At 40.1% G+C, this 144,179-nt stretch overlaps 5 protein-coding genes across 7 annotated transcripts in view; 2 read left to right on the plus strand and 3 right to left on the minus strand.

Moving 5' to 3' along the window:
- The first annotated feature begins 6,179 nt into the window (after positions 1 to 6,179).
- Positions 6,180 to 104,769, plus strand: LOC308102268 (uncharacterized protein). Of its 3 annotated transcripts, none has more exons than XM_080451902.1 (10): positions 6,180 to 6,333; positions 8,537 to 8,788; positions 9,310 to 9,489; positions 9,644 to 9,659; positions 9,764 to 9,864; positions 10,120 to 10,170; positions 10,703 to 10,718; positions 10,846 to 10,943; positions 103,294 to 103,344; positions 104,344 to 104,769. In XM_080451902.1, exons 1-8 carry the CDS (start codon positions 6,228 to 6,230, stop codon positions 10,925 to 10,927), a joined length of 804 nt encoding a protein of 267 aa, XP_080308028.1. In that variant the 5' UTR covers positions 6,180 to 6,227; the 3' UTR covers positions 10,928 to 10,943; positions 103,294 to 103,344; positions 104,344 to 104,769. The 3 variants fall into 3 exon arrangements, with proteins under 3 accessions (XP_080308028.1, XP_080308027.1, XP_080308029.1); XM_080451901.1 differs by lacking the exons at positions 103,294 to 103,344; positions 104,344 to 104,769 and adding exons at positions 11,202 to 11,252; positions 13,377 to 14,409; XM_080451903.1 differs by lacking the exons at positions 10,120 to 10,170; positions 10,703 to 10,718; positions 10,846 to 10,943; positions 103,294 to 103,344; positions 104,344 to 104,769 and adding exons at positions 11,202 to 11,252; positions 13,377 to 14,409.
- On the minus strand, positions 31,323 to 46,471 carry LOC308102119 (caspase recruitment domain-containing protein 8-like; the record flags this gene model as incomplete). Its single annotated transcript, XM_080451722.1, has 8 exons — positions 46,416 to 46,471; positions 45,867 to 46,081; positions 42,218 to 42,474; positions 41,365 to 41,481; positions 38,656 to 38,800; positions 36,311 to 36,385; positions 32,305 to 32,625; positions 31,323 to 31,423 (listed from the first exon to the last, which is right to left on the minus strand). Exons 2-8 carry the CDS (start codon positions 46,030 to 46,032, stop codon positions 31,323 to 31,325), a joined length of 1,182 nt encoding a protein of 393 aa, XP_080307848.1. The 5' UTR covers positions 46,033 to 46,081; positions 46,416 to 46,471.
- Positions 47,144 to 48,564, minus strand: LOC308102121 (GTPase IMAP family member 6-like; the record flags this gene model as incomplete). Its single annotated transcript, XM_080451725.1, has 3 exons — positions 48,475 to 48,564; positions 47,314 to 47,811; positions 47,144 to 47,152 (listed from the first exon to the last, which is right to left on the minus strand). The coding sequence occupies exons 1-3, from the start codon at positions 48,559 to 48,561 to the stop codon at positions 47,144 to 47,146; spliced, it is 594 nt and encodes a 197-aa protein (XP_080307851.1). The 5' UTR covers positions 48,562 to 48,564.
- LOC308102122 (GTPase IMAP family member 8-like) lies at positions 49,213 to 58,168 on the minus strand (the record flags this gene model as incomplete). Its single annotated transcript, XM_080451726.1, has 5 exons — positions 49,213 to 49,218; positions 50,853 to 51,392; positions 51,426 to 51,547; positions 52,619 to 53,326; positions 58,093 to 58,168. 5 exons carry the CDS (start codon positions 58,166 to 58,168, stop codon positions 49,213 to 49,215), a joined length of 1,452 nt encoding a protein of 483 aa, XP_080307852.1.
- Positions 104,770 to 129,777: 25,008 nt separating the features above from the next.
- LOC308101393 (uncharacterized protein) overlaps positions 129,778 to 144,179 on the plus strand; it is a gene marked incomplete at its 3' end in the record, with an annotated part of 39,698 nt that continues 25,296 nt past the window's right edge. Inside the window, exon 1 of the mRNA XM_080450816.1 lies at positions 129,778 to 129,812. Coding sequence (XP_080306942.1) covers positions 129,782 to 129,812 — 31 coding nt within the window. The 5' untranslated portion in view covers positions 129,778 to 129,781. The remainder of the gene's footprint in view (positions 129,813 to 144,179) is intronic.

The following is a 144,179-nucleotide window of genomic DNA, read 5'->3' on the forward strand; positions in this document are numbered from 1 at the left end:
AGGGTTCATGTGTTTTTTTGGTGCTTAGAAAGAACTCAACCTGATCGAGTCAGAACCAGTGGTGGAAAGTAATTACTGTAAGTACATTAAACGTATAATTTTGAGGTATTTTTACCTGAGTATTACCAATATTCAATATTTAAAAATATTTTAAACTTAGATGCGACACGTTGTGAGCTTGTAGATCTTGTATTCTCAAAAGATTTGTATCCATTTTGTACATTTGAAACCTGTGAAATGGGACATTCTGTATAAGGAGTACTTTTACTTTTGGTACTTTAAGTATATTTTGATGCCATTACTTTTGTACTTTTACTCATGTAAATTTTGAATTCCGGACGTTTACTTTTAAAGCAGTATTGATACTTTTACTTAAGTAAAAAAAATTGGGTACTTTTTCCAACACTGGTCAGAGCAGCCTTGAGGTGGCAAAGTTGTCCTGCTTGATGGAGACCCTAGAAATATAAATAGCAATATGCAATGTATAGTGGCTGGCTTGGCAGTGTAGCTTGATACTGTAAATAGACCAAACTCACTGTAAAGGAGTGTCTTCTGTCTTATGTGGGTATTCTATTTGTAGTACTCAGGGTAAAATATTCTAAGTAGTAAGATTTCTGGTTATTATTTCTTTATGTCAGTATAGTAAGACTTTATTTGTTTTATGATTTTATGGTTATTTGTTGGTTATAATGTTCTCGGTTTCTTATGACTTATATTTACATAATAGTGTTGTATGACAATTATTATAATTTTTGGACATTGAATAGTTTGTTGCTGGATACTATGGTATTTGTTAGTAGCTTACTTTTTTACGACAGTATAATATGATTTATTTTATGACCGTAATATATTATTACTTTTTTCCATCAGTACATGACTTTATTGGATTTATTTAGATACAATTAAGTTTTAAGTACAATTTAGTGGGATATCCAACACTGGTAGTAACGTCTCGAACCCATTCTTTGAGACACACATACAGGTTGTCTTGGAGGTACAAACAAAGCATTTGTGAGACAGATCATCACAACACAGTGGTATCCTTTTTCTGTCATAGCGCAAACCTATGGTTAAGTATTGTAGTGCAGAGACCTGCAACAAACCTCCATCTTGTGAAACATTAAGACAGGATATCCAAATAATAATTTTTCAAGCTCCCGAGCCACAGAAACGAGCCAAATCCAATCAAGAAGCACATTTTGTTTGTACCTCCAAACTCTCATGACATCGATTCTCTTCCCCTGTTTGCACATCTATGTGTCACGTCACTGCAGTCAAAACAATGTGTTTCATCAGACTAAAAAGAACATACAAGAGGCGTTATTATGTATCTTAAATATCTGTGTCTGTTTTGCCTGATGATCCTGATGAAATAATAAATAAACAAAACATTATGGGAACACTGATATGCCCATTGCCCTGAGACAGACAAGAGATAATCCTCTATGCATAATACCAGGAAAGCATTTGTGTCATTTTAGGTTAGCTAAAAAGCATATTTTATACTTTGGCATATAGCATATAGCATATTTTCAGTTCATAGCGCGTCACTTCGTGCCGTGCTACGAGCTTGTAGATCTGCAATTTTTTTTAAATCTTGAACATTTGTGCAAATCTTTGAATAGATATTCTTTTAAAGCAAACATTTTTAATTCAAATCTTTCCTTCTGGGGGTCCCTGGAACATTTTTTTTTAATATGGGGGTCGGTGTGCCAAATTCAAATAATTCTGGGGGTCCTTGACATTAAAAAGTTTGAGCACCACTGATATTATAGTAACATACGTTTTTCAGAAAACTGATTTAAAAGGCCTTTGTAGAATCGCCCTCAGGTCTTAATGGGTTAACATACGTATAGGTAGGTGGATTAATGTTAGACACATCAGGTAAGGGATGTTTGCCACTTGATAGAATAGCTAGACAGGCCTTTGGTTTTGAACAATTAGTTAGTCAGGTGGACTGTCTTGTATTCTAACTGGGGGTTTTGTCTCGCCTTTTTTTCTTTGCAACACCCATGTCATTTGTTGTGTGTCTGCTTACCTTGTAAATATTGTAAATATTCTTGCACAATACAGCACATGTTTGCTCCTCAGTCCTTGGTTTGGTCCCCTTGATTTACATCTCATTATGCTCATCACCATTGTCATTTTCCTTAACTAATTTAATTTATGCACCATTTTCTCTATGTAAGTATTTACCTTATCATTGCACGTGCGTGCGCACATTCACACTCTTTTGGGGATTCACTGGCACAACTATGCTGTACAGTATGTACTTTTTTCTTACGTAACATTTCCATACATTTCCAAATGTTCCTCTGAGATGGAGGCTGTATGTGTGACTGTGGTTTGAATTGACACACAGGCTGTTTCCTTTGAGGTCAGTGAGGACTCTGATGTCAGCCTAGTCTTCAGTGTTTCATGTTGGTTATTATTCTGTCTGTTTTCACCATAATGCTGTTTAATGTGAACAAAATAACTCAAGAATATGTGTATTTTCATGCAACTTGTCAAGAAGACAATATGTTTGATGCATTGGATTCCTTGTGGAAAATTACAGTAAGTGATGGAATACTTCACTGTCCAGGATATCACAACTGTGCTGTTAAATTAATGAATAAAGTTCACATTATGTCAGTCTGTGAACATAATAACTGATGAATAATCAGTAGGCTGCCCCAAAGAGACGATCAACTTTTGGGGATCAAGGGTTAAAGTGACCGTCAAGGTCAAGGTCAAAATATAGATCAGACAGTTGGATTTTCATGACACTTTGGAATGATCAGTAAGCTGGCTTAATTGTGTGTTTGAAAGGTCAATGCTCAAGGTCAGAAGCAAGGTAAAAAATAACATAATCTGTCATATCTTGAGTCTCCTTTCTATTGTTCTTCATTTGTGAATGACCATGGAGTTGGCCTGTGTCTTGAAGATTTGTATGCAGTATAAGACATTTAATTCTACTTCTAAGCCATGCATAATAAGACTAAATCTACTTAGAACGCCTATGAATGAGTTTACATCTGTATTTCGGCCTCTCTTCCAAAAAACAGGAAGGAAGAGCAGATCTGAATGTTGAAATATGCTGAGCTCATGGCATGAAGTGTACCATCTTTCTCACACCGTCCAACCACCACACCCACACACACACACACACACACACACACACACACACACACACACACACACACACACACACACACACACACACACACACACACACACACACACACACACACACACACACACACACACACACAGCAGTACTTCACAGTGATCAGGACGTAGAAGGTTCTTCAGAGCCGTTCATCACAGGAGGGAATGGGTCTCACCTTGTTGCCCTTTGTGCTCCTCTGTGAGTATTATCACTATTATTACTAGTAGGTCTATTGAAGTAGTGTTTGAACCATTTCAATGAAGGAATATGTGGCTGTACTGTATACTAAACTATATACAGTAGGCCTAGAGAGGCTGTATCTTGTGCTCATATAGTATAGGCTACTCATATTATAGTATAAAACTAAACTTTTATTTATTTTACACATTGATGATTATAGCTATCTGCGAGCAACATAAAAACATTTTTTGGATATCAGAATATAGCAAATAGTTTTCACATGCAACTAATGTTAAGGTGCATCCTCAGATATTAAGATTGTTATTGTCACCATAATTTATGAAAGGTTTTCAACGTTCACAAATAAAAGCAGAAAGCATTGGGTGCATTTTGATTGAAGGGGCGGCAAGTCATATTTTTACGACGTGGCTCTATCAGAGGCTATAGCCGTCTATGACATGGTGTGTCTGTCTGTCTGTCTGTCTGTCTGTCTGTCTGTCTGTGGCTTTGTGTGAGAATCGTGGGAGTTAAAGTTCCAGTTTTATTAATACCATAATATCGTTGCTGTCGGGCAGAAACCTCTTATCTCCATATTTTACATGTCTTTGTTTTTTCATAAATTAATGCCCTTCTTAATCATACTACAGCGTCACACAAAAGCATCAAAAGTAGCAGATCTACAAGCTCGAGCTTGCAGATCTGCTACTTTTGCTATTTGTTTTATTTGAATCCTGAAAAGTAACAGTTTTGGACATAATGAGGTTTCCACCCGACAGAGACGATATACAGTATGACTTTGACTGACAGTGACAACTATTCAACAAATATCCAGGTCCAGTAGAACTAAGACAAGTCATGTTATGCCTGGTTGCGTACAGGTGTCACCGACAAGAGTCGTGCTGCGACTCTAGCAGATCTTTCAGATCTGCTATTTTCAGCATGATTTTATAAATCAGGCATTATGACTCCATCACGGCCCGCCAAAATAAATTTGTATTTAGTCAATATTTAGTCAACTAAAACTAGACTAAAATTAAGATAGTTCAGATTACTGAATTATGACTTGAATTTTATTCAAAAGGCTATGACTAAAACTAAATCACAATTTGGTGTAAAAATTAACACTGATGAGCAGATATACAACTAGAAAAAGTGCTCCTCGGAGCACAGGTCTCCGCCAGGTCAGGTAGGTTATTGTGGCCTCCTGGTGGCGCTATAATAGGCCAATGAGAAAAGGTAGCCATTTCATCTTAGGCCTTGCACGGCAATCGGACACTGCATTCATGATTTGAGGCATTTTGTTCAAAACAATTGTTTTCCTAAATTAGACCTGCTGGTGGCGCTATAACAGGCCAATGTTAAAAGGGTGGCATTTGCTCCTCAACATAGTGTGAATGTGCGTGCAAAGTTTGACCGCAATCGGATGCTGCGTTCATGATTTGTGGCATTTTGTTCAAAACAAGCCACTACTGCAAACTTTAGATGTAAATCTTAGCCAATCAGGATGGAATATGAAAAATCAAACACATCCGTCTTGATCACATGACTATAGAGATCATGTGTACCGATTTGCGTTAAATGTGGATAAAATTGGAAGGAGTAATATAAAAAAAAAATGTTTTACATAAGTGTGCCTCCTGGTGGCGCTATAAAAGGCAGATGGGAAAAATGCAGGCCAAGGGTTTTTCCTTGACCTCTAGGGAGTGCGCTTACAAAGTTTTACACAGATCGGTGCAGTTATAGGTAAAAACACGAATCGGCCTGTTATAGCGCCACCATGAGGCTGATTTGAATTTTTTCAATTGGCATTTCTTCCTCGGCATAGTGGAAATGTACGTGCAAAATTTCAAGGTAATTGCATGCTGTGTTCATGATTTGAGGCATTTTGTTCAAAACGGACATCTCCTGCAAACTTTGGAAGCCATTTTTAGCCAATCAGGATGGAATATGAAAAATCTGAATGACTTATTTCATTTAATGACTATAGAGATACTGTGTACCGATTTGCGGGATTTTGGGACAAAATCTGTAGGAGTACTGTCAAAAAATATGTTTTGCACAAATCGGCCTCCTGGTGGCGCTATAAAAGACCCATGTGAAAACATTTGGGCAGAGGTTCATCTGTGGCATCCAGGGAGTGTGTGTGCACAGTTTCACTGCGAGCAAGCCAACGGTGCCGGAGATTAGCTGTACACAGACAGAATGACACACGGACACACGGACGGACGGACACACGGAGGGACGGACAGGGGGCAAAACATACTCTCTCGCCATGCCTTTCGGCCTGGCGGAGACAATTAGTGCCATAACACTTATAGCCAACTGATTAATAGTTTAATTCTTTGCTTAGTTACTGCACTTTGACTTTGTAGGGCAGTGTAGTTGTCTGCTGGTGTTGTGTTAATGAGGAATAATTAAATGCAGATATTTATGCTTATCTTGATATTTTCTCTCATCAAATATCTTTCAGTGAGTAGCTTCCTCTCCTATGGACACAGTCAAGGTAAAGATTGATATCTATTCTCTTTATTCACTCAGTCAAGATCATATTTAAACCTACTCACATTATCACATACTTCATCCTCTCAATTATTACATATTACATATAGTCAGTCTACTAATATGCATCTACTCAACTTGCTTATTACTCTGGTTTAGTGACAGATGAGGCTGTTTGTAGCATTTGATTTTATTCTACTTGTGTGTTTGTGTTTTATGTGTTTGTGTAGAAAGACCAGAAGCTGTTCTGAGCCTGGAGCCCAAGTCCCCGATATTTACTGAAGAGTCTGTTACATTCATATGTGACATGAGAGAAGGACAGAAGACTGACTGGGGTTACAGACTTGTCAAAGATGGTCGTCAAATTGGCGGATACCAAGATCAGAATAGATTTGAAATGAGAAAACCAGCACGCTACAGTGGTGAATACCAGTGTACTGGTGTTTTCATACAGGATCGGCGGGTTGAAAAACAAAGTAATAAAGTCACTTTGATTGTATCAGGTAAGCCATATCATCATATATTCTCATCACTGCCCTTATGTTTTAAGATCATTCATAGCACTCAGACAGTATACTGTATATCAGTGGTTCTCAAAGTGGGGTTCGGGAACCCCCAGGGGTCCTTGGGTTGCATTCCAGGGGGTCCCCAGCTAAAGTAGTTAACATAGCATCACAAGGATTTTAATCACTTTTTCCATTTATATGTTGGCTATTAAAAAATAAATCTACAAGCTCACAACGCGTCACTCCGTGCCATGCTGCGAGCTTGTACTCTGCTATTTTTGAAGAATTTTGAATGTTTTAAAACATAAATCCTCTCTTCTGGGGGTCGCTGGCACAAAACCTTGCTATGATCATCCTGTAAGGACGTGACTAGGAAATGGAACTTTATAATACGTTTATAAGCATTTCCTATACATCTTTCATTTCTTCCACTCATCAATAACCAGGCTATATTGTAATTAAGGGTGGTGACTGGTGAGAGATATTGCATTGACATTTACATAAAAACGTCCTAAATGCAGTTGAAAACAATTTGTGATGAACAATATTGATGAAATTGAGCATGCCATCATTATGAATATTTTGTATTTTCTATTAATTTGACCTATGTACCTTTCAGAACATTTCCTTAACACATTGAGTGCCAAAAACGGCCCGGGCCGTTTTTCATAATCCAAACGAGGTGTGCCAAAAACGGTTATAGCCGTTTTTGGGGAAAAAATAAAATAAAAAATCTTCACAGCACCAGGAGATATCATTTTCCGAAGATTTAGACTTTAATCCACTTCCTGGTTAACTAGTATGACTTCAAAAGCCTGTATCTCGGCTCCTGTGTACTTTTTTTTTTTACTATGTATTTTTGACTATTTTTGACTATTTTCAACTGGCTGCAACTATGGAACGGATTACCGAATGTTTTTAATTTTTTCCCCCCGATTGTACGAGACCTCTATGTGTGTAATGAGGGGATCACCGTGAGGACGGTGATCACTGAAAATATTTTGTGACTACTTGAAAAAGGTTCAAAAATGGTTAAAAATCCAGGCACTGACTGTACCCTGTTTTAAAAAAAACCCTGGCACTCAATGTGTTTTAATAGTAGTTTCTGTTTCAACATATTTTTTATATCCATTGCATATTTAACATAGTAATCACAGTTAACTTCCGCCATTGAAACATTATAACGTGTAATTGGTCTTTTTTTCTTTCTTTTTCATGACTGCTGTGTACAGTTGGTAGTCATAGACACGATCCCATAGCTGCAGGGATGGCCAAGATTGGTCATTTAGTTGTTATGAGGCAGTGCTTATTTATCTAGAATTATTTTCAGTACTAGTTATTATTAATCTTTAACTATATTTCTCAGTGTGAATTTGACATAGCCAAACTATTGTCCAAATTTGCATGGTAGAATACTCAGTGTAGCTTTTAGCTAGTCCACACTAGCTAAAAGCTAGATGGTGATGGTAAAGATGGTAAAGAGGTGATGTAACATCATGAATAGCACTCATATTAACTTTTTTATTATGTTTTTATACCCATAAAGAGATAAATATCCTGGGAAATGGGACTTGACAATATAGTGGGTATTTCCAATGATAGATCATTCATTTCTTCCATACATAAACTACCAGGATATATTAAAGGTAGCTAGAGATATTGCATTGACATTTACATTCACAAGCTACCTAAACGCATTTGAAAATAATTTCTGATGAACAAAACATTCTTGAACAAATTAACATTCCGTCACATAATGAATCATTGTATTTTCTATTTGCGTGATCTATGTTCCTTTCAGGACATTCCCTCGGTAGTTGCTTGGTCTGGATCAATTATGTTCTATACATTTAATATTTAACATTAATAACAGTTAACTTACCATATTAAATATTTTGTAATTGATCTTGATCCATGACTGCTACACTGTAGATGGACAAAAGATCCAGATGGATGGTCAAGCTGTGATTGACCATTTGGTTGTTATCACTTATCAGGCAGTTCTTAATTATCAACAATTATTTTCAGTACTATTAGTTACCATATTTGTAATCCTATTTTCATTAACTGAGTATTTGACATAGCCAGGTTATTGTCCAAATGTGCACTCAGTGTAGATTTCAGCTACACACAGTCCACACATTTTCTCCAGGAAGTAGATGTTCTAGTTTAAAGTTCTTCTTCATAATCTGATCAACAGATAATCAACCAAAGGCCACGCTGAAAGCTGACCAAACAGACCTACCTGTAGGGGGCAGTGTTACACTGAGCTGCTCTGTGGAGGGCTCATATGGATGGAAGTGGGAATACTACAGCTATCATGGTGTGCAACACTCTGATGGATCAGTCAGTGTGTCAGAAAGAGGAGTTTACTGGTGCAGAGGAGGGAGAGGAAAACCACTTTACTACACTGAAGGCAGTGCTACAGTCACAGTCACAATAGACACTATTCGTGAGTATTTTCGTTTTTTGCATTTGGGAGGGGAAGGGAGGGGGGGTGTACACTAAGGGCTGAAAACATGTATTGTACATTTTGACAGATTTGACTGTGGGCAGGCCTGTTGTGATCCTGCAGTCCAGTGTGTCTCCCATATTCATATGAGAGATTATCACTCTCAATTGTGAGATATTGGGGAGAGGTGATACACTGAAATAAAAAAATAATAATTGTGGCACATAACTAGGTGGAATAAAATCATTCAAAATGTACAAATAATAATAATGATTCCAGCTTAGTTTGTAAACTATTACACAATAACAGACATGGCCATGGTTTCCCAAGTTTACAACAATTTTGAAGGCATACTCTAGTCTATCCCAAACTTTGGAGCCTAATTTTGACTTTATTATTAAATCAGAAACATCTATAGGCTTTTGGGGTATAGCCTAAATGTTATAGCCTAATATGAATCTCTGTTTTTCAAAAGCTATTTTCATTGCTGTCATACTCTGTCATAATGCCTCAACCCTCAGTTACAAAATCTACTCAACCTTCAGTGTCTGGCTCTACTCAACCTTCGGTCACTGGATCTGCTAAACCTTCAGTGTCTGGACCTGTGAAACAGATTTCTCCACTTGTAGTGGGGCTGATTGTGGGTTTTCTGGTTGTGATTCTACTGACCATCCTTCTGCTCCTGCTGTGTCGATCCAAAGGTGAGAACTCATACATTAGACGGATTACATCTATTGCAATCACTGAGCAACTCTACCTAAATGATACTGTTGATTTCCATGGTATAACAATTTAAATGTTCAAAGATTTATTCTTTCTTTCTTTCTTTCTTTCTTTCTTTCTTTCTTTCTTTAGACCCATGTTGTGTAAGGTAAGTACAGTATTCCTCTGTCTATTAATAAGCATGACAGCAATAAATTCCTACTTAATACATTTCTATAGATTTCAAAAGATCTCTATATCCTTTAATTACAGACCAGCAGTTCAGTCTCAGGTAAACCACCAGGGCTCTGTTGGAAACCAGGGGACCAATCAAAGTGGGGCTCCTGATGATGTGTACTGCCCACTGCAGCACGGTCAGTTTTTGAACCAATCATGGTGGTCAAGGACACTTCTGACAAGTCCTTCTGACAATGACAAATGTTAATTTACAACTTCAAATAAAAAATAAATACCAATTCATTAAACAATGAATGTCCTTTTTGGAAGTATTATCACCTGTCAGTTTGTTTTCCCCCTTTTTTATAAATAGCAGAATAATTAACTGAATTGAAACCATGTGTGAAATATCAATATGCATCACATTAATGCTTACTTTTATTTACCTTTAGGTGACACACATGTCTATGGAGTAATCAATCACTCTGAGGACTATGAAAATGGTAACTGCGGAATATGAAGAAAGTATTCACATCTCATTCAGTTGTGAATGGTCGGGCAGAAAGCTCACAATGCAGTTGTAAGCTTGTAGATCTGCTATTTTAGAAAAAAATAAGAAAAAAACGCCCCCAAGGGTTGTCGTAAAAGAAAATAATGTTAAAAAATGAGATTTTCAGCACTGGATCTTTAAAGCACAATTAAACTTTAGTAGACGTTTTGGTTGGGTATAGTTATACCTTACCATGATGTGACTTCCAAATATTGGCACGATTCTTCTCGTGACATTTTTTGAATATTTTGAACAAAACAAATCTTGTATGGGCGTCCCTGGCTTCAGATGGGGATCCATGGCCAAATGCATATTTATTTAGGGGAACTTGACATGAAGGACTTTGCGAACCTCTGATCTAGATTACAATCACTGTGCAACTCTCCTTAAATGATACTAATGATTTCCATGGCAGAGCAATTTAAATGTTCAAAGATTTATTGCACAATTCTATTTTTCTTTCTTTCTTTTCTTTCTTTCTACAGATCCATGTTATGTCACGTAAGTACAGCATTACTTTGTCTTTTAATAAGAATGTCGGCAATACATTCCTACTTAATACATAGTATGTCTATAGATTTCAAAATATTTCTAATGCATTTCTGCTAAATATATATTTGAATTACAGACCAGTTCAGTCTCAGGGAATCAGTCAGGGCTCTGCTGGAGACCAGGGGACCAATCAAAGTGGGGCTCCTGATGATTTGTAATGCCCACTGCAGCATGGTCAGTTTTTTAAATCAATCATGTTGGTAAAGGACACTTCTGACAAGAACAACTCGTTCTAATTTAAATATGAATTAATTTACAACTTCAAATTAAAAATTAAGCTTCATTCATTAAACAATGAATGTGCTTTTTGGAGGTATATTAATAACTGTCAATTCCTTTTTTATAAATAGCAGAATAATTTACTAAATTGAAGGCATGTGTGAAATAACAACAATAAGCAGGACATTAATGTGTACTTTTGTTTACCTTTAGGTGACACAAGCGTCTATGGAGTAATCGATCACTCTGACGACTATGAAAATGGTAGGGAGGACTGCCAAGGTTGTAGTGTTTTTCACTTTTCACTCTTTTACTCTGCGATCTTTTTACCTACATAAATATGTAATATTTTCAAGCAAAGGACCTACACATGTCCGCTATCATAAACCACTTAAAGTTTTTCAATTGATAAAACAGGTCATGAGTTATTAAACCGAAAGTGGACGCTGTTCTGATGTTACATTTTAAGAGCATATGAGACTAATTGTAACAGCATGAGTTACTAATGCAACACTGCTAAAAACAGCATTAAACAAATCGTTTTCCGCTTAAATCAATTATATTTATTTCAAACAACTGTTTTACATTGTTTTCATACCAAGGATGTGATAAGATAATGTATCAAACATAAGGAATTTATTTAATATTACCGGATGGCAGTTTGGGTAAATACATTGATTACACTTAAAAAGATGTGTGTTACAATTGGACCGCTCTGCGCTCCACTGCTTTGGCTTTGTTTACAGAACAGAACTAATGTGCATATATGCACGTTAGTTCACATTAGTTTACATTTTTTTATGCTATATAGCGTGTTAAAACTATGTAAACTAGTGAAGAACAGATGTGGATTTTAGCTCAGCAACATTAAAGGTAAGATTTGTAGACCAAAGATACTCAAGGTGAAAAATCGTACTTACTTTGTGATAAATCAGTTTTTCTGCGATAACTCTCTCTAGCCTGGATTAAAATACTATTTACTTCCTGGGCACGTTCATTACGGCACTGGTCACATACTGACGTGATGACATTATGGTGGCATTGACCAATCAAGAGAAAACATGCATGTTGCAACCATGACACGTTACAATTACAAACCATGACGCGGCTCTCCCCCTACAATACTTTCAAGGTTCAGATACATTTTTTTATTTGGTTTTATTGTAGAATATTAACATTGGGAAAACATACGCACGTACCAACTGTGTCCGGTGGAAACCTTATATGTCCAAAACTGTTCCTTTTCAGGATTAGCATTAAAAAAATCAAAAGTAGCAGATCTATAAGGTCAAAACGCGACTGCTACTTTTGATTATTTTGTGTGATGCTGTGGAATGATCAAGTAGGGCGTTAATTGACAAAAAAAGTTAAAATATGGAGATAAGAGATTTCTGCCCGACAGCAACGATATACTATACGAGTCTGGACAGACATGGATGTCTGATAAGGACGATGCATACAACCACACTGCAGTATTTATGGAATGAAGAAAGAAAAATCTGCTCAATTTTATTCTATCATTTTCATAGGAGGAATAACTGTGACAAAGTCACTGTTTGTTGTTGTGCATGCTACATAATATCTTTATCAATCATTGTAAATGGATGGGAGGGAAAAAAAGGGACACAACCTAAATCTCTACCAAAGTTTAATTGAGCTATAAGTGTTCTCATACCATATTGTTAGCATCAGACACTCATTAGTAGGACCAGAGTCCAGAATGTAATGGATGTTGAGGGAAATTCCAGTGAGCAAAGATATCTGTGAGCAGTTGAAAATGGAACTTTAATGAATGACACCACTCACAACTGAATGAGATGTGAATACACTTCTTCATATCGTCACCTTGCTAAACTAATGGCCTACGTAATTTTTTGAGGAAAATTATATTTTTGCCTAAGTCAGCTCCTCATGACACTGGCCACCTCTGGTAAAATCGCCCATCTCCTAATTGAAAAGGATCATGCTGTTCACTCCCTTTTAGTATAATGGCCTAACTCCCTAGTGTGACTTAGGCCAAAATGGGCCTTTTTTGGGGCCTAAGTCACATGGTTTTGTGAAATTATTTACTGATTTAGGCCATTAAAAAAAAAAAATGTGGCTTAAGTCAGATTTAATCCTATTTAAATCTATTTAAATCTCTTATGATACATAACTGATAATTTGTTATAAACATTTTGGATGAAATGATTAAGAAATATCATATAGTTTTGTTTTGGATCAGTTTTTCCTGAAAAACTTTAAAAAATGACTTAGGCCATTAGTTTAGCAAGGCGACGATATTCCAAAGTTTAAGGGAAAGCAGTAGATACAATATTATACAGCACAATGTTCACTGACAGAGTTCCTGTTTTAAATGTACACTGTAACTTTGTTTAAACTCCTTAGATACAGTGGTGTAGGACAACCCAACATGACACGTGGATGAAGTCAATGGATCTTCAGCATTAAAGCAGGGATACATAACGATACAAATGGATTCACACCAATAAATGCAGGGATAACATATACGGAGCCATCTACATGCAAGAGCCATGTTCTCTTCTCTCACATACACGCATCGCATGCACACAAAGTCAAAGTTTGGATTGATGTGAGAAGTAGTTTAAAACTATAATGTATTGTTGAAGTGTCAATCGATTTATCTATGAGGTTCAAATGCATATTCACAGATGTACTGCCGTATACATGCGTGAGCAAACATGCACATGCACTCAACCACATGTATGTGCATTCACACAATGCTGACACCTATTTTACTCCTCATTCTAGCACATGAACTTGTGTAGTATACAAAATATACTTTTTGACAATTGTGATTTTTTATTATATTACATATTATATTAATTCAATTTTTGTAGGTATTAAGATATTTACATGATACGTTTACTGTATATTTTATGGTTTGTGTTTTACAGACTTTAGTTTTATTACATTTTAATGAAAATATTTTAAAATTATATATATTTTATTTTATATATCTTTTGTTTTAGATATTCAACCCTTATAATATCGGTACAGATTTTGCCCTGCTGTTTGAAAATACTTTCATTTATCTCAAACAAATATAATGCCATGTTTAGCTCATATATTGTACATGTATATGTATGTGTTTCAGCAAAGAGACTTCCTCCGAGTATTTAGATCACACAGGTCCAACTGTTAAAAATTGTGATGTGTCTTAGGATATTAATGGAATTAATTGAAGAGATCACTAATTGTATAGATTTAAAAAAGTACGCTATAGGAATATTTATTGATTTAAAAAAAGCCTTTGATACAATTAATCATGATATATTATTAGATAAATTGGAAAGGTATGGTATTAGAGGGGTAGTGCTGAACTGGATGAGAAGCTATTTGATGGGCAGGCAGCAATTTGTAAAGTTAGGTGAGCACAAGTCAACACTCATGGACATCACGTGTGGGGTTCCTCAGGGTTCAATTTTGGGCCCAAAACTGTTCATACTTTACATAAATGACATCTGCAAAGTATCAAATATTAAAATATATATATATTTGCCGATGACACGAATATTTTCTGTTCTGGGGACAATCTGCAGCTGCTTTTGAAGGTGATCACATCAGAAATGAACAAATTGAAACGGTGGTTTGACAAAAACAAACTGTCATTAAATTTGAAGAAAACAAAGATCATGTTTTTTGGAAATAAGGAAATTGACACACAAGCAACTGTGATGATAGATAATATAAAGATAGAAAGAGTATACGAAATTACATTTCTTGGTGTAATGCTAGAACACAAAATCAGCTGGAAACCCCATATTTCATATATAAGAGCTAAGCTGGCAAGAAGCGTTTCTATACTGGGAAAAGCAAGATTCATTCTAAATCAAAGGGCATTGTACATTCTGTATTGTTCACTGGTTTTGCCGTATCTGAATTATTGTGTGGAGATTTGGGGTAATACCTACAAAAGTAACTTACAACCATTGGTCATACTGCAAAAGAGGGCAATAAGGATTGTGAACAATGTAGGATATCAGGAACACACCAACTCTCTTTTTTTTACAGTTAAATGCTTTGAAATTCATGGACATGGTAAAATTCAAAACAGCTCAAATTATGTATAAAGCAAGAAATAATGTACTACCGGGGAATATACAGAATATGTTTTCCGACAGAGAGGGGGGTTATAACAAGTTGCAAGTTGAGGAGGCGCTCAGCTCCGAACTCTCAAAAATCCGTACTTGGCTTACCCATAACAAACTGTCACTACACCTTGGGAAAACTGAATCCATTCTCTTTGGGACCAAACATTCCCTCAGACAGATGGATGTAAATGATTTCAAGGTCAAAGTCGATGACACAATTATCTCTAGCAATGAAGAGATTACCTATTTGGGTTGTGTTCTTGACAAATACCTGACAGGTGAAAGCATGGCTACAAAGGTGGTCAAAAGAGTAAACCAGAGAAGCAAATTTATGGGCAGAGTTTCCTCTTTTGTCAACCCTCAGGCCCTCAGGACCCTCTCTGGGGCCCTGATTCAACCACTTTTTGACTATGCTTGCACCTCCTGGTACTCCAACACCTCAGTGTCACTGAAGACTAAGCTTCAAACCTCCCAAAACAAACTGATTCGGCTACTCCTCGGATTGGGGCCCATGACCCACCTTTCTCCCACCCATTTTGCCAGCCTAGGCTGGCTCAGGGTGGAAGACAGGGTTAAACAACTAAAAATGGGACTGGCCTTCAAAATTGTAAATGCAAATTTGCCTGATATGCCCCCTATTCCCGCATATCTGAGTAAATACCTCCAAAAGGTTAGCGACACCCACAGTCACAATACCAGAGGGAGCGTTAACAACAATTTGGTACCACCCACCCATAAATCAAACATGGGCAAATTCTCCTTCTACAGCACTGCCACCCAGGATTGGAATAGTCTAACTCCATCCCTCAAAAAATGCAGTTCGCTGGGCTCATTTAAAAGAGCCTTAAAAAAAATCACCTTTCAGGAGGCCAAAGGAGGAGGCAGTACCATTTTCCCGTTAGACAGCAGACCCTCCCCCCCCCTGTTCTTGTACATATTTTTTTTCCCCCTCTTTTTAATTTTTTTGTTGTACATAGTGTTATATTTTTTTGCTGTTTATTTTGTAATGATATTTGAACTGTGGTGCCACTATATATGGCTATGAATTGAATACCAAGGCCCTCATTGGAAACAAGTCCGCAAGGACTTTTATGAACGGACCTGTTAGACAGTATTTTAAATGTAACTGTGCTGTTTTACATTTTTTGCCTAATAAAATATTCAATCAATCAATAATTTAAGAGGGGAGCTTAACCTAAAGCAACTTCTTGTACACACCACTAGAAAGAGTCAGTGTATCACAATCTGTGGGGTCAGATTATGGAATGGTTTGGATTTAGAACTCAAACAAAGCACTAATATAGCACAATTTAAGAGGATGTATAAAAAGGACATCATTAGCTGTTATAGAGTGGAGGAAGGGGTGGGTTGATTGTATTCATTAATTAACTTATTTAAAAAAATAAAATAAAAAAGCAAGTGGGTATGGGTATATATGGGTTATGTATAGAGCTATATGTATTAGATATATATATTATATAGAGATAAGATGTATATAGATAGGTATGGGTAGGTAGATAGATAGATAGATAGATAGATAGATAGAGATTTCATATGATTTATATGATATGATACATTTGTAATTGTTTATATGGATTATGAATGTTAAATAAGACGGGGTAGGAGTAAATACGTTTTGCTTCATCCTACTCCTTTTTGAACATGTCGGGGATGATCAATGATCGCATTTTAAATGTTTTTTGTTTATTTCATTTGTATTTTATTTCTATATTGTGGCTTTCATTGTCTCCGCCAGGCCGAAAGGCATGGCGAGAGAGTATGTTTTACCCCCTGTCCGTCCGTCCGTCCGTCCGTCCGTTTGTGTGTCCGTCCGTTTGTGTGTCCGTCCGTCCATCTGTCTGTGAACAGCTAATCTCTGGCACCGTTGGCCCGGTCGCTGCAAAACTGTGCACACACACTCCCTGGATGCCAATTCAGAACCTCTGCCCCAATTTTTTTACATGGACCTGTTATAGCGCCACCAGGAGGCCAATTTGTGCAAAACCCATTATTTCATATCACTCCTACAGATTTTATCCAAACATCACGCAAATCAGTACACAGTATCTCTATAGTCATGTGATCAACACGGATCTGTCAGATTAGCCATATCTTCATTGGCTACAGTTGCCTTCCAAAGTTTGCAGTTTTGGTCCATTTTGAACTAAATGCCTCAAATCATGAACGCAGCTTGCGATTTCCGTGAAATTTCACACGCACATTCCCACTGCACCGATCTGCGTGAAACTTTGCACGCATACTCCCTAGAGGCCAAGGAAAACACATTTGCCCTGCATTTTTCACATTAGCCTTTTATAGCGCCACCAGGAGGCCGACTTATGTAAAACACATATTCATTCGTACATATTCATGCACGCACATTCGCACTACGTTGAAGAACAAACGCCACCCTTTTCACATTGCCCTATTATAGCGCCACCAGGAGGCCGATTCTTATTTTTTATATTACTCCTACATATTTTGTCCAAACATCATGCAAATCAGTACACATTATCTCTATAGTCAAGTGATAAAGATCATTCCGTCCGATTTTTTATATTCCATCCTGATTGGCAAATTCTGAACATTGCTGGCCCACAATAACCTACCTGACCTGGCGGAGACCTGTGCTCCGAGGAGCACTTTTTCTAGTTGTTCTTGGTTCTTGTTGTTTTATTTTATCTGTAAGTTCAAAATAAAGTTTATCAAATCAAATCAAATCAAATCAAGATATCATTATCTTATCGAACAAAAACAAACAGTGAACATTATGTTCTGTTTGTACAGTATGACAGAGTGTACATTGCAGTTAAGTTTTAAATAAATTAATGAACAATATTTAGTTTTGTCATATGCTGGCCTTAAAGCGGCACTATGTAAAAAATAATGTTATTGAATAAAATGTAGTCTTTTCCAATCTGTATGTTAGAGTTTTTTAATACAACATAACTTATGTAAATTATGTATTTTGTCTCCCTGCTCTTCTAATGAGACATTTAGATCGTGTCAAAGGTCATGTCTCAGGATCTGACACGAAATTTGGCCTGATGGTCAAGATTCACTGTCTCCCCTGAGCAAGCAGGCAGGCTCTATTAGCTCAATGGTAAAAATGTCAGCACTTGCACAGGAAACCGGGTTCAAATCCAGCGTAATAGAGGGAAGTTACAAGTTACAGCTTATATTATTATTATTGTTATTTATACAGTGGGTAGAAAAGACACAATCTGATTGGTTAAGAGCCGTGGTAATAACCACATAGCAAGTCTAATGTCTTTGTACAGTTCTACATCATTCCATGACTCAGAAGAAAGACACTTTCCACTTGATTGCTCTGCTCTTGTTGTTAATAGAATAATAATATAGGTTTGTAGAGGGAAGCAAAAGAAGACAAACATGTTTCCTGTTTCAAAAAGTGATGAAATGCACAGCACTGTGGTTGTAGTGAGACGTCTGTCTGCCTCAATGTTGATACTTCACCCGTTTGTGGTCTTTGGTTATTATAGTTTCTTCACTGCATTGACCCACTCTGATGTGTCTATATATGGTAGTAGTGCACAGAGTATTCATAAACAGCCATGAAAATGCATGTAAGCACACACAAACAGACAGACATGTATGTATACCTGCATAAACACACACACACACAGACAGACAGACAGACAGACAGACAGACAGACAGACAGACAGACAGACAGACAGACAGACAGACAGACAGACAGACAGACATGTATGTACCTGCATAAACACACATACAAACATGCAAACTTAAAATAGTATAATTTTGGAAATAATCATTCCAGACATTGTGGTAGCAGTTTAATCCTAGATGACATCTGATGGTTGGATGGATGGATGGATGTCTTGGAAAAGTATTGACCAATCACAGTGAACTGCATAGCTCAGCTGGTGCTGATATACGAATCACAATCTCCTCTCTGAGCTGGGTGTGACGACACACATTGCATTGAATTGATGCACACAGGATAACTCAAACCATGATTGACATGCAGTTGGCCCATATTTTCATCATGAAAGATACAATTTGTATGCAAGATATTGAAGTATCGTTTCAAACATAAGTACGTTATTCCATATAAGATTTGATTTAATATTGTGTCACAGTACTAGGTAAATTTGAGCTTGCAGTTAGTGGGAAAAATACCCAGGATTGTCAAACCCCCGAGATTACCAAATGCATGTCTCTGCATTGACATGTAAAGATACAGCACCCAAGGATGGAACAGGCTGTCTGGTAGACCCTTTGTGTCTTGTTTTAGAGGAGTAAATCTTTAGAATTCCGGTGTTGACACTCGCAGGTGAAGGTACAGAGACAGCGCCTTGATTTGATTAACCAAAGAAACTTGTGTTAACACCTACAAGGGAGACCTATTGTCCTATTGTATACAGAATGTTTGAAGCTGGCTGGAGTCCAACAGAGCCATTCTTTTGTTTTGGTTTGAGCTGATTACAGTACTAGTTCAGTTCAGTTCAGTTCAGGTTTTATTTGTCATATGTATAAATACAAGTATAAATACAATGAAATTTGTTTTGCTCAGAGCATTCTCAGTCATTATATACACATAAACAACATCTATAGTGCAAAGAAAAGACAAACACAAAATACAAAATAAAGTGCAAGTGAATGACCATACAGTGCAAAACAAGGTCAGCTGTTCAACAGCCTGACTGCCTGAGGGAAGAAACTGTTACTGAGACGGGTGGTGCGAGAATAGATGCTCTGGTAGCGTTTTTTGGAAGGAAGTAGTCTAAACAGGGTATTTGCGGGGTGGCTGGTGTCTTTAATGATGTTGTGGGCTTTTTTCATACAGCGAGTGGTGTAGATGTTGTGGAGACTGGGTAGTTCTGTGCTGCCGATGATTTTAGCTGCTGTTTTAATGGTCCTCTGCAACCTATTGCAGTCCTGAGCGGTCGTGTTACCGTACCACACTGTGATACAGCCAGTTAAGACACTTTCAATTATGCAACGATAAAAGTTCACTAGTCCTTTTGTACTTAAGCCAAATTTTTTAAGGCGCCTCAGAAAGTACAGTCGCTGCTGCGCCTTCTTGAGGATGTACTCGGTGTTGAATGACCATGTGAATGTGTCTGTGATGTGTATGCCCAGGAATTTAAAGTTATCAACTATGTCGACAGATGACCCTTTGATGGAAATGGGGGTGTGGATACCTTTGGACTTCCTAAAGTCTACAATGATTTCTTTGGTCTTATTGGTGTTAAGTGAGAGGTTGTTGTTATCGCACCATAGAGTTAGATCTTCTATCTCCCTCCTATAGGCCCTCTCATCACCGTTGGTTATTAAACCGATCACTGTGGTATCATCCGCAAATTTAATTATGCTGTTATTCTCACATCTGGCGACACAATCGAACGTAAACAAACTGTATAACAGAGGACTGAGGCAGCAGCCTTGGGGCGCACCGGTTCTGGTGAGAATTGTGGATGAGCATCTCTCTCCTATGCGTACACACTGGGGCCTGCCTGTCAGAAAATCAAATAGCCAATTACAGATGGAGCTGCCCACACCAAGGCCACTGAGTTTCAACACTAATTTAGATGGTACAATAGTGTTGAATGCGGAACTATAGTCTATGAACAGTAGTCTGACATATGAGTTTTTCTTTTCAAGGTGTACCAGGGCAGTGTGTAAAGCAAGAGAGATTGCGTCATCCACAGATCTATTTGAACAATAAGCAAACTGAAATGGATCAATGCTAGCAGGAATGATGCTCTTGATATAACAAATGACCATTTTCTCCAGACATTTCATGAGAACAGAAGTCAAAGCAACAGGTCGATAATCGTTGAGACAGGTAACAGGTTTTTTCTTGGCAATGGGCACAATTACTGTTTTTTTAAAACACAATGGCACCACACACAATGACAGGGACAGGTTAAATATGTCAGTATAGACCCATGACAGCTGGTCATAGCATGTTTTAAGGACACGAGAGGCTACTCCATCTGGCCCTGCAGCTTTATGAGCATTAACTTTCTTGAACGCTTTACTCACAGTCCTCTGCGTCACCTGTAGGTCCACCACCTCAGGTGGGATCTGCGCCGTTGTAACTGGGTCCATGTTGTGAGCCTCGAAGCGGGCAAAAAAGTTATTCAGCTCGTCCGGTAGGGACGCGGAGGTGTCAGTAATTGAGCCTGACTTGGGTTTATAGCCCGTAACTGCCTGCAGTCCGCTCCACATTCGCCGCGAGTCACAGCCGCTGTAGTTGTGTTCCAATTTGTCCATGTACTGTCCCTTTGCAGCTTTGATAGCCCCTCTCAGTTCGTACCTGGATCGTTTGTAGCGTTCGTCGTCCCCGGACTTGAAGGCGATGGTGCGCTCCCTCAGTTTAATGCGTACATCATTGTTCATCCAAGGCTTCTGGTTGGGATAGGAGCGAACGGAACGTACTGGGATGCAGTTATCCACACAGAACTTGACGTAGCCGGTGACAGTATCAGCATATTCATCCAAACTCGTGGCAGAGTCCTTGAAAATGGTCCAATCTGTCGCATCAAGGCAGCCCTGGAGTTTGGTAACGTGACTATTGTCTTTATGCAAGGGAGATGGCTGAGGTGAAGGCATCTGTTCTACCATCTCTAACAAGATCTCTGTGTGGTTGAAGGAGTAACCAGCTAAAATGTTTACCCACTAAATATTCTTCTCTTTTAGGTCTGCAGTATGTAGTTAAAATGAGTAAAGTCTTGATAACTAAGATTGGTGCTGTTAACAAAGAGAAATATCATTTAGGGAAAATATTCAGTCTGAAGTAACTGTTGTCTTATGTTGACTCATTGGATTTCTAAACTGCTGTTTGCAATCATGAAAGTATAATGTGTGTGGTCTTATTATAAAGCTTAAGAGATGTTGAACAAGGATTACTAAACAAGGTTTTGTGCAAAAGTAAAGTTTGATAAATAGAGACAAGACAAAATTGGTACAGTGTGAAGACATGCAAATGAATTTCAATAGTGGGTTCGGCCACGACCCTCAATATTCATGTATTCGATGTGTGATAGGCCCACTGGGATTAGGGGCTGGGCTTAGCCACCTAGCCTCCTCCTCTTGTGGCAAAAAGTATACAGTATAAGTATTGTGTTTGTATGAAAATGCTGCGCTCTGCTAATCTGACCTTAACCTGGCAGCTTGCCTGTTGGGTGGAATAAAATGATACCTAACTGAAAACCTTGGCCTGGAACTTCCCTTCTTGAACCCTTCTCCAGGAGACTAATACAGCCACTCTTTCGACCAGGAATATACATCAATATGTATTTCTACTTATACATGCAGCATGAATCAGCTCGCGAACCGCAAACCGAAAAAACTTAATTTACAATGAAACATAATAAACATAATAACCTATAGTCTCTCTCTCTCCTCCCTCCCTCCCTCTCTCTAGAATGGCTGCTGACTGAACTAAATGGTGTTTCTGAGCTGTCTTGTGTTCTGAAAGGGAGAAAGTGCATAATACAGGTCAATGATAGAAACAATGACATGAAAAAGACAATCTACTATGAGACATAATGCTATAATAACCTAGTATTTCTCTCTCTCTCTGGAATGGCTGCTGGCCGTCAGGATACAGTCTGCATTCCTTTAACCCATTAAGGCCTGAAGCCGATTCTAAAAATGTCTTCTAAATCCTAACAGTTTTCTGAAAAAAAACCTATGTTTCTATGTCAGTGGTTCTCAATCCTTTTCATGTAAAGGACCCCCAAAATCATATGTATTTGGCCGCGGACCCCCATACAAAATATGTTTTTCCAGGGACCCCAATGAAGCAAGGATTTGAGTTAAAAATATTTGCTTAAAAAAAAATATATATATAATTCAAAGATTTGCACACATTTTCACGATAGAAAAAATTATAGCTGATCTACAAGCTCATAGCGCGTGTATATCTGCTATTTTTAAATAGCCAAAGTATACAATAATGGTTAAAGTGGTTACACAGATGCGTTCCTGATTGAATGCGTTTGAATGAGTTAAATGCTGTCCTGACCTTCATTATCTAATCTCTCATCAGCTACGCACCTGTTTGACAGTCAAGTTGATGTCTCTATTGTTCCATCTCCACACCTCACAACATACCTACGCATGGAATCACAACAATGTTCTAAGACTTTCTCATCAGCATAGAATACCTGTTTACCTGAATGGAAAACACAACTATTAAAGATACCGCTTGCCAAACATAAAACTAGTTTAGTTGGTACAACTTGATCTCCTCTTGTCCTCAAAGTAACCCTGTCCTCTGTAAAGGCAGCCATCTGTACAGTGTATAATATCATATAACATATAATAAGCACTCAAACACCTTTTTAACGTGTACGCTAGAGTGGGCTTTCTATCTGCTTTATGTACATAATTATGTAGTCATGAACTTCATAAAATAGTGTCTACAAAAGTCGTCATGACTCCATTGTATTCTCAGCAGTGAGTGGGTGGACAGGATTATATACTTACTCTGCTGGCAGACAGCCATGACCAGAGCCATTATGTTTTCAGGTTGTCTGCCTGCCTGTCTGCCTGCCTTTCTGCCTGCCTGCCTGTCTGACTGACTGCCTGTCTGACTGACTACCTGTCTGTCTGTCTGTCTGTCTGTCTGTCTGTCTGTCTGTCTGTCTGTCTGCCTGTCTGAAATGTAAATCTTAGTTTAATAGTGGGCCAACAGGGTTCAAATTAATCTAGGTTTAATGTGAAAACTAAAGCCAACATTAAAAGGATGGTTTAACTCATTTACACCTTCTAAATCCTAAGCTTTTTCATAAAATGTTTTCATTCAAAACATTATAATAATTCCTGTTGCTACATATCAACATCTAAAATGACACAGATGCTTTCCCGGTTTTAAAGGTTTATTTCAGGTATTTTTTGGGTTCTTTTTGTTACAGGCAGCAGGAAACCTGAGAATTAACTTATGGTGGTGGTGTACAGCATGCCAGCGTGGGACTGATAGGACACTGTTTTAGTTTTCTGGCCATGATATATAAATAATTATTATTCTATTATTATTCAAGTTGTCAGCCATTCAAAGTAAGTCTCAGTGGTGGAAAGTAACTAATTACAAGTACTTTATGTGGTAATTTTTTTGTTCATACTATGAACTCTACTATCTGTTATTGATTTATAAAAAGCCAGTAAAGTATGTTTACAAAAGATTCACAATTATGTATTGTTATATCCAATTATAGAAATATGAGAGTAAAATTATTGGGTTTCAGCTTCTCAACATAGGAATTAAAACATTTTATTTATATTAAAAACTATATTTGGGTAACTGTAATGAGGCCCCTGATTGTTGGGGCCCCAGACGGTCACCTATGTTTCCTAATGTGTAAATCCTCCTCTACACTGTTCTATTCATTATGTACTGTGCAGTGAGCGGAGACACATTGTTGGTGTTACAAGTAAAAGAGTGTCCCTATCAAAAGTCGTCATGACTCCATTCTGTACTCAGCAGTGAGTGGAGACACATTTCATGTTGGTGTTACATGTAAAAGAGTGTCCCTATCAAAAGTCGGCAGACAGCCATAACCGGAGGCTGGCTGGCTGAAATTTTAATTTCAAAAGGGCAACAGTGTTAAAAAAGAATCCAGGTTTACTGTGAAAACTAAAACCAACATTTGAAGGATGGTTTAAAACTAAACCTGATTAGTGAAAACTAGGTTTAAACTTTTGTGCAGCTGGAGTTAATAGATAAACCTTGATTTAAACGAGGTTAAAGCTTAATCCTTGTTGGTGCAACCTGGCCTTAATGTCAAAGTGCCTCTGAGCAAGACACTTGACCCCTAACTGACCCCTAACTGACCCCTAACTGCTCCCCAGCTCACATAAGCAGACATATACTGTCCCCCTGAACCCCCTAACCCCCCCCCCAGACATATACTGTCCCCCTGAACCCCCTAACCCCCCCAGAAATATACTGTCCCCCTGAACCCCCTAACCCCCCCAGACATATACTGTCCCCCTGAACCCCCTAACCCCCCCAGAAATATACTGTCCCCCTGAACCCCCTAACCCCCCCAGACATATACTGTCCCCCTGAACCCCCTAACCCCCCCAGAAATATACTGTCCCCCTGAACCCCCTAACCCCCCCAGACATATACTGTCCCCCTGAACCCCCTAACCCCCCCAGACATATACTGTCCCCCTGAACCCCCCCCCCAGACATATACTGTCCCCCTGAACCCCCTACCCCCCCCCCCCAGACATATGCTGTCCCCCTGAACCCCCTAACCCCCCCAGACATATACTGTCCCCCTGAACCCCTAACCCCCCAGACATATACTGTCCCCCTGAACCCCCTAACCCCCCCAGACATATACTGTCCCCCTGAACCCCCTAACCCCCCCAGACATATACTGTCCCCCTGAACCCCCTAACCCCCCCAGACATATACTGTCCCCCTGAACCCCCTAACCCCCCCAGACATATACTGTCCCCCTGAACCCCCTAACCCCCCCAGACATATACTGTCCCCCTGAACCCCCTAACCCCCCCAGACATATACTGTCCCCCTGAACCCCCTAACCCCCCCCCCCCCTCTGCTGTTTCTTGCAGTAGGCTACACACATTGTTAATGCCTCAATGTCAGATAATATGGATTTTAAAAACCACACTTTTTAACTCACTGTTTGATGATGTTGATTGATGATTGACCTGATAGAATCCAAAGCAGGTTGATTTAGGAGTTTGTATATGTGTGAAAAATCTAAGTTTCAAACAAAATGAGTAAATGAAAACACAAGTCACACGAAATAACTCAAAACAAAGACCTTTTTTAGTTTGCCAATCAATATGTGTTCTTCTGGGTTCTGCCACACACACACACACACGCGCACACGCACACGCACACGCACACACACACACACACACACACACACACACACACACACACACACACACACACACACACACACACACACACACACACACACACACACCTGTAGCTTGATGAATGTAAACTATGGTGCCATCCTCCCAAGGCCACCAGTAGGGGGCAACAATGAGTCATAAAATATGAGATGGCAGAAGGTGTCAGGAAGGGGTTAAAGGGAGAGTGAAGGGGGGGTCCAGTCTAGTCACAGTGTGCCTGACATCAGCCACAGACAGTGGATGACAAGGATTCACAAACTTTTCAGGCCGTGACCCCCCGAAATAATCCTATTTGAACTGGGGACCCCCCAAAATTATCCTATTTGAACTTGGGACCCCCCAAAATTACCATATTTGAACTGGGGACCCCCCAAAATTACCATATTTTAACTGGGGACCCCCCAAAATTATCATATTTTAACTGGGGACCCCCCACCCTGACGAGCACTTGGAAATGTAGGTTTGACTCGGTTCCGCAGATAAAGCTTGCAACGCCTCGCAGTGCGAGGCGTTGCGAGCTTGTAGATCATTTATTTTCATGATGTGTGCCTCTTTCTTACGAAATATTTTACTGTTGAGTGAGGAAACAATGTTGCACATTAAGCTCATCTGGGGACCCCCCCAAAATAATTTGGGGACCCCCCTGGGGGTCCAGACCCAGACAGTTTGGGAACCACTGGTGTATGACACCCAGTTGCCAGCTCACCCAGGGTGGGCTCTGGGCTGTCTACTGGCGACTGGGTGTCATCCACTGTCTCAAGTGTTGAGACAACATGCAAAGTTTAGAGCTGTGTTCTTTCAGTCGACCAATCACATCCTCATCACATGACACCATGTGACAAAAAGAGAAAAGAAACACATCAACATACACTCTCATTTACATTTTAACAGCAAAGTCACCACAAACTAACATGAGCTGCCAGGCTGACAAACAAACTGTTAGCTGTTAAGTTACTGCTCCTTTCAACCCATCTTCATGCTCTTACTGTATTACTCGTTGCCCCAGGTATGATTCCAGGCCACGCCAGCATATGTGTCGATGAAATGAATTATTTCATTGTATGTATTTATTTAAATTTAAAAACATATAACACAATCCTATTAGACCAAATAAACACATTATATTCAGGGATCCAGTCACCCATAATTTGAGAGAACCTGACATGGCATGCTATACTTATTGTGTGTTTTTCTATTAATTTGGTTTATGTCCACTGAATGAGTGTTCTACTCTGTTCTGCTGGAAACCTTGTGAAAAAACAATTGTGCCATTTCCGTATATTCTTTACTTATTCACAAGTTCCCCAAGGAGCTTACTGGGGAAAAGGGGGCGAGCCAATTATCCTGTTGTCAGTCATTCAATTCATTTGAGGGATCAAATCAGTCAACGATAATGTAGAAACAGAACCTGACAGAAATGGAAAAGGGTCACATTAGTCTGCCTATAGGGAATTAAGGCCCGGCCCGAACTGGGCCCAGTGATGTTTTGTTTTGTTCTGTTTTATATACATTGTATATTTCTATACTGCTGTCTCTTTTTATATTATGTGATGTCTTTTTTTATATGGACCCACGGGTCTGGAATAAAGATTATATGAAAAAAATAAAAACTGGGGTGAAACACAGAAGAGAATAGATGTTAAAATGACCCCAGAAGTGTTTTAAAGTGAAATATCCCTTTAACTCTGATGAAACCAAATGGAGGACCCATGATGCATTTGGTTCCATTTGTTACACTCTCAGAGTTACAGACCTGTAAGGGTCCATTTGTACACTCTCAGTTTAGACAATATCAATCATTTAGCTGTGGACCCCCTGGAACCCCCTCAAGGACCCCTGGAGGTCCCTGAACCCCACATCGAGAACCGCTGGTTCAAACAAACACAAACATGTATGGGCTTTCAATCTGTGGAACCACAAAATGGCCACCACTGCTATGCCCTGTATAGCCAAACTGACCTGAGTTGCACTGTACTTGGTTCTCTCTTTTGTTTTTGTACTTGGTACTCTTTTTGTCTTCCTTGGCCTGCTCTACACCAAATCTCTTTGCTGAAAATAGCCGATTTACAAGATCATCAGATAATAGTTATAAAGTCCTACAGAACAGTAAGAATAACAGCAGTTATAAACAACACTGATCTCAGACCAGTGTGTCTATGAGGTCAGTGAAGAGTATCTGGTCATGTGACCATTCTACTTTCTAGTTCTTTAAAACCATTTATTAATTATTCATTCAATAATTAAAACATTATTTTAAAGAACTTCAGTAAGATGGTCACATGACCAGATACTCTTTAGTCTTTACAGACCTCATCTTCCTGTAATTCCTCAGAAGTTATGAAATATTTTAGATGAAAATGTTTTTATTCTTTTATAAAACATATAAATCATTATCATCATCATCAACAACATTGTCGTCATCATCATCGTTGTCGTCATTGTCATCATCATCATTATCATCATCATCATCATCAACATTGTCATCATCATCATCATCAACATTGTCATCATCATCAACAACATTGTAGTCATCATCATCATCATCATCATCAACAACTTTGTAGTCATCATCATCATCATCAACATTGTCATCATCATCATCATCAACATTGTCATCATCATCATCAACAACATTGTCATCATCATCATCAACAACATTGTCGTCATCATCATTGTCGTCATCATCATCATCATCAACATTGTCATCATCATCATCAACATTGTCATCATCATCATCAACAACATTGTCATCATCATTATCAACAACAACATTGTTGTCATCATCATTGTCGTCATTATCATCATCATCAACATTGTCGTCATCATCATCAACATTGTCATCATCATCAACAACATTGTAGTCATCATCAACATTGTCATCATCATCATCATCATCATCAACAACTTTGTAGTCATCATCATCATCAACATTGTCATCATCATCATCAACATTGTCATCATCATCATCAACAACATTGTCGTCATCATCATCGTTGTCGTCATTATCATCATCATCATCAACATTGTCATCATCATCATCAACATTGTCATCATCATCATCAACATTGTCATCATCATAAACAACATTGTAGTCATCACATTGTCATCATCATCATCATCAACAACTTTGTAGTCATTATCATCATCAACATTGTCATCATCAACATCAATATTGTCATCATCAACATTGTCATCATCATCATCATCATCAACAACTTTGTAGTCATCATCATCATCAACATTGTCATCATCATCAGATTAATTAACAAAAACTCAAGCAGCTCTTTACAATGGACATTTAAAGAAACATTGTTTAATCTAAATATGGACACGATTCCTAGTGTTTCATTAGAGATTTAGTAAATACATATACACAGTAGGGCTGTCAGAACGAATTTCACTATTCGGAAATAATTCGAATGTGATTTTTTAAATAATATTCGAATGCTAAAATTGCCATTTGAATATAGTTTAAAACAAATATATATATATATATATATTTTTTTTTATTGTTTTAATTTAATTTTGTATTTTTTTTTCCTGACCTACCAATGCGAAAACATTGGTAGGTCACTTGTTTATAGTAACAGAGAAAGTTACGTTTTAAAAACTTTAATAGTTATCACAACAGCGAAAGCTGAAAATCAGCTTAACTTCTCCTCCCTGTCTGCGCACTCCACTCGCACAGCTGTGTGTCTTCCTTCATCAACGTGCAGGAGCTGTAGTGTAGCTCCGCCCAGCGGATCTGCAAGACCACAAGCTTGGCTGATGCAACGCTGTGTGGGCTTGTAGGTCAGCTGTGTTCTCAGCGCAACTCAAAACAGGCACTTGTAGGCAGGAACACATGCAGACATTATTTACGTGCGGTATGAAGTTGTTGCCTAATATTTCTCTCCTTATCAAAAAACCCGAAAATGAACTCCATCCATCCATCCATCCATCCATCCATCTTCAACCGCTTATCCGGAGTCGGGTCGCAGGGGCAACAGTTCCAGCAGAGAGCTCCAGACTTTCCTCTCCTGAGCAACATTAGCAACTTCCTCCTGGGGGATCCTGAGGCGTTCCCAGGCCAGTGTGGAGATGTAATCCGCCCATCTGGTCCTTGGTCTGCCCCGGGGTCTCCTCCCAGTGGGACGTGCAGCGAGGACCTCCCTAGGGAGACGCTCGGGAGGCATCCGTACTAGATGCCCGAACCACCTAAGCTGGCTCCTTTCCAAGCGAAAGAGCAGCGACTCTACTCCGAGTCTCTCCCGGGTGACCGAACTTCTCACCCTATCTCTAAGGGAGATGCCAGCCACCCGTCTGAGAAAACTAATTTCGGCCGCTTGTACCCGCGACCTTATTCTTTCGGTCATGACCCACACTTCATGACCATAGGTGAGAGTAGGAACCAAGATTGCTCGGAAGACCGAGTGCTTTGCCTTCTGGCTCAGCTCTCTTTTCGTCACCACAGTGCGGTACAGCGACTGCAATACCGCTCCTGCTGCTCCGATTCTCCGGCTGATCTCCTGCTCCGTTCTCCCCTCACTCGTGAACAAGACCCCGAGATACTTAAACTCCTTCACCTGGGGCAAAGCCTCATTCCCTACCCGGACTGCACAATCCACCGGTTTCCTGCTGAGAACCATGGCCTCAGATTTGGAGATGCTGATTTTCATCCCAGCCGACGCACACTCGACTGCGAACCGATCCAGTGAGAGCTGAAGGTCCCGGACCGATGGTGCCATCAGGACCACATCATCCGCAAAAAGCAGTGACCGAAAATGAACTAACTATATAAATTAACGCCATAACCATAACTATAAACTAATGTAGTTGGTTTCACTATTTTGTTTAGCCTGTTATTAGAGCATTTGTATGTGTGCACGTATTGTACTAAATTTACATAATTAAATTTACACAATTTACATTAAAAAATACATAATTTTATATAATTATATATTATATAACATATTCGAAAATATTCGAATATTAAAAATAATAAAGCATTGAAATTCGAATGGGATTATAGAGGAGAACTGACAGCCCTAATACACAGCAGTTGAGCTTTTCTATTGATAGTTACCCCATGTGATGATGATTAACACCACTATAAAAAGCGTGCCCATTGGTTACATAAAGTAGTAATACACACAGCTTATAAGAAATACTTCCCACATTACAGTATAATTCCCACATTTCTCTACAAGCTGCTGATGTTCCTGACTGCCTGCTTTGAAAAAACCCTGACCAATCTGCTCTCTCTCACTGTCCTCATGGATGATGATACTGTGGCGCCAGCAGTCATCTCCAAACACCTCCTGCATCTTCTCCATCATCCCTCTCACCTCTTCCGAAAAACACTTCCTTTCCCAGGATAATGTTTCTTGCTAGGTGGGTCCCAGTTCAGGTCCACCTCAGGAGCACCTTTGAAACTGCTCAGCTCTGAAACACAATACAAAGGAAAAGGTTGGGGTATTGCTTGGGTGAAATAGGCTCTGTCTCTCCCAGGGGGTGTAGTGGAGGGGGAGTGCAAGGCAGTGACACTCCCTCACTTTTAAAAATAGGATATTGGTTTTGGTTTTAATTCAGTTTGTTTTCACATTATATTAACACAGCAACTTGTCGTCACTGTAACAAAGTCTTCGTGCAGCGGACCTGGCCAGAGCGAGTCCATGGATTGGTTGTGATATCTCTCTGACAATCAACCAATAAAACCCACAGCATATACATCCATTGCATTGTAGGATCTAAACTACGCTTTCTAAGCAACTAAGCTTGGATCCAAAACTCACTGAAGGCACAAAGAAATCATGTGCTTGAATTTCAATAATCTAAATTCTAAAAAGTCTTGTTGAAACAAAACAAAAATAAAGCAAAAAAATGATGACCCAGTCTAAAGGATAATACTTTCTACAATTTATCAAGAGGAATCCCTTCCCCGATCTGACAAGCTTGTCAGCAGTGTGATAGTCTAGTGATAATAAATACAATTAGCTATACACATCACTGACCAAAAGCTTTTATAGCAGTTAATTCTACAGTTTTTGATTAAAAAACAAATTACCTCTTGATTAGGCTTTTGGTATCGAGGCAGCGGCTCTGAGCCACTTTGCTACACATGCAGTCTCAGTTTGCAATTTGTCCAATCTTGCAAAGTCTTTGTTATTAAGTGGACTCCATACTTCACTACTATGAGTGATAGGTTCTTGTGCCATATTTGAATTGTATGAATCCATGCGGATATGAATATCCATGGACTTATGTCTCAATTTGGAGTCATACAGTGTTAATATACCTGGGCAGAGAGAGAGAGAGATTATCACCTGGGGTTAACTTCAGCAGTTCATTGAGCAGGTAAGGGTCCAGTTGATTAATCGTGTAAATCATTCTTGAACACGCCTGGCCTCCCTTGGTCTTCACCGTGTCGATGAGTAGCCGTGCTTTGCCTGACTTGAGGTTTTCTCCTTTGACTGCCTCCATTTCTCCATCATTGATCACATCCTGCAGAAGAATGTCCAGTAGAGAATTCAAGGTGGCCTCTGAGACTCTTTGAATGAACTCTGTTCTCACAGACTTCAGCTTCTCTTCTGCTTTGTCATCTGGGATCTTTATCACTGTCAGACTTGGTTGATCTGTGGAAACACCTTGAAGACAAGATGGAGGATTTATTTAATTATTAATGGTATAATAATAATAACTAGAAAAGTGCAGTGCCTGGAGAAACTGCGTGGGCTCTAAGGCTGTCAACGAATATTTCATATTCGAATATTCCATTTTCAATATTAAAAATGGAACATTCGACTATAAACATTAAGATTTGAATTCAAACAAAATAAATAAAACGTACGAGTTCTCGTGAGATTCTGGGCGCATGTAACCTTAAATGGCAGCTGGTCTCGCGAGATCACAGAGCCGTCAGTTTGAGAGGCAGACGGGAGAAGTCTCCCCTAGGCTTTACTTCATCGTTCAACGGTGTCCTGCACGAACGCGAGCCAATCTACAAGTCCGCAATGCGTCACTGATGCAATGTGCTGTGGGCTTGTAGATTAGCTGTGTTTGCCACGGGACACCGTCACACGACCAAGGATAAATCAGCTTGTGACAAAGGCACATTATTTTATCCTGCTTGACCTATGCATGTTGTTGTATTTGATGTATATATGTAACATGTTGGAAACTATGAAGTGACTTTAAAAATGTGAACATTTCCAGTTCACGTAAGAGGTAATAGGTCTGATTACTGTGGGTGATTGATTCATTGATGCCACCTGACTTTTAAACTAAAGATTACACTGCAGCCGAAAGTTAAGAGCTGTCGAGCCCAGCGAAGTCCTGTTCCGGTAGATTATAAATGTAAGGGGTACCCCAAACTTTAGTTATTCTTTGGACCGTTATTGCGGAAGATCGTTTTCGTTTCATTTGGAACTAAGGAACTAATAGACTTTCTCGGGAGCACGGACAGAAGAGGCCGTTCGGACACTAATGCATGGACTGTTTATTGTTATTCAAAGCGTCTGTCTGCGGTAACAAAATTATGTACCTTGTTGTGCAATTGTTTACGTTTGAATCTGTGATTTAAGGGGTTACAAAGGACATTTGGAATTGTTTGGGTTGAAATATTGATTGTTGATTTGATTGTTTAATAATTGTATTTGTTAGGGATAGAGACAGGGACAGCATTTGAATCCTGAAGTGTATTATTTTATTAATTTGTGGCAACTGAATATAGAGTCATTCAGCTAAAAACCTGCCAATTCCGATTGTTTTTCCTTTTAGTTAATGGTTATCCTTTCAAAGTCAAAGGCCGATTGTTACAAGCTGCCTCGTTACCTCCGTGTCACATTTCTCTTGTAGCCTACCTTAATTTGATTTAAACAAAAAAAAATAGATTGTTTTGATTATAATTTCCCGCTTCATGTCGAGGTAAAGATTGTTCCAACTTCCATCACAACACAATGAGCACGTCCTTGTGCAGAGGGAACAGCAGTAGTGTTTGCACGTTGAATGAGCAGCATCACCTGGCGAATTAGGTCGTTGAATTTTGCCATGGGCTTTCGAAAATACTGATGTCCACGACAAAGTTCTAGTTCTTTCATTTGCAGACTGAGAGAAACTTCTCTCCGTCTTCCCGTCACATTGAATTTAATGGTCTGACATACAATGTGCTTCTGTCTGTGCCTCGCCCTCTCTCATTGTCTCCTTTGAATGCCAATTCAAAGGAGACAATCTCAAAGGAGACAATGATTGTCTCCTTTTACTTTTCCAAAGAATCACCAACTGCTTCTAGCGGATGTGTATAACCTCTAGGCAAAAATAAATCACACCCAGTGTGAAACGGTGCCTACTCTGTTTGATGAGTGTGTGTTGGCATTCAGGCAGTACTACTCTGTTTGATGAGTGTGTGTTGGCATTCAGGCACTACAACTCTGTTTGATGAGTGTGTGTTGGCATTCAGGCAGCACTACTCTGTTTGATGAGTATGTGTTGGCATTCAGGCAGTACTACTCTGTTTGATGAGTGTGTGTTGGCATTCAGGTGGCACTACTGATTGATTGATTGAATATTTTCAAAACTTGGTCTAAAAGGATAACACCAAAAGTCCTTGCGGACTACTCTATTTGATGTGTGGGTGCTGGTATTCAGGCGGTACTACTCTATTTCATGTGTGGGTGCTGGTATTCAGGCGGTACTACTCTATTTCATGTGTGGGTGCTGGTATTCAGGCGGTACTACTGTATTTGATGTGTGGGTGCTGGTATTCAGACGGTACAACTGTATTTGATATGTGGGCACTGGTATACAGGCATTACTACTCTGTTTGATGTGTGGGCGCTAGTATTCAGACGGTACTACTCTATTTGATGTGTGGGTGCTGGTATTCAGTCGGTACTACTCTATTTGATGTGTGGGTGCTGGTATTTAGGCGGTCACCGAGTTATGGCCATTTGAAATGTTAGAAACTGCTGTAACACTTAGTGCCCCATACATGTGTGTAATAGGTTTATTTAGTTACTTTGAAGTATGTTTAATGATTGTATGAACGTAGTCCTTTTACATACACTAGTTACTTATGACTTTTAGTACTTTTAAGTATTTTTACTCATTTGAATTACTTTTAGAACATTTTTACCCACTTTATTTACTTTTAAGTATTTTTACTCATTAGTATGAGTGTGTGTGTGCATGTCTTTAAGTGGCGCATCTGTCTCCTGTTTGTGTTTAATTAGTATAATTTGTTACATCTTTGTGTTGCAATCAGCTGCAGCTGTTGATGCCTTGCTCGGATTTGCCTTGCTTATTTTTTTTGTTTTTTGGGGGGGTTTATGACCTCAATTACACCCAAACAAACTGAACTTTGAACATTCAGTGGATTTTCTGTAGCCTGGTAAACCCCATTTCCATTTGATTTCAGGAGTTGGTCTGGCCTGAGCGCCTGCCTGGGTGTTTCTGCGGAGTTCACAACATGAACTCCAATCACGTCCTCACTCATTATTCTGTGATTGACAGCGGACGTTGGCCAATCAGGTGGAAGCCGAGTGAACCGAACTGTGGTGGTGGAACAAACTGCTGATTGGCTGAAGGGGTTGTCAGTCACCCCGCCGAGCTCCCGCCCACAGTCGAATAGCCAAATAGGAGTTCATGCCAGACTCACTCCTGATATCAAATGGAAATGAATTTTCCGGAGGGGGGGTTTACCAGGCTAGATTTTCTGTGGTCTGGGGTTTTCTGAATAATTAGGCTAAAAAATAAGGGGGGGGGGGGCAGAGGCGATGATTGACAGGCTAAATCCCTCAACAGTGTCACCCGCAAGCCAAGATTTATTTTTTCATTGCAGTTGAAAAGGTTTTAGAAATCAGAGAGAAAAAAAACTGCCATGGATCACTGGAGTGGATTTTTCAGTTAAAACATTTTAATACACTTTTGAAGGACCATGATTAAGACATTTAATGTGTTGTAAAACTGAATGTCATGAAACCTTTAACCTTATTCAGGCTGGGCCAGGCCGGGCTGGGCTTAAATTTTCAGGCCTGTTGAGAACTCTACCAGTAACTCCTTCATGACCCACTCCTTGTGAGTGAGAAGAGTGTTAAACAAGGCCTCTGCTGCTGCAGCGGTGGTCACACTGCCAAGGACCCTCCTCATGCATTGTTGGGCTGTGTTCTCAGCTTGGACGTTGTGGGCCATTTCAGGATGGAACCCTCTACTTGGCTTCCACATTCCTGACTTTACTGGCTAAAGCCACTCAATTACTCCTCAAGAAATCCTGTTTGTCTTTATGCAAGTCAAAGGATAACATACTGTAAAAGATGGTAATCAACAACAACATACCGTACTGTGAAGAGAATGGTATTGGATCTGGATGAGAAAGCCTGGTGTTCATTATTTTCGTTGGTTCAATTTGTCCTGTGGATGACATGAAGTGAAAGCCTTTACCGTAGTATTTACACACATGAATAATAATATATTTAAATCTTATTCTGAATACATATCCTATAATTATACACAATTATTTTACTCATCAAAGTAGTAGCTACAGTACAGTGAAAAGCAGCACTGGGCACCAACGTCAGGGGGGCACCAACGTCAGGGGGCACCAAACGACAGGGCGAAAGTGAAAGAAGACTCTACTATCGGGTTAAGAGCGCCAACATATTGAAACGACCGGGCGTTCTCCTAGGCTCTGGAATGCCTTGGCAGAGGCTCTAGGACTAGCTTCCCGCTAGCCCTGCGGAAGCGGAAGCGCGCCCGAGATACAGACTCTTCAGAGCCGGAGGAAGCGTTTAGCTTTATATGTCTATGGTCCACCGTTCTTTTTTATTCAAGCCGGATGTAAACAAGCAATGTCTCCGTGGAAAGACGAGGCTCTCTGCTTTCCACTGGAACAAAAACATTGTAACCACGAAGGTCCGTTCTGTTGTTATCGGCAGTTGAATATGGCTCGTTTTCATCAAAAACGCAGTCTGGGAGAAGAAATCCGAGTGTTTTTCGAAATCTCATAACATAGGACTGAACGGTTATTGTTTTTGGGATGACGTCACTTCCAGTTCTAGCCTTCTTCTGACAGTCAAGGGATCATTAATAGGTTGGCGAAGAGCGCCCTCTTGGGTAATCCCTGAAAACACCCAAAAAAAAACTAAATTCTAATTTTTAGGGCTTTGATGCAAATTAACACGATGTCTGCAGTTGTGGTGCATAAAGGAGAGCCTGGTTTGCTCTCTCCTCTCAACCGCACTACAAAAAAATAAAAATAAAAAAGATAGACAATAAAGGCCTCTGACACGTCGACACGCAAAATACTGAGTGGTTAACATCCCTAGTGAACCAAGTGCAAACAGTCAAAATGATGGTTGTAGCTAGGGTCCTCTGTGTACTCCCCTTGATGAACTAGGATATCCTGCCCAGAAATCTTGTTCTTTCATTTAACTTCGTTTTTTATCGAGCAGCCCAAACTAGTAACCTCGTCTTTGTTTGTGATTACATTGTCAATCAATCACAATTGTCTCAATATGGGTGATCATGTACTTGCAATACATGTTAGTGGATAGTGGCCATATTGTTAATAAGCCCTGTCAGGTGATAAGAAGGTCAGTTGGCTCTCATGCATTGAAGGAAGCATGAGCTCGGCCCTGGCCTCCCTAGGCTGTGGGGGACTGGTATAGCGCTGGTGTAGGGCTGGTATAGCGCCCAGGATCACTTAGGAAATTGGCACCGGGTGATTTTTTTTAATTAAAAATGTATAAAGAGTGCTCTAGATAGATTTAATTATAAATATGAACATTCCAATGTGTTTCTAATGGTCAAAAACATACAATAATACAAATATAACAATTACTCATGGCAGCAATGTGAACTAATTTTCACATTGCTGCCATCTTGGGAATATGCAAATTGCGATCCAGACACAACCAATCATAAATATAAGCATTCCACCATGTTTATAATGGTCAAACAACATGAAATAGACACCACATTTGCATTTGTAGCTCATATGGCTCAAAAGTTACAGCCAAAACCGTTTTCAGGTGGCCATCCGTTTTCAGGTGGCCCTATTGGGTTGGCCGCTATGGCTTGGGCGCCCTGGCTAAATCATTAAAGTATGCCCTGGGCTACATCTGGGCCAAATGTGGTGCTTTTAGACTTTTTAGACTTTTTAGACTGATTTGAATGTCTAAGAGCCTGGATTAGGAGGACTCACTGTCTGTCACATATATTAACCTCTCTATGACCTTTGAGATGGAACAGAGGATAGAAACAGGGCGGTAGTTGCTCGGGTCTAATTTGCTTCTTTTTTTGTGCAGAGAGGTTACTCTCACAAGCTTATTCTTGAGGGATGTGACACTGCCTGATGGACAAGTTGGTAATATGGGAAACAATGGGGGAAATGGTGACAGCTGTGTCTCTGAGGAACCTGGTGGGGATATTATCATAGCCGGTGGCCTTGGATGGTTGCAGAGCGCTGAGTTTTGTTTTCTTTCTGTGAACTTCTTTCCTTTGTACACCCAGGTTTTCGTAGAAGGATCAGACATGATGATCTCGTAAATTCAAATGCAATGAATTGTGGAATAAGGGGTTTGTCCCGGCAAACCTTTTGTCCTAACACGGACAAAAGGTATGTGCAAATGTAAACAGGAATGAAAAGTTCTCCAAAATCCAATTCAAATAAATAACTGTACCTTTATTACTCAGGTTAAGTGAGTGTGTCCACACTGGCTTCTTCTTAAGGTCCTGTAGCTCCAATGAGACGACTTCTGTATTGAGATCCATCATCACCTCAAATGTTGGATGGTAATTTGCTCCATAGTTCCGTAGCTCCGAAGCCTGAAGACACATGACACTGTTTTACTATTGCATTGATCATGTACTACTTTACTTAAGAGAAAATTTGGTGGAAAACCTAGTCTGGCACAAATGGCCGGGGGAGTTGTGTCATGATCGAATGTAGCCAGGGGCGTAAAAAGAAAAGAAAATGGGAATGTACGACCTGCAGTTCAAGAGTTATAGACCAAAACATGAAGTGAGCTGTTATAGCGCCACCATGAGGCCAATTCGAATAATGTGGGGTGGTGGTTCTTCCTTGGCTTACTGTGAGTGGGCGTGCAATCGGATGTTGCGTTCATTTGAGGCATTTTGTGCAAAACAGGCTCCTCCCACAAACTTTGAAAGCCAATTGTAGACGGAATGCAATGTGATAAATCTGACTGATACATCTTCATCAAGTGACCACAAATGCGTTCCGATTACAAAATTGCTAGGACTTGTACTAAAAAGTGTGTTTTGAATAAAATAAAAGCGGAAAAGCTAAACTCAAGTTGTAATTTTACCATCATTCTAAACTCAGGTTGTAATTTAAATAATATGTGGCCCAATCTGGCAAAGGCTAAAGGTCGGTACACATTGTGAGCATTTTTTTTGTGTGATTCATTTGCATTAATTTGAACAGCTGTTTGTGTTATGAGTACATTACACTGAACACTATTATAACTAGCATGTTATGAGTACATTACACTGAACACTATTATAATGAGGCTAAGAAGTGACATAATTCGTTTTCGAAACGAGCATCACCAAAATAAAAGTTTAATTAATGCATTTTCGTATTGTTTCCTGTCGCTCCTGGTGTGTAATGACCTTGTGACCAAGTGATGGCCAAGGTGCTAGACCAGTTAATTTGCATGTCATTGTCTGAAACCTTTACTTTATTTAGAAGTGCAGACGCTAAAAAACCCAAGCATATGGCTGGTTTAAATTGGAGTCCTTAGTTAGTTAGTACATTATAATCTCCTGTGTTCATTTAACTCTGTTTCACATTCCAAAACAATATAATTGTGCCGGAAAGTAGTTTATAATGCATTTTATTGAAATGTTACTTTTAGTTGACTAGTATAGTTACTAGTTACTGCTCTCAGAAAGTAGCAGCTTTGGGAGCTGCCATTTTTTTTTACCTCTGACTTTCCAAGGAGTAGTAGGACCCCCCATCTCAATATATCTTGTTCCAGGGAACCCCAGAAGCAAAGATTTGATTTTAAAATGTGTATATAGATTCAAAGATTTGCACACATTTTCACGATTCTTTTTCAAAAAGTCATAGTGTGGCACTAGCGCTATGAGCTTGTAGAGTTGCTATTTTTGAATAGCCAAAGAAATCTAAAATGACAGAGACATTAAATTGCACTAATGCTAAATTGCAAATGTTGCTTCATCCTGGAATCGAACTCAGATCCCAATAACATTGGCCTACAGCCTTAACCACCAGGCCACTGACTGACTACTAATTTGCCCCCAGTGTTGGAAAGTAACTATAAGTACATTTACTAAGTACTGTGCTTAAGTATAACTTTGAGGTACTTTTACTTTACTGGAGTATTTTCAATATTCAATACTTTTACTTCTACTCCACTACATCTCAGAGGAAAATATTGTACTTTTACTCCACTACAATGACATTTGGTTACTAGTTACTTTGTAGATCTTGATTACAATTACAGAACACACTATCCACTTCAGCCCTACAGTATATATATTTTGAGTCATTATTATTATTATTATTATTATTATTATTATTATTATTATTATTATTATTATTACCCTTATTAAAAGAAAATATATATATTGTGATACAAAATGCCTAAATAAAGCAATAGATATGAGAATACATACTGTAATGAAATTGAAATGAAAAAGGTTGAGAATCACTGGGTTAAACTGTAGAATATAGTTAAAGGGATATTTCACTTTAAATACAAATTGAAATGTGTGTGAAATGTGTGTGTAAACCCTTTACACACACGTGTTTTTTAAATTGTCTCTTTAACAAGAAAAAATGCAGTGCAAATAGGACTTGGTTTAGAATAGCCTAAATTGTCTGTATGGTGTTATGGACACCTCATAGAAATACACTATTTAAAGTATAATTACTGCTATAGTAGGCTTCTACAGTACAGTATATTGTTTCAATTCAATTCCCCAACAAGTAGACTAGTAGGTAAACAACGACCAATAGTTGCTCGGCCCTACCATCTACTGTCCACTTACTGTATTGCACGGTGGGGAAAAAAATAATGCTAAACTACTCCCTCCAAGGCAAAACCACACCCCCAGAGGGGTGTGGTTTTGATGGGTACCTGATGGGTACCTATCTGGCAGGCACCCAACGTGAGGATCTCAACTGGCTACCACTGTCTACCACACAAGTCTTTAAAAATATTCAGCATTTCGTTTTTTTTATTTCATAAGAAAGCAGAGAATCAGCAAATTGGTTAAGATTAAGAAAAGAACAAAAAGGAAGAAAGAAAGATGAGTAAATAGTTTTGTAACTGTTGTACAACCTGTTTTGATCATATTATGATAACACCAGGTTATACAGTAGGTTTAGTGTGTGATACCTCAGGTTGAACGGCATGTGTAGGACAGTGCAGACTGTAGACTGTCTCTGGGGCGAGACGACAGTTTGCCGGATAGTCGATGTATGTATCTTCTTTGTTGTTGGTCTTTGACATCACCTACGAGAACACCAAGACAACTTGACCAGCTGGTTCACTCATGTCTGGTACATGGACAGCTTTTACAGGCTACTGTACAGGCTTTGTTGCCATCAATAGGATAATTTTGTCCTCCTACTACATTATAAACTTTGGTCTTTCATTTTTGTCAAATACAGACTATCCTCTGGTTGTCTTTTCTAAATGTGTTTTTTTTTGTGCCACGGAGAGCCATGGAAGCCACGATGTGGACACGGATGTAAACAAAGACTGTCTGGGGGGAGGGGGAGGGTCTCGTCTATCGTCCATTCTGTTGTAATCACCAGTTGAATATGGCTTGTTTTCATAAAAAAATAAGAAATCCGAGCTAGATGTGTTTTTCTACATCTAATAACATGGGAGTGGATGGAGTGACTTTTCTTGGGATGACGTCATTTCTGCTTCTATGATTCTCACGCAGTCAAGGGATCATTCATATTTTGGGAAAGAGCGTAATTTCTTTTTTCAAATATGTATTTTTTAATGACGTAGATCTACGTCAATAGCAGGGAATGTGTTAAAGAGTCTCCTAAGAGTCTCCTCCACCGGTCATCAAATTATTGGCTTAGGAATGCGACAAAAACTAAAGAATCTCCATGAACTCAAGGTTTCATTGGGTGTGTAATTGATGAAGAAATAAGGATTTTTTTTGGGTGAACTACCTTTAAATAGATTCAAACCCTCTGAGATGCTAGTTACTTAACAGAACATACTTTACCTCTTCAATAGGCACGTTGCCTGGCAGCAGAAATACTTTCATCTGAAGTTTGTCGCTTGGTGGTCGAAGGAACAGCAGAACTTGACAATAGGTCTGTCTAGGTTTAAGTTTGGAAATGCTCTTCCACCAGAGCCCAAACTTGCCCCAAAACGACAGATGGGTCACATTTACAACCACGTGAGTCTTGGTCACTTCCAGTGGTTCTAAGAAGTCCACCACCCCGTCATCAGAGATGTGGGCCACAGAAAGGTCATCAACTGTGAAAATAATTATGTTTACATTTAGCAGATTATTTAATATGCGTGAAAATCAGACACAACACGATATGTTCTGTGTGCCTACAGAGTTTAACGTGACACAGAGGGCATTTGAAAGTCTTGTGTCTTATTTTCACATCCTATACTTAGTTTAAACCAGGGGTGTCAAACTCATTTTGGTGTCCGGGCAAGATTGGTCAAATGGTGACTTGAGGTGGGCAGACTGGGCACGCAGACACGGAGACACGCATGCACGCTCATGCACATTCAGTTATACATCATTGTTTTTCATTCTGTTGTCTCAGTCACTGCTATAACTACAGCATATCACTTTAAAAAATGTTATGAAGATTATATATAAATTAATTATGAATTAATTAATTGCACGTCCCACTGGAAGGAGACCCCAGGGCAGACCAAGGACCAGATGGGGGGATTACATCTCCACACTGGCCTGGGAACGCCTCGGGATCTGTTGCCCCCGCGACCCGGCTCCGGATAAGCGTTTGAAGAATCGATGGATGGATTATAAAAAAAATTGAAATATTTTCAGTAAATAGCTACAGTACACAACATAATTTTTTTTGAGGCCTACTATCAGCAATGCAACTCAGACAATGAACTCAGTTCAGTCGTTTTTATTGAACAATAACGAAAATTCTGAAAATGTCAATGAATCAAAATAATGACACTCATTGCTTTTTTTCGGTTTTAGAATTGAAAAAAATAACCCTAACAGTAAAAGCTCAGGTCAAAACAACATCATTTTTATTTTATTTTTTTACAAAAAAATGATGTACCTGACATCTCTTTGCTTTAACTGACCTGTCAACATCAGGGACCAGGTTCTGAGCAGTAGTAACTTTCATAATGTAATAATTACTATAAAATCTCCATGTCTCTTCAGCTCTTTATAAACAAAAAATGCATATTTATTTTTTCTATTCTTTTGTCTTTGTTTTAGCCAAAATTTATCACTTGCACTACATTTTAAGTGACCTTTTTACTTTTGGAAAATAATATTGAAGAAACTGTTAACTGGTTAATGTGTGTACTGTCACTTTAAAAGCGCAATGTATACTTCATCGTACAACAGTGTCACGCACCAAACATGGCCGATCTCGCACCACGTTGTGAGCTTGTAGATCAGCCATTTTCGGCAACGATAGACTGAGAAGACAGCGCACATTGAATATGTCACACTAGGCGACACTAGTCATTCATTCGCGTTTTTAAGAGTTTCCTAAACAGATTATTATCATTTGGATTATTAAAATTGTCAACGGAGACAGAGGACGAGTGAAACTTTTGAGCGTTTCACTCGTAACGGCCGTTATTCCACCGCACATGTAAACACAACGACACAACCACCCGTACAAATGGAACCAAATGGACCCTTACGGTCCCCTTAAAGAAGCGATGTTACGATGTATCCAATAGTAAATTTCCTCGTCCTTGTTTCCCTGGGCAGCGCTGGTTAGCAGGGATCTATACACTTTTAGACTGACATGTTTGTGCCAGCGTGGGTGATTAGATTTATTTCTTGATCTCCTCTTGTCTTGATTGTTTAGACATGACTTGGCCATTGTTCTCACAAAACAAGTTTGGCCACTATTAGACCTTCGCAGTCAGAGGCAAGGGGGGTTGGGGGGGATAACTGCCTGCCGGCTCCGCCGTTTTTTTTGGTCTTTTTTTTCTCTCTCGTTTTTTTTCCATTAGAGCTAGTATGAAAAGGTGTTTTTTCAAATCACTTCGCGGGCCGCCATGGACCTTTCAAGTAGTCTGGTTTAAACCATTAAGACCTGAGGCGATTCTACAAATACCTTCTAAAAAAGTAGTTATCAAACTTTTTCGTGCCAAGGACCCCCAAAATGATATGTTTTTGGCAGCGGACCCCCCATCTGAAAATGTTTTGTGCCAGGGACCCCCAGAAGAGAAGATTTATGTAAAAAACAATTCCAATTTTGTTTTAAATAGCATATATACTAATAATACTATAAAGGGGGCACGGTGGCGCAGTCGGTAGCGCTGTCGCCTCACAGCTAGAAGGTCCTGGGTTCGATTCCCGCCGGGGACGCTGTGGGCACTGGGGGCGTGTCTTCTCCTCCGCGTCATCAGCGCCCATACCCTAGGTGGGGTTGGCGAAAGGGCCTACTCTGTGTGCATGTTCTCCCCGTGTCTCCTAGGGTAGTTAATACCCTCACAAAAACATGTAGTAATCCTGGTCACTATACCGCCTCCCCCATGACAGCCGGGGCGCCTGATGGAGGGGAAGGGAACTGGTTGGAATAACGTGTTCCTTCCACGCGCTACGTCCAACCAGGGAAACTCCCCCCTGTCAGGTGACAAGAAGGTCAGTTGGCTCTCATGCCTGAAGGAAGCATGAGCTCGGCCCTGGCCTCCCTACTGTGGGGTGACAGGTGTAATACTGGTGTAGGGCTGGTGTAGTGCCCAGGATCACTTAGGAAATTGGCACCGGGTGAAAAAAATGGGTTACAAAAATCGCGGGATAAAAATTAAAAAAAAATAAAATAGCATATATACGAGCTCATGGCTTGTATTTTTGAAAACCACTGTTCTAATGTTCTAAATCCTAATAGTTATCTGTAAAAAATAAATACATTATATAGCTAAAATCTAAAATGACAAAGATGCTTCCCCGGTTTTAATGGGTTAAATATCAGCAACGATCCCCTTTAAACATCATAGATCCAATTTTACGGTAAACCTTGAAAAAAGAAAAGAAAGAAACAACACACAACTGTCTCTTTAACAGTCGCATGACGGCATAAAGTCCTCCTATCCAATCCACGTCATTAAATACCCGCAGCTCAGTCACTTTTACTTTGGAAATACTCTATTCGGTAACACTTTACTTAAAGGTTGCGTCTATAATAAATTATAATCACATTTATAAAGCATTATAATGCACTTATAAGGCATTATAACGCTCGTTATAGATGTTTATAACTATGCATAACAACTTATAACAAGGGTTATGAAGTATTATAACTTATATTAATATCATTAGGTTATTTAGGTTATATATATATTAGGTTAAGTATGTGACACATCACCGCCACCGAGTGAGTGAGTGAGTGAGTGAGTGAGTGAGTGAGTGAGTGAGTGAGTGAGTGAGTGAGTGAGTGAGTGAGAGAGAGAGAGAGAGAGAGAGAGAGAGAGCATTTATATTGAATATTAAGGAAAAGTCATGGAAGGGGAAACTTCTGAGAGCTTCATGAGCGAAGATAATCGACTTCAAAATCTGAAAATCGGTCGGGCTGACCACTTAGACACGCGTGTGTTAACAACATGCTTACTTATTATTACACTGTGTCCCTTTGAACCAGAACATTGAAAATGATTGGACAATGCTAAAAGCAACGCCTCACCGGATGTGACCTCACAGTGTGGCAGGTGTAGCTGGCTGACAGACCCCTGAGGACACTTGATGTCATACAGAGGCCCTGCAGGAGTCCCTGCTGTTGACTGGAGCTGTTCTTCATCCCACTCATCAGCCTTGTAGAGGACTTCTGCTTCCCCTGTCGTTTCAAACATCAACCCTGTCACATTGCAATGGGACAGCCCTGCCTCGGGTAACTTGGAGCTGTGACACAAAACAATAATTTTATTGATATCATCTATTGACATCATTAGGTGTCATGTTGCCACATGTTGCATCCAGTTCATTTACAATGCCAGTGGTTGGTTGAATAGAAACATCATGTTTGTGGAAACAGCTGTGGTGAGTGATCAGCTGATGGGTTTAAAGACACAACTTCTACATCTATCGACAAATCCACAGAACGGCATTCATAACTGCGGTGTCAAGCGGCTGCCGCTCTACACAGCGACACCGCGGCTATGGCAGCGCAGTGCCAGCGCTCTGGTGGATTCGTCTATAGAGGAAGCTACCAATGAAGCTGTTTAGGATGACTGACCTGTATTCATAGGTTTTATGTTCTGTGTTCACGCTGGGTGAAAAGGTCTGAAATGCAGAGAGGAGTCAGGAAACAAACAATCAGTAACTTTCCTCAATGAGACTCAAAGACACAATGGAGACTCAATTGAGTCACCTACCCGAGACTCACCCGGTCATCAAATTATTGTTATTTAAAAAAATATATATTATTAAAAAATATAAAGCCTTCTTGGGGTGTGTAATTGATAGAAAATAAGTCAAAGTTTGGCTGAATTACCCCTTTAACTGAGTGTAAGCTACTTTGAAGTGCTCTGTAGCAACTCATAATGTAATAACGGCCCATAATCTAATAACGGCTCATAATGTAATAACGGCTCATAATGTAATAACGGCTCATAATTTAATAAAATTATGAGTGCATAACATAACAGATTTTTTCATAATGTAATAATATAATAATGTGTTACATTAATAACCTTATTGAGATTTTATTTCATTTAGTTTAATACATTATGAACCGTTATTACATGAAGTGCAATTCTAAAGTTGTATTTCACTGCAGAAAGATGTATGTTTTGTTATTGAAAACTGAACATTCTCACAATAGGTATGCTAGTCCTATTCCATTTACTTATTTTTAATTTAATTTAATTTAAATACATTTATGTTTGAATGAGTGATTATAAACACATGTTACGTTACTTTATACATAAAAAGGAGTTCATAATATGTGTTTGACTGCTTGTATTAACTGAGCTATTAGTAGTTATATAGACAAATTTAGATGCATCAAGATGCATCGTAGAGTTGAATCAAATCGCTAACCGATGAATCGTAATCAAATAATCAAAACAAATAAATGTTTTCTTTCTTTTCAGTCTTTCAAACAGTGTCATGTGTCTTGTCTCATGTCCCACCTTGAAGTGTCCTGAAGGTTCAAAGTGTCCTCTGTTCCTCCTCACTATGTCTTCTGTTTTCTTCATCAGCTCTGTCACTTCTGAAATGTCCCACTTGAAACCATGGATAACATGGTACCTGAAGCCACATTTATCCAGGATCCACCTCAGAGGTTCTCCTTCAGACTCTATGTACTCCTCAACACGTCTCCCTCCCAGCCACCATCCCCTCATGAACAGAACCAGAGTGTTTCTCCAGACTCTGTCCCCCAGCAGCTCCATGTGTTCCTTCACTGATCTCCTGTCAGCTTCAGAGAAACTGGACCTGACATCAACAGTCACCAGGACAGCGTGGGGTCCAGGAGAACACAGAGTCACACCGTGTAGAAGGACGTCTTTGGTCTTCTGTGATGGAGGTGTAGTCGACCAGTCTGGACAGATCACCACACTCACATTTCTGTCAGCAACTCGTCTCTGTTGTCTGACACATTCTGTCAGTTTAGTCTGGGTTTTATACTCCTGGAATATGAGGTTTACTGTATGTTAGTCATAAAATGCAAAACCTTCATTCTACTTCCCTCTCATCTTTGTCAGAGATTAATTCACTGAATGTATTATTCTCCTTCACTTTGTCTAACAGTGCCACAGGAACACTAGAACAAAAAACAGTATTGAACTATGTGGAATAATTTAACCTAACTACATCTGAAGACGGTTTATGGTTAATAATCACTATCAGCATATAGCTACTGTAAAAATGTAGTAGAAACTGTAGAAATTTAGTAGTTTTTCAAAACCTTTTTATTTCTACTCCACTACATCTCAGGGCAAATGTTGCTCTTCTTACTCCATTACAATTATTTGACTGTATTAATCACTAGTTACTTTGCAAGTTTAGGCGATTAATAACAAACATACATTAACTGATCAATTATGATATAATTTTATAGGTTAATCTATCCAGCAGCACAAGTGGCATACTTGGGCTATAGCTTTAGCAGATCTACAAGATCAAAACATGTTGCTATGAGACAGGTTGTGAGCTTGTAGATCTGCTATTTTCAAACAATGCAAGAATAAATGGGGGGGGGGGTATGAAAAAGTTCACATTAACATCAGAAAACATTTATATTTGATCTCTTCACTGTTTAATTCTTTCATTATAACATTCATATCACTCACCTTTAATAGAGTTTGTGTAAACACACTCTCCTGCAGAATGACATTTCCAGCTGAGTTCCTCTCATCCTGCTCTCCACCAACCAGCATCAATCTCACATCTGACACACACACACACACACACACACACACACACACACACACACACACACACACACACACACACACACACACACACACACACACCATCAGTGGTGTAAAGCAGTGGTTCTCAAACGTGTTGATGCTAAGGATCCTCAAATGTATATATATATATTCTGAGAATGTTTTGTGCCAGGGACCCCCAGAAGAGGATATTTGTGTTAAAAAAATGCTAAATTATTCAAATCTTTTCAAAAATGTAAAAAAATAGCAGATGTACAAGCTCACAGCAGGAAGTAGCGCGCTGCTACTTGTATATCTGCTATCTTTGACTAACCAACGTATAAAATCTGGAACATTTCGCAATGGGACCCCCTGGAAACCCTCAAGGACCCCACTTTGAGAACCACTGGTGTAAAGTAACTAAGTACATTTACTCAAGTGCTGTACTTACAGTAAGTACAATTTTGAATTACTTTTACTTTAACTGAGTATTTCCATTTTTGATACTTCATACTTCTACTCCACTACATCTCAAGAGGCAAATATTGTACTTTTACACCACTACAATTATTTTACAGCTTTAGTTACTAGTTACTTTTTTCAAAAATAGCTGATCTACAAGCTCACAATGCGTCGTGTTGCGACACGTTGTGCTGCTTAACACTGATGTAAATATTTAGGATTGGATTTAGAGATTGAGTTATATGAATTATTAGTAACATTAATTAATTAACATTGAGAATACAAACTGAAAAACAATATAATTGACAAAAAGTTGACATAAATAATAATGAGCAGCTGCTTTACTTGTGTTCAGTTGTGATGCTTCTTCTCTCAGTTCCTCTAATTTACATTAAGTTAGAATTTTATTTATTGCCCCTTTTTGCACTTTACTGTACTTTTTAACACATCGGGTGCCAGAGGTTTATTAAAATATTATACGTTCAGTGCCTGCATTTCTTCCATCCACTTACGTTGATACGTTTCGTGCTATAGAGCATCGCAGTTCCCGCCCCTTCCGGGTTCCACCGCAAAATACTCAATGCATTTTTCCCATTGACATTTCCAAAAATATTTATATCAATTAATTTAAGCCTAGAATCAAGCCATCCAGGGTCCTGGTGAATCATGACCATAAAACGTTTGATTCTGTAATTATTATTTTTTTGAAAACGGCAAAACAAAGGGTATTTATTAAATATAGTATATCATATAATTAAATATAAAATAAAATAAATCACAGAAAAAAACGTTTTATGGTCATGATTCACCAGGACCCTGGATGGCTTGATTCTAGGCTTAAATTAATTGATATAAATATTTTTGGAAATGTCAATGGGAAAAATGCATTGAGTTTTTCCTTCCGGCACCAGGAAAAACCAGGAAGTGGGCGGGAACTGCGATGCTCTATAGAAGCGCATGTAAACAAGCGTGCGTGCGAGACGGCGGAGGGTCCCGACTAACGCCTGGAACAATAATATTTCCAACGCGATCCTCCATTGCAGAGTGATCGCCGATCGAAAACGGCTCACTTCCACCACGTTAAAAAGAAATGGAGATATTAAGCTTTTAGTCAAGGAGTTAACATTGGAAAGGCCGACCGGAAGGATTTTTTACATGGATCCACATCTGGCCTCTCCTTCTCAGAAACTCCTTGGATGATCCCAAAGTTTCGTTAGAGCGCCCCACGTGGGCCCCTCGTATAAAAATGAAATTGGGTCACTTTTTTAATTAACTTTTGAAAATTATTGTTAAAACATTTTAAAATAGTGAAAATAGCCGATCTACAAGCTCACAATGTGTTGCATTGTGACGCGTTGTGAGCTTGTAGATCTGATATTTGCACTACTTTTGTGCAAAACTGATGTATGATGTATAGGGCATTCATTTACAAAAGAAAAACATAAAAATGTGAAACATGGAGATACAAGGTTTCTACCCGACAACAACAATATTACAGGGCTATAGAAATCATGTCCTTCATCATCATCATCATCATGATCATCATCATCATCATCATAACCACCACAAGTGATGTATTATTCATATTATTGTTAATAATAATTTACCAGCCAGATTGGAAAGAGACAGACAGACAGACAGACAGACAGACAGACAGACAGAGAGACAGACAGACAGACAGACAGACAGACAGACAGACAGACAGACAGACAGACAGACAGACAGACAGACAGACAGACAGACAGACAGACAGACAGACAGACAGATCGATCACCTTTAGAGCTAGCTTTCAGAGTGGTCAGTTTCCTGGTCAGTGTCCAGACAGACAGACAGACAGATCGATCACCTTTAGAGCTAGCTTTCAGAGTGGTCAGTTTTCTGGTTAGTGTGTGGACATGTTCCTCTATGTTCCTCTTCCTCTCTGACATCTTCTCACAAACATCTCCATCAGCTTCACAGTGTCCACCTCTGTTTTCTGACATCATCTTATCTATCTTCTGCAGCAGCTGTGTGACCTGAGTGTCATCTCTCCTCTGGTTGTTGAAGACATGATATCTGTTCCCACATTTGTCAAGAAGCCAGCGGAGGTCTTCTCCTTCAGCCTCAATGTGCTGCTCAATGCTTCTGTCTCCCAGACGGTCTCCACAGGTGAACAGTACCATAGAGTGACTCCAGAGACTCTGTGACAGAAGTGTCATGTGTCCATCTACTGCTACTCTCTGTGCTTTGGTGAATGCTCTATTAAGAGGAACCGTCAGAAGAGCAGCATGTGGTCCAGGACGACAGAGACACACACTGTTCTGGATCTCCAGTTTGTCCATCTCTAAGGTGTCCTGTAGTGGACTGTTGTAGACCCAGCCTGGTGAGTCCACCACTGTCACCTGTCTCCCTGCTACTTTACCCTGTCTCACCTCACACTGCACTGACCTCAGTTCAGTTTGAAAACCACTTCCTGTCAGAATTGTGTTTCCTGCTGAACTCTTACCAGAGCCCTCCTCTCCCAACAACACAATCCTGAGGTCAGTCAGTCCTGTCAGAGAAAACAATGTTTACTTTCACTTTGTTTAACGACATTGTCAAGGTTTGTTTTAAATAGCGAAAATAGCCGATCCACAAGCTCACATTGGTTCCCAACTTGACACATTGTGAGCTTGTAGATCTGCTGTTTTCCCTATTTGTTATATAACACAATATATTGTTACTGTAAATTAACGCCCTACTTCACCATACAAGAGTGTCACACAACAGTGAAAATAGCAGATCTACAATTTTATTTGCAGGTGAAATGTTATTGTTTAAACATGCTAACCCGAGTGTCCCTACTCTTTAACTGCCAGAGTAATAGCGTAATAGTGTTACGCTACTGCCAGCGAAAACGAGCGATTTTATCAACCTTTGAAAAATCATGGAATATTTTCTGTGAATGCTATCCGCACGGTGATCCCCTCATTACACACACAGGGGTCTCGTAGAATGGGGGGGAAAAACATTATCCGATAGCGTTAATCCGTTCCATAGTTGTGGCAAGTTGAAAATAGCATGTTTTGCCAAAAATATATAGTGTAAAAAAAAAAGTACACAGGAGCCGAGATAGAGCATTTTAAAGCAATAAGTTAACCAGGGAGTGAATGGAGCAGCACATCTTTGTGCTCGTCCTTGGCAGGCTGGGCCATAGCAAAATTTGACAAATTATTCGTCCATGGCAGGCAATGAGTTAAAAAAAAAGTTGAAAAAGTTCCCCATTATAGTGAAAATAGCAGATCTACAAGCTCACAACACGTCTTAACACAACGCCGTTGTCATTGAGCTTGTAGATCTGCTATTTTTGAATAGCCAAAGCTAAGTGGTTAAAATGATTGTGACGCAATGTTAACTAATTTTGCTGGGGACCCCCCTGGTAACCCCCCCCCACTGGACCACTGGTGGTCCCCGGACCACTGGTTGAGAACCACTGGCTTAAACAATAACATTTCACCAGCAAATAAAATAAAACTGAACACAATTATTTTTTCTTTGTCAATACAATCGCCTCACATCAGAAAAAATATATTTAGGTTAAAAATTATCAAATTGTCACTTAAACAAAGTAAACAAAACATACCAATGTGTTTTGGAAGTCCAGTTGTTTGTTTCTGGGCGTCTGTCCTCCTTTGTTCTGCTCTTCTTCTGATAGTTCTCTCCTTCTCCTTCAGTTCCTCTGAGATGTGTTCTTCTGTCTCATAGTGACAACCATTACTAGTCATCATCTGATCTATCTTCTCCAGCAGCTCTGTGACCTGACTTCTATCTCCTCTGTCACTAATGTTAAGAACATGGAAGCGACCTTCACATTTCTCAATAAGAGGTCTTATCTCAGGGCTAGATCTAATGAGATCAGTGTTCATGTTGCTTTTATCAGCTACAGTGAACACCACCATAGTGTGTTTCCACAATCTGTCACTGAGGAGAAATCTCACATGCTCCTCTGCTGACATCCTTGTTCCTACATATGGGTTGTCCAATCTGATCACTAGGACAAAGGCATGGGGTCCTGGAGAACACAGATTCACACTCTGTTGGATTTCTAACTGAGTCAGTTTTGGGGTCAGATCTAGGGGACAATAAGACGTCCATCCTGGAGTGTCTACCACAGTGACCTGTCTGCCTGACACTTCCTCTTGTCTCATGACACTCTGAGATGTTATTCTGTTTGTGTCAAAAACATCTCTGCCCAGGATGATGTTTCCTACTGAACTCTTTCCACTGGCTCTATCTCCATCTCTTCCCCCGATCAGAACTATTCTCAGGTCTGACGGGTCGCCGTTCTTCCCTGGTTGGAAACAGTCAAATAATACTATTATTATTATTGACACACACACACACACACACACACACACACACACACACACACACACACACACACACACACACACACACACACACACACACACACACACACACACACACACACACACACACACACACACACACACACACACCCTTAGCTGAGAGAGAGATGAAGCAGGGACCCCCCACTACATATTATATAACATTGTGTTGCAGATTAAACTTTCTCATAGATTTCATATATCTTCATAGACTTAGTTGACAACACTATCAATGTGTAGCGTTGTGTTGGATTCATGTTAATACGTATGTTCCGGACCGGTAGGCAGCGGTACGAGACACAAAGGAGACTTTTTGTGTTATATTAACACTTGAATTCAAGTCTCCATGGGATGACTAATCGATAAAATAAAGTCATTTTGGGGGTGAACTATCCCTTTAACCACTTGAACTTTAGCATTCCTATTCTGAGGGGAACATAAGCTGAAAATAGCAGATCTACAAGCTCACACGGCGTTGTGAGCTTGTAGATCGGCTATATTTGGCTAATATGTTTGGTGGTGTAGGAAAACAGCAGAACAAGTATATGTCTTCTAAGTATTGAGGGTTCAACACATTGCCTGCCAAAATCGCATATATGCGTTCTTTCCAGAAAAAAAAGGCTATTTTGAGTGGCTGAAGTATTAAATAGGGCTTTTTAATCATTATTCTGCATTGTATTTCTACTCTCTATTTTTATTGTTTTATTTTGACATATTTTATTGTATTCAAAAGTGCTTTTATAATGTGTTTATTTAGCTGTGTCTTGATGTCGTAATGCTTGTCTTGTTGAAATGTGCTTCACAAATAAAATTGCATTACCTGTTAATGTATATTTTGTATTAATATTTTAAATTGTAATAATCAAAATCTGCAAAATAAATAGTAGCTAAGTTTTCAAATAATTGTAGTGGTGTAAAGATTGCAGTAACACTTGCTATATGCATCCCATGTCTATAATGCTTTAGAAACTATTAATATAATGCATTATAATCTGCTTATAACACTGTATAATTGTAGTTAGAAGCACTCATAAATACTCAAAATGATTTATAACAATAACCATAACACATTATGAAGCATCCTACATTAAAATTGCCTAGAGGGTCAGACGACGGCGGACGGACGGACGGACGGACGGACGGACGGACGGACGGACGGACGGTCGGACGGACGGACGGACGGACGGACGGTGTGTGTCTCGTCTCATTAAAAACATCAGCTGGCTGGTTCTCTCTGAAAACAAATATAAATGAACACTAAGCGTTATTTGACCTATTGTACCAATATAACATAATAGCTATGTCCTGCTTTTGTCTAAGGAGAAGTCCAACTAAACCATGGGACAACCAGGATAGATTGACTATGTTATCAGTTGAAAATTATGATCATAAAGTCGTATTACTTCACAGAGGGACAATGTGGTGAGCAGCCTATTGGATCATCATCACTATTGGGAATATATTGCTCATTGGAAGCAGAATCACATGATGGCTGTTGTACGTACCACGCTGCAGGCACACACTGTTTATCCTTTTAACATTAAATCTGACCCAAATGAAGAACCAACATAGTCTGAAAGGAGTTTAGTTCAGGTACTGTATAACCTTGTGCAGTGGTGGAAAAAGTACTCAAATGTTTTACTTAAAGAGGTGGTGCCATGTTTTTGCACTTTTTCTGTTTTTCATGTGTCTATGAGGTTGATAGAACTTCATTAAGGCCCCCGCTGGTGGTTTTATGGTGTTTCATGTCTTCTCTAACTATTTGGAGTTTTTTCCTGGAGGCTGAAACCTTGAGAGTCAAACGTGCCAATCCAAAAACAGCGACATACTGACGTAACAATGCCCATACCCACCCACCGCACCTCCCCTCATTATCATTGTCATTTATACTACAACCTTTTGTCGGCGGAGCTGCCTAAAACACACGTGTGTGACCATGGCAGGTTGTTCTGTGCCTAACTTCTGTGTGACAGCTATCAAACAGTCGTTTCACACTTTGCCCATTGACACGGACAAACGTGATCAATGGCTTAATTTCATTTATAAAGACAGGATTATTCCCTCAGCCCCCTCTACCAGGCTTCGGGTGTGTAGTTCCCATTTTGTTGATGACTGCTTCACCAACTTAGTGCAAGTCAATATGGGATTTGCAAACAGGAAAGTACTGAAGCCAGGTTATATTCCGACGATTTATCCTGGAGACACAGAAAGCAGCACCTCAGGAGCGTTACCGGTAAATTAAAACATCCGCCAGCCCCAATAAAATGATTTAGGAGCATGAATCGGTTTGACATAGCCTTGTGTCTGTGACCTCCCCCACCGTTTAGTTGTGGGATTTAGTTCAGCGTCAATAAGATCGCTTCTGAACATCGTATGGAAAATGTAACGGTAGTCGCGGTAACCTACAGTCGTCTGTTGTTACGACAGTGTGAAGAAATTAATGGATGGGTTGAAACAACCTTTTAAACCGGGGTTTTGTGCCGGTCTGCGACTCTGCGTTGAATTCAACGTGCAGAGACAGTGCTGGTCGTGAACGCGCATCGCCGTTTAACATGGCGTACAGTTAGATCAGGGACGAGCCTCCATGTTAATTCAACGCAGGCTGCCAACAAACTAAGGTTTTAAACGGTTGTTTGAGCCCATCGATGCGTTGTTTCACGCCGTCGGAACAACAGACATATGTAGGTTACGGCGCCTAGCTTTAGATTTTTCATACGATGTTCAGAAGGTAAAACATTTACATTAAATCGGCAGAACATACCGACGCGGGCGGGACCAACTCGAGTCATACAGTCTCAGCCAACGTTAGGGTCGCCAGAGCTAGTTCAGTTGGATTAGATACATAGCGTGATTGTTTGTCAATATAATAAAAAAGAGACGAATTATCTGTGCCTCAGCCTCTGCAAACAGAAGTGTATTATCAAGGTGGAAATGGCTCTGAATACATTATGAGAGCAAAGTTAGACGTTTTATATGCATATGCCTACTGTAATATACTGTAGCTTATATTTCCATTTTCTAGTAAGGGGATGTATGGAAAGAATACATAGCCCATTTAAATGGGAATGTCAGGTTGAAGGAATACAAATGCATTGTAATGATAGTAAAATGTGTGCAGTGATGCTATAAATAATGTCACTGATGTAATGGATACCATAGTCATTGTAAGATAAAGTTCTACTTGGATCACATGATATTGAACATCATCACATCTGTAAGAATGTATGACAACTGATGGTTCTGTTGAAAGGACAACTTTAGTTTTTTTAGAACCAAGGTTTATGTTTTAGATTGTAATTAAAGTAAATAAAATATGAGTGTTAAAATGTTTTAATTTACTGCTTTCTATAGTTTTAGCAATTTTTGCGATCTTTTTTACAGTGGGCGGAGGCATTCTGTCCGGTGGCTAAATATGTATTTTTTTACACAATAACCCGGCGTTTTCTTTATTATTATTTACATTTGCATTTGGGATTTGAGCAAAGGGTTGATGAGGCTTTCCGGTTATGGAGTAGTTCTTCTTCTTCCTCCTCATCTTCATCTGAACCAGATTCAGGTTCAAACATATATGGCTGTATTTGTCCAATTTGTCCTCCTGCCATTTTGTAAACAAATGGGCAGAACCATGGGCAGTCCTTTAGTGAAAAGGGGGAAGGACTAGGACAGGTGGGTGGTCTTAAAGGAGGAGGCGGAGGGACTGGATTAGATGGGTGGTGCTAAGTGAAACCAGGTATACTTAATGAACTGGTGGGTGTGTCTACATAAAAACAACATTTTAACACTTACTGTACACTTTTTTTTTTTTTGAAAAAAATCCTTACATAATAATAATACCTTATGATCAGGTTTTAGGGTTGAAAAATATCATGGCACTCCATCTTTAAGTAAACGTATCAATACTGCAACGTAGAAATACTCTGTTACAAGTAAAAGTCCGGAATTCAACATTTACTTGAGTAAAAGTACAAAAGTATTGGCATCAAAATGTACTTAAAGTACCAAAAGTAGAAAGTACTCATTATGCAGAATGTCCCAAGTTTTATAAAAATCTTTTGAAAATAGCAGATCTACAAGCTCACAATGCGTCGCACCACCACTGACCTTGTGCCTACAGTATGTCCTGTAAGCCCCCTGCTGATTTCTCTAATGATTGAAGTGTGTATTGCGTCACATATTCATGTGTTTGTTGTTGAAAAGTGAACGTCAAGCCATATGTTTAACATCATACTAGTAGCCTACTGTTGATGTGTGTGGAGAGAGTTGTAACAGCAACTTTTTCACACCTTTTAACAGACTGATCTCCTGACAATATTCCTCTTATAGTCTGTAGTAGTCTGCTCTGGATAACAACGTTTAGTGTGTAGGGCCTTTAGTGTCCAATGTAGCAACCCTGGTGCCACTAGAGCTCTGATTGGATATTTTAAAATGTCTTAAAACGGATTGGCACTCAACTGGAAGAGTAACATTCATGTGCAACATTTTGGACCTCACGCCCCCCCCCCCCCCCTGTGATCTTTGGTAACCCCTAGGGTAACTATAAGCTACCCCCCCCCCCCCCCCCCCCCACACACACACACACACACACACACACACACACACACACACACACACACACACACACACACACACACACACACACACACACACACACAGTCCTACTTGACATTAAATGAATCACATGCTTCATAATTCTATCATAATGTTTTACCTGCTGAAGGGCTGCTGGTCTGAATCCCACTCTGCTTTCGTTTCCACCGCCACAAATTGGAAATCATTGCAGCCATACTGGAAACACCCTAAATTAACATGACATTAATGTAAACCACCTACAGTATCGTCATTACCTTCATTTAAACTCAGAGTACAATGAGAGGCAGCCGAGGTAGAAGTCCTGTATGTAGAAGCCCACATGTGAAGAAGGTTGATCCTATCATCAACAATGCCCTTCGGATCATAACTGGCTGCTTGAAGCCCACCCCCGTGTCCTACCTGCCAGTCCTAGCGGGAATTGCCCCGGCCGGTCTCCGACGAGAGGCCGCTACCCTCGCACTTGCAAGGAAAGCCCAAGAACATGACTGGCATATCCTGCACGATACAACAACTAAGGCAGCGTCCCCAAGCAGACTCAAGTCCCGTCACCCCTACAACAGGACAGCACAAGAGATGCTTGGTTCCATCCCTGAGGACCTATCTACAAGGGCATGGCTAGCAACTTCCTGGAAGCAGGAATGGGAGTCGGCTGAACCCACACGTCTGCACCATCACATCCCAGACCCAGGAGATGGAGTTGAAGGAGAACATCTACCACGCCGGCATTGGACCCTGCTGAACCGCCTCCGTACTGGGGTGGGTCGCTTCAAATCGTCCATGAAGGAGTGGGGCCTGGCAGACAGCGCAGTATGCGAGTGTGGCGAGCCTGAGCAGACTGCCGAACATATAATCACCACCTGTCCTCTGTACAGACCTCCTTCAGAGGCTGGCCTCTTCCAAGTGGGACCAGAGACGAGAGCGTGGCTCTGTGACACTGAGCTGGACATATGACGACGATACACGAAAGAAGAAGAAGGCAGCCGAGGTAACAATGCAGTAAAAACACAACACAATACATTAATAAAATCACCAAGAAATAACAATTGTAAAGAAAGCATGAATCAGTAATGACAAGACAATACTTTAAACACTCATTCCAGGCAGATGTATTAGATTATCAGATATCTTGTGTGTGAAGTTGACACTTTGGCCTGAAGGCGGCGCCAGAGACAAGGTGATGTGATCAATCAAATGGTTAGTATTCATTATCCAGAGAACATGAATGTGTTCAGTAGGTTTTATAGGAATCCATCCATTTTTATCTATAAGTGGACATTTTGACCTTCCATGTTTTTGGGCCAGAAAAACTATAGCTGTACAAATTGGCAATATCAACATTCCAGTCAGTCTCTGGATTGAGAGCTGTTATAGATTTTTTATTTTATTTTATTTCATTAGTCTAATGTTGTGGAGACATAAAGTGATGGTGAGTCTGATGTTCCAGTACAGTTTGACACACTAGCAGAGAGAACAGTTCATAAATGGATGACTGTACAGTACAGTAAACTGTACATCCATCATTTACTATAATCTGATGTGTTTACCTTTAAAAACACTTCTGTAACTTTGTTTAATTACATTAGTAATGATATGTTGACAGATTAGTAAGCTTTGTGTCACTCAGAGTGTTTACCTTATTAAAGTGTCCAGACTGTAAACTTCACTCCTACAGTGTCAACATGCACTGACAAGTGATTCCTGTCAATCAAGAGGAAAGTGTCAATCATTCATGTGTTGTGGATAATTAAAGTACACACTGTGTTAATATCACACTGATGACATCACAACATGTCATTGTTGATACAGTACAGTACAGATACGGTACAGTTATAGTCAGTATAAGTCATCTCTGCTGCCGGGCAGAAACCAGCTATGTCCAAAATATAAACACAATACTGCCTCATCAAAGTTGGTGGTGACTTTATACGTTGTCAGATACTTGAATATATCCTTATATTATTATCATTTTACCCAAATACAGCTCAAGTGCAGTTAGGAGGTGTTTGATCATTAATGTGGACATCTATTTCTGTCTGACTTCATCATTCTAATCAATAATGGACAAAACAACTCTCTCCACAAGGTGGAGTTACGTGGTTTGACTGACAGTTTGAGGATCCAATGGAGTTAATCAGAAGCACTTTTTAATACTTTTCATTGGTTCAATATTGTAAAACCCACACACAGACTAAAGGGTGTTCAATAACACAGATTTATTGGGGGGGGGGAGACTTGAAAAATGCAGCTGGTTTCTGCCTGACAGTGACGATATGCATTTATCCTGTATCTATCTTATTTTATTTATAGTTGTTGAATAACAGTTCATACATGGTGGAATGTCCCTCTATTATATTTCATTACAGTGTGGATCTCATACTTCCATGTGGCTGGTCTATGATGTCAGTCATCTACTGTATGTCTATGACATATCTATGACGTATGGCTCCCAATTCAGGCGAGGTTTCAGCCTGATCTGACCCCATTTAACTTTATTATGAAATGTAACTTAAATGTTTCAAAGAGTGAAATATGTTAGTATTAGTTATTATTAGTAGAAGTACTTGTGTGGCCTATTGGCAGTGTGCACAAGAAATGTGATGCTGATCATTACAGTGGTTTTGAGACACACACACTGACCGACCCTCTGCAGAGCCATGGCAAACTGCTGCAAATTAATACAATATTATAGCACATTCACCTCAAATACACATTGTTAAAACATTCAGCCAAGTCATAATTTTCTGATTTTCAACCGGAATCTACATTCTATTGTAGCCTACGTTCAACGAACAATATTGTACAATAAATAGACAATATCTACATTGTAGTTAACATCCTTCTGCCAAAAGGAAACACATTGTGAGAAGAATACAACACTCTAACTACTCATTGTCTATAGGTTTTCCAATAAAAGCTCCAGACGTGGTTTTTCAAAATAGCACAAGAGACTTAGTGAGCTGCAGGCACACTAATAAATTATCAGAACAATGATGTTATAATTGTCTTTAATGTTGGACAGTACTGATGTGGATGGATCATGTTTACTGTTGTGTGTCGTCGCCCACAAAGACCATGAAAAATATTGATATACATTATATTATATGTCTTCACTGACTGCTTCCAATAGACATTTAAAACAAATATTTCATGAGCATCATTTTACAATAGTATAAAGTAATCATACGGCAACCATTTCTACATGAAGTTTTAATTTTCTTGATAAGTCACTGTGTCATATCAACATTAAATTATGACACATCAAAATGAAATATTTCCAAATCATTTTGATTGTCATTAGCCTAATGCATAACTTACATAAGATTTGCTTTCACATCATCAGGACACTGTAATAATCATTAGACTCAGAGCAATAACCCACCTATCTCCCAGACCCCCACTCCATCTTCTTCATCAGTAACCCCACCTATCTCCTAGACCCCCACTCTATCTTCTTCATCAATAACCCACCTATCTCCTAGACCCCCACTCTATCTTCTTCATCAGTAACCCCACTATCTCCTAGACCCCCACTCCATCTTCTTCATCAATAACCCACCTATCTCCCAGACCCCCACTCCATCTTCTTCATCAGTAACCCCACCTATCTCCTAGACCCCCACTCTATCTTCTTCATCAGTAACCCACCTATCTCCCAGACCCCCACTCCATCTTCTTCATCAGTAACCCCACCTATCTCCTAGACCCCCACTCCATCTTCTTCATCAATAACCCACCTATCTCCCAGACCCCCACTCCATCTTCTTCATCAATAACCCCACCGATCTCCCAGACCCCCACTCCATCTTCTTCATCAATAACCCACCTATCTCCCAGACCCCCACTCCATCTTCTTCATCAGTAACCCCACCTATCTCCTAGACCCCCACTCTATCTTCTTCATCAGTAACCCCACTATCTCCTAGACCCCCATTCCATCTTCTTCATCAATAACCCACCTATCTCCCAGACCCCCACTCCATCTTCTTCATCAATAACCCACCTATCTCCCAGACCCCCACTCCATCTTCTTCATCAATAACCCACCTATCTCCCAGACCCCCACTCCATCTTCTTCATCAATAACCCACCTATCTCCCAGACCCCCACTCCATCTTCTTCATCAATAACCCCACCGATCTCCCAGACCCCCACTCCATCTTCTTCATCAATAACCCACCTATCTCCCAGACCCCCACTCCATCTTCTTCATCATTAACCCACCTATCTCCCAGACCCCCACTCCATCTTCTTCATCATTAACCCCACCTATATCCCAGACCCCCACTCCATCTTCTTCATCAATAACCCACCTATCTCCCAGACCCCCACTCCATCTTCTTCATCATTAACCCACCTATCTCCCAGACCCCCACTCCGTCTTCTTCATCATTAACCCCACCTATCTCCCACACCCCCACTCCATCTTCTTCATCAATAACCCACCTATCTCCCAGACCCCCACTCCATCTTCTTCATCAATAACCCACCTATCTCCCACACCCCCACTCCATCTTCTTCATCAATAACCCACCTATCTCCCAGACCCCCACTCCATCTTCTTCATCAATAACCCACCTATCTCCCACACCCCCACTCCATCTTCTTCATCCGTAACCCTGATGACAGTATCCCTGTTGGTATCTCTTTTTATGTGATACTCGACTTTTGTAAAACATATTTTTTGTTGTTGCTGTTTTTAGTATTTCTTATTTTATATTTTTTTGTTAATGTATTTTTATTTTAATGTCTTGGACCCCAGTTAGACAAACTGACGTTAAGGCGTCAGCTAATGGGGATCCATTTAAATAAACAAACTAATAAACAGCAACAGTGTAACCATGTGACCATGAAAACATGTTTTGATCTATCTATCTATTTATAAACAGCCTGTGTTTTAAATGCTAGGGGGCTGGTAAGACCATTATATATTCTATTCTTTCTTTCTAAGCTAATAGAATATGTGATGTTCTGTGTCCTGCCACAGAACATCATCAAAGGCTAAGTTAAGACATTGATTGTTTAAAAATGTAACTGGAGCTCCATGACAAAACCTAAAGACATATAGTACTGTTGTGAAGGGCTACTGTATGTCACCTGTTTCTGGCAATGTGTGTAGCATGGGAATCAGTGACCTAAATATTTGAGCTACTGTTTGAAAGTAGTGTATGCAATATATAAAGAAGGATGACAGACACAGTGTGGTCAGGTTCAGGCTCTGTATTAAACTGAATAGTGAATGGGTACAAGCCCCATACATCCGGGGTATATATGCTCTCAGTGATGTATGCAGATAACCGATCACATCGATATGTTAAACCTGTAACATCTTCCCTTTCTTAAGTAAGTCCCCTCAGTGACTAACATACAACCCCCAGTGAGCCCCAAACATCACATTACTTAATTCCGTAATTCACATCAATGTCTTTTTCCCCTTTTCCATTTTTTTTTTTTTTCTCTTTTCGCCAAACGTGCATACTATGCTAATAGCCAGTCTCTCTGGTGGCTTTGACAGCCGTCCAATCCTGGTGCGTGTTATGGAGCTTTTAGGAGAGGCCCTTATTGCGGACCTAACAGGGCTTGGCTCGGCCATGGTCGACCTAACAGGGCTTGACTCGGCCACGATTGGGGAAGTCTCTGCCGTCTCTGCAGTCTCTGGAGCAACACTGTGTGCTGGCTCCAACTCATTCTCCCCACAGGCCTGAGATGCAGATGGCTCCGCCACTCTCAGGTCGACCCGGTTGCGTCGATAGACAGAACCATCAACGTCCACCAGGTATGATCTAGGTGTAACTTTTCCGAGACATGTCCCAGCTCGCCACAACCGAGTATTGTCACCCGGCAGGGGCTTCATTCTGACAGTCTCGCCAACCTCCAGCTCCGGCAGGACCCGTGCAGACCGGTCATAGAAAGACTTGGCAAGCTGCCTCTTGTGACGCAGCTTTTCTGTAACCCCATGCACCACAGCAGGTTCAAGGAGTCGGTTGGTCACAGGAATGGACGTCTTCAGTCGACGAGACATGAGCCTTTGTGCCGGGCTGCTGTCCATATTCTCAGTCGGAGTATTTCTCCAGTGTAGTATTGCCTTCCACGGGTCGTTGTTATCCCGGGAGGCCTTGCGCAGTAGGTTTTTTGCAATCTTAACGGCCGACTCGGCCTTGCCGTTTGCCCTGGGGTACCTCGGGGAGGATGTCACATGCTCAAACTCCCATTCAGAGGCGAAACGAGCAAACTGGGCCCCAAACTGGGCCCCATTGTCCGTAATTGCCTTGTCTGGCTGGCCTTGACGTGCGAACTGCGCCTTGCAACGTCTGATAACAGTCTCTGCGGTCAGATCAGAGAGGAGTTCAATTTCCCAAAAGTCTGAGTAATGATCAACAATGAGCAAATAATCCTTTCGCCCGAAACTGAAAAGGTCCATGCTGACAATCTGCCATGGCCTGGTTGGCAATTCGTGCGAGAGCATGGTCTCTTTTTGCTGGTTCTGCGCATACTCATTGCAAGTAGTGCAGGAGCTCACAAAGTCCTTAATCTCTGCCTGCATGTTTGGCCAATATAAGGTTTCTCTAGCTTGCCGATAACACGCCTCTCCCCCTATATGGCTGGTGTGTATGTGTGCAAGCATCTCCGGGCGCAGTGATTTTGGGATAATAACTCTTGGCCCTCGGAAAAGAATACCATTCTGAGCACTGATTTCATCCCGATATGGCCAATACCCTCTGATGATGAGAGGTGTCTTGTCTTTGACATCTGGCCAGCCCGCCAGAACTGTAGACTTCAGCGTCTGGAGACTTTCGTCCCAGTCAGTGTGCTTCCTGATTTGTTCCAGCCGTTGGTCACTTACATTAAGGAAGTCTGCCTGGTTTACGTGTTGCATGTCCTCTTGTGCTTGTTGTAACGAGCAGATAGTATGCCGCTGGTAGGCCGTCCCCCTGCCAGTACATTGTGTTGTAGCCCTGCTGAGCGTGTCGCTGATGAACATCTCCTGCCCTGGTTTGTAGACGACTTTCAGACAGTAGTTTTGTAGGGTCATAAGCATGCCTTGAAGCCTCTTCGGCGCACTGAGGAGAGGCTTGCTAAAGATCGATATTAGAGGTTTGTGGTCCGTTTCTGCTGTAATGAGGTCGCGGCCATACAAATAATGGTGGAACCTTTGGCAGGCAAAGACAATGCTGAGGCACTCTTTCTCGATTTGTGCATAATTTCTTTCTGTTTGAGTGAGAGCTCTATAGAAGCAAACGCGGTGGGTTGACCCTCCTGCATAAGGCAGCAGCCAAGCCCACTTTGGCTGGCGTCACTCTGAATAGTGACAGGCTTGGTCACATCATAATAGCGCAATAATGGCATGGTTGTGGCCAGCGACTTGAGCTCTTGTATTGCCGCCTCATGTTTAGGCAACCAGTGCCAAGGAGTGTCTTTGTCCAAGAGGCGCCGCAACGGCTCACAGACACTTGATAGGTGCGGCATGAATTTGGCTAAATAATTGGCAAAGCCGACGAGGCGTTGTACGCCTTTTGCATCAGTTGGATTGGGCATGTCAATAATGGCCCTGACCTTTTCTGGATCAGGCTTCAGCCCAGCAGCTGAAAGGATGTGGCCGTGAAACTGGACTTCAGGCACTCTGAACTGCAGCTTTTTTACTCCTAAGCGCAGCTTGACCTCACGGCAGCGGTCCAGCAGCGCCAGGAGCTTGGTGTCATGGTCTGACTCCGCCTCTTTGTCCGTGTTACCGCAGCCCACGACCAGTATGTCGTCAGCGATGGGCTCTATGCCTCTGAGCCCAGCCAGCAGCTCATGCTGTTTCCTTTGATAAACTTCGGGTGCCACCGACACCCCGAATGGCAACTTGAGCCACCTTTTCCTCCCCCAAGGGGTCCAAAACGTGGTCATGAGACTGCTTTCAGTGTCCAGTTTGCATTGCAGAAAGGCATCTCTGGCATCTACTAAGGTGAATATTCTTGCTTTTGGTAATTTGTAAAGTACATCCTCCAGGGTGGGCATGATGTAGTGGGAGCGCCGCAGAGCTTTGTTTAGAAACTTAGGATCAATGCATATTCTCAGTTTTTCCGGTTTGCTTACTATTACCAAATTGCTGATCCAGTCAGTTGGCTCTGTGACAGGTGTAATATGGCCTTCAGCCTCATACTTGTCCAGCTGGGCTTTAACAGCTGCTTTCATGGCGATGGGAACATTGCGGGGAGCACACTGAACTGCCGGAATATCAGGATCAAGGTCAAAGTGTACTTCCCCGGGCACCGATTCCACCGGTGCGGTGAACACATCATTGTATTTGCTGATAAGCTTTTCTTTGGTTAGAGGTCTGGGCAGTGCATGTTGGACTTTGTCGACTATCTTTTCCTTAGTTAGAGGTCTGGGCAGTGCATGTTCGACTTTCAGCACCTCCTCAGGAATGGTGAAGTGCATAAACCCAAGGCGTTCACTGGTGTCGCCCGATAAGAGAGGATGCTGTCCCTTTTTCACGACCTCAAATGAAAGCTTTTGTTTGCAACCCTGTACTGTACATTCAGTGTCAAAAATGCCTAAAGAGCTCACTAGCCTCCCAGAGTACAGCCTCAGACTGGTTTTACTTGGGCGGAGCTTTGCATGGGGTGCAAGTTTTTCCTTGTCTTTAAGAGTCATTACGTCACACGTGGCCCCAGAGTCCAACTGACATCTCTGTGCTTTGTTGTTAAAACGCAGTGTCACAAACCATTTCTTTCCTTTAGTTTGTCCTACTGCGCTTACTGACTCCACAGTGTATAACTGTGACTCCTCATCACTGCTCTGCTCTGAAAACTCCTCATCCATGCAGTGCACCTTTCCTGTAGTGCTTCCTCGTTTGCTTTTTTGGGCGGTGAAACCGCCCCTATAAGTGAGATTTGGAAAAATGTACATTTTCCTGCGCTGTGATCTGGGCCCAGGAAATTTGTACAATTATCCTGCGCTGTGATTGGCCAATCACAGTCTATTCAGGACTGTGATTGGCCAGTGTCACATGACACATGTGCATAGCCCTATATAAGAAACCATAACTTGAAAAAAACCAAAAATTTGTTTTTTTCAAGTTATGGTTTCATCCATCATAAAGAGTGTTTCAATAAATGTATTTATCTTTTGTACATGATTGGTTGACTCCATTCAGTATTGTGATTAGCTAGCAAGACACCGCCCACTTCATACTTGTGCAAAATGATTGTTAGTTCCACATAATCTGCATTTTTTCCCGAAGGCTGGGCAGTGCTCTCTTCCCCGAGAATGAGTATTGCCACAGTACTTGCATGCATAGGTAGCGTCTGACTTTTTGGGTGAATAGCTCTGCCTCGATTTGTTATGCCTGGTCTGTTGCTTAGCAACGGAGTGAAGCGTCTCGCTGTGTGGAGCGTGTGTACTAGCAGCCGTTTCCATCACTCGCATTCGGATTTCAGTTAGCTCTGCTGCGCGACACGCTTCAATAGCTGTGACCAACGTGAGATCCTTTTCTCTCAACAGCCTACGCCTTGTGCTCTCATTAGCAATACCCAACACTATTTTGTCACGAATCATTTCATCCTTTAACTGTCCGTACTCACACGTTGCTGCCTTCTCCCTCAGTCTGGTCACAAAAGTGTCTATGGCTTCGCTCTCCTCCTGTTTACAGCTCCCGAACAGATATCTTTCATAGATGATGTTTCTTGCGGGTTTAAAGTACTTTTCCAGTGCGTCCAGTATCACTTTCGGGTCCCCTTGTCCTTCCTCCGTGAGGTTCAGGTTATGACGGTAAATATGTCTGCATTCACTCCCCATAACGCTCCGTAGGGTTGCCGCTTGGATCCTTTTGTCCTTCTCCGATATTCCGGTGACGAGAATATAATCCTCAAACTCGGCACGGAAAATGTTTGTACTCCAATCGCCAGTGAAACTCATTGCAACCGGCGGGGGAATGTTAGCTGCCATGCTAGCTAGTTAGCACGTTGCCGTCCGACAACTAACGTAACTCGCGTCTATGAATTAAAAACGCGAGCCACCACTTCTGACGCCATGTTTGAAAGTAGTGTATGCAATATATAAAGAAGGATGACAGACACAGTGTGGTCAGGTTCAGGCTCTGTATTAAACTGAATAGTGAATGGGTACAAACCCCATACATCCGGGGTATATATGCTCTCAGTGATACATGCAGATAACCGATCACATCGATATGTTAAACCTGTAACAGCTACCTCCTAGTCTGATTGGATGTTCATGTCACATGGTCATTGGCTGTCCTGTGTTCTGTGTTGGTTATACTGACATCTTTCTTATCAAACCAAGTTGGTTTGATAAGAGAGACGTCAGTATTTCCTGTTCAGTGTGATCAGGGTTTGTGACCGAAACGTTGCTTAAATAAAAGTGTTCCTACTGAGCATGTGCAGACGGTGTGTGGGTCATTTTAGTTTATTCTCTACGTTGAGCCCATCAGGTGTGGTTGTGGTCCTAGAGATAAAAATCTAATGGGGGTCCGTGGTCTAATCATGCATATCAAACTGGTGGTCCTTGAAATTAAAAGGTTTGAGAACCACTGTGACAGGGGATACTGTGTGTTCATATTTGAGACAGTTATTTATGCAAATATTCCACTTTCACTTTTCACTTCATTAATGTTTTTAAATAGCCGATCTACAAGCTTGTAGATTGGCTATTTTCAAATAGCTGATGTATATAGGGTATATAGTAGCTTGCTGATTTTGATGCTATAGATATTAACACATTTTTCTGGGGACCCCAGTACAGTTCATCAGTACAGTTATTTAACATGACAGTGTGGTACTAAAGCTGCAGTCGAAATCCAGCTCTTAGAGAACCATTGTGAAATCCCCTGGTGTGTGTTCATATTATTTTAGATATTAAATGATGTGCAGGCCTAGGCAGAAAGCTGTTCAATACATGTTCATCCTGTGTGCTGTTGCAGTGGTTCTCAAACCTTTTCATGTCAAGGACTCAAAATGAATATATTTTTGGCCATTTTAAGATTTTTTGAAAATAGCCAATCTACAAGCTTGTAGATCGGCTATTTTCAACCTGGTGATGAGGTTTAAAGTGGCTAAAACGTGTAACATGGATTATAGGCCAAATGCCACAGCAGAGGAAATGGTGAGAAATCAAATGAGTGATTGACTGTTTTAGACAATGCATGCATTGCAGATATGTTGATTCTAACCAAATTACTGTATCTGAGATATTTATTTATGTCTAGGCTCCTATGCTCTTGTTTAGTGTACATGATAGGGCAGTGGTTCTCAAACAGAGGGTGTACAAATGGAATCAAATGGACCCTCACAGGTCCATTTGGTTCCATTTATACACTCTTAGAGTAAATGTATACAATTTAAAATTATTTTAAAGTATAGATTGCTGTCCCAGAGGTAGAAAATGCTCTTGAAATGAAAAGGTTTGAGAATCACTGTGATAGGGGATACTATGCGTGCGTTCATATTATTGTCTCCGCCAGGCCGAAAGGCATGGCGAGAGAGTATGTTTTGCACCCTGTCTGACCAGCTAATCTCAAGGACCGTTGGCATGATCGCAGCGAAACTGTGCACACACACTCCCTGGATGCCAATTCAGAACCTCTGCCCAAATCTTTCACATGGGCCTGTTATAGCGCCACCAAGAGGCCGCTTTTTGCAAAACCTATTTTTGACAGTACTCCTACAGATTCTGTCCAAACGTCACGTAAATCGGTACACAGTGGCCCTCATTTATCAACGGAGCGTATAAACCGGCTTATATTTTTCCATATATTCGGCCGTACACCAACGTCGAAGTCACATTTATCAACGAATCCTACACAGCCAATCCTAGCGTACATTGGGTCGGAGCTTTGATAAATGTCACGGCTGAAACCGAGTGCCATTTAAATAACACGCCCTTAAATATTCTCGAAACGCCCTGATTTTACGACATGGAGAAATACGACCAAATAAAGCATGGGAAGCCAAAAGAGTTTCGCCGGCTCGCCTCGCTGCCTGTCAAGTCACACACGCACATGCACACGCCTCTCTCTCTCTCACACACACATACACACACAAGCCCAACTGTGTCTTTCATGTAATCCGTATCGGTACAATCTTTGTCATGTAGGCTTGTAGCCTACATGAATTACATATTATGATACCAATCACATCGCCATGAATGGGGTTAATTTATTTAACCCATACCGAGCAGTGCACAAGCAGTCATGTAGGATATTCCCCGTGAGACTCGGACGGGCGGCAGTGATCCCGTGCTGCCACGTTAATAAGAGATTCGATCGTCGGGTTTATATCCTTAACCCAGCCAGGTTGTGTAGCCTACATAACTCTCTATGACAAAACTCCATAACATAGGACAAGCTACTGTAAGTTTGTAGACCTCACTGTCCATGAAAAGATGGTCGGGGCTCCCGATAATGCTCTCGCAGAAGCGCTCGTATATTTTGAAAATAGCAGATCTACAAGCTCACAACGCATCGGGATGGGACCTGTTGTGAGCTTGTAGATCTGCTATTTTCAAATAGCCAATGCAGCCAGATCTGCAAGCTTAACCGAATGACTGTTAAAGCAGTTTGTTTAAATTACTTTATAAAATGTTATATTTTCACAGGGATTATTTATTAGTGTAGATATACATTTAGGAGAGGATTATGTGTCCAGATGCCTGTCAGACAGTCAGACAATGCTTCTCCGCAGGTCTAGAATGGAATAAACGGGCGCAGCCAACGTCAACAACTGCTATCGACCAGACGTGAGATCTCAGCATACGGTAGGATGAAGCCATCGTCAGGATATATTGATAAATGCCGAAAGTTGCGGTGATCTCGCCGTACGCCCATTATTTGGTCTGCGCCGCGTTGATAAATGAGGGCCAGTATCTCTATAGTCATTAAACAAAATGGGTCTTTCAGATTTAACTTTTTCATTATCATCAGTGTTTCCTTAATTCATGTTTTTTGTTTACACATGATTTCTTTCTATTGATATATTGCATTCATGTTCATGGGTATTTTCAGACATTTAACCACCTGTGAGGGGTTGTGAGCTTGTAGATCGGCTATTTTCAAATAGATGATGTATATTGGGTTTATAGTGGCTAGCTGATTTTTATACTATATCAAATCTGAGAATCACTGTGCTATTGTATAGTGTGATTACAGGTCAATCAGTAAACACTAAAGGAAAGCTGTGTTTGTAAAGCCAGGTTATTCATATATTTTCAAACATTTTCATGCAAGTAAGGGCATGGTGTGAACATGACAAAAAAGCACTGGTAATAGGTACTCCTGGTTTCTGCTGGGAACAGGGTTCGAGTCCCTGCAGCGCTGTGTGCTTACTGTTTCACCTTTGTCCTGTTGTATGTTTACATGTTTACAATGTTAGCACTCAATTCATAGATTCATAATACCTGAATGCACTTTTAATTATAGTACATCAAGCAGATAGCCCTGTGATTACATCTTTATAGCACATGGTTGCATTACAGTGCAACCACAATGTGATTACGTTCTTATTCACAATGCAACGTTTTTGTACTCCTATGTCATGGTGTATTAGTCAGCACAGTGGATTAATATTTCTATCGATCTGGGATTGTGCAAAACTGTGGTCAATGAATTGCCTCTTCAGCTAGATTAAACGGCAGTCACTTATAACTGTTGAGACTCCTAGAACATTAAGACGTGTTGACATGGATAGCTTTGTGTCTAATAACATCTCTGTGTTAATGAATGGGGTATGAGCATTATGTCATACAGTGTAGATTGTAGATCGGACCATGTCGTACAGTACATGGTCTACAGACCATATACTGTAGACCATGTCGGTCTACAGTACAACAAACTATTAAGATGTTTGTAATTACAACATGTACTGCTTGGTGTAATGTTTAAAGTAAAGTAGGCCTTGCACAAGCCCGGGATCGAACCCAGGACCTTTTGACCATGTCATGTGTAAATGACATGCAAATGGTCCAAACAGGGACAACCCCTAATGCTAATCTGATCCTTCCCACATTGACTGGAGAAACCTCAGCCAATCGCTGGCCTCACAGAATGCACTACGGTACGGCTCATCCCCAGTATGGGGGTTCGAATTCACTGCGGTGCATCCGGCTTTGTCGAGTGTCTACACGAAAACAATTGGCCCGTGTTTGGGGGAGGGAAGCCGGCTGGGGAGGAGGAGGAGTACGACGAAGGCTCTACAGTACGTCCTCCTGGTGGGGACTCCTCACTGGCAGGTCTGTTGGATATAACAGCAGTGACAACACAGAAATGTGTGTGTGGGGCCTGGACCGCTGCCCTAACAGCACGTCGTGGGTTCGAGTCCCGATCCCAACGGCCTTCGCTGCATGTCACTCCCCATCTCTCTCTACATTTCCTGTCAGCCTATACTGTCCTGTCAATAAAGGCATAAAAGCCAGAAGAAAAAAAAAACTGCAGCCCCTCATGCATCTCGATAGACCTCCAACATGTGGTGAAATGTTCAAAAAGTAATGATACACACTGAAAGTTTTATATTGAAAACCTCAAATATATTTAGCAGCACTTTGCACTGTTTTGTTTGCATAAACGTTAAAACAATAGCATAGCCATCACTTTTATATGTAAACACATGTAAACCATATCATAAACGTTAAAACAATAGCATAGCCATTACCTTTATATGTAAACACATGTAAACCATATCATAAACGTTAAAACAATAGCATAGCCATGACCTTTATATGTAAACACATGTAAACCATATCATAAACATTAAAACAATAGCATAGCCATTACCTTTATATGTAAACACATGTAAACCATATCAGATGTGCATGAACAGTAAAGATGTAACCATGTGACCATGAAAACGTGTTTTGATCTATAGGTTTATAAACAGCCTGTGTTTTAAATGCTAGGGGGCTGGTAAGACCATTGTATATTCTATTCTTTCTTTCTAAGCTAATAGAATATGATGTTCTGTGTCCTGCCACATAACTAGAGGTTACGAATGTAACCCCGGTTTTAGTAGGTTCGGAGTTTACTACTCACTATGGGATATCAGCGCCCTCAGGCGATGAGACAGAGCAACACACACGCTCCCGGTGCCAATACTGATTGGCTAAGGGTATGTCACGAGTCCGGAAGACCCGGAGTATAAAGCTCCCTCGTGACGTAGGCTCTTCCTCTTAACATTCTCCTCTCTGCATGCCAAATGCGCACAGAAAGGGGTGTCTGGTGAGTAGTAAACTCCGAACCTACTAAAACCGGGGTTACATTCGTAACCTCTAGTTTTACCACGGTTCTCCGTTTACTACTCACTATGGGATTCATAAACCCCCCTTGAGGTAATGAGCCACACAACCCTGACAACCCCGCACGCCCCTCAGCTCCTAGGTCACGTCCCCCCCGGACGTGACCTAAGACCCCCAGGCCATAGGTCCACGACCTCAGGGCCCCTGGGCGCCCCCCCAGCCCACCGGGCTGGGGTGCGGGATAGATAACAAGAGTAGGCCCTGACAGACTCTAGAGTCTGCCCTATTTACTAACAGGCAGACACAGTCCGCCTCATAATAATGAGGAGCAGGGCCCTATCCCCAAGACACAGCCCTGCTGGTCCCAAGGAAACCTAAAGAGGAAGTCGGAAGATATGGAGAAAAGGCCCCAAGCCTACTCCCTATCCTCCACTGACCTGGAGGCAGCAGCCACACCCAGGACAGCGTGCGCCATTGATGACGCCGCCACGTCCAGACTGTAAAAGGCCGCAAAAGTCGACGGTGACGACCAATTTGCAGCCGCACAAATCTCCTGGATCGAAGCTCCCTTGTAGAGAGCCCAGGACGTAGCCATGCCTCTAGTAGAGTGGGCCCTCAGACCCCCCGGGACAGGGACACCACTACTCACATAAGCCAGCTTAATGGCATCACGGATCCATCTAGAAAGCGTCGCTTTGGTGACCGCCTTCCTCTGAACCCCCACGCCAAAAGAGACAAGAGTTGTGTCGATGAGCGACTGGCCGCCGTCCTCTGGCAATAGAGCTTCAAGCTCTCACCGGGCAGAGGCAATGTAACCGCCTGTCCTCCGCCGAAGCGAAGGGAGGCGGATGAAAAGCCACCAATTCAACCGGATCTGGGGCCACCACCCCGGTCTTTGTAACGAACGCCAGGTTTGGTTTAAGCAAAACCCTCCTGTCGTTGTTCAGAAAATTCATGCACTCCGGGCTCACCGAGAGCGCATGCAAGTCACTGACCCGTTTAGCCGTGGACAGGGCCACCAAAAGGACCGTTTTTAGACTAATGACCTTCAGGTCCATAGACTCAAAAGGCTCGAACGAGTGACGGCACAGTGCCTCCAGCACCACCGTCAACTCCCAGACTGGGAACAGTGGCCTGTTGACCGGTCTAGCCCTTCTGGCGCCGTTCATAAATCGGCGCACGAAGTTATGCTGACCCACCGTCTTGCCATCGTCGAAACCTAGGTGGCAAGCCGAAATGGCAGCCAAATACACTTTCACCGTCGAGAAGGATAAACCCTGATTTAGCCTTCCCTGCAGAAAGTAAGAATGCTACACATCGAGGCCTGGAAAGCCACCACCACTGGTGACTGTTCCAACCCCCATCTGACCTCGTAAGCATTCCTCGTGGACACGGCCCTTGCGCCCTGGATGGTAGCCATCACGTCAGGGGGAAGGCCACACGAGCTCAAATTCACCCTCTCACGGGCCAGACCCATAGGTCTAGGTCCTGAGGGCGTCCCCCCTCCCTGCCGCAGCAAGTCCCTGCCGACAAGGAGGGCCCAAGGCACGTCGTGAAGGAGAGGAGTTATCTCCTGACCTCTACGTGTCCCATGCTGGGGCCACCAGCAACATCAACAACCCTCGGAGCCTGACCCTCCCCCACATGGGGAGGATCAGCTCTATTGGTGGGAAAGCATAAAGCAGTTCGTTCAGGAGGCTCGTCACCTGGAACGCCTGAATGGACGCGAGACGTGAGTCGCATCACAGCGCCATCTCGCACGCCAATCCGTCCAACACCAGGGAGGCCAAACCTTCCTGCTTGTTGACATAGCACATGGTCGCGGTGTTGTATGTTCTGATCGAGACAGAACAACCCGGAAACCGAGCACCGAACTGTTTGAGAGCGAGGAAAAACCCCGTGAGGCTGGCGTCCGTGGTGATGACCTTCTGTGATATCACAGCGCCTATACTGACCCCCTGGGACAGAAAAGCCACCTGCGACCACGATCCGAGTGTCTCCACGACACCCTGGAAACACCACCACTTGCTGAAGCCTGAGGTGAGTGGGATCCGAAGAGCCCGCTGCCACCTCTATACAGGTCTCATGTAGAACCTGCCCAAGCGGATTAGGTGAATGACTGAAGCCATGAGACTCACCGCCTGCATGCCTAGTTTGTAAGTGACTTGACGCCCTACGCGAAAAGACCTCACACAAGCTAAGACGCTGTCTAACCTGCCCTTGGACAGCCGCGTTCTGAGCGTGTTCGAGTCCAGCGAGATCCCCCAGAAGGTGGTCCGCTGAGATGGAACCAGAACGCTCTTCTGGACGTTGATTGTGAACATAGCGACGTCAGGTGGGAGAGGGCCACGGCCGTGTGCCGTGCCACCTCCTCCTCTGAGCCAGCAATTAACCAGTCGTCGAAGTTAAGTCGACAGACCGATCCCCTGTCGCCGCAGTGGAGCTATGGCCGCATTGGTACACTGCACGAGCACTCGCAGGCTCAATGACATACCAAAGGGAAAAACCGTGTACTCGTACACTCCCCTTTGTAGCCGAAGTGCAGGAATTCTCTGTGTGGAGGCCAGACTGGAACGTGGAGGCAAGCAACCTAGAGGTTGATGCCCGCCCATCAGTGCCCCTGATGTACCGTTTTGCAACAGCTTTTACGGTCGTCAACCAAGAAATGGATACTTGTTGAGGCCCTTCAGATTCAGAAAGGGCCGTACGCCCCCCCCCCCCCTTTTTCTCACCAGAAAAAGCTTTGAACAGAAACCCAGTCGGTTCTGATTCGTAGATATTTCTCTGGTAACGCTCATGCTCAAGAGAGAGAGAGAGAACCTTCTCTCTTAGAGTCGTGGCTGCTTTTATCTTCCGCATGAGAGAGACACACTCGTCTGACATAGGAAGTAACACAAGGCATGTGGAAAACACACCAGTTCAACCACAATGTGTTGTTGTTGTTCAGGGGAGCCTGGCCAGTACAACCACAGTGTGTCACTGCCGTACTGAGCTTAACCAGTAAACACAGTGCAACGCTGATGTACTGGGATAAAAACAGATTCGGATTGCAACCCTCCCAAAAGCTGCTCACCGAGCGAGCGAGTCGGGAGGGGGCGCTGCTGTTATCAGTCCCGTGGGCAACGTGCACATTTCCACGGGGACCGATGACGTCGCCACGCGGTCCAGCGGACTCGTACTGTGGCGTCCATTAGAGACCGTGTCTGCCATGCTGTGAAACAGGCCTGTCAGGCACAAAGGGCTCATAAAGGAGGCCATCGACGCCCAGGGACCCCCTGGGACCCCTAGCGTCGTGACCTCCTGACCGGGGCTGGATTACGTGCTTGTGTATTTTAAGACATTTTTAATGGAACAAAATAAAGCACAGAGACAGTGTAAAACAACATAAAAAGTTTTACATACTCTTATGAAAACCCTTTATGTGTGTCTCAAAGCACTCAATGAACCTGAGCCTCCATCGTGGTAGTGTAGACAAAGGGCTAACTAGCTTAGTTTTTAAGCTTAGCCTGGTCTAGTCTAGCCTAGCTACAGGTCGCTTTTAGCCTTTAGCTGCTACCTGTAGCTGTTTGGCTAACCAAGAACGAAGGAGAGCTATGCCCACCGCAGCGTTGTTTTAGGGGACTGGCTAAGCGATGCACCAAAACAACACTGCTCTTTAACTGTGTCGATGTTAGTGAGGCTAGTCAGCCGCTAAGTGAAACAACATCAGCCTGACTCTATGGGCTCATAGAGGAGGCCTTCGACGCCCAGGGACCCCCTGGGACCCCTAGCGTCGTGACCTCCTGGCCGGGGCTGGATAATGTGCTTGTGTATTTTAGTACATTTTTAATGCAACAAAATAAAGCACAAAGACAGTGTAAAACAACATAAACAGTTTAACATACTCTTATGAAAACCCTTTATGTTTGTCTCAAGGCACCCAGTGAACCTGAGCCTCCATCGTGGTAGTGTAGACAAAGGGCTAACTAGCTTAGCCTGTAAGCTTAGCCTGGTCTAGTCTAGCCTAGCTACAGGTCGCCTTTAGCCTTTAGCTGCTACCTGTAGTTGTTTGGCTAACCAAGAACGAAGGAGAGCTATGGCCACCACGTGTTGTTTTAGGGGACTGTCTAAGCACTGCACCAAAACAACACTGCTCTTTAACTGTGTCGATGTTAGTGAGGCTAGTCAGCCACTAAGTGAAAACAACAGCAGCCTGACTGGAGGCTATGCCAACCTAGCATACCATAGCTAGTAATAGTCACGGCTAACTCACCAAGAGTGAAGAGACGTTGACATCCGTTTCCATGGAAACAGGTGACGTCGACACCTAACCCACGGGGCCCGTGCAAGCGTGGGGGTCACGTGATTGAGTACGGAAGCATTCCACGCTGCTCCCTTGTGTTTACAAAGTCCGTCGCCATCTTGTCTAGGCTTCTTGGCCTGGCTAAAGGAAGCGACGGAGCCACCTCCACCGAAGGAAGCACTCTGTCGCCCTCCAGAGGCTGGCGTGACACGGTGCTTGGCAGGTTGTAAATATTGGGGTGACCTTCGACCCGCGCCGCCATCTTGCAAACCTTCCTTCCCACAGTGGGCCTCTGGCGCCCTCTGCCGGATGGATGGTAGAATTGGAACATTTTTGGCGTGACCCATGTACACTGGCGTATAGAAATAGCAATGGGTTTATTACCTTTGTCTTGTTCATATCATGCACAGTATTCATCCCAGCAGCGTTTGGAAAGTCACCAAGGGACTTTCCAAGCGCTTTGGGCTTATAAGGGGTGGTTATCAACACGGGGACCACCTAGTGATCCCTATGCATCGATGCACCCCGACAGTTGTCGAAAACAGGCAGAGAAGTATCCCATTATTGTCTATCATGCTGTGAAGGCAGGCCTGATAGGCACAATGGGCTTATAGAGGAGGGCATCGACGCCCGGGGACCCCCAGGGACCCCTAGCGTCGTGACCTCCTGACCGGGGCTGGATAGTGTGCTTGTGTATTTTGGGAAATTTTTATGGAACAGAATAAAACACAGAACAGTGGAAACAGCATAAACAGTTCAACATACTCTTATGAAAACCCTTTATGTGTCTCAAAGCACCCGATTGTAGCCTCGTTCTTCGTGGTACAGACGCCGGCTCTGAAGAGGCTAACGAGCTGGTGTTGTCCTAGCAAGCTAAGCTAGAACAGCGCTGCTAACAACCTGTTGCTTAGTGAGGCTAGCCATTCGTTGAAACCAGCCGCCACAGGTTCGAGGATCTCTTCCTCGGTGGCTGCGGGAGGTTCTCCCCGTCCGGGGCTCGTCGTGGACACCTCCTGGGTGTCCTGGTACGACGGGAGCTCCAGGAAATCTTCCCCGTCCTCCGCCATGTCGTCATCGTGAAGAGCCATCGACTCCTCGCTGGCAGGGGGGGAGGGAGGGCCGCTGCTAGCATGCTGCGGTGGGGACAAGCCCCCATCGCAGCAGCAGCGGCGGGAGGTGGCGTCAGCGTCGTGGACGCTTGACGCTCTAGTCTTGGCATCGGCACCGGTGGGGGTCCCATGAGCCGGGGGGCCGCTCGTGCTGCCCGACTGGGGTCCCCGGTCCGGTGGCGGTGGAGGTCTCACCGTTATCTCGTCTAGTCCAGCCGACCAGGGTCCTAGCCCTGACGAGCCGAGCGTCAAGTTGAGAAACGGTTAACCTCGTGCAGTTAGGGCACGCATCTGTCTCACCCGGGTGGGTCCTGGCGCAGAACGCGTGATCGACCCCCAAGCAGTGGATGAAGACGCGGTGGGGGTCGTCTGCGGCGATGAGGGGGTCGCATTCCGCGACCCCGCAACTCCTCGGTGGTTCCATCTTGGTCCTCGGTCTGGGAAAACAACAGGCTAAAGCCTAGCCAGTAGCGTAGCCTAGTAGCTGCTAGTATTAGCCTAGCCACTGAATGAATGAATGAGCTAGTAGCTGCTAACCGGTGTTAGCAGCTAACCGGCTTTTTCAGCTAACCGGCTTTTCCAGAACAGACCAAGAAATAAGGAAAACTGAGAGGATAGGTAAATAAATAAATACTTAATAATAAGTTCCGGGAGAAAACTTATTTGCAAGGATTTTCCCGTGGGGATATACTCCGTATTCCCGCGTTGGGTTTAAGTTGAAAAATGTCTTGCTTTGTTGTGTGTGAATTTCTGCGCATTCGCTTGCAGAGTGGAGAAAAGAGGAAGAGCCTACGTCACGAGGGAGCTTTATACTCCCGGGTCTTCCGGACTCGTGACATACCCTTAGCCAATCAGTATTGGCACCGGGAGCGTGTGTGTTGTTCTGTCTCATCGCCTGAGGGCGCTGATATCCCATAGTGAGTAGTAAACGGAGAACCGTGGTAAAACATCAAAGGCTAAGTTAAGACATTGAAAAATGTAACTGGAACTCCATGACAAAACCTAAAGACATACAGTAATGTTGTGAAGGGCTACTGTATGTCATCTGTTTCTGACAATGTGTGTAGCATGGGAACTCAAGTGTTCCTACTGAGCATGTGCAGACGGTGTGTGGGTAATTTTAGTTTATTCTCTGCCTCTGAGCCCATCAGGTGTGCATAAGACTGTGTTTCCTGTCATGTAATCATGTGTGATTGTAAAACCCATACACACACAAACCTAAATGAGTCAATAACACAATAAAACAATACATGACAACCGTCAGCAGTTGTTTTTATACTCCTGTACAGGCAAAGTACAGGAGTATAAAAATATGATAAACCTTCAACAGAATGTTAACCCTTTGTGCTGTTATTTAGTTCTGATATGACTGCTAGCAGGACTGCTGTGGTGAAGGTGGGGTGAGGGGGTCTCATGCCTGGCAGGTTTTATTAATAAATGCATAAATTGTAGTCAACTTTTTGGTATAACACATGGTTCTGCTCATGTCCAGATGTTTGACCATGAAGGTCAATATAGAATCAATCATGGTGGTTGTCCAGTGGGGGAGTTTTTATGAGAGCAATGTGTGAGGGTAAAGTTTGAATTTCAATAGTGCCTTTATCCAACATGCTTTACAATGTGTATTTCTGTACATTCACCCATTCATATAAACATTCACACACTGACGTCAGAGGAAACCATGAGGCACCAACCTGCTTATCAGGAGCACTTAGGGGTTCAGTGTGTTGCTCAAGGGCACTTCAGCACCAACTCTGGGGAAGCCGGGGATCGAACAGGGAACCTTCCTTTGCCTCCAGCACCACTGCTGGCCCTGTGTGTTGAATATTGTTCACATAATGTCAGCAGAAGTTGTTAGTAGATGTGTCAGCTGTCAGGGACCAAGTTGGTTGGTGAGAAAGACACACAGGGAGACTTGTGTAGTTTCTTTAGAAAAAAAAATGTATTTTTTTGTCTTTTAGTTCTTCTAATAAAATATTACAAACAATAATTCTGAGGCCAAAAACCAATTAGGTCTGAATAAAGGGACTGAACAGAACTCAACTTCACAGTATGACTAGCCTGGAAACCAGACGAATCTGCCAATGCAAAAAAATAAAACCCCATCGGCAGATGGAGGAAATGCAGGTTCCACACAGATATTCCAGACTAATATCTACACAGTGATATCAGTCTGGCCATGCCAGGCTATGACTGACCTAAAATCTTTAGCGGTTAGGTGGTGCACGCACATCCAAGAATTGCAACGGGTGCTGGATCCGACTGAATAAACATGAACAAATGAAAAGAGTCGGCACACCGTCTTAATGCTCCCGGCAAATTTAATGAATAGAGCGGTCAAGATAACAACGTTTCGGCCGATGTGGCCTTCGTCAGGTATACTGAGTAGTGTGAGGAGACAGGTATAAGAAGAACAAAGGAGGGCAGGATGCACTAATCACTGAGTGCAAGTGAAGTATCCGTTCAAACATAAGTCCATATAATAAATCAAATCCCATACTGAGATGCAGAATTATGTGGAGCTGATCGACAGGTAGTGGAAAATTCCCTGACAATACCCTCCAATATGAATTTGCTATTGATGTGTTGATCAGTCAACCCTTTAAGATCCTGGTTTTTGTTCTGGAGCAGAGGCTCCCCGCTTTAAGTGAGAACCAAAACAAGTCGCTGAGCCAAAACCTTTTGTTACCAAGTGGTTGATTAAAATACTATTGTCCTAGTGTATACAGACTGCTTGAAGCTAGACCCCCTGGAGTCCAGGAGATGTTACCCCCGTCTTGAGTTCGAACCAACAGAGTCAGCCTTTTGTCTTAATTTGAATGGATCAAAATATCCTTTGTTCCTTCCTGGGTGTGGGCCACAGACAGTGAATGCATAGAGACAGAGGACAGAATGGCTACAGAAGAACTTTAAGTTTGGCTTTAACTCTGTCAAGTTGAGTAAAGACTATGTACACAATACTAAAAGCCTTTTAAATGAGTAGTTGAAATGATTAAAGTCTTGATAACTATGACCTGTGTTGTTAACAAAGAGAAACATCAGTTAAGGGAAGTGGTCAGTTTTAGAGGGACGGCTGGGTTCTATTTGACTCATTGTATTCTTAAACTGCTGTTTGCAATCATGAAAGTATAATGTGTGTGGTCTTATTCTAAAGCTTAAGAGATGTTGAACAAGAATGACTAAACCAGCCTTTGTGTAATAGTAAAGTTTGATAATTGGACATAAGACAAATTTGTACACTGTAAGGACAATGCTAATGTGTTTAACAGGATGTTTGTAAGGGGTTCGGCCACGACTCCCCAGTATCATGTATTGTGTTGAGATTGGCTGACAAAGGGAGTAAGGGCGGGACTTAACTCTTTGACCCTCCCATGTGAGCCAGATTTGGGACAGTATAATTGTTGTGTTTGTATGTGAATGCTGTGCTCTGCTAATCTGACCTAACCTGGCAGCTAGCCTGTTGGGTGGAATAAAAATATGCCTGACTTCAAATCCTTGGACTGGACTTCCCTTCTTGTACCTTCTCCAGGAGACTGAATACAGCCACTCTTTCGACCAAGAATATACTTCACAAGCACCCGGGGACAACACCCCAATTTATGAGTCTATGGTAATTACATAGAACATATAGCCATTATTCTTTAGTGGCCATCAGGAAATAGGGAAACATTTTTAGTAAATATGTGTCTATACCCTATACAAAATACCAGTCTACCACAATGTATATAAACAAAGCTCCCTGAACCATAAACAGAGAGACCACACAGTCAGATATATATGAACATTAAACATAAAAAATGCAATAAAGCAATATTAAAAGACAAGACTAGTATACATGTTACAGAAAAGGTTTGATGTCGAACTCCTCGTTTAACCCATGAGGAGCCATAGTATTTAGAGAGTAAATATGAAACATTTCACGTTGTAGCAGGCGGCGCTCTAAATTGCCTCCTCTAGGGGGCTGTAACACCTTTTCAATGCCTGTATAACGGAAAGTACTAATACTGTGGCCTCTGGCCTGCCTGTTTAAAGTGTAGAGCCACAGGATTGCGTTCGTCCCCGCATCTAATGTTAGAGCGGTGCTCGCTGATGCGAGTACGAAGAGGTCTGTTGGTCTTTCCTACATACCCCAAGCCACAGGGACATTTAATAAGATACACCACATTTTTGGTAGTACAGGTAATCACACCGCGTATCTTTACGGTTTTACCACTGTGGGATGTGTGTACGTTTTGCACTTAGACGTGAAGCCACATTGGGCACTACTCCCACACCTGTAGTTCCCATCGGGAATGTCATCCAAAAAGGTGCTTTGTTTTAGTTCGGGCGTATAAGATCTCACCAACTGGTCCCTCAAATTAGGAGGGCGTTTAAAAACCACAGCTGGTGTCAGGGACCCGACCCGGGAAATAATTGGACCAATAAACAGAGCACAGAACCAGGAGATTGCAGAAATGATATCATTTACTTCTCAGTTAGTTAACACAGGAACAACGTTACACCTCGGCAGAGGGAAAAGTAACAAAGGCAACGGCAGGAAACAAACACAGGGAGAGTAGACACGGTAAAAACAGTAGGTCACTCGACATAAAGTTATCACACAGCACTGGGCCAACAGAGAACGCCTCGTTAAAAAGGCAATGTCAATTGTTAATCAGAGGCACAGCGCGCAGCTGGGCGCACAGCTGTAGCCTGTCTCCTCATCACCAGTTAAGAAGGGGGGAAGGAGCAAGCCAGGGAGGAAAGACAGGGGGCGGGGCTGAGGACAGGGTCAGAGTGTGACAGCTGGGGCTTCTTTAAAGTTGTACAATGCAGAATCACAAATAACGATTTTTAGCAACCTCTGCTGGTCACTACCGTCACTGCATACAATTTCCCTAGTCCTCGATTACCCAGAATTCCATTCGTTTTCACCGGAAGCCGGAAGCGTTTCAAAAAGCGATCTTTTAATTGTTTTATACTATCTACGGATCGTTTCTCTTAGCCAGTGGAGCATTAGTTACCATGAGCTGTGCTTTCTTTTTCTGTTCTTTTTCGATCTTCCAATCCTACATTATCTTAAAATCAGCGTGAGGTTCCTTTTTGTTAATAGCGCGGTAGTTCCTGGCCAAACAGGAAACCGTTGCGGTAGTTCCTGAGGACGTCGGCCACGACGTCATGACGTTGGCCAGGAACGTCATTTTCCCGGGAAAGTCCCCCCCGTACACGTTCAATAGAAAATATATAAATAAAAGGCTTCCGGGGGTGAAATTCACGGAGTGGGTGTTGTGAAACTTTTGCCACTCGCAAAAGATATACAATTTAACTTTAGTTTTGTTGAAAACGTTACCTAGTATTACTTTAAAGACAGTATTGAGTCTGTGGTCTGATTTAATTATATGCCAATGTTTTGCTTTTTTTATTTTTTAATCAAAGCCCATAGGTGAGTATCTGAAGACACAAAAAGGAGAATTTGCCTTTTGAGGTCTTTTTTAGGTATGAGACATTCCTCTTGCGTCATGGCTTTAAAACGATCAACAGCGACATCAACCCATTCCTGTTTATACCCTCTATCTCTAAATCTGTTGGTCAGATCAGTAGCCGGCATGTGCAATATAGCCAGTGCTGCAGACCCTACGTGCCCGATGAAACTGACTAATGGGCAGGCTTCGAATCAAATGTGTGGGGTGGAAACTATCCCCTCGAAGTAGAGTATTCCTATCAGTGGGTTTTCGATACAGGTCTGTCTGTATGTATGGATGAACACATCCAGGAAACTGATGCTTGTGTCACTGAACTCGATGGTAAATTGTAAATGTTCGTTGGCCGAATCCAGACTCACAAATTGGGGTGTTGTCCCCGGGTAAATAAAGAACAAAACATATATAATGGGTGATCAGACCACTACTAACACTAAAGGGGTATAGACAAAGACTAACATGTAAACACGCTAACATGTAACTACAACCTAAACCAATACAACACTAACTAACATTAATTAATGAAATTACAATCCAACTGAAATATAAGAAAATCTAATCTTCAAAAATCAAATCAAACTAATAAACCCCTGCCCATAGTATAAGCAAAGCTGAAGCAGCTGGTCCCTTACTTGACCAGCCAATCAGCTGGTCCCTTCCTTGACGAACCAATCAACACCAGCAGTAGCAGAACTCATCTCATGAATATGTGACCTATTTGCATTATGTTATATGTATGTACTTTTCACTCAATTAAGGAATATTTGATTATCTGTTTTTACGGGGCCAGAGCTCAGCTCTGGACCTGTTTTATTATTGGCAGTATTCTGTCACTTCTTCTGCCACTTTTCGCAGTTCTGGGTGAACCGTGCTGTCGCTTTTTACGAAACTTGGCCATATGGTAGATGGTCATGAAAAACTATCAAGAAATAATTCTCACAATCTTTCGTCCAAAGGTGGCGCTATAGCACTCAATTGAAAAATGCCAACTTTGAACAGGTACAACTCATGCCCTGTTTGACCTACAGCCATGAAACTTGGATACACATATGCGTCTCTTCATGCTGAACAACTTTCACCCTCTGACTTTTGACCTCTGATCTTTAGATCTCCCACCATTTTGAATTATATGAAAAACAGTCATTGGCTCCTAACTTCTGCATTTTTTCACTTAGAAAATATCCGCTCCCATCGTTATGAGGTCCAAAGTTCATGTGTAAAGAGTTTCGTGCAGATTACTGAAAAATCCCAGGAGGAGATAGATTTTAACTATTGCAGTTTTATGAAAATTATTCATCTGCCCCTAACACACACATGCAGACTCACATTTCTTTGAAACTTTGCAGAAAGGTTGAAATCTTATTCCAATTGGCCAAAGGGGGGCGCTATAGCAATTTTTTTAAAATGCAAACTTTAAATAGGCATAAGTCATGCCTCGTTTGGCCGAAAGTCGTGAAACTTGCTTACACTTGTGCCTTGACTCATGAGGAACACATGTATCACTTTGACCAGCAAGCTCCGCCCTTATTTTCCGCAATTTTGAGCAGTTTGAAAAACACTAGTTTTTGGCAGTTCTGGCTTAACCGTGCATACTCTTTTTACGAAACTCAGCCATATGGTAGATGGTCATGAAAAACTACCAAGAAATAATTCTCAAACTCATTCGTCAAAGGGTGGCGCTATAGAAAGTGCCAACTTTGAACAGGTACAACTCATGCCCTGTTTGACCTACAGCCATGAAACATACACACATGTGGCTCTTCATGCCCGACAACTTTCGTGGTCTGACTTTTGACCTCTGACCTTTAGATCGCCCACCATTTTGAATTATATGAAAAACAGTCATTGGCTCCTAACTTCTGAATTTTTTTCACTTATGGAAAATCCCCCGCTTTTGTTTTGTCGGCAAAGGTCCTAAGTTCATGTGTAAAATGTTTCGTGCAGATTACTAAAAAATCCCAGGAGGAGGTAGGTTTTCACTATTGCAGTTTTATGAAAATTATTCATCTGCCCCTAACACATACATGCAAGACTCACATTTCTTTGAAACTTTGCAGTAATGTAGAGGGTCATTACAAATATCCCAGGATTTTTCAGTTATTTGCGTGAAATGGTACCATCTGTCTGACCTCCGTTTTCACTGGATCAGGTCTGTTGGTCCAATGGCTTTCCGCTTAAGTGAATGTTTCACAACATCAAGGTTGCCGGTTCAAGCCTCACTTGGTGGAGACTTCATTTAAAGTGCATCGCAAACAACAGGACTGTATTAATGAATACATATGCAATTGATAAAGATAACATGAAATGCTTATCTGAGAAGGTATGTTTTTGCAATGTATGACATACTTCATTCTGAAAATAGCCGATCTACAATCTCAAAACTTTTCAGATAGCAACGTGTTTCTGAGCTTGTAGATCGGCTGCTTTCACTGGTTCAACAGACAACTTCAGCCTGGACAAAGCTATAGCACTATAGGTAGTGTTGCAGCCTGTCAATCCGAAGATTGAGGGTTCGATTCCTGTTAATGGCAATAGGTTGAGATGTCCAATCAATCCATTCTGCTTCCATCTCTCTCTCTCTCTTCAATCTATTATGTTTCCATGTCTCTCTCTCTTCAATCTATTCCGTTTCCATGGCTCTCTCGCTCTCTCTCTCTCTCTCTCTCTCTCTCTTCAATCTATTCCGTTTCCATGCCTCTCTCTCTCTTTCTCTTCAATCTATTCCGTTTCCATGTCTCTCTCTCTCTTTCGTTTCCATGTCTGTCTCTCTCTCTCTCTCTCTCTCTCTCTCTCTCTCTCTCCCTCCCCCGTATTATTGCTGCTTGCAGCTATATTTATCCTTGTTTTCCTTTCCTTTCTGTCTATTTCTATTCTTCCTCCCTTTCCTGAAAACTACACATGATGGAGCTCACATAAAAAGATAAAACATAAAAGGAAAATAAAACTTTTTTTTTTACATCTCTAAACCTGTGGTGTGATAATATAATGTTTATTCTGATCGGTAAATTAATAAACAAAAAAAGTAAACTCTCCACCTTTTTGGTGCCTTAATATGTGGTTGCTGATGTGGTCATTACAATATGTAATATCTCACCACTTACACCTCATGCATTATAATGCATTATAATAGTTTCATATGTGGAGCTACAGAACATCTAAAGTGAGTATAGCAAACAATAGCAGCAATTACTGCAGTATTACTGATGTTATCTCTCACCTGCATGTGAGAGTATTTGAACAAAAGGCCTTTTGTTCTACATGTGTTATTGTTCTACTGCTTCACCTTATGTACACATCTTATCAGGAACTTAGTGTTTTTTTGGACTCGACTCAAAACCAAACACAGGAGGCAAGAATCACAATTAATGAAAACGTCCTCTCCTGAAGACTAACAAATACATCACAAGCTCACAAAGACTAGCACAACACTGGACTACAAGAAACAACACCAAACATCGCTCTAAACATCACAGAAATAAAGCACGGCAATGAACCAGCAACAAATCAACTCTTGGGCAATGTTTTAAGTCTCTGAGGTTTGTTTGCCAACTGGGCACAGCTGGCCCCCACAGGTGAGTCCTCCACTAAGGTCAATCAGCTGCATTGGGTCCTCAGTTTGACCTTTTGACCCTCAACATGATGATGTCCCTGAGGCCACAGCGGCCTTGATGCCCCGCCCACTCTGCCCCAGCTGATTGGAAGATTTTTCTCCTCTCGTCTCTTTGTCGTCAAGACAGTTTTTAAAGGGATATTTCACTTTCAAAAAAACTTTGGGTCATTTTATCGTCTACTCAGGCTTTTGTCAGCCCCCAGAACGTTTTAAGTTGCTTGATTCAGTATTTAGATATTTGATATTCATTTTACTTTTTTCATTTATTAAAAATATATATATATATATATATATATATTAAAAAAAACACGGCCCCCTCGCGTATTAGGAGGGCAGGGTGAGTCACCAGAACCAAGGACGGGTGTTTTTGATGAATCTAACATGTTAAAAATGGAGTTTGAAGTTATAATGGGTTTGTATAGGAAGGGGGCGTGTCTAATAAAATGAATATCAAATATCTAAATACTGAATCAAGCAACTTAAAAACGTTCTGGGGGGCTGACAAAAGCCTGAGTAGACAATAAAATGACCCAAAGTTTTTTTTAACGTGAAATATTCCTTTAAACTCCCTCTTATTCATCTAAAGACAGTTTTCAAACTCAATCTTATTCCCTCTTATTCCTCCATTGTCTCTTTGTCGTCAAGACCAGCGGTTCTCAAACGTTATCGTGCCAAGGACCCCTAAATTGATATGTATGTGGCCGCGGACCCCCACCTGTTGTGCCAGGGACCCCCAGAAGCAAAGATTTGGGTTCGCCTTTTAATGAAAAAAGATGTTAAAGTTGTACAATGCAGAATCACAAATAACGATTTTTAGCAACCTCTGCTGGTCACTACCGTCACTGCATACAATTTCCCTAGTCCTCGATTACCCAGAATTCCATTCGTTTTCACCGGAAGCCGGAAGCGTTTCAAAAAGCGATCTTTTAATTGTTTTATACTATCTACGGATCGTTTCTCTTAGCCAGTGGAGCATTAGTTACCATGAGCTGTGCTTTCTTTTTCTGTTCTTTTTCGATCTTCCAATCCTACATTATCTTAAAATCAGCGTGAGGTTCCTTTTTGTTAATAGCGCGGTAGTTCCTGGCCAAACAGGAAACCGTTGCGGTAGTTCCTGAGGACGTCGGCCACGACGTCATGACGTTGGCCAGGAACGTCATTTTCCCGGGAAAGTCCCCCCCGTACACGTTCAATAGAAAATATATAAATAAAAGGCTTCCGGGGGTGAAATTCACGGAGTGGGTGTTGTGAAACTTTTGCCACTCGCAAAAGATATCCAATTTAACTTTAGTTTTGTTGAAAACGTTACCTAGTATTACTTTAAGATGTGCACACATTTTCAAGATGTTTTCAAAAATAGCCCAAAGTATAAAATATGGATAAAGGGGTTAAAATGATTGTGACTCTTTATTAACTAACTTTGAGAACCATTGGTCAAGACAGTTTTCAAACTCCCTCTTATTCTCCATCTTCAAATAAATCCACTGACTCTGATTAGTCCAGCCAGGGCTTATATATGATGTTGCTTTGTGTTACAACTGCCTGTTACTACATACTGCTTTTTATTATACCTGTCTTATACCACTGTCATTCTCATGAATATCTGACCTATTTGCATTATGTTATATGTATGTACTTTTCACTCAATTAAGGAATATTTGATTATCTGTTTTTATCCTTGTTTTCCTTTCCTTTCTGTCTTTCTTTCTATTCTTCCTCCCTTTCCTGAAAACTACACATGATGGATGGCTCACATAAAAAAATAAAAGGAAAATCATTTTTTTTTTACATCTCTAAACCTGTGGTGTGACAATATAAAGTTTATTCTGATTCTGGGTAAGTCATAATAGGCAAACATTCAGTGAAAACCCAACGCATTGTGACCTTGTAGATCGGCTACTTAACGCTGTTGACGTACAACAAAGTATATAGGTTTTATACAAGGTTAATAAATACTGATAAAGGACTATCTTGTGTTGTCTCGTTAGTATTGAGAATGAACACAGCTCTTCATGAGATGTACTTAATTAAAACTAATGATGCATTTAAAGATAAAGTTAGTTCTTACCTGATGAAGCAGAGAAACAGCAGATCTTCCAGTGTCAACATGTACTGAGAAGTGATTCCTGTTTAATTATTAACCTTACTTTACTTTATCCTTTATTTATTCAGGGAAGCCCATTGAGAGCAAGCTCTCTTTTTCAAGGACGCCCTGATAACAGCATATAAAACATATAAAATACATACACAATGAAAAACAATAACAAACATTTGAATCATATTACAATCATCACAGATGCAAATAAATATAGTGTTAAATGAAACTGGTGCAGTTACTATGTAATGTGTTCACAAGAAGCACCCTAAATGTCTCTATTGAGACCAATCGCTCCAGTTTCAGAGATAAGAGTCCTGAAGTTTGTTCCATTTGTGTGGAGCCTAATACATGAAAGCAGTCTTTCCTTGTTCACTGCTCTTACGTGGACTGGTATATCTAATGTGTGTTTGTGAAAGTGTTGAATGTCTAGTAACCTTTGGTTCTAAAAGCAAAGGAAGCTTACCACACAAGACCTTATAAATAAATACAATACAATGTTGCTCTCTACGTACTGCGAGAGAAGGCCAACCCACTTTATCATATAAAATACAGTGATGGGTGAGATAATCATCACTTTATCATATAAAATACAGTGATGGGTGAGATAATCATCACTGTATCATATAAAATACAGTGATGGGTGAGATAATCATCACTTTATCATATAAAATACAGTGATGGGTGAGATAATCATCACTTTATCATATAAAATACAGTGATGGGTGAGATAATCATCACTGTATCATATAAAATACAGTGATGGGTGAGATAATCATCACTTTTTCATATAAAATACAGTGATGGGTGAGATAATCATCACTTTATCATATAAAATACAGTGATGGGTGTGATAATCATCACCAGTGATAAAACGTAGGGCACTGTGGTAGACTGCTTCAAGAGGCTTAAGTGTGGAGATTGAAGCATGCATGTGTGCAGTCATTATGACAGATTGAATAAAGTTTTTCTGCTGGTAAAAGAAAAACAGGACCGGTTTCTGTAGAGGAAACCAATCTGTCCTCTTAGTTTTTTGGTAAGATTCTCCACATGAATCTTAAATGAGAGCTTGGAATCTAGCCAAATGCCCAGGTATTTATAAGAGGAGACCAGCTCAATTTGTTCACCTTTAAGATTGTAGTTCTTGAGGTTCCGGTTATGGCGGACAGCTGAACAGTCGCAACTCCAAACGCTCCGACCGATTTACTTTAACTACCCGTTTACATTTAACCATTTTACCACAAAAGACTTAACATAAAGAGCACATTTTGTGTAGAAAGTGGGAATGAATACAAGAAAGCAACAAAAAGGAAAAAAAAACAGCCTAAAGGAGACTGGACACGACGGGGACTGTGGCGACACTATGGCCGGTGCTAATGCTAACGAAGAAGCTAGCACCTCTCTCACAACGTCAACAAGGACAACGAGGTTCTGGCCGCAATTAATTCATTGAGGGCAGACGTCAATACAAGACATGATGAGGTCCTAAATGCCATACAAGGAATTAAAAAAGACCTAAATGCGTACTCAAGGAGAATGGACGAGGCTGAAAATCGCATTAGCACAGCAGAAGACGCCGCCACAGCAATGGAAGTCAAATTGGACATGATGCAAGAACTAGTTGTCTCACTCACCAGCAAATGCTTAGATTTGGACTCACGCGGAAGGAGAAATAATATGATTATAGTGGGCCTGGCGGAGAGTACTGAAGGCACAGATGTGGAGGGGTTCCTGGAGAAGTGGATACCTGATTTGATCGGCGACCCAGGGGTATTTTCCTCCCATTCACCTGTAGAACGTGGACATCGCCTTGGAAAGCCCAGGACGACGACGGCGGCTAAACCTAGACCACTCATCCTGAAGTTCTTAAACTTCAGAGATAAAACAAAGGTGATGAAAACGGCCCGGGCTAAAGGGAATGCACGGTACCCAGCATATAATGTTCTTTAACGACCACCCACATGCTGTGATGGAAGAGAGGAAAAAATATGATGCCGTGAAAAAAGATCTCAGAGCCCATGGAATTGACGATTTTGGCATAATTCACCCCACCAAATTCCGCCTAAACCACGGAGGACAACGTCATATGTTTGAAACCCCAGCTGAGGTCGGAACCTTCTTAAAGAATTTGAAGAATGTGGAACGTCAGCAGCAGGGAGCCGAGCAGGAGACATGACGGGGAGGATGTTTACTTTTGAAGAGCCGTGACTGTTGTTTTTTTTGTTAAATGGAGACATGAAGATGTACTTTTTCACTTTGACCTGAGATCTGAACTGTTAATCTGAGCGGACTTTTTTCTCTTTTTTTCTTTTGGGGGGGAGGATGCACACCAGAGGATTATCTTTTTATTTTTATTGTTATTATTAATACGATTATATATTTTATTTATTTTTGACTTTAGACAAGACAGACACTATGGACCTATTGTGGACTATCTAAAATTGGAGTTTGCTCCATCATTTGATTTTGACATGCTGACTGAATTCCTCAGTGTGAGATGATGGTCGGGTCTAACAACATTCCAGAAAGGTAACGTTACGTTAGGTTACGTTTGTAACCACGGTCCTTTTTATGTGAATCAAATAGAACCACCCCTTTTTCCATTCTCAAAGGTATGGACTGGACATACAAAGTTCTTTGTTGCCTTTTGTTATTGCTTCTAATTATACTTACTGTAATAAGGGTTATTTGATTTACTTTAGAGGTGAAATAGCTGAGGATGGAGTTTTTCAATTGGACTACATATTTGAGTTTATATCATATTATATTGTCTTGGTTTTTAAGATTCTCATATGATACTCAAGTTATAGATACCTCCACTTTTATTTTACTAAAACAACATTCCAGAAAGGTAATGTTACGTTAGGTTACGTATGTAACCACGGTTCTTTTTATGCGAATCAAATAGAACCACTCCTTTTTCCATTCTCAAAAGTATGGACTGGACATACAAAGTTCTTTGTTGCCTTTAGTTATTGCTTCTAATTATACTTACTGTAATAAGGGACATTTGACTTACTTTAGATGTGAAATAGCTGAGGATGGAGTTTTTCAATTGGACTACATATTTGAGTTTATATCATATAATATTGTCTTGGTTTTTAAGATCCTCATATGATACTCAGGTTCTAGATACCTCCACTTTTATTTTACAAAAAAAAAAAATCTACTACCGTGTACTGTACATGCGTGAGCAAACATGCACATGCACTCAACCACATACAGTATGTGCACACACACACACAATGCTGACACCTATTTTACTCCTCATTCTAGCACATCAACTTGTGTAGTATACAAAATATACTTTTTGAATATTGTGATTTTAAATTATATTAAATATGATATTAATTCAATCTTTGTAGATGTTAAGGTATTTACATAATACGTTTACTGTATGGTTTTATGGTTTGTGTTTTACAGACTTTTGTTCATTACATTTTAATGAATATATATTCTTGTTTAAGTGTTTAGTTTTAGATATTCCACTCTTATAATGTCTGTAGAGATTTTGCCCTGCTGTTTGAAAATACTTTCATTCATCTCAAACAAATATAATGCCATGTTTAGCTTTTTTTTCTACAATTTTTTTTCAGTGAAGTGTTAACGCTTTCATGTTTTTCCAATAAAATGTGAAGTAAGTAAATTATTAAATCTTACATTTGTCTCACATCAGCATTTAGATCACACAGGTCCATTTGTTAAAAATTGTGAAAAAACATATTTCAGCTGGTCTTAGGATAACATTATCTTATCAACAAAAACAAACCATGAACATTATTTTTTGTTTGTACAGTATTATGACAGATTATACATTACAGTTCAGTTTTAAATAAATGATGAATGATTAATGATTAACAATATTTAGTTTTGTCATATGCTGGCCTTAAAGCGGCATTTTTTCTAATGAATAAGATGTAATTTTGTCCTATCTGTATGGTAAAAAGTATTTTAAAACAATATAACTTATGCAAAGGTGGTTGAATTTTGTCTCCCTGCTCTTCTATTGAGACATTTAGATCGTGTCAAAGGTGGTCAAGATTGAATGTCTCCCCTGAGCAAGCAGGCAGGCTCTATTAGCAGCTTTAATGTTATTTATACAGTGGGTGGCTCAATGACACAATCTGATTGGTTAAGAGCCGTGGTAATAACCTCATAGCACTATGGAAGAACTGTAAGTCTTTGTACAGTTCTACATCACTCCACCACTCAGAAGAAAGTCACTCTCCACTTGATTACTCTGCTCTTGTTGCTAATGGAATAATACTGTAGGTTTGTTGAGGGATTTGATTTGATTTTATTTTAGTCAAATAGATACAAGTACACAATATAACACTATTACACTTAAACCCAGGATATACACATAAAAGCGTCATAAAACACTTCTTTCCAATGTGGTCCTGCAAAAGAAGACAAACATGTTTCCTGTTTCACAAAGTGATGAGAACCACAGTACTGTGGTTGTACAGAGACATCTGTCTTCCTCTCATTCAATGTTGTGACACTCCAGCCTGCAGAGAGTATGCAGCATGAATAACACACATGCATATCCACACAAATGCATGTATGCACACCCTAATGCATACCTGCAGAAACACACACACACACACACACGCACGCAAACACATGCAACAGAAGACAGTTAAGAAATTAGCTGGCTGATTCCAGCAGTCACACAGTTAGCCTCAGGTAAACTAATTAGACTCTGAGCTGGGTGTGATGACACACTTGTTGTGCATCGAGCTAATCGGTGCATACAGGACAACAACTACTATTTGTATTATACTTCTGCTTGTATGCCATGCTTAACACAGACACACACATACACACGCACGCGCACACACACACACACACGCACACACACGCACGCACGCACACACACACACACACGCACACGCACACGCACACACACGCGCACAGACACACACTGTTTGCTTGCTTGTGGTTGTCCATTGTGTCCGATGATGACCAGCAGGAGAAAGTATACCTGAGCAGTGATGGTTTGGAGGCGAGAGAGTCAACTACGAGTAAAGGCCTAGAAATAGCAGATCTACAAGCTCACAGTGTCATGATCATGACAGCCTCCATGGTGTGTGTGTGTGTGTGTGTGTGTGTGTGTGTGTGTGTGTGTGTGTGTGTGTGTGTGTGTGTTGTATCCTATACTGACTCACCTGCCAGTGATGAACTCCCACCGGGAGGACGTAGAGCCTTCGTCCTACTCCTTCCGCCCAACACCCCCGCTGACAGGTGCCGCCCCAGTCCGTAGGAGTACATGCAATGACCAGTATTACCCTCCTCGCGCGGCTTCCCTCACCCGAACACGGGCCAATTATTAAAGCCGGTGGCACCACGGTGGATTCTAACCCGCTGCTCCATGGTGGTGGGCAGGGACTTTACCACTGCGCCACCCGAGCTTCCGTCTATGTTATCTTGCTGGTATCACTGATGATGTCACGCTCTGACATCACTCTGTGACATCACAAGCTCAAAGAGTTTACCATATATGGAGACTATTCTGGTGCATGGACTGATGCACCAAGTGGAAAGTCAGTTGGATCAGCGGATCTCCCCATTTATGGAGAACCCTGATGTCATTAATGTGGGCATGCTAGACAGATGGGTACACTGACAACGGGTATAACGGGTTGCATTGCATAACCGCGTTGGGCTTGCATTCCCAATTTGCATCGTTCCCAACTTGCGTGGTCCCCGGGTAGTAAATACGGTATACAGGTATACTATATGCATGTAGGCACAGTATATACAATTTTATGACATAGTATGAGTTTTCTTGGATTTCCTTACATACTAAAATGGCATGACCTTTCGGATATATGTATATTATGTTAGATATATTTGTAGGTAACTTTGACTATTTTAGTTTTTTTATGTCGGTCTGTAATATTGAAACTGGAATATTTTGACTACACAGTATAGGCTACGGCTTTTTTCTATGTCATAGTATAGTAAGATTTGCTTTTCTGTTTTGGTGACAATATTGTAAACTGTAACATTGCATTACATTACATTACAGTCATTTAGAAGACGCTTTTATCCAAAGCGACTTACAATAAGTGTATTCAACATAGGTAGGGAACGAAAACTACTAATCACCAGAAGTCTTAAGTGCATTTTCTGCAAAAACAAGCAACCAAGAGTATACCTAGCGCTAAGGTAAAAGTGCATTATATCAGCTACCGATTTCCTTAAACAGATGAGACAAAAATAGCTAAATCAAATGAGCAGGAGCTAAAACAAATAAGTGTATCGACTAAACAATATCCAATAAAACAATACAACAATAAAACAAGCGTTCGTACAACTAGTTAACAATAATCGTTGGTTATTGTCTGTTTTCAACCATAATGCTGTTTAATGTTTTTTTCTTTTTAAACTGAATATTACAGAATGAGTCAACAGATACATTCTCTCTTGATGATGAACACATATGTTTGTTTTATAGCTCTGTAGTGTTATTATTCACTAAAGTATGAGCATTTCACTACCAAGTCATAATAGGAACATCATTTCCTGCTGTGTATCTGTGCGTCTGTGAACAAAATTTTCATGCAACTTGTCAAGAAGACAATAGGTTTGATGCATTGGATTCCTTGTGGAGAATTAAGTGATGGAATACATCTATCACACTGTGCTGTCAAATGAATTCATAAAGTTCAAATTATGTCCGTCTGTGAACAAAATAACTGATGAATGATCAGTAGGCTGCCCCAAAGAGATGGTCAACTTTTGGGGATAAAGGGTCAACCGTCAAGCTCAAAAACAGACAGGTGGATTTTCATGACACTTTGGCATGATCTGTAGGCTGGCTTAATTTTGTGTTTAAAAGATCAATGCTCAATGTCAGAATAAAGGTAAAATATTACATAATTTGTCATATATTGAATTTAAAATGTTCTGTTCTTCATTCGTGAATGACCATGGAGTTGGCCCTTGTCTTGAAGATACAATTTGTTTGCAGTACAAGACATTTCTACTTCTAAGCCATGCATAATAGGACAAAATCTACTTAGAACGCAACATCTTTATTTCGGCCTCTCTTCCAAAAAACAGGAAGGAAGATCAGATCTGAATATGTTGAACCCGACAGAGACGATATACAGCATGACTATGCTGAGCTCATAGCATGAAGTGTACCGTCTTTCTCACACCCTTTAACCCCCCCCCTCAACCACACACACACACACGCACGCACACGCACACGCACACGCACACACACACACACACACACACACACACACACACACACACACACACACACACACACACACAGCAGTACTTATACGTTCACAGTGATCAGGACGTAGAAGGTTCTTCAGAGCCGTTCATCACAGGAGGGAATGGGTCTCACCTTGTTGCCCTTTGTGCTCCTCTGTGAGTATTATCACTATTATTACTAGTAGGTCTGTTAGTGTTTGAACCATTTAAATGAAGGAATATATGACTATACTGACTATGTAATGAGTATAGCTATCTGCAAGCGACAAAACATTTGTTGGATATCAGAATATAGCAAATGTTTTTTATGCGTTTTTTTTTACAACATTAAGGCTGAAACGAATGTTAAGGTGCAGCCTCAGACATTACGATTGTTATTGTCGTTAAAAGTTTTCAACAAATAAAAGCAGAAAGCAAGAGGTACTCATTTGCTTTTTGATTAAAAAAGCTGCAAGTAATATTTTTAAGGCGTGGCTCTGCCAGTGGCTTGCCGTCTATGACAGGGTGTCTGTCTGTGTGTCTGTGTGTCTGTCTGTCTGTCTGTCTGTCTGTCTGTCTGTCTGTCTGTCTGTCTGTCTGTCTGTCTGTGGCTTTATGTGAGAATCGCGGGAGTTAAAGTTCCAGTTTTAGTGTTACCATAATATAGTTGCTGTCGGGAAGAAACCTCTTATCTCCATATTTTAACTTTTTGTGTTTTTTCATAAATTAGCGTTACTCAAAAGTAGCAGATCTACAAGTTTTTGAGCTTGTAGATCTGCTACTTTTGCTAATTATTTCTTTTGAATCCTGCAAAGTAACAGTTTTGGACATGAGGTTTCCACCCGACAGAGACGATATACAGCATGACAAGAGAAATTAGCCTCCTGTGTGAACTGTGCATAGAATAGGGTAGGTCTATGCTACTGTATTTTGACATCAGTCATAGCGGTGGTAGGTACTTTTTTTAGGTGCTACTCAAAAAAGGTTGAGAACCACTGCTCTATAGCATTGATTACTATCAGAATATAAAGCGAGGCCGATGCACAAGGTTAGTGACAGGTGTGTAGGACAACCAGGAAGGTCCAAATGTTAAATTAAATCGATTCAATGAAGAGCATCCTTTGTGCAAGTTCCAGGCAGTGTGTGGGACCTTTTTCTTTGATTTGATATCATAGATCGCTTTCTTAGCATTTTAACAGGAAACATTTTATTTTATTTTATACAAAAACACACCCTCGTAACACAAAACTGCTCCGCAATCTTGTCTATTTTGGTCACGCATCATTAAGGCCAATACATACTCCTTCCGATGTCGGAAAATCTCCTGGTCCGCTGGTCGGAAAGGCTTTCTGGACTATAGTTAAGAGAGTCAGGACTTCTGGAGGTGCACGGTTTCTGAGGTAAAGTTCTGGGACCATCCTCCGAAGCTCAGAATGACGTCAATTTGTAGCTCTATCACCTCCCTTTCTGAGGAGGGTCAGAAGGAGTATGGACACACTTTAGCCGTTCATATTAACCCATTTAGACCTGAGGCTGATTCTACAAAAGCCTTCTAAATCTTAACAGTTTTTTGTTATAGCTATAACATCTAAAATAACACAGATGCTTTCCTGGATAGAATAAAACAGCAGAATTAACAAATCGTGTTTTCTTAAAGCCAAAGTGCAGCAACTATGTTTTTGTACACACTGACTCATTTATTCATCTCAAAGGTCAAATTAGCCTTCATGATCTGCTATTTTTGCCATCACTGCCCTTCCCTTTTGTGGATTAAATCAACTGCACATTTAGTTGACTAAAATCTTATTATATTTAGATAACTAAAAGTATAGACTAAAACTAAAATATTGCAGAATTACGACTAAAACTAAATAGAATGTTATTCAAACGACGAAGACCAAAACTAAATCAAAATTTGCTGTCAAAATTAACACTAAAGAGCAGATATACAATTAGTGCCATATCACTGATGGAGTACTGATGGTAATAACCCAATTTGCTGGAGAATTGAAACACTTTAAAGCCCTTTTTATGACTACTGTACTTTGACTTAGTAGGGCAGTGTAGTTGTCTGTTGGTGTTGTGTTAATGAGGAATAATTCAATGCAGATATTTATGCTTAACTTGATATTTTCTCATCAAATATGTTTCAGTGCTGAGTAGCTTCCTCTCCTGTGGACACAGTCAAGGTGAAGATTTATTTTATATCTAAACTCTTCAATTCAGTCAAGATCATTATTTCAACCTGTCACATACTTTGTCCTCTCAATTTTGACATACATTTCTGTCAGTTTACTGTGATATGAATCTACTGAACTTGCTTGTTACTGTGATTTAGTGACACACAAGTCAGTTTGTATTAATTTGTTTTTATTCTACTTGAGTGTTTGTGTTTTATGTGTTTGTGTAGAGAGACCACCAGCTGTTCTGAGCCTGGAGCCCAACTCATCCCAGATGTTTACTGGAGAGTCTGTTACATTCATATGTGACATGAGAGACGGAGAGAAGACTGACTGGGATTACAAACTTGACAAAGAAGCTGGTCCATTATTCCCTTACAATGGTCCGAATATATTTATATTGCAACTAGTGCCAGCCTACAGCGGTGAATACCAGTGTGCTGGTTCTCTCATAAACAATCCCCAGGTTACAAAACAAAGTAATAAAGTCACCTTCATTGTATCAGGTAAGTCATATTTTCATCACTGCCATTATATGTAACATCATCCATAGCAATATGAACTTTTTAAATATGATATATATATTTCCATACACAAATCACCAGGATATATATTAAAGATGGTGAGAGATATTGCATAGACATTTACATACTTAAACTACCTAAATGTGTTTGAAAATAATTCATGAATATTCTTGAACTTGAACAAATTCTGTCACATAATGAATCATTTTATTTTCTATGTATGTGATCTATGTTCCTTTCAGGACATTCCCTCAGTAGTGTCTGCATCAATTATGTGATACATTGAATATTTAACATTAATAACAGTTAACTTCCCATTTAAAAACACTGGTTATAATTGATCTTGGTCCATGACTGCTTTTTTTAAAGATTTGTTTTTGGGCTTTTATGCCTGTAATGATAAGACAGTAGACTGACAGGAAATGGGGAGAGAGATGGGGAGTGACACAAAGCAAAGGTCAATGGGATCAGGATTCGAACCCACGACACGCTGTCAGGCTGTCATTGCAGCTTAGGGCGCCTGCCCTGGACCGCCACGCCGCGGCCCAGGCCGGTCCATGACTTATGTGTAGAAAGATAGAAACAAGATCTGGATGGATGTTCAAGCTGTGATTGACCATTTGGTTGTTATCACTTATCAGGCAGTTTTCAGTACTAATTATTTTTAATCCTATTTTGTGAGTATTTAAGTACATAGCAAAGTTATTATCAAAATGTGCATGGTAGACTGCACAGTGTATAGTTTTCAGCTACTGTACTCCACACATTTTCTCCAGGAAGTGGATGTTCTAGTAACATCTAGTTTAAAGTTTTTCTTCCTAATCTGATCAACAGATCATAAACCTAAGGCCACACTGAAAGCTTACCAAACATACCTACCTGTAGGGGGCAGTGTTACACTGACCTGCTCTGTGGATGGTTCATCTGGCTGGAAATGGCGATACACCCGGTACCAACATGACAAACTCTCACTGATCATGCAAGATGGTGTTGACCAGTTTGATGGATCAATCAGTGTGTCAGAAGGAGGAGTCTACAAATGCATAGGAATTAGAGGAAAACCGGATTACTACACTAAACAAAGTGATGCAGTGCCAGTCACAATAGACACAATTGGTGAGTAGCCCACTTTTTAAAATAAATGTTGCATGGGTGTGTGTGTGTGTGTGTGTGTGTTAGGGATTTCACCAACTAGTCGAATAGTCGACTAGTCGACTAGTATAACCACTAGTCGACTCTGTTGGTACTAGTCGAATAGTTGGGAAAAAAATAAAAAAGAAAAAAAAAGTTTTTTTTATTAATTTTTTTTTGTAATTGGTTTTAATGCCATAGTAATGGCCCATCTTACTATTATTATTATTATCCTCCTGACTTTATTTTTTATCAAAAGGGGGTCAAAAGTATGCCCAATAAAAGCCTATTATTGGGCAATGGGGATCCTTGGAGACGCTGCTGTGGTGCTGTGCTGCTGTGCCAGAAGCGCTTCCCTTAAAACGCCGTAAAAATAAGGGCAGGAGGATAATAATAATAGTAATATAGTAGTAGGATGGCATTAAAACAATGCCGCCCCCTAAAAAAAACTAAACTTTTTTTTTAATATGTTAATTTCGACTAGTCGACTAGTCGACTACTACTTGGTCAAATGAGTCGACTAGTAAAAATCATTAGTTGTGAATGTGTGTGTGTGTGTGTGTGTGTGTGTGTGTGTGTGTGTGTGTGTGTGTGTGTGTGTGTGTGTGTGTGTGTGTGTGTGTGTGCGTGTGTGCGTAGCCTGAATGCTATATCCTAATCTAATCTGTTTATTTCAAAATGTGCTATTTTCATTGCCAACATACTGTGTCATAGTGCCTCGACCTTCAGTGACCAGCTCTACTCAACGTTCAGTGACAAGATCTACTCAACGTTCAGTGACAAGATCTACTCAACGTTCAGTGACAAGATCTACCCAACCTTCAGTGACAAGATCTACTCAACCTTCAGTGACAAGATCTACTCAACCTTCAGTGACAAGATCTACTCAACCTTCAGTGACAAGATCTACTCAACAGGGTTGAGTAGATCTTCCTACTGTACATGTCCGTACCTCAGGGTACGGACACGTAGGACACAGAAGCATTGCAAAAAGACGGCCACATAGGCAGAATCAAACTCCAGTGTGTTCATACCCTCAGGGTTGAATTCATGCTCAGAATTTAGCAGTGTGTAGTTGATATCTAATGTAATTCTGTCTGCAGATCAGCCCATCATTCAGCAGTTCATTGGTGCAAGCGTGTCAAAGGAAGGACACTGTCGAATGGCCTTGCAGTGCTCGTCTCCAAACAAAGGGGTCGTCTTCACCTGGCAGGCTCAACCGGTCGTAAACATCTCATTTTGGACATGGAGCAACAACAGCCTCTCGCACTTATTGGCCTCCTTCAGCCCGGACAACGAGGTCAATTTCACCTGCAGCACCAGCAGGAAGGGACTGAAAACCTCCAGTGTTGTGACCACTAGGTGTCTGGGTAAGACCACAAGCAGAAATATAAAGATGGGGAAGACCCCTGTTACTAAACAAATACTTGTAATAGAGCTTTTTAACACTAAAACGGCAGTGCATTTCCTGAATCAATCCTTTTACCTCTAGCGGCCTCTGGATCTGTGGAACATATTTCTCCACATGAGGGACTGATGGTGGGACTGATAGTGGGACTTGTTGTTGTGATTCTTCTGCTCCTGCCGTGTCGATACAGAACATCCAAAGGTGAGAACTACTACATTAGATTAGGATTACATATAGAAGTGGTTCTCAAAATGTTTCATGTCAAGGACCCCCAAATTGATATGTATTTGGCTGCGGACCCACACGGGACCAACAAAATCCGTTTAACCTCTATATACATTTGAAAATAGCTGATCTACAAGATCACAATGTATCGCATCAAGTTATGTTGTGAACATTATGTTGTGAGCTTGTAGATCTGCTATTTTCTAAAAACATTTTAAACATTTTAACAACACAAATCTTGTATGGGGTCCCTGGCAAAAAATGTTTTCAGATGGGGGTACCACGGTAAACTATTAATTTGGGGGTCCTTGAAGAACCGCTGATGTTGATTACAATCACTGTAACTCTCCTTAAATGATACTGTTGCTTTCCATGGCATAGCAATTTAAATATTTTTTTCGTTTTCTTTTTTTTTTACAGATCCATGTTGTGTCAAGTAAGTAGCCTACATTATTACTCTGTCTATTAATAAACATGTCGGCAATAGATTCCTACTTAATACATTTCTGTAGATTTCAAAAGATTTCTACTTTATTTCTCCTATATTATTTTCATTGCAGAGCGGGTCAGTCTCAGGGAACCAATCAGGGCTCAGCTGACCAGGGGACCAATCAAAGTGGAGCTCCTGATGATGTGTACTGCCCACTGCAGCACGGTCAGTTTTTGAACCAATCATGACACTTCTGACAAGAACAACTTGTTCTAATTTAAATGTAAATTAATTTACAGCTTCAAATAAAAAATAAACCTTCATTCATTAAACAATGAATAATACAGAATAATTAACTAAATTGAAACCATGTGTGAAATAACAACAATAAGCACCACATTAATGTGTACTTTTGTTTACCTTTAGGTGACACAAGTGTCTATGGAGTAATCGATCAAACTGATGACTACGAGAATGGTACAGTATACTTTCAAGGTTCAGATAAATTATTTCATTTGGTTTTATTGTAGAATATTAACATTGGGAAGACATATACGTACGTACGTACGTACGTACCAACCTTGTGAACGTGATATCTCAGAAACACCTTGAGGGAATTTTATGATATTTGGCACTAATGTCCACTTGGACTCAAAGATTTATTAGAAGTACAGTGTGTTCATTAATTAAGTCTCCATCCTCTACATATCGTCTCTGTCGGCTGGAAACCCAGTCCAAGTCCAAAACTGTTACTTTTCAGGATTAAAATTCACAAATAGCAAAAGTAGCAGATCTACAAGGTCACAAAATGCGACACTTCGTGCTTGTATCGATCTGCTACTTTTGCTTTTGTGTGACGCTGCTTTTGTGTGACGCTGTAGCTTGAGCAAGTAGGGCGTTAACTGACGAAAAAAGTTAAAGTATGGAGATAAGAGATTTCTGCCCGACAGCAACAATATACTATACAAGTCTGGACAGACATGGATGTCTGATAAGGACGAGGCATACAACCACGCTGCAGTATTTCTTGAATCTTCTTAATTTTTATTCTAGCATTTTAAATAGGAGGAAGAACTGTGACAAAGTCACTGTTTGTTGTTGTGCATGCTGCATACTATCTGTATCAATCATTGTAAATGGATGGGAGAAAAACAAAAGGGACACAACCTAAATCTCTACCAAAGTTGAATTGAGCTATAAGTTCTCATACCATAATGTTAGCATCAGACACTCATTAGTAGGACCAGAGTCCAGAATTTAATGGATGTCGAGGGAAATTCCAGTGAGCAAAGATATCTGTGATCTGAGATGGAATGAAAATGGAACTTTAATGAATGGCACCACTCACAACTGAATGAGATGTGAATATATTTCTTCACATTCCTTAAGGAAAAGCAGTAGATACAATATTATACAATGTTCACTGACAGAGTTCCTGTTTTAAATGTACACTCTAACTTTGTTTAAACTCCTTAGATACAGTGGTGTAGGACAACCCAACATGACACGTGGATAAAGTCAATGGATCTTCAGCATTAAAGCAGGGATACATAACAATACAAATGGATTCACACCAATAAATGCAGGGTAACATTTACGGAGCCATCTGCATGCAAGAGCCATGTTCTCTTCTCTCACGTACACGCACTCACACAAAGTCACAGTTTGGATTGATGTGAGAAGTAGTTTAAAACTATAATGTATTGTTGAAGTGTCAATCGATTTATCTAAATGAGGTTCAAATGCATATTCACAGATGTACTACTGTATACATGCGTGTGCAAACATGCACATGCACTCAACCATATACAGTATGTGCATACACACATACAATGCTGACACCTATATGTTACTCCTCATTCTAGCACATGAACTACTGTAGTATACAAAATATACTTTTTGACAATTGTGATTTTGAATTATAATACAATACATTATTATATAATCTTTGTAGGTGTTAAGATATTTACATGATATGTTTACTGTATATTTTATGGTTTGTGTTTTACAGACCTTAGTTTTATTACATTTGAATGAAAATAGTTTAAAATAATTATATATTTTTAAGTCTTTTGTTTTAGATATTCAAACCTTATAATGTCTGTACATATTTTGTCCTGCTGTTTGAAATACTTTCATTTATCTCAAATAGGCCTGTCCCCGACTAAGGATTTGTTTAGTCGACTCTAATTGGCGACTAATTGCCAATAGTCGACTGGCAGTCGACTAATAAAAATGTTTTGGGCCAAAATACATTTTATTTCAAAGGGCCAAGTCTACACAGTTTGTTTTGTCTCCAGTAGAGTTTCTAGTGTCTCTATCTCTCTCTGGAAGAGGTTGCACATGAACTCTGCAGCCGCACAGAGGCGCTCCAACACAAACAATACCAATACAAAGACGAGGAATAAGAAGAATAAAGTGGAAGTTACGTGTGGTTGCAGGTGTAGACTTGGCCAAAAAACAATTTAAAACATTTTTGGCCCTTAAACTAGACCCTTCGACTAGAGTCGACTAAGAGACACTTAGTCGACTCGGACCCTCCGCGACTAACCAGTCGACTAGTCGACTTAGTCGAGGTCAGGCCTAATCTCAAACAAATATAATGCCATGTTTAGCTTGTATATTGTACATGTATGTGTATGTGTTTCAGCAAAGAGACTTCCTCCGAGCATTTAGATCACACAGGTCCAGTTAAAATTGTGATGTGTCTTAGGATATCATTATCTTATCAACAAAAACAAACAGTGAACATTCTTTTCTGTTTGTACAGTATGACAGAGTGTACATTGCAGTTAAGTTTTAAATAAATTAATGATGAACAATATTTAGTTTTGTCATAATATGTTGGCCTTAAAGCGGCACTATGTAAAAAAAAACAATGTATTGAATAAAATTTAATCTTTTCCAATCTGTATGTTAGAGTTTTTTAATACAACATAACTTATGTAAATGATGTGGTTGTATTTAGTCTCCCTGCTCTTCTAATGAGACATTTTGATCGTGTCAAAGGTCATGTCTCAGGATCTGACACGAAATTTGACCTGATGGTCAAGATTCAATGTCTCCCTGCCCTGAGCAAGCAGGCAGGCTCTATTAGCTCAATGGTAAAAATGTCAGCACTTGCACAGGAAACCGGGTTCAAATCCAGCGTATTAGAGGGAAGTTATAAGTTACAGCTTATATTATTATTATTGTTATTTATACAGTGGGTAGAAAAGACACAATCTGATTGGTTAAGAGCGTGGTAATAACCACATAGCAAGTCTAATGTCTTTGTACAGTTCTACATCACTCCACCACTCATAAGAAAGACACTTTCCACTTGATTGCTCTGCTCTTGTTGTTAATAGAATAATACTATAGGTTTGTAGAGGGAAGCCAAAGAAGACAAACATGTTTCCTGTTTCACAAAGTGATGAGATGCACAGCACTGTGGTTGTAGTGAGACGTCTGTCTTCCTCAATGTTGTGATACTTCACCCGTTTGTGGTCTTTGGTTATTATAGCCTCTTCACTGCATTGACCCACTCTGATGTCAGATGTGTCTATATATGGTAGTAGTTTACAGAGGATGCATAAACAGACATGCAAAAGCATGCATGCACACACAATCAAAAAGACATGAACCTGTATAAAAACAGATACAAACATGTAACCATAAAGTAGTATGATGTCGTAAATAATCATTCCAGACATTGTGGTAGCAGTTTAAAATCCTAGATGACATCTGATGGTCGGTTGGATGGATAGATGGCTTGAAAAAGTAGACGAATCACAGTGACCCCCCCCCCCCCCACCCCGAGAGAGAGAGAGAGAGAGAGAGAGAGAGAGAGAGAGAGAGAGAGAGAGAGAGAGAGAGAGAGAGAGAGACTCTTAGTTCACAGTGATCAGAACGTACTGTAGAAGGATTTTCAGAGCCGTTCATCACAGGAGAAGATGGGTCTCACCTTTGTGCTCCTATGTGAGTATATCACTATTATTACTAGTAGGTCTATTGAAGTAGTTTCTAGTATTTGAACAATTTCAATGAAGGAATATGTGGCTCTACTGTAATTATATTTTGATAAAGTTAAGCTGCTGAGTTTGCATACATTCAAATGTCAAGGGAATCCATGTTGTTTTCTTTTTACGTAGAATCCAATGTTTTCACTTTGCTGTAGATTTATAATTTCAGCAATGTTTTGATTTTCTAATAGCAATAACAAACAAATTTAAAAATAAAAGTACAAGCACTGATGGTGCAACCTACAGTACAGAAATGGCCTTTAGTGCCCACTCATAAAGCCTACTGTAGAATACCATACAACCTTTTATTTGTTTATTTTTACACAATAGCTAAATCATTGATGACTATGATGTCTAGAAGCTGGAATTTTAATATAAATGAAATGCATTCTTTACATCAAGCTGAAACTATTGTTAGTATGCAGCCTAAGATATGAAGCTTGTATACATCATACCTTATGAAAGGGTTTCACTGTTTTCTTCAAACCTCTGTCCACACACAAATACAAGCAGAAAGAAATACTGATATTTATGTTTAACTTGATATTGTCTCTCATCAAATTATCTTTCAGTGAGTAGCTTCATCTCCTGTGGACACAGTCAAGGTAAAGATTGATATCTATTCTCTTTATTCACTCAGTCAAGATCATATTTACTACTACAACTATACTCACATTATCACATATACTTCATCCTCTCTATTATAACATATTACATATAGTCAGTTTACTAATATGCATCTACTCAACTTGCTTATTACTCTGGTTTAGTGACAGATGAGGCTGTTTGTAGCATTTGGTTTTATTCCACTTGTGTATTTGTGTTTTATGTGTTTGTGTAGAGAGACCAGAAGCTGTTCTGAGCCTGGAGCCCAACTGGTCCCACATATTTACTGGAGAGTCTGTTACACCTACATTCATATGTGACATGAGAGAAGGACAGAAGACTGACTGGTTGTACACATTTGACAAAGATGGTCGTCGATTTGGCGAATTACAAGAACCTAATACATTTGAAATGAGACAAACAGCAGGCTACAGTGGTGAATACCAGTGTACTGGTTATCTCAGAAAGGATCCGCAGGTTAAAAAACAAAGTAATAAAGTCACTTTGATTGTATCAGGTAAGTCATATCATCATATATTCTCATCACTGTCATTATGTTTTAAGATCATTCATAGCACTCAGACAGTATACTGTATATCAGTGGTTCTCAAAGTGGGGTTCGGGAACCCCCACGGGTCCTTGGGGAGGTTCCAGGGGGTCCCCAGCTAAAGTAGTTAACATAGCATTACTATGATTTTAACCACTGATAAATGGAAAAGGTTTAACCACTTTTTCAATTTATATGTTGGCTATTCAAAACTAGCAGATTTACAAGCTCACAGCGTGTCACTTCGTGCCACGCTGTGAGCTTGTACATCTACTATTTTTGATACATTTGAATTATTTTTTATTTTTTTAAACATAAATCTTCTCTTCTTGGGGTCCCTGGCACAAAACCTTTTCAGATGGGGGTCCGCAGCCAAATACATATCATTTTGGGGGTCCTTGACTTGAAAAGGTTTGAGAACCACTGCTGTATATTAACCTTTTAATTATGGTTCTCTCCATATAAAGAGATGATTATCCTGTAAGGATGTGACTGGGATATGGAACTTCAATACGTTTATAAGCATTTCCAATACATCATTTATTTCTTCCACACATCAATTATCAGGCTATATTGTAATTAAGGGTGGTGACTGGTGAGAGATGTTGCATTGACATTCACATAAAAACGTCCAAAGTGCATTTGAAAATAATTTGTGATGAACCATAAAAATGAGTATGACATCACATATGAATAATTGTATTTTCTATTAATTTGACCTATGTACCTTTCAGGATATTTCCTTAGTAGTTTCTATTTCAATATATTTTCTATATCCAATAATAACATTTAACACAGTAATCACAGTTATCTTCCGCCATTAAAACATTATAGCTTAATTGGTCTTTTTTTTATTTCTTTCTTTCTTTTTCATGACTGCTGTCTACAGTAGGTAGTTACAAGATCCCATAGTTGGAGGGATGGTCAAGCTGTGATTGGTCATTTGGTCGTTATGAGGCATACTTATTCATTAACAATTATTTTCATTATTAGTTATTATGAATCTGTAACTATTTCATCACTGTGAGTATTTGACATAAAACAAACTATTGTCCAAATTAGCATGGTAGATTACTCTGTGTAGCTTTCAGATAGTCAGTTTCTCCAGGAACTAACTGTCTGTTCCGTTCTAGTTTAAAGTTTTTCTTCCTATTCTGATCAACAGATCATAAACCAAAGGCTACACTGAAAGCTGACCAAATACCTGTAGGGGGCAGTGTTACACTGACCTGCTCTGTGGATGGTTCATCTGGCTGGAAGTGGCACTACAACCGTTACCAACAGCCGATCAGGCAAGATGGTGTTCAACAGTTTGATGGATCAATCAGTGTGTCAGAAGGAGGAGTCTACAGGTGCATAGGACGGAGAGGGGAACCAGTTTATGACACTGAATACAGTGATGCAGTCACAATAGACACAATTGGTGAGTACTTTTTTAGAATAAATGTTGCATGGCTATGTGTGTGTGTGTGTGTGTGTGTGTGTGTGTGTGTGTGTGTGTGTGTGTGTGTGTGTGTGTGTGTGTGTGTGTGTGTGTGTGTGTGTGTGTGCGCGTGAGCGTGAGCGTGTGTGCGTGTGTGTGTGTGTGTGTGTGTGTGTGTGTGTGTGTGTGTGTGGCCTAAATGCTATAGCCTAATCTAATCTATTTATTCAATGCTATTTTCATTGCCGTCATACTGTGTCATAGTGCCTCAACCTTCAGTGACAAGATCTACTCAACCTTCAGTGACAAGATCTACTCAACCTTCAGTGTCTGGCTCTACTCCACCTTTGGTCACTGGATCTGCTAAACCTTCAGTGCCTGGACCTGTGGAACAGATTTCTTCACTTGTAGTGGGGCTGATTGTGGGATTTCTGGTTGTGATTCTACTGATCATCCTTCTGCTCCTGCTGTGTCGATACAGAACATCCAAAGGTCAGAACCACTGAAATAGTGATATAACAAAACAAAACAAAAGTATGTTGTGACACTGAAGAGCAAATAACTGGTTTGTAGCCTAAAACACTAACATATTTTACTATTTTTTAAATTGCAGATTCATGTTGTGTCAGGTACGTGCAACTCTCTGTTTCTAGAACTCTACAGATAGTCTCTACATACTAACAGGTGATGGGGGGAGTTAATTCATAGTAGTGGTAGAGGCACTGCCAAACCGGTGTGTGTTAAGGATGGGGTGGCTGTGCCAACCCAACACTGGTGGCTGTAAAAAAAGGCACAAAACAAGTAATAAATAACTTCTATCCAATGAAGTTTACCTCATAAATGTTTGCTAACCAGCCTGAGCACTATTTCTATGCTAATCACATTCTAGACTAGGTTTGTGTGTTAAAACACTACATGTGTCGCATCACACTGCCTGCTGATGGCTCACTCGCTTTGTATCATCTGTGCTCATGATCTGGGAATTAGTCATAGGGCTAACTTATTGACTAACAAAATTTAAAACATTAACTAACCAACTATATCGGCCTTGTCTGTCTCGTCATAAAACATTACCATGAAGATTCTGTTTGCTATTAAATATGTTATCTTGAAATAGATCTGTCAAGTCCCAGGGAACGAATCAGGACTCTGTATCAGACCAGAGGACCAACCACAGAGGAAATCCAGAAGATGGACTCTCCCCACTTCAGCATGGTCAGATTTTAATCCAATCACAACCAATCAATCAAATAACAGCTGATCAATAACCCAAAATACATTTCTGAGAATGGGACTTCAATCAATCAATCAATGAATCAATCTATCAATCAAACAAACAATGTTATATCTTTCAGATGAGCCTGCAGCTGAGTCCGGTGATGTGACATATTCACAGATTGAAATAAAAAATATGGTCAAGAAAAAGAAAGGTGAGTAAACCAAAAACATGGTGGAGGTTATTAACTGTTTAGTGGCTGTTTTAACTCAATCAGCCCACATTGGTTGCGTATGAGTGTGTTGTTCTATGTTGTCACTCATGCACTAGCTATCACACACAGTCCATCACAAAACGTTATGCCTAGGACAAGCCGTTGTATTCCTAGTGTTGTATAGGTAACTACTTAACATTATCTAGCTAGCTAAACATAAATAAAAGTGTTACTAACAGTGTACAATCATTTGTACGGGTAACTAGCTTAAAGGCAAGTTCCTAAGGCCAGACCACACCAATGCAACTAGTGGCAGCTCATTGCAATTGACATTGGGTTAAATGATTGCAAGTAGTTGCGAGTAGTTGCATTGGTATGGACTGGCCTTTACAGAGAGTTTCCTTCACAGAGAAGCCTGCTGAATCTGATCCACTTGAGAGCTCTTTGTATTCTGAAGTGAAGACTGGATCAGCCACAGGTACACCTTGATTCAAATCACCAGGCTTGTGTCAAGCAGTCACCCAAGATTCTGACATCAAGATAACTAAGATAGTTCCATTGTGTCAGAAGGCTCCTAGTTCATACTGTACTTGAAATTAAGGATACGTTGCTTAGGAGGCTTAAAGCGTTTATACACACCAGGGGCATGGCGGATAAATGATAATATTTGCGTTCTGTGTGAATTACTCATAACGCAAACAACAATTTGATTTGTTTTTACATGTATCTGGAGGACTAAGATATAATATTGATGAATAATCTTAAAAATCTATATTTTTTTTCTTCAAGAAATTAGAAATAAACTTCAGAAAACTTTTTATATTGACTTTGAAAGAAGCTGAACTGTATTCAGAATTCAACATAAATATTCAGGTATAATAAACTAGAGATGATTTAACAGATCTTACTCAAATATGACTATGTTCTGACTTGTGTTGTGTTGGAGCAGGAGACCCAGATGTTACTTACGCCCAGGTTAACCAGCAATACAAAGGCAAAGCAAAGAAAAAGAAAGGTAGGTGAAATGCATATCTACCTACACCATGTCAATACACAATATTCTAGGATTTGTTCCTCAATAATGCATCTGTTCCAGTGAAACATAATACGAAAACACAGCTAGTTCTGAAAAGACAGACATGTAGGCCTACAGCCTTATGGTTAAAGGCTGAAGATGAGTAATCATACTGAGAATAAACATACTGTCAAAATGCACTGCTTATAATTTATGCTAATATTTTCTGTGAACTATTTTCCATTCCCTGAATCACCAGCTCCAGAGAAAACTGAAGACACCATTTACTCTGAGGTCAAACCAGGATCAGCCCTTGGCTTGGTAAGATTCTATAATAGGCCGTCCAGCCACTAGAGGGTGCTGTTAGTTAAGCAGTGAAGGAGTTTTTAGAATAAAGAGGGTTACCTTGTTGTTAAAACACTTGTGTGTGGTGGTTATTATGAAGCACTAGTAACATGACACTGTTGTAAACGTGAAATGAATCAATATTGAGCAACCCAGCAGAAAGAAACTGTTGGGAACAGCCACAGAAACACTTTAAGTCATACTGTATGTGCTTCACCTTTATGCTATGACTTCCACTTCAGTATTACCAGACTGTAATATCTTATTCACTGACACTCTTCTTGACATTGTTTGCTGTTGTTTTGTTCCAGGATGGTGAATGAAGATGTAATTAAAACGTGGTGAAGAGAAGACAACATGGAGAAGTCAAATCTATTCCCACCACAACACGCTGCACTGGGACGTGTTGTGAGGTTGTAGATCTTCTATTTTTACCGAATGGTCGCCCCCCAGAATAGGGATGTTAGGGTTCATGTGTTTTTTTTGGTGCTTAGAAAGAACTCAACCTGATGGAGTCAGAGCCAGTGGTGGAAAGTAATTAAGTACATTTACTCAAGTACCGTACATTTAAGTACAATTTTGAGGTACTTTTACTTTACTGGAGTATTTCCAAATTGCAATACTTTTACTTCTTCTCCACTACATATCAAAAGTTGATATTGTACTTTTTACTCCACTACAATTATTTGAAAACATACGTTACTTTGTAGATTTGGATTATTATGACAAAAAATACATTAACCACTTCAGCCCTATTTAGCTATTGGCTATTTGAAAATAGCCTATCTACAAGCTCACATGTAGTGAGCTTGTAGATCAGCTATTTTCAAAAGATTTGCATCCATTTGAAACCTGTGAAATGGGACAATCTGCATAAAAAAAGAGTACTTTTTACTTTTGGTACTTTAAGTATATGTTGATGCCATTAATGTTGTACAGCAGGATTGATACTTTTACTCAAGTAAAAAAAAAAAAAAATCACACCCTGTGTGAAGTGGGCGGTGTCTTGCTAGCTAATCACAATACTGAATGGAGTCAACCAATCATGTACAAAAAATAAATACATTTATTGAAACACTCTTTATGATGGAAGAAACCATAACTTGAAAAAAAAACAAATCTATGGTTAATTTTTCAAGTTATGGTTTCTTATATAGGGCTATGCACATGTGTCATGTGACACTGGCCAATCACAGTCCTGAATAGACTGTGATTGGCCAATCACGGTGCAGGGTTAGGCGGGGTACATTTTTGTACATTTTTGGCCAATGCACATTCCTGCATATTGTACAAATATCCAAACCTCACTTATAGGGGCGGTTTCACCGCCCAAAAATTGAGTACTTTTTCCACCGCTGGTCAGAGCACCCTTGAGGTGTCAAAGCTGTCCTGCTTGATGGAGACCCTAGAAATATAAATATCAATATGCAATGTATAGTGGCTGGCTTGGCAGTGTAGCTTGATACTGTAAATAGACCAAACTGTAATTAAGGAGAGCTCTTCTGTATTATGTGGGTATTCTATTTGTAGTACTCAGGGTAAAAGATTACAAGTAGTAGTAAGATTTATGGTTATTATTTCTTTATGTCAGTATAGTATGACTGTAGCGCTGCCACATAGAAGAGGATTTGGTTTTTAATGGCATTTAGAAGAATATGCCTATGAATTAAAATAGTCCTTAAAAGAACGCCATCCTATATTTTGTGATGTTTATGTTTTCATTTTGTTACTGTTTGGGGGGGTTTAAATGTTTACGTTTATGTTAATAATATAATAATTATAATTGATTCATTATTTGTCTATTCCTCTAAAGCTATCAGTGGAAAATAGCAAAGGCCACATTAACTGTCAATACTCGCCGTTTAAAGGGAAGAGATTCTTCTGAATATCGTTTTATATTTTATTTATATCCAGCGTGGATATATGTTTGTTTTCTCCGTGGAGATCTGAACGTTTCATTGGATTATTCCGCTTCTGGAGAGGATTAAGTTTTCTGTTGGATTTCGTTTGGATTATTAATTTGGGGAGCGTTTGGGAGACGCTACACGGAACGATATGTGTGTGAGACGCGGACTTTACCTCTGCCCCTTCATGATCTGCTATATTTGGAATGCATGTATTATTTTCCTGTCATTGATTTAAAGAATATAAAAGGGTTAAACTTGACCACAACTTTCGTGCTTTATTTCTGGCTGTGTTTATTTGCAGTTTATTTATTGAAGTGCACTGCATGCAGCCTAATCAATTGTATGTAGAGATCATTCACAACCCGTGATTTAAAAAATAGTAATAGTCAAATATAATATCTGACTTTATTTGTTTGTTGTTGGGGATTTGTTGCTTATAATGTTTTTGGTTTCTTGACATATATTTACATAATAGTGTGTGACAATCACTATTATTTTTGGACATTGAATAGTTTGTTGCTGGATACTAGGCTATATGGTATTTGTTAGTAGCTTTCTTTTTACGACAGTATAATAGGATATATTTTATGACCGTAATATATTATTACTGTTTTCCATCAGTACATGACTTTATTGGATTCATTTAGATAAAATTAATTTTAAAGTACAATTTAGTGGGACATCCAACACTGGTAGTAACGTCTCAAACCCATTCTTAAAGACACATACAGGTATTTGGCCGATTCTGCCATTGTGTTGGAGGTGCAAACAACACAGGTCATTAATTCAATTCAATTCAATTCAATTTTATTAAAGTGTCAAATCACAACAAGTTGTCTCAAGACACTTTACATGTAGAGAAGAGACCGACAGTCCCACCCTGAGCAAGCAATTTTGCGACAGTGGCAACGAAAAACTCCCCCTTAACTGGAAGAAACGTCAGGCAGGTCCCTAGGCCTTGACCGTGTCGGGGGGAAAGAAGAGAGAGAGAGGGAGAGACAGAGGAGAGACAGAAAGAGATACGTAACAACAACAATAGTAGCAAATATAATAGTGTAAGATAGTATATGATAATATAGTACAACAATAATGTGTATGCAGTATATAATGGTATAATATAAGAATGTTAAGATAATATACAGTATAGTGTAGTGGTATAGTGTAATGTAGTAGAAATCCACGGTCATGCTCCATGGAGAGGCCCGGTCCGCAGTCACAGCCTTGAGCCGCAGCTGGGGGTCCGTAGTGACAGTCCATGGAACGATGTGGGAGATAAAAGAAACTCCGGGGAGCGGGTCCCCGGGTGTAGAATTAGTGGCAGGCCTTACTAGAGCGTGAATCCAAATAATCATTTTTCAAGCTCCAGAACCACAGAAACGAGCCAAATCCAAGCAAGAAGCACATTTGTTTGCACCTCCAAACTCTCATGACATCGATTCCCTAAACAGAACATACAAGAGGTGTTATGTGTCTTAAATATCTGTATCTAAATGTTTCCCATTATGCTCATCACCATTGTCATTTTCCTCAACTAATTTAAGTTATGTGCTATTTTCTCATATGTAATAATATACCTTATCATTGCACGCGTTTGTGCACACACTCTTTTGGGGATTCGCTGACACATACTATATGCTGTATGACTTTCTCACGTAACATTTCCATACATTCTTTAGACTTTTCAGACCACGAAGCGGTCTAAAAATCTCCATGTCACAAACAAATGTAACATGCCCATATATGGAGACTATAAGTTGACTATTTTCATCTCAGACCCAACGTCCCTCCAGGCTATGGGATAGTGGAAATAAGTAATCGACTACCATACGATACAAATTCGTGCATGCAGAGAAACTCATGCCTGCATAAACAAACACACAAACATGCAAACTAAAATAGTATCCAATGTTCCACTGAGATGGAGGCTGTTTGTGTGACTGTGGTTTGACACAAATGCTGTTTCCTTTGTGGTCAGTGAGGACTCTGATGTCAGCCTAGTCTTCAGTGTTTCATGTTGGTTATTATATTGTCTGTTTTCCCCCATAATGTTGTTTAATGTGTTTAAAAAATAACTTGAATATTACAGAATGAGTAAACAGATACATTTTCTCTCGTGTTGAACATGAATGATTGTTTTATAGCCCTGTAGTGTTATTATTCACTAAAGTATGAACATTTCACTACCAAATCATAGTAGGAACATCATATCCTGCAGTGCATCCGTGAACAAAATAGCTGGATTTTCATGTGACTTGTCAAGAAGACAATAGGTTTGATGCATTAGAATCCTTGTGGAAAATTAAGTGATGGAATACTTTACTCAGGATATCACACTGTGCTGTCAAATGAATTCATAAAGTTCAAATGATGTCAGTCTGTGAACAAAATAACTGATGAATGATCAGTAGGCTGCCCCAAAGAGACGATCAACCTACCAAAAGACAGGAAGGAAGATCATATCTGAATATGCTGAAATATGATGAGCTCATGGCATGCACACACACACACACACACACACACACACACACACACACACACACACACACACACACACACACACACACACACACACACACACACACACACACACTACACACTACACACTACACTACACTACACGCTACACACACACACACACACACACACACACACACACACACACACACACACACACACACACACACACACACACACACACACACACACACACACACACACAGCAGTACTTATAAGTTCACAGTGATCAGGACGTAGAAGGTTCTTCAGAGCCGTTCATCACAGGAGGGAATGGGTCTCACCTTGTTGCCCTTTGTGCTCCTCTGTAAGTATATCACTATTATTAAGTATGTGTGTGTGTGTGTGTGTGTGTGTGTGTGTGTGTGTGTGTGTGTGTGTGTGTGTGTGTGTGTGTGTGTGTGTGTGTGTGTGTGTGTGTGTGTGTGTGTGTGTTTGTGTGTGCGTGCCAACCAAAGTACAAACACTGATGATGCAACTATACAGTAGAGAGGCTATATCTTGTGCCCCCTCATATAGTAGCCTATAGGCTACTCATATAGTATACAACAAAACTTTTATTTATTTTACACATTTACAGATGATGATCATAGCTATGTGCAAGCCACAAAACATTTGTTCGAATATAGCAAATGGTTTTTACATGCATTTTTTTTAAGGGCTGAAACTAATGTTCAGATATTAAGATTGTTATTGTCATCATACTTTGTGAAACGTTTTCAACGTTCACAAATAAAAACTGAAAGCAAGAGGTAGGTCAACTAATTTGCTTTCTGATTAAAGGGGCTGTAAGTAATATTTTTACGGCGTGGCTCTGCCAGTGGCTATAGCCGTCTATGACAGGGTCTGTCTGTCTGTCTGTGGCTTTGTGTGAGAATCGCGGGAGTTAACGTTCCAGTTTTAGTGCGATCCTAATATCGTTGCTGTCGGGCAGAAACCTCTTATCTCCATATTTTAACTTTTTGTGTTTTTTCGTAAATTAATGCCCTACTTGATCATACTGCAGCGTCACACAAAAGCATCAAAAGTAGCAGATCTATAAGCTCAAAGTGTGGAGCGAAGCAAATCGTTTTGAGCTTGTAGATCTGCTACTTTTGCTTTTTTTTTTTTTTTATCCTGAAAATTAACTGTTTTGGACATATGAGGTTTCCACTCGACAGAGACGATAATATACAGCATGACTTTGACTGACAACTGAAAAAGACATTATTCTTATTAGGGATAAATTAGCCTCCTGTGTGAACTGTGCATAGAATAGGGTATGTCTACAGCATTTTAATATCAGTCATAGTGGTGCTACTTGGAGAGACAGATATTGTTTTTAGGTGGTACTCGGTGTAAAAAGGTTGAGAACCACTGCTCTATGGCATTGATTACTATCAGAATATAGAGCGTTTTTAGCATTTCAACAAACTTTTAAATGAGGCCGATGCACACCTCAAAAGTTAGACAGGTGCGTAGAACAACCAGGAAGGTCCAAATGTTAAATTAAATATATTTAATACAGAGCATCCTTTTTCTTTGATTTGATATCGTAGATCTCCCTTTCTTAGCATTTTAATAGGAATCTTTTTATTTAATTTTATACGAAAACACACCCTTGTAACACAAAATTGCTCCGCAATCTTGTCTATTTTGGTCAAGCATCATTAAGGCCAATACATACTCCTAGGGCCAAAAACTCCCGGTTCGGCAACGCTTTCCGGACTATAGTTCAGAGAGTCAGGACATCTAGAGGTGCACGGTTTCCGTGGAAAAGTTGTGGGACCGCCCTCCGAAGCTCAGAATGACGTCAATTTGTAGTTCTATCACCTCCCTTTCTGAAGAACAGTTAGGAGGGTCGGAAGGAGTATGGACCGCACTTTAGCCGTTGATATTAACCCATTTAGAACTGAGGGCAGCTAATTCTACAAAAGCCTACTAAATCTTAACAGTTTTCTGAAAAACTTATGTTGTTATATAGCTATAAAATCTAAAATAAAACATGATGCTTTCCCGGATTGTATAAAACAGCAGAATTAACACATTATTTTTGCTTAAAGCCAAAGTGCAGTAACTACGTTTTTGGACACACTGAATCATTTATTCATCTCAAAGGTGAAATTAGCCTTCATGAGCTTGTAGATCTGCTATTTTTGCCATCACGGCCCACCAAAATATTTTTTGGGGTTAAACTAAAACTACTGCACATTTAGTTGACTAAAATCTCATTCTATTTAGTCAACAGTTCAATTCCTTGTTTAGTTACTGTCTGTTGGTGTTGTGTTAATGAGGAATAATTAAATGCAGATATTTATGCTTAACTTGATATTTTCTCATCAAATATGTTTCAGTGCTGAGTTGCTTCCTCTCCTATGGACACAGTCAAGGTGAAGACTGATTTTATTTCTAAACTCTTCATTCAGTCTAGATCATATTTCCACCTGTCTCATACTTTGTCCTCTCAATTATTACATTATGTCAGTTTACTGTTATGTGAATCTACTCAACTTGCTTGTTGTGCTGTGATTTGGTGACACACAAGTCAGTTTGTATTCATTTGTTTTTATTCTACTTGAGTGTTTGTGTTTTATGTGTTTGTGTAGAGAGACCACCAGCTGTTCTGAGCCTGGAGCCCAACTCATCCCAGATATTTGCTAGAGAGTCTGTGACATTCATATGTGACATGAGAGAAGGAGAGAAGACTGACTGGGGTTACACACTTTACAAAGATGGTCGTTCATTTTTCCCATACTCTGATCAGAATATATTCAAACTTGATCCAGTGCCAGCCTACAGCGGTGAATACCAGTGTGCTGGTTCTCTCATAAACAATCGCCAGCTTACAAAACAAAGTAATAAAGTCACCTTGATTGTATCAGGTAAGTCATATTTTTCATCATCCATAGCACTCTCATATGAACCTTTTCATTATGATTTTATACCCATAAAGAGCCAAATATCCTGGGAAACGGGACTTGATAATAAGTGGTGGGCATTTCCAATACATCATTCATTTCTTCCATATTCCAAATTACCAGGATATATTAAAGGTGGTTAGAGATATTGCATTGACATTTACATATATAAACTACCTAAATGTATTTGAAAATAATTCATGAACATTCTTGAACATGAAAAAATTAACATTGTCACATAATGAATTTTCTGTTTATGTGATCAGTAGTTTCTGCATCAATTTTGTTCTATAGGCCTATATTGAATATTTAACATTAATAACAGTTAACTTCCCATTTAAAAACACCAGTTTTGATCTTGATCTATGACTGCTGTGTAGATATAGATAGAAACAAGATCTGGATGGACGGTCAAGCTGTGATAGACCATTTGGTTGTTATCACTTATCCGGCAGTTTTCAGTACTAGTTATTTTGAATCCTATTTTCATCAAGTGAGTATTTTAGTACATAGCCACGTAATTGTCAAAATGTGCATGGTAGACTACGCAGTGAATAGTTTTCAGCTACTGCACTCCACATATTTTCTCCAGGAAGTGGATGTTGTAGTTAAGTTTGTCTTCCTAATCTGATCAACAGATAATACACCAAAGGTCACACTGAAAGCTGACCAAACAGATCTACCTGTAGGGGGCAGTGTTACACTGACCTGCTCTGTGGATGGTTCATCTGGCTGGAAATGCATGGCGATACTACCGGTACCAACATGACAAACTCTCACCAATCGAGCAAGATGGTGTTCACCAGTTTGATGGATCAATCAGTGTGTCAGAAATAGGAGTTTACAAGTGCGCCGGACGGAGAGGGAAACCAGTTTACTACACTGAACTCAGTGATGCAGTCACAATTGACACAATTGGTGAGTACTTAAAAAAAGTGTGTGTGTGTGTGTGTGTGTGTGTGTGTGTGTGTGTGTGTGTGTGTGTGTGTGTGTGTGTGTGTGTGTGTGTGTGTGTGTGTGTGTGTGTGTGTGTGTGTGTGTGTGTGTGTGTGTGTGTGTGTGTGTGTGTGTGTGCATTTCTGTGTGTAGCCTAAATGCTATCCAATCTAATCTGTTTATTGGATGTACTCCACCTTCGGTCACTGGATCTGCTAAACCTTCAGTGCCTGGACCTGTGGAACAGATTTCTCCACTTACAGTGGGGCTGATTGTGGGATTTCTGGTTGTGATTCTACTGACCATCCTTCTGCTCCTGCTGTGTCGATACAGAACATCCAAAGGTGAGAACTCCTACATTAGACGGATTACATCTATTACAATCACTGAGCAACTCTACCTAGACATTTTGGTTGGCTATAGTTACCTTACCATGATGTGTGTGAGTTCCAAATATTGTCACGATTCTTCACGATTCTTTTTGAATATTTTGATCAACACAAATCATGTACGGGGTTCCTGACTTCAGATGGGGATCCACGGCCAAATACATATTCATTTAGGGGTCCTTGAATTGAAGGGGTTTGCGAACCACTGATCTAGATCACAATCACTGTGCAACTCCCCTTAAATGATACTGTTGATTTCCATGGCATAGCAATTTAAATGTTAAAAGGTTTATGGTACAATTCTTTCTTTACAATTTCCTTCTTTCTTTCTTTCTTTCTTTCTTTCTTTCTTTCTTTCTTTCTTTCTTTCTTTCTTTCTTTCTTTCTTTTTTTCTTTCTTTCCTTCTTTCTTTCTTTCTTTCTTTCCTTTCTTTTTACAGACCCATGTTGTGTCAGGTAAGTACAGTATTACTCTATCTATTAATAAGCATGACAGCAATACATTTCTACTTAATACATTTCTATAGATTATCAAAAGATCTCTATATATCCTTTAATTACAGACCAGTTCAGTCCCAGGGAACCAACCAGGGCTCATCTGGAAACCAGGGGACCAATCAAAGTGGGGCTCCTGATGATGTGTACTGCCCACTGCAGCACGGTCAGTTTTTTGAACCAATCATGTTGGTCACGGACACTTCTGACAAGAACAACTCGTTCTAATTTAAATATGAATTAATTCAACAGTTAACTTAAAACATTTAAAAAAACTTTTTGGAAGTATATTAATATCTGTCAATTCCTTTTTTCTAAATAGCAGAATAATTTACTAAATTGAAAGCATGTGTGAAATAACAACAATAAAGCACCACATTAATGTGTACTTTTTTTTCTCCTTTAGGTGACACAAGCGTCTATGGAGATCACTCTGATGAACAATGGTACAGTATATACTATCAAGGTTCAGATAAATTATTTCATTTGGTTTTATTGTAGAATATTAACATATGGAGATAAGAGATTTCTGACCGACAGCAACGATATACTATACGAGTTGAGGCATACAATCACAGCGCAGTATTTCTGTAATTAAGAAAGAAAAATCAGCTTAATTTTGATTCTAGCCTTTTAAATAGGAGGAAGAACTGCGACAATGTCACTGTTTGTTGTTGTTAATGCTACATAATATCTTTATCAATCATTGTAAATGGATGGGAGAAAAAGAAAGGGACACGACCTAAATCTCTATCAAAGTTGAATTGAGCTATAAGTGTCCTCATACCATATTGTTAGCATCAGACACTCATTAGTAGGACCAGAGTCCAGAATTAAATGGATGTCGAGGAAATTCCAGTGAGCAAAAATATCTGTGATCTGTTGAGATGGAATGAAAATGTAACTTTAACACCACTCACAACTGAATGAGATGTGAATGCATTTCTTCATATTCCACAGTTAAGGAAAAGCAGTAGATACAATATTATACAGCACAATGTTCACTGACAGAGTTCCTGTTTTAAATGTACACTGTAACTTTGTTTTAACTCCTTAGATACAGTGGTGTACAACATGACACGTGGATAAAGTCAATGGATCTTCAGCATTAATGCAGGGATACATATAAATACACAAGGATTTTCACCAATAAATGCAGGGTAACATTTACGGAGCCATCTACATGCAAGAGCCATGTTCTCACGAACGCACGCACGCACGCACGCACGCACGCACGCACGCACGCACACACGCACGCACGCACGCACGCACGCACGCACGCACGCACGCACGCACACACGCACACACACACACACACACACACACACACACACACACACACACACACACACACACACACACACAGAGTGAGTGACAGTTTGGATTGATGTGAGAAGTAGTTTAAAACTATAATGTATTAGGAGGCACGGTGGCGCAGTCGGTAGCGCTGTCGCCTCACAGCTAGAAGGTCCTGGGTTCGATTCCCGCCGGGGACGCTGTGGGCGCTGGGGGCGTGTCTTCTCCTCCGCGTCATCAGCGCCCATACCCTAGGTGGGGTTGGCGAAAGGGCCTACTCTGTGTGGAGTTTGCATGTTCTCCCCGTGTCTCCTAGGGTAGTTAATACCCTCACAAAAACATGTAGTAATCCTGGTCACTATACCGCCTCCCCCATGACAGCCGGGGCGCCTGATGGAGGGGAAGGGAACTGCTTGGAATAACGTGTTCCTTCCACGCGCTACGTCCAACCAGGGAAACTCCCCCCTGTCAGGTGACAAGAAGGTCAGTTGGCTCTCATGCCTGAAGGAAGCATGAGCTCGGCCCTGGCCTCCCTACTGTGGGGGACTGGTGTAATACTGGTGTAGGGCTGGTGTAGCGCCCAGGATCACTTAGGAAATTGGCACCGGGTGAAACAAAATGGGTTACAAAAATCGCGGGATAAAAAAATTAAATAAAAAAAAACTATAATGTATTGTTGAAGTGTCAATCGATTTATCTTAGATGAGGTTCAAATGCATATTCATAGATCTACTGCCGTATACATGCGTGTGCAAACATGTACATGCACTTAACCACATGCAGTATATGCATACACACATAAAATGCAGACTCCTATTTTACTCCTCATTCTAGCACATGAACTTGTGCAGTGTACAAAATAAACTTTTTGACTATTGTGATTTTAAATTATATTACATATTATATTAATTCAATCTTTGTAGGTGTTAAGATATTTATATAATATGTTATGGTTTGTGTTTTTGAGACTTTTGTTTTATTACATTTTAATGAAAATAGTTGAAAATAATTATATTTTTGTTTACGTATTTAGTTTTAGATATTCAACCCTTACAATGTCTGTACAGATTTTGCCCTGCTGTTTGAAAATACTTTCATTCATCTCAAACAAATATAATGCCATGTTTAGCTCTTTTTTGTACATAATGTTAAGTTTTTATGCTTACATGTTTTTCAAAGAATGTGAAGTAAGTAAATTAATAAATCTTAAATTTGTATTTGTTTCACAAAATGAATGATTAACAAATATTTTGTCTTATGTTGGCTTTAAAGCGGCACTATGTAAAAAACAATTGAAATAATAAAATGTAATTTTGTCCAATCTGTATGGTAGATCTGATTGGTTTAGAGCCGTGGTAATAACCACATAGCACTATGAAGTCTAATGTCTTTGTACAGTTCTACATCACTCCACCACTCAGAAGAAAGACACTTTCCACTTGATTGCTCTGCTCTTGTTGTTAATAGAATAATAATATAGGTTTGTAGAGGGAAGCAAAAGAAGACAAACATGTTTCCTGTTTCAAAAAGTGATGAAATGCACAGCACTGTGGTTGTAGTGAGACGTCTGTCTTCCTCAATGTTGTGATACTTCACCTGTTTGTGGTCTTTGGTTATTATAGTCTCTTCACTGCACGGCTGTATCTGTTTTTATGCAGGTTCACAGACGTGAACCTGCATAAAAACAGATACAAACATGCAAACTTAAAATAGTATAATTATGGAAATAATCATTCCATTCCATTGTGGTAGCAGTTTAAAATCCTAGATGACATCTGATGGTTGGTTGGATGGATGGATGTCTTGGAAAAGTATAGACCAATCACAGTGAACTACATACTTTAGCTCAGCTGGTGCTGATATACGAATCGCAATCCCCTCTCTGAGCTGGGTGTGACGACACACATTGCGTTGAATTGATGCACACAGGATAACTCAAACCATCCCCACACATCATGAGGTTGTTTTATCTTGTTCATTTGTGAATGGCCATGCAGTTGGCCCATATGTCTTCATCATGAAAGATACAATTTGTATGCAAGATATGTATTTCTACTTATATAGTGTGCATGAATTAGCTTTATCTCAGATTCTCTTCCAAAAAGAGGAAGAACATGAAAGTACCCCCTACACACACACACACACACACACACACACACACACACACACACACACACACACACACACACACACACACACACACACATACACACACACACACACACACACACACACACACACACACACACACACACACACACACACACACACACACACACACACACACACACACACACACACACACACACACACACACACAGTAGCTCTTAGTTCACAGTGATCAGGACGTACTGTAGAAGTATTTTCAGAGCCGTTCAACACAGGAGAAGATGGGTCTCACCTTTCCCTGTGTGCTCCTATGTGAGTATATCACTATTATTACTAGTAGGTCTATTGAACTAGTTTCTAGTATTGAACAATTTCAATGAAGGAATACGTGGCTCAACTGTAATTATATTTTGTTAAAGGGATAGTTGATGACCAGCGGACCGGTAGCGGTTCCGGTAGGAAACACAAAGGAGACTCTTTGTGTCATCAAATTATTGGATTAGGAATGCGACAAAAACTAAATAATATCCATGAATTCAAGTCTCCATAGGGTGACTAATCGATAGAAAAAAGGAAGTTTGTGGGTGAACTATCCCTTTAAGCTGCTGAGTTTGAATACACTCAAATGTCAAGGGAATCAATGTAGTAGTTGTTTTTTTACGTAGGATCTTGACCAATGTTTTAACCTTGCTGTAGATTTATAATTTCAGCAATATTTTGATTTGCTATTAGCGATAACAAAAAATCAACATTAAAAGACCAAAGTACAAACACTGATGATGCTACAGTACAGAGATGGCCTTTAGTGCCCACTCATATACTGTAGTATACCATAAAACATTTTATTTGTTTATTTTACACAACTACACAGCTAAATCAATGATCTATGATGTGTACAAGCTGGAATTTTAATATTAATGAATATTAATAAATATTAATAAAATCGTTTTCAAATGCATTATTTTACATCAAGCCAAAACTATATTGTTAATGTGCAGCCTAAGATATGAAGCTTGTATGGCATCATACCTTATGAAAGGTTTTCACTTTTTTTTTGTTTATTTTAAAACATCTGTCCACACACAAATAAAAACTCCCCTTAAATGATACTGTTGATTTCCATGGCATAGCAATTTAAATGTTAAAAGGTTTATGGTACAATTCTTTCTTTACAATTTCCTTCTTTCTTTCTTTCTTTCTTTCTTTCTTTCTTTCTTTCTTTCTTTCTTTCTTTCCTTCTTTCTTTCTTTCTTTCTTTCCTTTCTTTTTACAGACCCATGTTGTGTCAGGTAAGTACAGTATTACTCTATCTATTAATAAGCATGACAGCAATACATTTCTACTTAATACATTTCTATAGATTATCAAAAGATCTCTATATATCCTTTAATTACAGACCAGTTCAGTCCCAGGGAACCAACCAGGGCTCATCTGGAAACCAGGGGACCAATCAAAGTGGGGCTCCTGATGATGTGTACTGCCCACTGCAGCACGGTCAGTTTTTTGAACCAATCATGTTGGTCACGGACACTTCTGACAAGAACAACTCGTTCTAATTTAAATATGAATTAATTCAACAGTTAACTTAAAACATTTAAAAAAACTTTTTGGAAGTATATTAATATCTGTCAATTCCTTTTTTCTAAATAGCAGAATAATTTACTAAATTGAAAGCATGTGTGAAATAACAACAATAAAGCACCACATTAATGTGTACTTTTTTTTCTCCTTTAGGTGACACAAGCGTCTATGGAGATCACTCTGATGAACAATGGTACAGTATATACTATCAAGGTTCAGATAAATTATTTCATTTGGTTTTATTGTAGAATATTAACATATGGAGATAAGAGATTTCTGACCGTTGACAGCAACGATATACTATACGAGTTGAGGCATACAATCACAGCGCAGTATTTCTGTAATTAAGAAAGAAAAATCAGCTTAATTTTGATTCTAGCCTTTTAAATAGGAGGAAGAACTGCGACAATGTCACTGTTTGTTGTTGTTAATGCTACATAATATCTTTATCAATCATTGTAAATGGATGGGAGAAAAAGAAAGGGACACGACCTAAATCTCTATCAAAGTTGAATTGAGCTATAAGTGTCCTCATACCATATTGTTAGCATCAGACACTCATTAGTAGGACCAGAGTCCAGAATTAAATGGATGTCGAGGAAATTCCAGTGAGCAAAAATATCTGTGATCTGTTGAGATGGAATGAAAATGTAACTTTAACACCACTCACAACTGAATGAGATGTGAATGCATTTCTTCATATTCCACAGTTAAGGAAAAGCAGTAGATACAATATTATACAGCACAATGTTCACTGACAGAGTTCCTGTTTTAAATGTACACTGTAACTTTGTTTTAACTCCTTAGATACAGTGGTGTACAACATGACACGTGGATAAAGTCAATGGATCTTCAGCATTAATGCAGGGATACATATAAATACACAAGGATTTTCACCAATAAATGCAGGGTAACATTTACGGAGCCATCTACATGCAAGAGCCATGTTCTCACGCACGCACGCACGCACGCACGCACGCACACACGCACGCACGCACGCACGCACGCACGCACGCACGCACGCACGCACGCACGCACGCACGCACGCACGCACGCACGCACACACACACACACACACACACACACACACACACACAGAGTGAGTGACAGTTTGGATTGATGTGAGAAGTAGTTTAAAACTATAATGTATTAGGAGGCACGGTGGCGCAGTCGGTAGCGCTGTCGCCTCACAGCTAGAAGGTCCTGGGTTCGATTCCCGCCGGGGACGCTGTGGGCGCTGGGGGCGTGTCTTCTCCTCCGCGTCATCAGCGCCCATACCCTAGGTGGGGTTGGCGAAAGGGCCTACTCTGTGTGGAGTTTGCATGTTCTCCCCGTGTCTCCTAGGGTAGTTAATACCCTCACAAAAACATGTAGTAATCCTGGTCACTATACCGCCTCCCCCATGACAGCCGGGGCGCCTGATGGAGGGGAAGGGAACTGCTTGGAATAACGTGTTCCTTCCACGCGCTACGTCCAACCAGGGAAACTCCCCCCTGTCAGGTGACAAGAAGGTCAGTTGGCTCTCATGCCTGAAGGAAGCATGAGCTCGGCCCTGGCCTCCCTACTGTGGGGGACTGGTGTAATACTGGTGTAGGGCTGGTGTAGCGCCCAGGATCACTTAGGAAATTGGCACCGGGTGAAACAAAATGGGTTACAAAAATCGCGGGATAAAAAAATTAAATAAAAAAAAACTATAATGTATTGTTGAAGTGTCAATCGATTTATCTTAGATGAGGTTCAAATGCATATTCATAGATCTACTGCCGTATACATGCGTGTGCAAACATGTACATGCACTTAACCACATGCAGTATATGCATACACACATAAAATGCAGACTCCTATTTTACTCCTCATTCTAGCACATGAACTTGTGCAGTGTACAAAATAAACTTTTTGACTATTGTGATTTTAAATTATATTACATATTATATTAATTCAATCTTTGTAGGTGTTAAGATATTTATATAATATGTTATGGTTTGTGTTTTTGAGACTTTTGTTTTATTACATTTTAATGAAAATAGTTGAAAATAATTATATTTTTGTTTACGTATTTAGTTTTAGATATTCAACCCTTACAATGTCTGTACAGATTTTGCCCTGCTGTTTGAAAATACTTTCATTCATCTCAAACAAATATAATGCCATGTTTAGCTCTTTTTTGTACATAATGTTAAGTTTTTATGCTTACATGTTTTTCAAAGAATGTGAAGTAAGTAAATTAATAAATCTTAAATTTGTATTTGTTTCACAAAATGAATGATTAACAAATATTTTGTCTTATGTTGGCTTTAAAGCGGCACTATGTAAAAAACAATTGAAATAATAAAATGTAATTTTGTCCAATCTGTATGGTAGATCTGATTGGTTTAGAGCCGTGGTAATAACCACATAGCACTATGAAGTCTAATGTCTTTGTACAGTTCTACATCACTCCACCACTCAGAAGAAAGACACTTTCCACTTGATTGCTCTGCTCTTGTTGTTAATAGAATAATAATATAGGTTTGTAGAGGGAAGCAAAAGAAGACAAACATGTTTCCTGTTTCAAAAAGTGATGAAATGCACAGCACTGTGGTTGTAGTGAGACGTCTGTCTTCCTCAATGTTGTGATACTTCACCTGTTTGTGGTCTTTGGTTATTATAGTCTCTTCACTGCACGGCTGTATCTGTTTTTATGCAGGTTCACAGACGTGAACCTGCATAAAAACAGATACAAACATGCAAACTTAAAATAGTATAATTATGGAAATAATCATTCCATTCCATTGTGGTAGCAGTTTAAAATCCTAGATGACATCTGATGGTTGGTTGGATGGATGGATGTCTTGGAAAAGTATAGACCAATCACAGTGAACTACATACTTTAGCTCAGCTGGTGCTGATATACGAATCGCAATCCCCTCTCTGAGCTGGGTGTGACGACACACATTGCGTTGAATTGATGCACACAGGATAACTCAAACCATCCCCACACATCATGAGGTTGTTTTATCTTGTTCATTTGTGAATGGCCATGCAGTTGGCCCATATGTCTTCATCATGAAAGATACAATTTGTATGCAAGATATGTATTTCTACTTATATAGTGTGCATGAATTAGCTTTATCTCAGATTCTCTTCCAAAAAGAGGAAGAACATGAAAGTACCCCCTACACACACACACACACACACACACACACACACACACACACACACACACACACACACACACACACACACACACACACACACACACACACACACACACACACACACACACACACACACACACACACACACACACACACACACACACACACACACACACACACACACACACACACACACACACACACACACACACAGTAGCTCTTAGTTCACAGTGATCAGGACGTACTGTAGAAGTATTTTCAGAGCCGTTCAACACAGGAGAAGATGGGTCTCACCTTTCCCTGTGTGCTCCTATGTGAGTATATCACTATTATTACTAGTAGGTCTATTGAACTAGTTTCTAGTATTGAACAATTTCAATGAAGGAATACGTGGCTCAACTGTAATTATATTTTGTTAAAGGGATAGTTGATGACCAGCGGACCGGTAGCGGTTCCGGTAGGAAACACAAAGGAGACTCTTTGTGTCATCAAATTATTGGATTAGGAATGCGACAAAAACTAAATAATATCCATGAATTCAAGTCTCCATAGGGTGACTAATCGATAGAAAAAAGGAAGTTTGTGGGTGAACTATCCCTTTAAGCTGCTGAGTTTGAATACACTCAAATGTCAAGGGAATCAATGTAGTAGTTGTTTTTTTACGTAGGATCTTGACCAATGTTTTAACCTTGCTGTAGATTTATAATTTCAGCAATATTTTGATTTGCTATTAGCGATAACAAAAAATCAACATTAAAAGACCAAAGTACAAACACTGATGATGCTACAGTACAGAGATGGCCTTTAGTGCCCACTCATATACTGTAGTATACCATAAAACATTTTATTTGTTTATTTTACACAACTACACAGCTAAATCAATGATCTATGATGTGTACAAGCTGGAATTTTAATATTAATGAATATTAATAAATATTAATAAAATCGTTTTCAAATGCATTATTTTACATCAAGCCAAAACTATATTGTTAATGTGCAGCCTAAGATATGAAGCTTGTATGGCATCATACCTTATGAAAGGTTTTCACTTTTTTTTTGTTTTTTTTAAAACATCTGTCCACACACAAATAAAAGCAGAAAGAAATTAAAATACTGATATTTATGCTTAACTTGATATTGTCTCTCATCAAATATCTTTCAGTGAGTAGCTTCCTCTCCTGTGGACACAGTCAAGGTAAAGATTGATATCTATTCTCTTTATTCACTCAGTCAAGATCCTATTTAAACTATACTCACATTGTCACATATACTTCATCCTCTCAATTATTACACATTACATATAGTCAGTTTACTAATATGCATCTACTCAACTTGCTTATTACTCTGGTTTAGTGACAGATGAGGCTGTTTGTAGCATTTGGTTTAATTCTACTTGTGTGTTTGTGTTTTATGTGTTTGTGTAGAGAGACCAGAACCTGTTCTGAGCCTGGAGCCCAACTGGTCCCATATATTTACTGGAGAGTCTGTTACATTAATATGTGACATGAGAGAAGGAGAGAAGACTGACTGGTGGTACACACTTGACAAAGATGGTCAATCATTTGTCAGATACCATGATCAGAATACATTTGAAATGAGACCACCAGAGCCAGGCTACAGCGGTGAATACCAGTGTACTGGTACTTTCAAAAAGGATGGCACGCATAAAAAGAGTAATGAAGTCACTTTGATTGTATCAGGTAAGTCATATCATCATATTATCATCACTGTCATTATGTTTTAAGATCATTCATAGCACTCAGACAGTATACTGTATATCAGTGGTTCTCAAAGTGGGGTCCGGGAACTCCTACGGGTCCTTGGGGGAGGTTCCAGGGGGTCCCCAGCTAAAGTAGTTTACATAGCATCTCAAGGAATTTAACCACCGTTTCCATTTATATGTTGGCTATTAAAAGATAGCTGATCTACAAGCTCACAGCGCATCACTTTGTGCCGTGTTGCGAGCTTGTACATCTGCTATTTTTTTTATCATTTTGAACTTTTTAAAACATTAATCTTCTCTTCTGGGGGTCCCTGGCACATTTAACCTATATACAGTATGTACCTTTCAGGACGTTTCAATATATTCTCTTTTTTTTCTTTTTTCATGACTGCTGTGTACAGTAGGTAGTTAGAGACAATATCCCATAGCTGGAGGGATGGTCAAGCTGTGATTGGCCATTTGGTTATCACTTATCAGGGAGTTCTTAATAATCAATAATTATTTTCAGTACTATTTATTTTTAATCCTATTTTCATCAAGTGAGTATTTGACATATTTTACTTATTGTCAAAATGTGCATGGTAGACTACTCAGTGTAGTTGTCAGCTACTTTTCTCCAGGAAGTGGATGTTTGATTGAATTTGATCTTTATTTATCTTGAACAAATAAAAAGTACAGAAAACTCAATACTCCATACAGTACATCATCAACACAGTAACAAAGCAGAACCATTCTTGTTCAAGAAGGGACAGAGAGAAGCAAAAGCTCATTTTGTTCTAGTTAAAAGTTTGTCTTCCTAATCTGATCAACAGATCATAAACCAAAGGCCACACTGAAAGCTGACCTACCTGTAGGGGGCAGTGTTACACTGCGCTGCTCTGTGGATGGTTCATCTGGCTGGAAATGGCAATACAGCCTGTACCAACATAACACAGTGATCAAGCAAGATGGTGTTCAACACTCTGATGGATCAATCAGTGTGTCAGAAGGTGGAGTCTACAGGTGCATAGGAAGGAGAGGAGAACCAGTTTATGACACTGAACACAGTGATGCAGTCACAATACACACAATTGGTGAGTACTTAGAATAAAATAAATGTTGCGTGTGTGTGTGTGTGTGGGGGGGGGGGGGGTGCGTGTGTGTGTGTGTGTGTGTGTGTGTGTGTGTGTGTGTGTGTGTGTGTGTGTGTGTAGCCTAAATGCTATCATTTCAAATGCTGTTTTCATTGCCGTCATACTGTGTCATAGTGCCTCAACCTTCAGTGACAAGATCTACTCCACCTTCAGTGACAAGATCTACTCAACCTTCAGTGACAAGATCTACTCAACCTTCAGTGACAAGATCTACTCAACAGGGTTGAGTAGATTTTCCTACTGTACGTGTCCGTACCTCAGGGTACGGACACAGAAGCATTGCAAAAAGACGGCCACATAGGCAGAATCAAACTCCAGTGTGTTCGTACCCTCAGGGTTGAATTCATGCTCAGAATTTAGCAGTGTGTAGTTGATATCAAATGTAATTCTGTCTGCAGATCAGCCCATCATTCAGCATTTCATTGGTGCAAGCGTGTCAAAGGAAGGACACTGTCGAATGGCTTTGCAGTGCTCGTCTCCAAACAAAGGGGTCGTCTTCACCTGGCAGGCTCAACCGGTCGTAAACATCTCATTTTGGACATCGAGCAACAACAGCCTCTCGCACTTATTGGCCTCCTTCAGCCCGGACAACGAGGTCAATTTCACCTGCAGCACCAGCAGGAAGGGACTGAAAACCTCCAGTGTGGTGACCACTAGGTGTCTGGGTAAGACCACAAGCAGAAATATAGAGATGGGGAAGACCCCTGTTACTAAACAAATACTTGTAATAGAGCTTTTTAACACTAAAACGGCAGTGCATTTCCTGAATCAATCCTTTTACCTCTAGCGGTCTCTGGATCTGCGGAACATATTTCTCCACATGAGGGACTGATGGTGGGACTGATAGTGGGACTTGTTGTTGTGATTCTACTGACCATCCTTCTGCTCCTGCTGTGTCGATACAGAACATCCAAAGGTGAGAACTATACTACATTAGATTAGGATTACATTTAGAAGTATTTCTCAAAATGTTTCATGTCAAGGACCCCCAAATTGATATGTATTTGGCTGCGGACCCCCATCTGGATGTTTTGTGCCAGGGACCCCCAGAAGAGAAGATTTATGTAAATAAGAAATTCCAATACTATCCAGATTTCTAAATAGATCAAAAATAGCAGATGTACAAGCTCGCAGCACGGGACCTTAAGTGACGCGATGTGAGCTTGTACATCTGCTATTTTTTAAAGGCCAACGTATTATGGATAAAGTGGTTAAAATGATTGTGATGCTGTATCAACACATTTCGCTGGGATCCCCTGGAAGGCCCCCAAGGACCCCTGTGGGTCCCCGGACCCCACTTTGAGAACCACTGACACAGAGAACAGTGGTTCTCAAAGTGGGGTCAAAGGGTCCTCGAGGGGGACCAACAAAATCCGTTTAACCTCTATATACATTTGAAAATAGCTGATCTACAAGATCACAATGTATCGCATCAAGACGTTCGTTGAACATTATGTTGTGAGCTTGTAGATCTGCTATTTTCTAAAAACTCTTTAACAACACAAATCTTGTATGGGGTCCCTGGCACAATATATTTTCAGATTGGGGTACCACGGTAAAATATTAATTTTGGGGTCCTTGAAGAACCGCTGATGTTGATTACAATCACTGTAACTCTCCTTAAATGATACTGTTGCTTTCCATTGCATAGCAATTTAAATCTTTTTTTCTTTTTCTTTTCTTTTTTACAGATCCATGTTGTGTCAAGTAAGTAGCCTACAGTATTACTCTGTCTATTAATAAACATGTCGGCAATAGATTCCTACTTAATATATTTCTGTAGATTTCAAAAGATTTCTACTTTATTTCGCCTATATTATTTTCATTGCAGAGCGGTTCAGTCTCAGGGAACCAATCAGGGCTCAGCTGACCAGGGGACCAATCAAAGTGGAGCTCCTGATGATGTGTACTGCCCACTGCAGCACGGTCAGTTTTTGAACCAATCATGACACTTCTGACAAGAACAACTCGTTCTAATTTAAAATGTAAATTAATTTACAGCTTCAAATAAAAAATAAACCGTCATTCATTAAACATTGAATAATACAGAATAATTAACTAAATTGAAACCATGTGTGAAATAACAACAATAAGCACCACATTAATGTGTACTTTTGTTTACCTTTAGGTGACACAAGTGTCTATGGAGTAATCGATCAAACTGATCACTACGAGAATGGTACAGTATATATTTTCAAGGTTCAGATAAATTATTTCATTTGGTTTTATTGTAGAATATTAACATTCAACCTTGTGAACGTGATATTTCAGAAACACCTTGAGGGAATTTTATGATATTTGGCACTAATATCCACTTGGACTAAAGGATTATTTAGAAGTACAGTGTGTTCATTAATGAAGTCTCCATCCTCTACATATCGTCTCTGTCGGCTGGAAACCCAGTCCAAGTCCAAAACTGTTACTTTTTAGGATTAAAATTCACAAATAGCAAAAGTAGCAGATTTACAAGGTCACAAAATGCGACACTTCATGCTTGTATCGATCTGCTACTTTTGATGCTTTTGTGTGACGCTGTAGTATGAGCAAGTAGGGCGTTAACTGACGAAAAAAGTTAAAATATGGAGATAAGAGATTTCTGCCCGACAGCAACGATATACTATACGAGTCTGGACAGACATGGATGTCTGATAAGGACGATGCATACAACCACACTGCAGTATTTAAAGGGATACTTCACTTTCGGGCCGGGGACACATTTAAAAAAAATATTAAAAATAAATGAAAAAAGTTATGGAAAATTCATGGCCCCCTCACGCATTAGAGTGTCCTACTAATGTGTGAGGGGGCCATGAATTTTCCATAACTTTTTTCATTTATTTTTTATATATTTTTTAAATGTGTCCCCGGCCCGAGAGTGAAGTATCCCTTTAATTTTTATTCTAGCATTTTAAATAGGAGGAAGAACTGTGACAAAGTCACTGTTTGTTGTTGTGCATGCTGCATAATATCTTTATCAATCATTGTAAATGGATGGGAGAAAAACAAAAGGGACACAACCTAAATCTCTACCAAAGTTTAATTGAGCTATAAGTTCTCATACCATATTGTTAACATCAGACACTCAATAGTAGGACCAGAGTCCAGAATGTAATGGATGTCGAGGGAAATTCCATTGAGCAAAGATATCTGTGATCTGTTGAGATGGAATGAAAATGTAACTTTAATGAATGACACCACTCACAACTGAATGAGATGTGAATATATTTCTTCATATTCCACAGTTATATATTCAAGCAGTAGACACAATATTATACAGCACAATGTTCACTGACAGAGTTCCTGTTTTAAATGTACACTGTAACTTTGTTTAAACTCCTTAGATACAGTGGTGTAGGACAACCCAACATGACACGTGGATGAAGTCAATGGATCTACAGCATTAATGCAGGGATAGATACTGTAACAATATAAATGGATTTTCACCAATAAATGCAGGGTAACATTTACGGAGCCATCTACATACAAGAGCCATGTTCTCTCGCACGCACGCACACACACAAAGTCACAGTTTGGATTAATATAAGAAGTAGTTTAAAACTATAATGTATAGTTGAAGTGTCAATCGATTCATCTAGATGAGGTTCAAATGCATATTCATAGATCTACTGCCGTATACATGCGTGAGCAAACATGCACATGCACTCAACCACATACAGTATGTGCATACACACACATACAATGCTGACACCTATTTTACTCCTCATTCTAGCACATCAACTTGTGCAGTATACAAAATATACTTTTTGACTATTGTGATTTTAAATTATATTAAATATGATATTAATTCAATCTTTGTAGATGTTAAGATATTTACATAAAACGTTTACTGTATGGTTTTATGGTTTGTGTTTTACAGACTTTTGTTTATTACATTTTAATGAATATATATTTTTGTTTAAGTGTTTAGTTTTTGATATTCCACTCTTATAATGTCTGTAGAGATTTTGCCCTGCTGTTTGAAAATACTTTCATTCATCTCAAACAAATATAATGCCATGTTTAGCTTTTTTTCTACACAATTTTTCAGTGAAGTGTTTACGCGTTCATGTTTTTCCAATAATGTGAAGTAAGTAAGTAAATGAATAAATCTTAAATTTGTATTTGTTTCACATCAGCATTTAGATCACACAGGTCCATTTGTTAAAAAGTGTGAAAAAAAATATTTCAGCTGGTCTTAGGATAACATTATCTTATCAACAAAAACAAACCATGAACATTATTATTTGTTTGTACAGTATTATGACAGAGTATACATTACAGTTCAGTTTTAAATACATGATGAATGATTAATGATGAACAATATTTAGTTTTGTCATATGCTGCCCTTAAAGCGGCACTATGTAATTCTTTCCTAATGAATAAGATGTAATTTTGTCTTATCTGTATGATAAAAAGTGTATAACTTATGCAAAGGTGGTTGTATTTTGTCTCCCTGCTCTTCTATTGAGACATTTAGATTGTGTCAAAGGTCATGTCTCACCTAGACACAGGATCTGACACGAAATCTGACCTGATGGTCAAGATTCAATGTCTCCCCTGAGCAAGCAGGCAGGCTCTATTAGCAGCTTTAATGTTATTTATACAGTGGGTGGCTCAATGACACAATCTGATTGGTTAAGAGCCGTGGTAATAACCTCATTGCACTATGAAGTCTAATGTCTTTGTACAGTTCTACATCACTCCACCACTCAGAAGAAAGACACTCTCCACTTGATTGCTCTGCTCTTGTTGCTAATGGAATAATACTGTAGGTTTGTACAGGGATTTGATTTGATTTGATTTTGGTAAAATAGATACGAGTACACAATATAACACTAATACACTTAAACCCAGGATGTACACATAAAAGCGTCATAAAACACTTGTTTCCAATGTGGTCCTACAAAAGGGAAGCAAAAGAAGACAAACATGTTTCCTGTTTCACAAAGTGATGAGATGCACAGCACTGTGGTTGTACAGAGACATCTGTCTTCCTCTCATTCAATGTTGTGACACCAGCCTGCAGAGAGTATGCAGCATGAATGACACACATCCATATCCACACAAATGCATGTATGCACACACTAATGCATACCTGCAGAAACACACACACACACACACACACGCAAACACATACAACAGAAGACAGTTAAGAAATTAGCTGGCTGATTCCAGCAGTCACACAGTTAGCCTCAGGTAAACTAATTAGACTCTGAGCTGGGTGTGATGACACACTTGTTGTGCATCGAGCTAACACGGGCCAATTATTAAAGCCGGTGGCACCACGGTGGATTCGAACCCACTGCTCCATGGTGATGGGCAGGGACTTTACCACTGCGCCACCGAGCTTCCGTCTATGTTATCTTGCTGGTGTCACTGATGATGTCACGCTCTGACATCACTCTGTGACATCACAAGCTCAAAGAGTTTACCATAAATGGAGACTATTCTGGTGCATGGACTGATGCACCAAGTGGAAAGTCAGTTGGATCAGCGGATCTCCCCATATATGGAAAACCCTGATGTCATCAATGTGGGCATAATAGACAAATGGATACACTGACAACGGGTATAATGGATATAATGGGTATTGTTGGGCATGCATTCCCAATTTGCATCGTTCCCAACTTGCGTGGTCCCAGAGTAGCAAATGCGGTATACAGGTACATACAGTATATGCATGTAAGTACAGTATATACAATTTTATGACATAGTATACGTTTTCTTGGATTTCCTGACATAAAATAGCATGACTTTTTGGATATATGTTATTATGTCATAGATATATTTGTAGGTAACTTTGACTATTTTTGTTTTTTTATGTCGGGGTGTAATACTGAAACTGAAATGTTTTGACTACACAGTATAGGAAATGCCTCTTTTCTATGTCATAGTATAGTAAGATTTGTTTTTCTGTTTTGGTGACAATATTGTAAACTCTAAAAATGTTCATTGTCAATTTATATGAACAACAATGTTATTTTTGTGAATTAATCTCCCTCCAGGCTATTGGATACGTGTCTGCTAGGCCATGGAGTGGAAATAAGCAATCGACTACGAAACAAATTCATGCATGCAGAGAAATGCTCCACTGTGATGGAGGCTGTTTGTGTGACTGTGGTTTGACACAGGTTTCCTTTGTGGTCAGTGAGGACTCTAATGACAGCCTAGTCTTCAGTGTTTCCTGTTGGTTATTATATTGTCTGTTTTCACCCATAATGCTGTTTAATGTTTTTTTTTTTTTAAAGAACATTACAGAAAGAGTCAACAGATACGTTATCTCGGTGGTGAACACAGATGTTTGTTTTATAGCTCTGTAGTGTTATTATTCACTAAAGCATGAGCATTTCACTACCAAGTCATAATAGGAACATAATTTCCTGCTATGTATCTGTGCATCTGTGAACAAAATAACTCAGCGATATGTGGATTTTCATGCAACTTGTCAAGAAGACAATAGGTTTGATGCATTTGATTCCTTGTGGAGAATTAAGTGATGGAATACTTCTATCACACTGTGCTTTCAAATTAATTAATAAAGTTCAAATTATGTCAGTCTGTGAACAAAATAATGAATGATCAGTATAGGCTGCCCCAAAGAGATGGTCAACTTTTGGGGATAAAGGGTCAAAGGGACCGTCAAGGTCAAGGTCAAAATCAAGAACAGACAGATGGATTTTCACAACCCTTTTTTATTTATCAGTAGGCCGGCTTAATTTTGTGTTTAAAAGATCAATGCTCAAGGTCAGAATCAAGGTAAAAATTACATAATTTGTCATATATTGAGTTTTAGTTTTTCTGTTCTTCATTTTTGAATGACCATGGATGGTGTTGGCCCGTGTCTTGAAGATACAATTTGTTTGCAGTACAAGAAATTTAATTCTACTTCTAACCCATGCAACCCTACTTAGAACGCGCCTATGAAAGAGTTCACATCTTTATTTCGGCCTCTCTACCAAAACACAGGAAGGAAGACCAGATCTGAATACTGCTGCTGAAATATGCTGAGCTCATGGCATGAAGTGTACCTTCTTTCTCACACCCTTTAACCACACCCCCCCTCCCCTCCACCACACGCACGCACGCACGCGCGCGCGCACACACACACACACACACACACACACACACACACACACACACACACACACACACACACACACACACACACACACACACACACACACACACACACACACACACACACAAACACACAGCAGTACTTCATCACAGTGATCAGGACGTAGAAGGTTCTTCAGAATCGTTCATCACATGAGACAATGGGTCTCACCTTGTTGCCCTTTGTGGTCCTGATGTTGGGACTGATAGTGGGACTTGTTGTTGTGATTCTACTGACCATCTTTCTGCTCCTGCTGTGTCGATACAGCATATCCAAAGGTGAGAACTATACTACATTAGATTAGGATTACATTTAGAAGTATTTCTCAAAATGTTTCATGTCAAGGACCCCCAAATTGATATGTATTTGGCTGCGGACCCCCATCTAAAAATGTTCATTGTCAATTTATATGAACAACAATGTTATTTTTGTGAATTAATCTCCCTCCAGGCTATTGGATACGTGTCTGCTAGGCCATGGAGTGGAAATAAGCAATTGACTACGACACAAATTCATGCATGCAGAGAAATGCTCCACTGTGATGGAGGCTGTTTCTGTGACTGTGGTTTGACACACAGGCTGTTTCCTTTGTTGTCAGTGAGGACTCTAATGTCAGTCTAGTCTTCAGTGTTTCATGTTGGTTATTATTATATTGTCTGTTTTCACTCATAATGCTGTTTAATGTTTAAAAAAAAAAAGAACATTACAGAAAGAGTCAACAGATACATTATCTCGGTGGTGAACACAGATGTTTGTTTTATAGCTCTGTAGTGTTATTATTCACTAAAGCATGAGCATTTCACTACCAAGTCATAATAGGAACATAATGTCCTGCTATGTATCTGTGCATCTGTGAACAAAATAACTCAACGATATGTGGATTTTCATGCAACTTGTCAAGAAGACAATAGGTTTGATGCATTGGATTCCTTGTGGAAAATTAAGCGATGGAATACTTCTATCACACTGTGCTTTCAAATTAATTAATAAAGTTCAAATTATGTCAGTCTGTGAACAAAATAACTGATGAATGATCAGTAGGCTGCCTCAAAGAGATGGTCAACTTTTGGGGATAAAGGGTCCAAGGGACCGTCAAGGTTAAAATCAAGAACAGACAGGTGGATTTTCACAACACTTTGGAATGATCAGTAGGCCGGCTTAATTTTGTGTTTAAAAGATCAATGCTCAAGGTCAGAATCAAGGTAAAAATTACATAATTTGTCATATTTTGAGTTTTAATTTTTCTGTTCTTCATTGGTGAATGACCATGGTGTTGGCCCGTGTCTTGAAGATACAATTTGTTGGCAGTACAAGACATTTAATTCTACTTCTAACCCATGCATAATAGGACAAAATCTACTTAGAACGCGCCTATGAAAGAGTTCACATCTTTATTTCGGCCCACTCCAAAAAACAGGAAGGAAGATCAGATCTGAATACTGCTGCTGAAATATGCTGAGCTCATGGCATGAAGTGTACCTTCTTTCTCACACCCTTTGACAACACCCCCCCCTCCCCTCCCCTCCACCACACGCACAAACACGCACGCACGCACAAACACGCACGCACGCACAAACGCACACGTGCGTGCGCGCGCACACACACACACACACACACACACACACACACACACACACACACACACACACACACACACACACACACACACACACACACACACACACACACACACACACACACACACACACACACACACACACACTTCATCACAGTGATCAGGAAGAAGGTTCTTCAAAGCCGTTCATCACAGGAAGGAATGGGTCTCACCTTGTTGCCCTTTGTGCTCCTCTGTGAGTATTATCATTATCACTATTATTACTACTGTAGTATGTCTATTGAACTAGTGTTTGAACCATTTCAATGAAGGAATATGTGACTATACTGTATATATATATATATATATATATATATATATATATACAAAACTTGTATTTATTTGACACATTAACAGATAATGATTATAGCCATCTGCAAGCGACAAAACATTTGTTGGATATCAGAATATAGCGAATAGTTTTTACACGCATTTTTTTTAAGGCTGAAACTAATGTTAAGGTGCAGCCGTCCAAAAAACTAAGCCTCGAGATTTCAATCTCATCTAGAGAGACTTTTTTTCCCCGGTTGCTTAGTGTTCTGTCACTATGAACGTCTGATCTCACCAAAAAAAACAAAAAAAAAAGTTATTAAAATATGCAATCTAGTGCAAGGCCTATTGGCGCACGTTTTAAGCTGTGGCGGACCCGTGATGGAGTTATGACATTTTTCTACTGTACCATTCATCCTAAGATATCATAACATCATAGAAAAGGTAAGAAAACCGTGGTCCAAAATTCCCCTTTAAGATTGTTATTGTCGTTAAGCGTTTTCAATGTTCACAAATAAAAGCAGAAAGCAAGAGGTACTGTTTTGCTTTTTGATTAAAAAAAAAGCTGCAAGTCATATTTTTAGGCCCTGGCTCTGCCAGTGGCTAGCCGTCTATGACAAGGTGTCTGTATGTCTGTCTGTCTGTCTGTCTGTCTGTGGCTTTATGTGAGAATCACGGGAGTTAAAGTTCCAGTTTTAGTGTTACCTTAATATAGTTGCTGTCGGGCAGAAACCTCTTATCTCCATATTTTAACTTTTTGTGTTTTTTCATAAATTAATGCCCTACTTTATCATACTACAGCGTTACTCAAAAGTAGCAGATCTACAAGTTTTTGAGCTTGTAGATCTGCTACTTTTGCTATTTATTTCTTTTGAATCCTGCAAAGTAACAGTTTTGGACATGAGGTTTCCACCCGACAGAGACGATATACAGCATGACATGAGAAACTAGCCTCCTGTGTGAACTGTGTATAGAATAGGGTAGGTTTATGGTAGGTACTTTTTTTAGGTGCTACTCAGAGTAAAAAGGTTGAGAACCACTGCTCTACGACATTGATTATCAGAATATAGAGCGTTTTTAGCTTTTTAAAGGAGGCCGATGCACAAGGTTAGTGACAGGTGTGTAGGACAACCAGGAATGTCCAAATGTTAAATTAAATCGATTTATTTTTTGCAAGTTCCAGACAGTGTGCGGGACATTTTTCTTTCTTTTGATATCATAGAGCCCTTTCTTAGCATTTTAACGGGAAACGTTTTATTTTATTTTATACAAAAACACACCCTCGTAACACAAAACTGCTCCGCAATCTTGTCTATTTTGGTCCCGCATCATTAAGGCCAATATACTCCTTCCGATGTTGGAACATCTCCTGGGGCCTGTTCCTCAAAAGGTGAATTAACAAAGCCTGGCCTTAAGCCAAATCAAGGCTTGACAAAGTCGGGTCCGAAAAGCCTCGTTTATTCCGTTCCTCAGACGCCAAGCCAGGCTGAAAAGGAGCAACTTTGTCGAGCTAGACCTTGTCAAACCAGGCTGTGTCCAGCCAGGATAATGAAGCCAGGCTGAATGGGCGGCGATTCGCCGGCGACGTATTTCTATAAAAGACCATGAACTCGAGCGCAGATTCCTTGAACTTGACCAATCACGGAGTCGAAAACCAGAGCAGCGTTCTTCTCTGTGGCTGAATAGCAGCACTGCAGCAGCTCATGAAATCATACAAGGAAGTAAAATGTATTTAAGCAAGAAAGGAAACGCGACCTCAATAAATAGATCCAGGGAGAAAGCATATTGCAAGCACACACAGTGTGTGTGTGTGTGTGTGTGTGTGTGTGTGTGTGTGTGTGTGTGTGTGTGTGTGTGTGTGTGTGTGTGTGTGTGTGTGTGTGTGTGTGTGTGTGTTTGAGACGGACGGGCAACGGGACGAACGGGACGAACGGGAACGGGACGGGGGACGGGGGACGGGGGACGGGGACGGGGGACGGGGGACGGGGGACGGGGGACGGGGACGGGGGTTGACCGTGACAGGGGGCCGTGACGGGATGAGCGGGGGGGACGGGACGGGACGAGACACGCAATAAATAACCCCACATTTGCAAGACCACTTTGGTAGAGGTTTGGGTTGTGTAGTTACCTTGCCATCATGATGTAACTCCAAAGGTGGACAAGAAATAAAAAATAATTTCTCCATTGACTAGAAATTGATAATTTAAAATATGCTCCTCATTGACTTACAAAGAGGCTCCTTTAAACCCGTAACTAATAATTTATATATATATATATATATATATATATATATATATATATATATATATATATATATATATATATATATATATATATATATATATATATATATATATATATATAAATTATTAGTTACGGGTATATGTGTGTGTGTGTATGTGTCAGACATTCTTTGTAATATTTTAAAATCACATGAGTCATTGTGAAACAATTATGATTATGATTCATGGTCACACACTATTTCAGTAATTAATTTGATTATCAGGCATGCAAACAGCCCGAGGTGAAAAAGGTGACAACATGTTGTTTTCTTTCGGGTCAGGTGTCACACAATTGCCCTATTTGGGTTAAAAAAGGTGACTGTAGCTGAAAAGTGACACTTTTGCATGTCTGGATTATATCTTATTGTATTTATTTCATTTTATTTGAATGCAGGGTCATTAAAATTAGTCCATATACAAACACATGTTTTGAATTAACTGTGGAAAAACTTGAAGAACAAGGCACTGGATTAAGTAAGCTTGGCTGTTAGCCTGCTCCTGACCAGGCTAACTTCACAGCTAAATTGCCATGGTAACTAAG

This window comes from Gymnoscopelus braueri, assembly GCF_963280865.1.
Source record: "Gymnoscopelus braueri genome assembly, chromosome: 15".
Classification (NCBI taxonomy): domain Eukaryota; kingdom Metazoa; phylum Chordata; class Actinopteri; order Myctophiformes; family Myctophidae; genus Gymnoscopelus; species Gymnoscopelus braueri.

What these genes read in the sequence shown, in the direction of transcription:
- LOC308102268 (XM_080451902.1), top strand. Translation starts at nt 6,228, where the DNA reads ATGAGAAAACCAGCACGCTACAGTGGTGAATACCAGTGTACTGGTGTT. An exon ending in AGTCACTTTGATTGTATCAG is followed by an intron (nt 6,334 to 8,536) that starts GTAAGCCATATC and finishes TCTGATCAACAG; the next exon opens with ATAATCAACCAAAGGCCACG. An exon ending in AGTCACAATAGACACTATTC is followed by an intron (nt 8,789 to 9,309) that starts GTGAGTATTTTC and finishes CTCAACCCTCAG; the next exon opens with TTACAAAATCTACTCAACCT.